The 144,179-nt window shown below is 34.9% G+C and overlaps 10 protein-coding genes and 1 non-coding gene across 24 annotated transcripts in view; 6 read left to right on the forward strand and 5 right to left on the reverse strand.

Moving 5' to 3' along the window:
- Nucleotides 1-1,635, forward strand: part of LOC107804192 (ACT domain-containing protein ACR8) — a 4,202-nt gene extending 2,567 nt beyond the window's left edge. Inside the window, exons 5-7 of the mRNA XM_016628034.2 lie at nucleotides 1-364; nucleotides 456-560; nucleotides 801-1,635. The exon at nucleotides 1-364 is cut by the window's left edge and continues 203 nt beyond it. Coding sequence (XP_016483520.1) covers nucleotides 1-364; nucleotides 456-560; nucleotides 801-1,163 — 832 coding nt within the window. The 3' untranslated portion in view covers nucleotides 1,164-1,635. The remainder of the gene's footprint in view (nucleotides 365-455; nucleotides 561-800) is intronic.
- A 34,850-nt stretch (nucleotides 1,636-36,485) lies between these two features.
- On the forward strand, nucleotides 36,486-42,087 carry LOC107801103 (AT-hook motif nuclear-localized protein 1). The gene is made up of 6 exons (XM_075253273.1): nucleotides 36,486-36,730; nucleotides 37,221-37,695; nucleotides 39,228-39,295; nucleotides 39,521-39,652; nucleotides 40,768-40,929; nucleotides 41,627-42,087. Exons 2-6 carry the CDS (start codon nucleotides 37,311-37,313, stop codon nucleotides 41,855-41,857), a joined length of 978 nt encoding a protein of 325 aa, XP_075109374.1. The 5' UTR covers nucleotides 36,486-36,730; nucleotides 37,221-37,310; the 3' UTR covers nucleotides 41,858-42,087.
- Nucleotides 42,088-46,194: 4,107 nt separating this feature from the next.
- On the forward strand, nucleotides 46,195-49,826 carry LOC107801111 (uncharacterized). Its single transcript, XM_016624394.2, has 8 exons — nucleotides 46,195-46,414; nucleotides 47,733-47,860; nucleotides 47,954-48,010; nucleotides 48,136-48,228; nucleotides 48,349-48,427; nucleotides 48,572-48,696; nucleotides 49,162-49,305; nucleotides 49,401-49,826. Exons 2-8 carry the CDS (start codon nucleotides 47,735-47,737, stop codon nucleotides 49,641-49,643), a joined length of 867 nt encoding a protein of 288 aa, XP_016479880.1. The 5' UTR covers nucleotides 46,195-46,414; nucleotides 47,733-47,734; the 3' UTR covers nucleotides 49,644-49,826.
- Nucleotides 49,827-50,408: 582 nt separating this feature from the next.
- On the reverse strand, nucleotides 50,409-55,305 carry LOC107801101 (protein cornichon homolog 4-like). Its single transcript, XM_016624377.2, has 4 exons — nucleotides 54,781-55,305; nucleotides 53,021-53,202; nucleotides 51,291-51,413; nucleotides 50,409-50,903 (listed from the first exon to the last, which is right to left on the reverse strand). Exons 1-4 carry the CDS (start codon nucleotides 54,850-54,852, stop codon nucleotides 50,864-50,866), a joined length of 417 nt encoding a protein of 138 aa, XP_016479863.1. The 5' UTR covers nucleotides 54,853-55,305; the 3' UTR covers nucleotides 50,409-50,863.
- A 234-nt stretch (nucleotides 55,306-55,539) lies between these two features.
- LOC107801105 (uncharacterized protein At4g22758-like) lies at nucleotides 55,540-59,084 on the reverse strand. 2 transcript variants are annotated; one of them, XM_016624382.2, is made up of 4 exons: nucleotides 58,541-58,679; nucleotides 58,276-58,390; nucleotides 57,403-57,610; nucleotides 55,540-56,253 (listed from the first exon to the last, which is right to left on the reverse strand). In XM_016624382.2, exons 2-4 carry the CDS (start codon nucleotides 58,309-58,311, stop codon nucleotides 56,015-56,017), a joined length of 483 nt encoding a protein of 160 aa, XP_016479868.1. In that variant the 5' UTR covers nucleotides 58,312-58,390; nucleotides 58,541-58,679; the 3' UTR covers nucleotides 55,540-56,014. The 2 variants fall into 2 exon arrangements, with proteins under 2 accessions (XP_016479868.1, XP_016479867.1); XM_016624381.2 differs by lacking the exon at nucleotides 58,276-58,390 and having other exon boundaries at nucleotides 55,542-56,253; nucleotides 58,541-59,084.
- Nucleotides 59,085-61,645: 2,561 nt separating this feature from the next.
- On the forward strand, nucleotides 61,646-61,718 carry TRNAK-CUU (transfer RNA lysine (anticodon CUU)). Its single transcript has one exon. It is a non-coding gene; the product is annotated as a tRNA-Lys (tRNA).
- A 4,266-nt stretch (nucleotides 61,719-65,984) lies between these two features.
- LOC107801109 (uncharacterized) lies at nucleotides 65,985-72,856 on the forward strand. 2 transcript variants are annotated; one of them, XM_016624390.2, is made up of 9 exons: nucleotides 65,985-66,365; nucleotides 68,057-68,122; nucleotides 68,197-68,274; nucleotides 68,539-68,571; nucleotides 68,693-68,775; nucleotides 71,267-71,328; nucleotides 71,426-71,480; nucleotides 71,768-71,838; nucleotides 72,609-72,856. In XM_016624390.2, the coding sequence occupies exons 1-9, from the start codon at nucleotides 66,092-66,094 to the stop codon at nucleotides 72,619-72,621; spliced, it is 735 nt and encodes a 244-aa protein (XP_016479876.1). In that variant the 5' UTR covers nucleotides 65,985-66,091; the 3' UTR covers nucleotides 72,622-72,856. The 2 variants fall into 2 exon arrangements, with proteins under 2 accessions (XP_016479876.1, XP_016479875.1); XM_016624389.1 differs by lacking the exon at nucleotides 72,609-72,856 and adding an exon at nucleotides 71,928-72,422.
- A 900-nt stretch (nucleotides 72,857-73,756) lies between these two features.
- On the reverse strand, nucleotides 73,757-75,022 carry LOC107801110 (uncharacterized). 2 transcript variants are annotated; one of them, XM_016624392.2, is made up of 2 exons: nucleotides 74,875-75,022; nucleotides 73,757-74,516 (listed from the first exon to the last, which is right to left on the reverse strand). In XM_016624392.2, exons 1-2 carry the CDS (start codon nucleotides 74,932-74,934, stop codon nucleotides 73,902-73,904), a joined length of 675 nt encoding a protein of 224 aa, XP_016479878.1. In that variant the 5' UTR covers nucleotides 74,935-75,022; the 3' UTR covers nucleotides 73,757-73,901. The 2 variants fall into 2 exon arrangements, 1 of the variants encoding a protein (XP_016479878.1); XR_012709357.1 differs by having other exon boundaries at nucleotides 74,391-74,516; nucleotides 74,762-74,892.
- A 7,646-nt stretch (nucleotides 75,023-82,668) lies between these two features.
- On the reverse strand, nucleotides 82,669-111,774 carry LOC107804585 (FAM10 family protein At4g22670). Of its 11 annotated transcripts, none has more exons than XM_075253278.1 (16): nucleotides 111,497-111,751; nucleotides 111,232-111,274; nucleotides 109,979-110,143; nucleotides 109,799-109,886; nucleotides 109,626-109,706; nucleotides 109,449-109,513; nucleotides 109,038-109,178; nucleotides 108,784-108,900; nucleotides 108,392-108,706; nucleotides 108,137-108,194; nucleotides 87,395-89,092; nucleotides 86,762-87,106; nucleotides 83,936-84,341; nucleotides 83,700-83,802; nucleotides 83,412-83,586; nucleotides 82,669-83,300 (listed from the first exon to the last, which is right to left on the reverse strand). In XM_075253278.1, the coding sequence occupies exons 1-13, from the start codon at nucleotides 111,604-111,606 to the stop codon at nucleotides 84,304-84,306; spliced, it is 3,264 nt and encodes a 1,087-aa protein (XP_075109379.1). In that variant the 5' UTR covers nucleotides 111,607-111,751; the 3' UTR covers nucleotides 82,669-83,300; nucleotides 83,412-83,586; nucleotides 83,700-83,802; nucleotides 83,936-84,303. The 11 variants fall into 11 exon arrangements, with proteins under 11 accessions (XP_075109379.1, XP_075109380.1, XP_075109382.1 ...); XM_075253279.1 differs by having other exon boundaries at nucleotides 82,669-83,297; nucleotides 83,700-83,730; nucleotides 83,850-84,341; XM_075253281.1 differs by having other exon boundaries at nucleotides 82,669-83,297; nucleotides 83,700-86,138; nucleotides 111,497-111,774.
- A 1,423-nt stretch (nucleotides 111,775-113,197) lies between these two features.
- On the reverse strand, nucleotides 113,198-115,917 carry LOC107804586 (non-specific lipid transfer protein GPI-anchored 7). Its single transcript, XM_016628504.2, has 3 exons — nucleotides 115,528-115,917; nucleotides 115,112-115,156; nucleotides 113,198-113,414 (listed from the first exon to the last, which is right to left on the reverse strand). The coding sequence occupies exons 1-3, from the start codon at nucleotides 115,835-115,837 to the stop codon at nucleotides 113,314-113,316; spliced, it is 456 nt and encodes a 151-aa protein (XP_016483990.1). The 5' UTR covers nucleotides 115,838-115,917; the 3' UTR covers nucleotides 113,198-113,313.
- Nucleotides 115,918-137,470: 21,553 nt separating this feature from the next.
- On the forward strand, nucleotides 137,471-138,345 carry LOC142180573 (21 kDa protein-like). The gene has a single exon (XM_075252642.1). It carries the CDS (start codon nucleotides 137,499-137,501, stop codon nucleotides 138,099-138,101), a length of 603 nt encoding a protein of 200 aa, XP_075108743.1. The 5' UTR covers nucleotides 137,471-137,498; the 3' UTR covers nucleotides 138,102-138,345.
- The last annotated feature ends 5,834 nt before the right edge of the window (nucleotides 138,346-144,179 follow it).

Raw genomic sequence — 144,179 nt, forward strand, 5'->3', positions numbered from 1 at the left:
GTTCCCCATTGAGGATTCCCAGAAGATTGACAGAATCAAAGCTCGTCTAAGGAATGTGCTTAAGGGTGATAATGATATTCGTAGTGCTAAAACATCAGTTTCTATGGATGTCACACATACAGAAAGAAGACTTCACCAAATGATGTATGCAGACCGTGATTATGAAAGAAAGCCGATGATTAGGACTAGCAATGACACGCCAGTAGTATCGGTGATGAACTGCTTGGAAAAGGGTTATTCTGTGGTAAATATTCAGTGCAAAGATCGAACAAAGCTTTTATTTGATCTTGTTTGCACGTTAACAGACATGCAGTATGACGTGTTCCATGCCACAGCTAATACAGCTACGGATAGGGCATACTTGGTATATATTCCTTTAACCGAACTGTCTTGCTTTTCTAATTTATGTTGGATGAATTGTACATTATCTCAACTTTGTCACAATCTTGACTCAGGAATTCTTCACTAGGCATACGGATGGAACCCCAATTAGTTCGGATGCTGAAAAGCAGCGTGTTATTCTATGTCTACGAGCTGCAATTGAAAGAAGAACATCTGAGGTATTGTGCTCCTCCATTTTCACTCTGTGAAAACGAACATTCAATTATACATTTTCTCAAGAGTGTTAAGAATTAAAAATGTATCCAATGTCTAGAGTCAACGAGTTCAGAATGGATGTGATGTCTTATATCTACACGTTTAAATCATTTTTATATATGATAAGTACTTCGAGACAAAAGTAGTGGACTCGCCTCTGTTTAGGATGTGCTTCTAACATAGTACTCCAATTCTGATCTCAGGGAGTGAGGCTTGAGCTAAGCACTGGAGACAAACGAGGATTATTGTCCAATGTAACAAGAACTTTCCGAGAAAATGGCCTAAATGTGACAAGGGCTGAGATATCAACCACAGGGGAATTGGCTCTAAATATGTTCTACGTAACAGATGCAAGGGGGAATCCAGCCGATTCAAAGATCATTGAGGCTGTTCGGCAAAAGATTGGATTGAGTGACTTGAAAGTGAAGGAATTTCCATTGGTCAATCATCAAAAGGTTGATAGAGACGACCCGACAGCTGGTGTAGGTGGGGCTATGTTGCTGTCACTTGGTAGCATATTCAGAAGGAATCTCTACAACTTGGGATTGGTCAATTCATATTCTTGAAGCAAGAAGAATGAATCTTAGCATACCAACTTACCAAAAAGAAGATTGCGAGAAGTTCATATTCCTCGGAATTCACACTATGGAAGTCTCAAAGGACACCTATTTTCAGTGATCAAGTTATATTCTTGAAGCAAGAAGAATGAATCTTCTCATGCCAACTTACAAAAAGAGAATGCGAGAAGTTCATATTCCTCCGAGTTCACATTGTGGAAGCCTCAAAGGACAACTAATTTCGGTGGCCTGTGTACATAGCTTAAAGATTATTGTAAAGTCATTAGTTGTTTTAACAGTAGGCGGATGGTATTTGACTGTTTGAGGCCACCTTTTGCCCACCATATTGGATAGCTAGGAACAGTTAGAATTTGAAACATAGAGCAGGAGACAAAAGCAATGTAACATAAAGGCTGTTTGGCCAAGAATGGGTTTACAACAACAACAACGACTCAATTCCAAGCAACTTGAGGTTGGCTTACATGAATCTTCACTGTCTACGCGCTCCTTTTAACCAGTGGATGGATATGCAACAATAATGCCTCAATCCCGAGAAAAGTTGAGGTTGGCTACATGAATTTTCATTGTCTTTGTCCCTCCATTTAAGCAAACGACTGGTAAGCAACAACAATGCCTCAATTCCGAGCAAGGTGGGACCGGTTACATGAATTTTTACTGTCTATGTCGCTCCATAATCTTGAAAAAATTGTAAATAACTTGTTACAGCAGATAAAACTACACTAATTTGTGTAAAAAAATTTATCTTATCAATTTATATAATCCATCTGCTATTTTAGGCGGCTATTAATAATTTGGCATATAAGTCGTCCTTTTCAGAATATTAAATGTTTATTATTGGATACGATTATGAAGTTAGTATTGCATTATCCGGCAAAGTAAATGACTCCAAACTAGCACTTTTGTAGTTTGTCCATTTAGAGCTAGCAATTTCTTTGAGAATATATGCTTTACTTCTGTCTTTATCCAACACTCAATAATTTTTTATTTTCATTTTATATAGCTTATATTTACAAATTGAAAAATAATCTTTTTGCAAAGATGGTTGTTTAATACTTTCTCTTTAGTCTTAGTTTGTTCCCAGTCGGCTGAGTGAAATTAAAAAATAGTCAGATCTACAAGCGGTATTGAAAAATAGTCACAGTTTCAAAAGTAATCGAAAAGTTTAGCCATTTTTCGTGTAAAGATAAATCTGAACGAAAACACTGTTCAAAATCCGAAAAATATTCCAGCATTATATACTGGGGTTCGAATTTTTTACATGTGAACTTCTAGTATAATATACTGGAATTCCAACATAGTATATTGGTCCAGCACAATATGCTAGAAATTCATACACAGGTGCTCCAATCTCTAGTATATTATACTGGAACTGTCCGTGTTGTAGCAAAATAATGACTATTTTTCAATGACTTTACAAACGCTGACTATTTTTCAATTACCAGTCCAAAAACTGGCTAACTCGTGCTATTTTTACTACCGGCTGGGCTATGTAAATGAGCTTTTCCTTTTAATGCACAATAAAATAAGGAACAAAAGGAGTAAATAAAAAAAAACATTTTTAAGAAAAGAAAAGTAGGAACAAGGCAGTTTCCTTTGTTAACTTTTCTTAACCAAATTTCTTGAGAAAGTCTTCAGCTTTTAATACTCCTAAGGAATTCATTAATTCAATAACAAATAAAGCTGAATTATAAGTTTATTTAATATATTAAATTTGTCACTTGTTCCTAATATTTGTCCCAATAGGGATTTCAAATTGCAAGGAATCAAGATATTATGGTGGTTCAATTGATCGGCTATCTGAACTTTTACCTTGTTGGTGTAATTCGATTTTTCGCTTTATATTTTCCTCCCATTTTTCTTGTGAATAAGAGCCCTGACGTAACTTGCAAAGTTGATGTCATGTGACCAGGAGGTCAGGAGTTCGAGCTGCAGAAACAGCCTCTTGCAAAAATGCAGGGTAAGACTGCGTACAACAGACCCTTGTGGCCCGGCCCTTCTCAAACTCCACACATAGCAAAAGCTTAGTGCATTGGGTTGCCCTTTTATTCCCTGTGTATAATAAAAAATAAAACAAATTTGCGAGGAATCTTTTACATCCTCAATTTGGCATCCACCATTTAATTCATACCTAGTAGCAAGTGTTGATAAAAGGGCATCTTCTATAAACAATGTCCCAAAAGGATGCTCTTGTCGCATCTTTTGTTAATGGCACTATCCTATGTATATCGGCTAGAGAAAATATACAATAAATTCAATTGGCTATTTATGTAACGATCCCAAAATTCTTTGTGTGAGGCTTACTATGTTATAAAAATGAAATGGGCTTTGTTTCATCCAATTAGCCTCATGCATTACAGTACAGTGGCCCTTCCAAGTTGGATAGTGATCAACACCGGCCTGTTATGAAAGAACACAAAATAAAAATAATAGCAAGATTTACAACTGATAATTGAAAAATAGCCATAGTTTCAAAAGTAAACGAAATTTAGCCATTTTCATGTAAATATAAAACTTGAACAAAAACATCCTTAAAATCAGGAAAAATTCCAGCATAATATGCTAGAGTTCGAATTTTTTTTTACATATGAAATTCCAGCATAATGTGCTGAAGTTCCAACATAATATGTAGAAGTTTATAGGCAGGAGCTGCATAATCTAGCATATTATGCTGGAACTTTCATATGCTGGAATTCCAACATAATATGTTGGAAGTTTACATGCTAGCTTCATAATCCAATATATTATGCTGGAACTTTTCATATTTCAACATAATAGTAGCTATTTTTCAATGATTTTGCAAATGATGGCTATTTTTTAATTACCAGTTCGAAAACTGGCTAGCCCGTGCTTTTTTTGCCAAAATTGTCGAGGACAACGGATTGGATCGAAAACTGGGGTATAACCAAATTCCTAGTCCAAACAACATGTCAAATTTACAGCTTACTTTTCGTAGGTTGTGTACATAGACTATGCATTGATTGTAATGGTTATACACATATTATATATAAATTTTTTATATAAAATATATGTTCATTGTTATTTTTAGTTTAAGCGGTTAGATGAACGATTGTTTTGATTCTTCTACCTTTTTTTTTGTTTCTTTTAAACAACTATTGGATAGAAAAATATTGGAAATTTTACACCCTATAAAAAATCTTAGTACCCTATTTATTTTAAATAAATACTATTTTAAAAAATTATATTATATAGCTACCTTTTACCCTTTATAGCAAAATATCTAATTATAGTTATATCCTACACTTAAGGCACCATATACGCTAAATAATATTTCTCTCTCTCCCTTTTCAAATTTTCTCTCACATAATCACGGTAAATTTCACAAACCACGTTCTCTCTCTCTCTTTTTGTATACACTTTACTCTTTTCTCCCACAAACCCACGATTCAGACTTCTTCTCCCACCCAAATTCGCTAGGTCTCACCCATTATCACTCTCCAGTTAGTTTCTCTCTAAAATCATGGTTTTATTCCTGATACAAGTTCTTGGGGTAAGTATTTAGCTTCTTAGATTTTGATACAATTATTTAGTTTCTTCGATTTTGATACAGATTTTTGTTTGCTTCTTAAACAATAACCATTGTTATTGTTTACTCATCAGAAAGCTTTCGTTTTTCTCTCCAATGTCGGATTCAACGTCACACGAGATGGTAACCAGAGGTATACCCACCAAAATTCTCAATTTGATGGGCCCTCTTTCTCGTTGCAAATAACTCAAACGGAGTCGAAATTTGCATGTGTATCAGCAACTACAACTTCAGAGAGAAGAACTAAATTACACAATGACAAATCGAAAGAAGTCCAAGTTGAGAAATCTTCAAAAGAAACAAAAAGTCCAGTTGCGAAAAAGAGGAAAAAACCTATGCATGATTCTGCATGTGTCAAGGTTAAGGAAGTTGATGCAAAAAAAACCTCGAACACATGGCACGAAAAGGTAATTGTTATTGTATCAATATGCATTCAAAGTTGTTGATGTGCTTTAGGGGTACATTGATATATTCATAATTATTCATGTGATTTTATATGTATGATGATGTATTCATAAGTATTAAAACAATCTAAAACTCATTTGCACATTTACAATGTCATTAACTGAGTTATACTTACTTGAATATTATATGTTGTATTTAAATGTATTTAGATGTATTCAAATTTACATTCACTGTATTTTCGTACTTTATTACAGTTTCCTTGCATGTTGTATGTAGATATTCATTGTTTTGTACTAAATAGTATTAATATATATTTCAATATTTAACTGTATCTTGTTGTATTTATATGTTTTCATAACACTTAATGAGTTTATGTATTGATGATGAATATGAAACCTTTTTTAAATTCTTGTTTGTATGCAGGAAATTAAACTATTTGTGAAACACCCGCCAAGATTATCACCGCATATTTGTTCATATACAAACACAAACATAGTATCCGATCTCAAAGAAAAGCTTACTCCAGAACAGTATAAACTATTAAGTTCTACTTGTTTCGGAAGTGTCCTTGATATGGATCAGTGTGAGGTACAACATTAGCTCTTCAGGTGCTTCATGGTTTTGCAGTTAGAAGGAAGTACTGATGACGTATTTTCAATATACGTAAATGGTACAACAATTTCCTTCTCAATCAAGGAGTTTTCCCTCGTCATTGGTCTCAAATATGTTGGCGATCCACGTGAATTTAAGTTCAACAGAGAGGTGCCCAACCGTATTGTTCAGACATACTTTGGTGGTTCAAAGCTGGTTAAAAAGGAAGCTTTGTTGTCATGCTTTGATGAAAAGAAATGGGGTGATGGCAATGATGGGGATGCCATCAAGATAGCATTGTTGTATCTCATACACACATGGATATTCTCATCAGAGAAGAAAACCACAATCATCCCACAACTACATTTTGACTTGGTCGAGAGTAGGAGATACTCTAATTATCCATGGGGTACTTTTGCATTCAGCAGCCTTATTAAATCTATTAGTAAGAAAATGGATTATCACAAGAAGTACTATAGGATTGCTGGTATGCCTCTCGCCATGCAAGTTTGGTTTTATGAGTGTTGTTCAAAGGTTGACCCCAAAATTGCAAAGCGCCTTGGTAATCGGGTACCCAGATTGCTCAATTAGAGAACCATTGTCAATCAATCGACTTATGTGAAATACCCTATTTTTTTTATAAGGGTGTATTGGTCATTAGCATAATAATAATAATAATAATAATAATAATAATAATAATAATAATAATAATAATAATAAGAAACTAACTAAAAAATAAAACAAAACAAATCAAAAGGGGGAGGGGACAAGGAATTTAAGACAAAGGGTCGAAGCCCATAATAAACATCTGCCCTAAAATATTAAAAAGAGTTAGGGGATTAAGCAGAAGCTTCAGGAAACGAGAAAAATACAAAAGCAGGGAAGGAAAGAAAGAGAAAAGAAGAAAAGAGAGGAGGAAGAAGAAAGCTTTGGACAAAGGCTTTAAGAAGAACTGGGGGTTGAAATTGAATCCTTCGGCTCAAGAGGTTAACCTTCTTCTTATCAGTTGAATTATTTTACTATATCTACGCGATTTCATGTAGTACAAAAGAATTTCATATCAATTATTTATAAATAAATAAATAATTACTATGGACAGTAAGGCTATAAAGGTTTGGTTTAGGTACTGATATGTCTAATCTTTGAGAAATAAAGTATACTAAATAATTTGAAATTGATAGAATTATGGACTAGTTCTATGATTAAATATAAATCCATAAATTAAGACTCAAACATGAACCCTGATGATTGAGTTTTCTAAAATAGCTATGAATTAGCCTAAATAAGGAAATTAACATGAGATCGATATTATGTAATTATAGATTGATTGGAGAAATTTGTACGCATTGCTCGAGGCGAAGCATTTGGTATTTCGACACGAGTACTGTGAGTCATAATCTTACCGCAATTTGTGTTTTCATAACTTGCATGATTTACACATAATTTTTAATATGAATATGTTACCGATTATTTTAAGTTGCACGTAGGACAAGTCTTTTACTTGATATGATACCGAAATAGTTATTTGAGAAGATTACCGTTGTTTTAAATATTTTCGTTGTCAGTAGATCTGTTTTACCGTTACTTGAATTTACTGTTATCGAAAAGAAATTATATGATTTGGTAAGAACCGAAATGCCCTATATTGTTTTAAAATATTTTCTATGAGTATATACGGATTACAGAGATAAGTATAAATGGGAGTAGACATTGAAGGATCCCGTAGCTAACGGCGGGTTCGTTAGATTTGGTGCACCTTGTAATTACAGATTACCGTTATAGCCCTCGCTAGTGGGAAGGTGGAACTAGCATACCATTACCGATTTTCCTCGAGTATGGACTACTGTTATATTTGACTTCTTGCGAAGAAGTTCACAGTTATACCAATTACATGATCCATTCATTGAAACCTCCCAAATGTGAATATTGATATAAGACAGTGGTTCCCGAGCTTATTACCGAACTGTTAATTGTGTTATACTACAAGAAAAGCATGACGAGACTGAAAATTATTTATTGTTTCTGAAAGGGCATTTTTATGTTATTTTTTGTTTAATATACTAGTATGTTTTCTGACTCGTCCCCAATAAAAACGGTTGTGGTTAAGTGTTATTACTCACTGAGCTAGCGACTCATTCCCCGCTAATTGTTTTTCACAGATACAGCAGTTGACGCAGGCGAGGATTTCGTTAATTAGAGCGCACATGTTGATATTTCCCGGTGAGCCTCGCACTTGTTCGCGTGGGCAGAGATTTTATTTATTGTTATGGACTTTTCATTGAACTCTTAGAGTCGCTCCATAGTCATTATTTTAGTGTCGTAAGTGTTCTTTTGTTATTATAGTCTTATATTGAGTATCGTTCTCATTTATCAAAGTTGGAGATAAATTTGTATTTGTAGTAGTTAGTTGGTGGTTTAGTTATGGTGGAGACTTGTATTGGTTAATTGACAAATTATCAATTGTTTGGTATGATATTAGGATATTTGGTTGTTGATTTGAGACAGGAAAATATTTGGGATGGTCCAAAAACAGGGAAAATTTTGTCCGATTTTCTGTAAAATTACCGATGAGGCTTACTTGGGAGCACTTGCTCCTAAGCGCCAGTCACAATCCTAAATTGGTTCGTGACAAAGTTGGTATCAGAGCTTAGAATTTGAGTCCCGAGACATGGAGCAATGTTTAGTAGAGTCTTGTTCATGGGTATGTAGGTGACCATACTTATGATCTTGAGGCTACTGAACATCTAGGAATGTTTTCCCTTCTTTTATTCTTTGATCGTGTGTTGAGATAACTTGAGATTGACCTTGGAATATTTCTTTCGCAGATGGCTAGGACACGCACACCCTCATCTGATGGACGTGGTGCTGGACGTGGTGCTACCAGGGGTGGCGGTCAAGTTGGGGTTCATCAAACTAGAAGACAGACTGCTCCTCAACCTCAAGTTGGGAACATGGGTCAAACCCAAGCTGTTATGCCAGATCAAGTGCAAGAGTAGGGAGTTCAGAATGCTCCACTGATCGCAGCCTACTCCGCACTACTAATTATGTAGCGAGAGAGGGTCGGAGCAGCTTTTACCCGATTTTGGGTCAGGATCAATTTTCACAGAGAGCTAGAATTGGAGTGGTGTATCTATTTAGCTTAGGATTGCGTAGAGTTCCAAATTACACTTCTTATCATTTTTGGGTTTTTCTTTATAATTCTACTTTTAACAAACTACAAATTGTAAATTAAGCTAAGAGTTAAATGCTACGAGTTGTTCAAATAGTTTAAAGGGCACTAGGGTAGTGACATCCGCCTAGGTGGTCAATTGACGGGTACTTGAGTCTAAGGCACAATTGACATGATTGAGGAGTATGATATAACCGTTACACTACTTTACCCACTCTACACCTCTTGGTGGTTCAAGTGATTTTGCCCAATTGACTTTCTCAAGACCAACTGGGTATGCAAATTTGCACAAGCAACTAGGGTTTAAGTCGGGTATTACTCTCTCGAGGTTTAACCCTTTAATTGGGGCTATCAATCTCTTGATTACGCCTCAATTCCTTGTTGGATCAATTTCGGAGACTTAGGCTCCATTTCTCAAGAAGAGCCCTAGTCAACTAAACACAAACTAGTGTTTGCAACCACTAATTCAGTAATTAACCATGAAATTGACCCAAATATCAAACACTCATAATCAGTTTAGCCCTAAAATACAAGACCCATCAATTACCCATACTAGGGTTGAGCCACAACCCTAGCTATGGGGTCTAGCTACTCATATTCAAAGAAGAAAAATAAGAAATAGATGAAGATAAACAAATATTAATTAATTGCTAAGCTAAATACAAAGATTCAATGATGAAATGTAGTTAAAGTTGCCAAAAATGACTAAGAAAAGTCAACCCACGAGCGCGCAACTATGCTATTACAATATCTGATGACCTAAAAATGGAAAAGGGATCTATTTATACTAAGCTGAAAAATCTAGACAAAAATGCCCCTGTGGGGTTAGTGCGGACCGCACAAAATGGACTGCGGCCGCATTAGGACTCTTGGATCCAAAATCCAGTTCTCTGAACTCAGGCTCCGCGAACCGCACAGAATGGACTGCGGACGCGGTGACTTCTAGTGCGGTCCGCACAAAATGGATTGCGGACCGCATTGGCTTGAAAGCTCCAAACTGCAACTTCTCTGAATCTTGGCTCTGCGGACCGCACAGAATGCTAGTGCGGCCGCATGGATTCCAGTGCGGCCGCATGGATTCCAGTGCGGTCGCATTACCTTTTAGCCTAAATACCTGCTCTTTGAACCTCCCAGTGCAGACCACACAAAGTGGTGTGCGGACGCACTGAACCTATTTTGCCTGAGCTTGTCTTGTCTTTGGTACTTGTGCAAGTTTCACTCCTTTTGAGCCGATCTTTGATATCTTGTCACTTTGTTGATCAAACCTGCTATCAAGCACAACTTATGAGTCTTTTGGGACTATTTTGTATGAGTTTCTAATCAAAGCATGAGCAAGAAGGAGTATAAAATGCGTCAAAATCCCTAGTTATCATCCACCACCAGTGCCAACTGTTGTACCTACTATTGCCTTACTTGCAGATGCAGTGACAAGGTTATTGAATATGTTAGAGGCATTGATGCCTACTCAGGGAGGAAGTTCAGCTCCTCGGGCTACTTTACAGACACAAGCACCTGCACAGACTCGGACTTTCGGGAATAAGGAAGTATCCCTACAAGAGTTTCTGAAATTGAAATCACTAAAATTCACAGGTTCCGATAATTTAGCAGATCCTCAAAGTTTCTTGGTTGGGACACTTAAGGCACTACGTGCTCTTGGATGATCTAGTGAGAGAACCGTGGAGCTCGCAGCATACAAACTAGAGGATATGGCCAACACATGGTATGAAACGGTATTGGTAGGAAGGCCAGCATGAGCACCACCACTGACATGGGACGAGTTCACTAAGTTGTTCAAGAATCATTTTCTTCCAGACAGTCTGATGCAACAATATGCTAGAGACTTTGAGAGATTGGTTCAGACTCCAAATATGGATGTGTCAACATATAACACTAAGTTCTGTAAGCTGGATATATATGCTCCTCATTTAGTGCCTACCGAAGAAGCTCGAGTTCAGAGGTTTGTTGATGGATTGGTTGGTCGTCTATACACTGTAGTAGCCCCACATATGAAGACTTTATCCTACTCTAATGTAGTCAACCTTGCTAGAAATATTGAAAACAAGGGACGTGAGGAGCGTGCAGCTAGTGATTTACGTAAGAAGGCCAAGACATGAGGCATTTTCAATGGTGGTATTAGTGAAAATAGAAGAGCAGGAAATCAGGGACAACAACAACAACAACAGGGTTCTCAGACAGGGACACACATGTCTTCACAGTCCACATACAGACCACATTACAGACAAGGTAATAGGGGACCATCATCTTTTGGACATCATAATTCTGGGCAGATATATGCCACTACTCCAGTCTGCCAAACTTTTGGTAGATTACATTTGGGCCAATGTCGTGTTCTAACTAGAGAGTGCTTTCGGTGTGGTCAGTTGGGACATCACTTGAGGGATTGCCCTCAGCCTCTGAGAAATTTCAACCAGGCTTCTATTCAGTCAGCTGCACCGACTCAGACTACTCGTAATACTTCAGGTGCTATAGGTACAGGAAATAGAGGTCGAGGTGTTGGAGAACGTGCTACCGTGAATCAAGGACAAGGCAATGCTGGTAGAGGTCAATCGAGAATTTTTGCATTTACTAGACAGGATGCTCAGGCCTCGAATGCAGTGGTTACAGGTATTCTTTCTGTCTGTTCATTTGATGCACTTGCGTTGATTGATCGGGGATCTACTCACTCCTATGTGTCCTCGTACTTTGCTTTGAGATTTAGTAGATAGCCTGAGCTATTGAATGATCCTTTTCTAGTTGCTACTCATGTTGGAGAGTCTCTATTAGCTGAATACGTGTATCGTGCTTGTCAGATTCGGGTTGAGGGTAGAGATACTCTAGCTGACCTTATTGTACTTGATATGATTGACTTTGACATGTTGATGGGAATGGATTGGTTATCTTCTTGCTATGCTATAGTCGATTGTCATGCAAAGATAGTTAAGTTTGAGATATTAAATGAACCCAGTTTTATTCTAATAAGGAGTCAGGTCCTAGAGACTTGCAAAATTGTATCTTTTATGAAGGCTCAATGACTTCTGAAGAAAGGTCCCAGAGACTTGTATCTTTTCTGATGTATTTCCTGAGCATTTACCAGGATTGCCTCCAGTACGAGAAATAGACTTTGGTATTGATTTGCTACCTGACACACAGCCCATATCGATACCCCCATATCGAATGACACCAGCAGAGTTGAGGGAGCTAAAGCAATAATTACAAGATTTGTTAGATAAGGGTTTTATTAAACCTAGTGTATCACCATGGGGTGCACCAGTACTGTTCGTAAAAAAGAAAGACGGATCCCTAAGAATGTGCATTGACTACAGGCAGTTGAACAAGATAGCAATACGTAATAAATATCCCTTGCCTCGTATAGATGACATGTTTGATCAGTTACAAGGAGCTGCCCACTTTTCAAGATTGACCTCCATTCTGGTTATCATCAACTTAGAGTCAAAGATGAAGATATTTCTAAGACTGCTTTCAGAACTCGATACGGGCACTGTGAGTTTCTTGTGATGCCTTTCGGACTAACAAATGCTCCAGCTACATTCATAGATTTGATGAATAGGGTGTTCAAGCCGTTTCTGGATAGATTTGTAATAGTATTGATGACATATTGATATATTCTCTTAGCCAAAGAGAATACGAGAATCATCTCAGGACTGTGTTGCATACATTACGAGAACATCGACTTTATGCTAAGTTATCGAAGTGTGAATTCTGGCTAGACTCGGTAGCATTTTTGGGGTATGTTGTATCCAAAGATGGAATTATGGTAGATCCTAAGAAAACCGAAGTTATGCAGAAATGACCTGGACCTACTTCTCCTACAGAGATTCTCAGTTTTTTAGGCTTAGCAGGCTATTACAGGCATTTTGTGCAGGATTTCTCTAGAATAGCAGCGCCGATGACCAAGCTAACACAGAAAAATGCAAAGTTTCAGTGGACGGAGGAATGTGAGCAGAGCTTTCATAAGCTCAAAGCGTGTCTGACAACTGCACCAATATTAGCCTTATCATCAGGTTTTGGAGGATTTTCAGTATTCTGTGACGCCTCGAGGGTAGGATCAGTATGTGTTCTCATGCAAAATGGTCATGTTATTGTTTATTCTTTGAGACAATTGAAAAGGCACGAGCAAAACTATCCTACACATGATTTGGAGATGACTGTAGTGGTATTTGCTCTAAAAATTCGGAGACATTATCTATACGGTGAAACTTGTGAGATTTATAATGACCATAAAAGTTTGAAGTATATCTTTCAGTAGAGAGATCTAAATCTTCGGCAACATCATTGGATGGAACTACTCAAAAACTATGATTGTTCTATTTTGTATCATCCTGGAAAAGCCAATGTGGTGGCTGATGCATTGAGTAGAAAATCTATGGGGAGTTTGGCAGATATAGCCCCTGCAAAGAGACTTTTGGCATAAGATATTCAGAGACTAGAAGATACATGTATCGGATTTAGTGTCGGAAATTCAGAGGCATTGTTGTCTTGTGCTCAAGCTAAGTCTTCATTAGTTGGGCGCATTAAGGCCACCCAATATGAGGATGAATGATTATGCAAATATAGAGATGAGGCCTTAGTTGGTAAAAGAAAGGATATGATTGTTGAAAGTGATGGTGTTCTTCAAATGGGTGACAGGCTATGTGTAGCAGACGCAGATGGGTTGAGACATGCTATTCTTAAAGAAGCTCACAATACTAAATACAATATACATCCTAGATCCACAAAAATGTACCATGACCTGAAGAAATTTTATTGGTGGGAAGGTATGAAGACAAATGTTGCTAACTTTGTTTATAGTTGTTTGACTTGTCAGCAGGTCAAGGCTGAGCATCAGCGACCCACAGGACTACTACAACAAATTGAGATTCCAGAGTGGAAATGGGAAAGAATTACTATGGATTTTGTCACCGGGATACCACGAGCCCTTAGAGGTTATGACTTGGTATAGGTGATTGTAGATCGACTGATGAAATCAGCACACATTTTGCCGGTAAAGACTACATATGGTGGAGTCAGGTATGCACAGATATTTATGAACGAAATTGTCCGACTTCATGGAGTTCCAGTATCCATCATCTTTGATAGAGGATCACAGTTCACTTCACGCTTTTGGAAATCTTTTCAAGAAGCATTGGGTACACGAGTAGATCTTGTTACTGCATTTCTTCCACAGACAGACGGGCAGTCTGAACGTACTATTCAGATCTTGGCGGATATGTTGAGAGCTTGCATTCTTGAGTTTGGAGGTAAATGGGACACTTATCTACCTTTAGCTAAATTTGCTTACAACAATAGCTTCCAGTCCAGTATTCAAATGGCACCGTACGAAGCATTATATGGTAGAAGATATCGTTCTCCTATCGGATGGTTTGAAGCTGGTGAGACTAACTTTTTGGGACCCGACTTAGTACAAGAAGCTATGGACAAAGTCCAGTTGATCAGACAGAGATTTCTTACAGCTCAAAGTAGACAAAATTCTTATGCTGATAAGAGAAGAAGAGATTTAGTGTTCACAATTGGAGATAAAGTGTTCTTACGAGTCTCTCCCATGAAAGGTGTGATGCGATTTGGGAATAGAGGCAAGTTGAGCCCCAGGTTTATAGGACCGTATGAGATACTAGACCGAGTGGGAGCTGTGGCTTATCATTTGGCATTTCCTCCTGAGTTGTCCTTTATTCATCCATTTTTTCATATCTCAATGTTAAGTTGTAACGACCCGACCTGTCATTTTTAGCATTTTCATCATGTTTAGATATTTGAAGTCCTGAGTAGCGTTGTTTTGTGTATTATGACTTGCGAGAGTGGTCAATTTTTATTTTCAGATGATTCAAAATTTAATTGAAAGAATAATTCATGTTTTGGAAGAGTAAGTTGAATAAATGGACCGGATGATAAAATATGTGTAAATGATCCTGAAATGGATTTTTGATGATTCCAATAGCTCTGTATGGTGATTTTGGACTTAGGAGCGTGTCCGAAATTCTTGTTGGAAGTCTATAGTTAAATTAGGCTTGAAATGACGAAAATAGGAAATTTGAGTTTGGAAGTTTGACCGGGGAGTTGACTTTTTGATATCGGGGTCGAAATCCAGTTCTGAAATTTTTCATAGCTCAGTTATACATTTATGAGTTGTGTACAAAATTTGAGGTCAATCGGAGTTGATTTGATAGGTTCCGGCATCAAATGTAGAATTTGGAATTTGTTAGTTTTGAATAGGCTTGAATTGGGGTGTGATTCATGTTTTAGTATTGTTCAATATAATTTGAGATATCGACTAAGTTTGTGTCATATTATGTGACTTGTTAGTATATTTGGTTGGGGTCCTATGGGCTCGGATGAGTTTTGGAAGAGTTTTTGGAAGAAATTGGATTTTTAAGCATAAACATGTAATGATCCAAAGGTCCATTTTTAGTTCTAGAGATCGAAATTTGATTTCGAGACTTAAATTTTTATAATGAATTATAGGAGCGATCTGGAAAGTTTGGTCTAATTTCGTCAAGTCGCGATTGGGTTTTTAACGTGAAATATGAGTTAATTATTTAACGAGCAAAATGGGTATCGCACTAAGCAAACGAACTCCAAATTGAGTTTCGATTAAAGGAATAGGTCCGTATTATTATTTGTGACTCATAGGAACAAGAATCGTCGAATTCCGAGTTCGTATGATGGAGTTAGAGCATTTTTAGTAAAATTAAAGACTGGTGGTGCAGCAGGATCTGGTGCGCACCTTTAGCGACCGGATTTGACACTTTTAGCGACGGGAATGGGGCCTTTAGCGACCAGAATCGTGTTTTTAATGTTGTTCTGGTTTTTTTTACCCGTTTTAACATTTTTGGGCGAAAGAACACGGCCTAGGGCGATTTTTGAGCAAGAAATCATGGAAAATCTTGAGGTAAGTCACTTGTGATCATTTCTACTCCATAATATTGAATTATCATCGAATAATCCGATTAGATTACATGTTTTTGAGGTGTAAATTGAGGATTTGGACCTAGGGATTTGAAAATAAGATTTGAAGATTTGGAGGCCGAGTTGTTATCGGAATTTAGTAATTTTGGTATGGTTGGACTCGTGGTTGAATGAGATGTCGGATTTTGTGAGTTTCGTCGGATTCCGAGATGTGGACCCCACAGGCAATTTTTAGTTAAATTTCGGATTTTTTTGTGAAAAATTAATATTTTTACATGGAATTAATTTATATAAATTGTATTGACTGAATCACATTAATTGTGGATAGATTCAAGGCGTTCAGATGCCGATTTACGAGGCAAGGGCATAGCAGAATAAAGAACTTCACGGTTTGAGATAAGTAACTCTTTTAAACTTAGTGCTGAGGGTATAAACCCCGAATTATGTGTTATGTGATTGATGTTGAGGTGACGCGCGTGTGGGCGTGCACCCTGTGAATGATGACTCTCTTATTTCCAGGACACTGTGTAGTGGTCCTACTTTGTTGATATATGTGTATTCACCATGTGATAAGTAAATTGAGTTGTACATTATGCTAGATATCATGTCTAGGCTTTATGCCAATATTGTTGAGACCGATAGTGGTCGTTTCTTGCTGTCATCTCACTGATTTTATTGATATTTCGTACTCAGTCATATTCATGTATTCATATAATGTCTCAGTCTCAATTGTTATTATTGATACATTATATTATTATTTTTGGGCTGATTTTCATGACATTGTGAGCCCGTGAGCGAGACTGGAGAGATTGATGATTGAGTGAGGCCGAGGCTAGATTGTGAGATATTGATACTATAGCACGTGAGTTGTCCGTGCAGCACGTGAGTTGTCCGTGTAGATACTGATATTGATACTATAGCATGTGAGTTGTCCGTGCAGCTTTTAGCGCTTGGGCTGTAGGAGCCCCTCCGGAGTCTGCACACCCCTAGTGAGTGCAGTCGACTATAAATAAATGAATCGGGTTGCACGCCGCAACGAGCCTTCGGGCTATATATATATATGGATCGGGTTGCACGCCGCAATGAGTATAGTACAGTGCTGAGTGATTGAGAGTGTTGAGTATTGGCAAGGTAAAAGATAATGCGAGGCAGTGAGATTGAGTACTCTGAGAGTGTGAGTAGATGAGTTCATTACTGAGAGGCATTGCATTTGGCATGTGTACTTGAGATATATGCATAGAGTTGCATTTCTTTATGCTGCCTGGTTTTGGTGACATTCATGATTTTACGTGTATCTTGACATGTAGGCATAGTGATGTACTTTCTTCATGCCATTTGAAAAATGAAATCTCCTATTTTGAAAGAAAGTTTTATGGAAAAATCACAGTTTTCAGACTTACTCATATTTTGGTGATTTCAGTGAAAAGATTTTACTGTTATACTTAAAAAGAAAATGCTTATTTTTTTCTGAACTGTGAACGAGCTGAGCATTTTATTATTAATTTATTCTTTGTGTTGCTTATGAATATTGTTGTGAAGTATTACTGGATGTGGGTATGGACCCTAACCTTGGTACAAGCCCGTCACTGCTTTCAACCTGAGTTTAGATTTATTGCTTATTGAGTACATGAGTAAAGTTGTCTTACGAGGAGGAACCAATGGCAATTATTGATAGACAAGTAAGAAAACTATGGTCAAAAGAAATTATGTTCGTTAAAATTTTGTGGAGAAATCATACCATTGAAGAAGCTACTTGGGAATTAGAAAAAGATATGCAAGCGAAGTATCCCCATTTGTTTCAGTCTACAGGTACGAACTTGAGTTAAATTCGGGGACGAATTTCTTAAGGTGGGGAGGATTTGATATCCTTAAACTAACGACAAAAAGAATTAGTAAAATAATAATAATAATAATAATAATAATAATAATAATAATAATAATAATAATAATGGTAATAAAATATTTTATCTTTTAGAAGCTAATTAACGTGTACAGATTCCCTTCCGATCGGCACTTATGTTTCAGAAGCTAATATTATATAACAAACATCTGCCCTAAAATATTAAAAAGGGTTAGGGGATGAAGCAGAAGCTTCACGAAATGGGAAAAATACAAAAGCAGGGAAGGAAAAAAATAGAAAAGAAGAAAAGAGGGGAAGAAGAAGAAAGCTTTGGACAAAGACTTTAAGAAGAAGTGGGAGTTGAAATTGAATCCTTCGGTTCAAGAGGTTAACCTTCTTCTTATCAGTTGAATTTTACTACATCTGCGCAATTTCATGTAGTACAAAAGAATTTCATATCAGTTTTTTATAAATAAATAAATAATTACTATGGACAGTAAGGCTATAAAGGTTTGGTTTAGGTACTGATAGGTCTAATTTTGAAGGAATAAAGTATACTAAATATCACACCTCCTTTTTACCTATACCCCGAGGGGTATATGACAGTTTTTTTCCAATTTAAGTGACAATCGAAACAAGATTATTTTATTTAAAATCAGAGTCGCCACTTGGGATAATTAATGGTGTCCCAAGTCACCATTTAGAATCCTGAATCGAGGAAAATATTGACTCTGTATTACAGTCAGCGAGCCAGAAATCTAGGTAAGAATTCTGTTAACCCGGGAGAAGGTGTTAGGCACTCTCGAATTCCGTGGTTCTAGCACGGTCACTTAACAATTTACACTTGGCTTAAATTATTTAATTACGTGTTTATAACCTACATGCATTTTACCTTTACCGCTTTTAATTGCGTGATTTATTTGTACTTAAAGAATTATCGCGTTACGCATACGTATACTCGTATGGTTTGGCGTGTCAAGAGTCATGTCACGCGTATGTGTACACAATTCACAACACTTAGTTTATTTAAGAAAAAGCTTGGTCAAAGTCGCGCAGACGCGTACCTTGATTTATTTTGAAAATCGTAAATATGTCACGCGAACGTGTACACAATCACGATGATTGATTTGTTAAAAACGTACCTAAAAGCATACTATCGATTTGGTTTTGAGGTAAATATATGGAAGTAAGATTTTCATGGCTCAACAGTGAGCCTTCCTTATTCTTGCATTTTAGGATTAAAATTTCAAAATTAAATACTTGCATTTTTAAGAACTAAGTTAATAGAAAACAAAAATATTATCACACAAAGCAACAAATCTGGCTAACATAGAAAACTGAGCAAGAACATAAAAAATAAAACTTTATAGTCTTTTGATATTAAAACAAAACTTTAAACAAGCTACCTAACGCACTTTATGAATTATATATCTTAAGAACGTAATCTTTCTTCTCCTTTTTTTTTTTTAAAAAAAATATTCCTACTTAGAAATTTTCAACTTTCATGGCTAAGCAGTTTAAAAATTGTATACTTAGAGAGGAAAGCTTTTCTTTATGTAAAGAAAACTTACTATAATCTTATAAAGAAAATTTATTATAGTTTATGGTCTATTCACAAGGATGATTAGAAAAAGTTAACCTATTTATGACTTAGGGATACTATATATATCTTTTCCACAATTAACAATGCTTTATTATTATTAAAAATTTGGTTGAAGTTGCGCGAACGCATACCTCAAATCTTTTAAGAATTTAATTTGTAATTGTGTTACGCGAACGTATACATAATCACAATACTAATCTAAATCGGGCCTAAAGCAAACTATGGTTATTTGATCCATAAAAAAAGCCACATCTTTGAAGGCCAGGGAAATTTCACTGAATGGCTCGCCCTGAGTTCTAAGATAAGACTAAAATTAATTAAATGAAGGTCATGCAATTGTGATTTTGGCATGGGACACATTAATTATAATATAAAAGGGTATTCAAACTAAGCTTCGGAGGACCGTAAATTATTATATGATCTAACATGGCACACATCCAACTTATTTTAAGGAATCCAATTACTTGAACCTTAAGCGGAATTCAAAATTTTTTATTTTTATTTTTAATGCTTAAAGGAAACGACTTGGGCCCATGACAACATTTGCATAGAAATAAAGGAAAATCCCAAGAATGGTAACTTATCTAAGAGGTTCCTCAATTCCAATTTTATGAAATTTTAGCAGAGGAGTCTAAGAGAATGAAATTTTTAGCTTATATATGCGAGTGAACAAACCACAAAATTGATCCAACTGCCTACATGGGACACTTAACATCTTAACCTTGGAATAAACCATTGGGCTCGCGTGAAGCCCAAACCATCTCATAGCACACAAAACGACCTTTAATAGCTGGGCTGAAACCATAGCCCAGCTTTAGTAAATGAGTCCAAATCACCTTTTAAGAAAAAGGAAATTTTTGCTGATCAACATGTTTAACAATATAATTACAATTTCAAACAAGCCTATTCATGGTGCTAAATTTATCTAATGCAGTTCTTAATCACATTCATTTTAACACAATGATTTTAACTCCTGGAATCTAGCAAAGGACACCACAATAATCAGGATTCCCCAAGTAAAGGACAAGCCTTTGCTAATATAGATATCCCCACAAGACCATTCTGATTACATGCTTGGGCAATAATTCCAACAAATTTAACACAAAACAGGAAATGCAAACACTGATTCCATAATATAAGAGATGTATGTAACCTAGCCTGAATTTCCTATTACATTAAAGACAGATTCCATAATCCATTTGAACCATAGTTTGATTCAACCCCATTCTAGTTCTTATACTAGCAAATTCCAGAAATTAGTACTACTGTACACTCAAAAGGCCATTTCAAGTAAGAATAAAGGCAAACACCCAAACCATATCAATTCTAAGTATTTTTGATAGCAAGTTTAACAATAACCTTAAGGACCATTTACAAACACAAAACAAACCTTAACTGCCTTCACCCTATTCTATTGGAGTTCATTCATTCTTGCCACAGTTAGTACACATTCAACTCAAACCATCACCTGAATATATAATCACCCCAGACAACTAATCATGCTATCAAAGCTCGAATGAACTACCAAATTAACAAGACCCAATACCATTCACAATACAAGTTTACTTATATTCAAACACATAATCTAGGGTCTAATTCAATTGGCAATTTATTTTCCAAGCTTTGTAACAGTCCCAAAGCTGATACAGAATGAAAAATTAACTTATTCAAACTAAGGTTAAATAAAGAACCTATTGAAAAGAGACAAATTGAAACAGTGTTGTTAAATAACTAAATGAGAGCCATGCTTTAGACCTCATTCTCATTTCATTTCTTCAAATTTACTTCACAAAAACAATAGAGTTCAGGATCATATGCCTGGAAAAGAGGATAAACAAAGAAGAAATGAGATTCAGCAAGCTCAAGCGACAACAGTACAACAAATAAGCCTCAGATTCAAACAACCAAGTGTTGAGATCAATCCAGAAACCAATAGAGTATTGACTTGTTCAGCAAACTTCACACCCCACTCAAAACTAAATCTAATCCACTCCAAACACTAAAATGAACCAAAATAGATTTGACAGATTGAAAATTTGAAAATCGAAACAAGAGAGATCAATGAAACAGTAAACTAGGATTCATTTCAGGAATTCGAAATCTAAGAAATCGCCAAGGTAACTTAATGAAACAGTAATTTCTACAGCTGCCTGGTATTTTTTCAGAATTTCTCTCTATATCTATCTATGTATGTTTCAATCTTAAAATCTCTGTCTTTTTCAATATTTTCAGAAATTCTTTCTTTCTTTCCACTCTGTATTTTTTCAGTATTTTCAGAATGTTCTCTTGTCCGTCCTCTAACACCTCTCAAGTTCAGCCTTTTTATAAGCATTCATTTTAGTGTATCCTCCATTATCAATTCACCTTTTTATTTTTAACTACCCACTAACTTAGTGCTTTCTTAATTTAAACAGCTATTGCAATCCCAATCCTACCACTATTAGAAGCTTCTTAAGTAGGTAAACACTTGAATTATACTTATATTAATCAGTTCTTATCAACATAATTAAACAAGAAGTTAAACCAAACTATTGAACTAATCCTAATTATTCTGACTAAGTGATTAAACGAGATACAATTTCACAATCTTAAAACAAGCTGATGTCCTAATTGTACGAAATAAATCAACAAAACCAATCATAAAGAAACAACCAGTGAATAGACATAATTTATACCATAGTACTGATCGAATTTCAACTGAAATTGACCAAAGAAAATGAGAAGAGGGAAATGACCATTGGAATAAAATTAATCAAACAAACACAGAAACATGAAAGAACTTACCGATTAAACTGGAAAAGCTTGGTACCCTGACTTTCCGATTCCATCGCCAAATAATGTTAGTCACTTGTTTTTTGTCAAAACAAGTGAGTAACACTATTTTGTGATGAACTCGGCTCTAAAATTATTATCAATCTTGAGTTCAGGTTTGGCTCTTGGATTTAAGATTTGAGCATATTGGGCCCCACTCGAAGGAAACTGGTTATGGATTAGGGAAGAGGGGAGTGAGGGGGTTCTACGGTGTGAATTTGGGGCTGATTGGGTGAGCTAGGGTTCGGGGATTTTGGGACCAGACTGCTTCGATTGAAGATTCGAGAAGTACTAGGGTGATTCGAGGGAAACTAACTACATATTGGGGACGAGGGGACATAGAGGGTCTTGGGGTGTTATTTTCAGGTGGGTAGGAGCCGGCGCCGCCACCGGAGAAAGTTAGGGCGGTGCTAGGGTTCATCCATTTGATTTGAAATTCGAGGGATTCCAGGGATATTTGAGGGATAAGGTTTGTGGATTTGGGACGGTGAGATGAAGGAGAGTTGATGGTGTTAATTTGGGGTTGTTTGGGCACCATCCACCGCCGTGGGCGATTTCCGGTGGGCGAAAGACGGTGGTGTGTCAGTTGGTCTCTGAAGAGAGACGAAGGAGGGGGGTTCCGAGAGGGGTAAGGGGTTTTGGGTATATTAAAGGGGTAATTAGATTAGGGCCGTTGGATGATGAGAATCCAACGGCCATGATTGATCCAACGAGAATCCAACAGCCATGATTGATCCTTTAATGAAACGGGGTCGTTTGGTGTAGCAACTGGGGCAGACCGGGTTGGGGAAGACGGGTTGGGTCGGGTAACGGGTGAAGCTCGGGATCGTTCGATTAAAGGAGAACGACGGTCCTGATCAAAACTTATCCAAACGACGTTGTTTAGGTGGCAACGGGGCTGGACCGGGTTGGGGCGGGTTTCAAGTGTATTTGATTTGGGCCTGTGATTTTAAATTAAATTGGCCCAACTTCTTATTTCCTTCTCTTTAATTCTTTTTCTTTTCTTTTCTTCCTTTTTTTCTTCAAAAAATTAAGACTAAAATCCTAAATTAAATTATAAAACCAAATCATCCTATCAAAAATACTAATTAATTCTAAATAATAATTATTACACATAATTAATACCAAATTAGAAGAAAAATCGCAAAATTTTGACATTAAACACTAAAAATGCAAAAATACGTTATTTTTTGTGAAATTTTTTATTTTGTAAAACAACATTTTACTAAATTAACCAAAAAAATGTAAAATCAAATCCTAAGAGCAGATGCTATATTTTATTTTCTTTTTGTATTTTTTAATGCATTAATAAAATTAAATATGCACACAAAGATATGCAAACAATCAGGAAAATCGCACAGTAATTCCTAGAATAACACATAATTAAAGAAAAAAACACCTAATTTTGGGAATTCTTTTGGAGTAATTCGTGTGAGGCAAAAATCACGTGCTCACACTAAATAGTTTGAAATTGATAGAATTATGGATTAGTTCTATGATTAAATATAAATCCATAAATTAAGACTCAAACATGAACCCCGGTGATTTGGTGTTCTAAAATAGCTATGAATTAGCCTAAATAAGGAAATTAACATGAGATGGATATTATGTAATTATAGATTGATTAGAGGAATTTGTACGCATTGCTCGAGGTGAAGCATTTGGTATTTCGGCACGAGTACTGTGAGTCATAATCCTACCGCAATTTGTGTTTTCATAACTTGCATGATTTATACATGATTTTTAATATGAATATGTTACCGATTATTTTAAGTTGCACGTGGGACAAGTCTTTTACTCGATATGATATCGAAATAGTTATTTGAGAAGATTACTGTTGTTTTAAATATTTTCGTTGTCACTAGATCTGTTTTACCGTTACTTGAATTTACTGTTATCGAAAAGAAATTATATGATTTGGTAAGAACCGAAATGCCTTATATTGTTTTAAAATATTTTCTATGAGTATATATGAATTACAGATATAAATATAAATGGGAGTAGACATTGAAGGATCCCGTAGCTAACGGCGGGTTCGTTAGACCTGGTGCACCTTATAATTATAGATTACAGTTATAGCCTTCGCTAGTGGGAAGGTAGAACTAGCATACCATTACCGATTTCCTCGAGTAGGGACTACTATTATATTTGACTTCTTGCGAAGAAGTCCACAGTTATACCAATTACATGATCCATTCATTGAAACCTCCCAAATGTGAATATTGATATTAGACAGTGGTTATCGAGCTTATTACCGAACTGTTAATTGTGTTATACTACAAGAAAAGCATGACGAGACTGAAAATTATTTATTGTTTCTGAAAAGGCATTTTTATGTTATTTTTTGTTTGATATACTAGCATGTTTTCTGACTCGTCCCCAATAAAAATGGTTGTGGTTAAGTGTTATTATTCACTGAGCTAGCGACTCATTCCCCGCTAATTTTTTTTACAGAGACAGCAGTTGACGCAGGCGAGGATTTCGTTAATTAGAGCGCACATGTTGATATTTCTCGGTGAGCCTCGCACTGTTCGCGTGGGCATAGATTTTATTTATTGTTATGGTCTTTTCATTGAACTCTTAGAGTCGCTCCATAGTCATTATTTTAGTGTCGTAAGTATTCTTTTGTTATTATAGTCTTATGTTGAGTATCGTTCTCATTTATCAAAGTTGGAGATAAATTAGTATTTCTAGTGGTTAGTTGATGGTTTAATCATGGTGGAGACTTGTATTGGTTAATTGACAAGTTGTCAATTGTTTGATATGATATTAGGATGTTTGGTTTTTTATTTGAGACAGGAAATTTTTTGGGATGGTCCAAAAACAGGGGAACTCTATTCGATTTTCTATAAAATTACCGATGAGGCTTACTTGGGAGCACTTGCTCCTAAGCGCCGATCACAATCCTAAATTGGGTCGTGACATTATGCTTATCTGATGAATGACATGTTCAAAGATCAGGGAAACATGGTAAATTAATATTTTATAAGTTTCTGAAATTTAATTTTGCATACAATACTTGCTAAGTATAGTCTATTCTGCATATAACATACATCTGAATATGTACTGTATTTTCAAGTTGCATACACCCAACAGTTCCATACAGATAAATACATGATAATCTACAGATAACATACATATGCATACAATATACATCTAAATACAACCTAGATTTTCCATATACAGTACACCATTCATCGGCATAAAACTTATAATTTCCATTTGCTATAGCCTACAGTTGCACACAATATACATTTCAATACAGTGATCAACTTTAAATATAGGTTGGATATAACATACAATTTTCAATTCAGATTGTTTACAACGACATCCAACCAAGCGATGTAGAGCTTGTTGTTATTCAGATTCCTATGGGAGGCGTTGAGGTAGATACCAGTCCAACCAATACTCATTTAGACAAGCATGCAAATGATTCGGATGATTCAGATGACTTTAGTCCTACACCGCATCTTCAGCCTGAGAAGAAATATGATGCAAGTGTTGGACTTTCTTCATCTCCGCCCCACAAGAAGCGCAAAGAGCAGATTATAGATCACTCAAAGGCAGAGACTAAACCTAAGACTCCTGATGCTGGTATATCTGAAGTCAATCAAAATGTGTTGCATGATAAGAAGCCGACAGATTCTAAAGCAGATGAAGTATCTTCTTTGAGGAATGATCTAAATTCATTCAAAGACTACGTGAGTTTTGTCTGCCATTAGTAAACATTACAGTTTTGTCAATTAACATTCATATATTTTTCCAACACCTATCTAACTTTTTATGTTTTGATTAAGTGATGGGCGAGTTCACGTCTTTAAGAACATTGATCAATGAAAACTTTAAGAAGATTTCTGATCAGATTAAAGCAAATCAGCCCACAGTGACACGTGATAATGGTATTCAAATGTCGCATGATGTCGACGTGCAAGATAATCCCAAAGACCAACCAAAGAGTGATATAACTGTCGGCAAGAATTTGGGGGTTAACATTTTCTTAAACCTCTGTTAGTTTATGTTTATATGAACATAATAAGACTATATGTTTCTTATTTATTCATATTAATCATCTATAAGACACCATACATATTTTGAAATACAAGTAAATATATGTTAATTAAGTTATACATAAGTATTCAATATTATATAAATACATATATACACCGAGACATGTATGTAGTTGTATATATGATTAATTTCAAGATGTATTCTATTAATGTATAATGTATTTTCAAGTTGCATACAACCTACAGTTTCATACAGCGATATACAACATTATCTAAATGTAGTTGTATTTAAGGTTTACAGAATGCAGTATTCATTAAAAGATTATAGTATTTATTATAATTGAAACTACAGTTCACAGTAGCAGAATACAGTAACTGAAACACATACATATGTATACATTAACAGGATACAAATGTTAATCCTCACATACATCTGTATACATTACCAGAATATAGTATGCATATTTTACACTTTATAAAACACTCATATACATCTGTATACATTAACAAAATGCAGATGTTAATTTTGTTTGTGATGAAGCAATGGTTGGTGAAAATAATACATCTGAGATGTTGTGTATCATACCACCTATATGTGTATTCAAAGAAGTACATGTATCACAGTTAGAGTTGTCGGACAAGTTTCTTCCAAGTCAAATTCCAGAAGCTAGAATTGTGATACATCATGCAGCAAAAAATCCAGTAGATGCAACCCCATTAGCCTCACATAGGAATCGGCATCCAAGTAGATGGTATTCTTCACCTTATGAGTTAAATTTCGACTCCGCGGGTTAGTAAATTACTTTAAAAAACAATGAATTATAAAGTTATGATCTTCTTCCCCCCTGTATCTATAATTAAATGTTTGTATTCATGACTTTACTAAACAATAGGTACCTTAGTTAAGTTGACTCCCATATTCGACAAGAAACACCCATTTGAAGATGATTTGATTTTGGGACCACATCCTACATTAGTCATTTAGGAGTATGAGAAATGGGTTCGTGATGGTTATCTCACTAAACATTTCCAAAATTAAGTTTTTTAGTCTGTATGTCTATTCAATATATTTATAATTTAAATAATAGACATATTGTATTTTAAAATTTATTATAGAAGTGATTTGGAAGACCATTACAAAAAGAACAAGTCAACACTGCATATACCATTGGATTTTGGCGTTGATCAAGTCACTTCAAAAAATTGGTTTTACCTTCTCTCATTTGACGGTAAACTATGGAATGACAATGTAAGATAAACTCCTTCCACATTCAGTTTGTTAACTGTACACTGCTATCAAATACATACATGTATTATGTATGTAACATACAATTTTACTAATCTGTTTTCAGTAGTTGATAGTTTACATACAAATGCATGTGTTTAATTATGTTTTCAGCAATTGTTATTTTCTGAAGTTCATTCAATGTACCGATATGGTGTATTTAGTTTTAAATGTATCATATTGATGTCATCTTTTACTACTTAAGAAAGAAGGAAAAGTACAACCAAATACTCAACTTCACGTATACAACTGTTGATTGTATATTCAAGATAAGAATAGCTGAAATATTCGACAGGTATGCTAATATAGATAGTAATGCAAATGTAGCTAAAGAAGAGGATGTAGTATGTGAGTACATAAGGGGCTACAGATTGCTGGCTAAAGTACTGTGGTACACTGTTGGCAACGTCTTGATACCAGTCAACTTGAAGGAAAAACTACATTGGGTATTGGCAGTTGTCTCATTCAAGGATAGATGTATCAAAGTGTATGACTCCATTAGATCAGCATTGCATGTTCTTATGTTTCTTTAGAGATAGATAAGCCTCTGTATCTATCGATCAGTGGTTTTCACAGAGATAAGCAAGGCATACATTGGACTCATGACTCAACATACTCTGACAAGGCACCAACTGATCTCTTTGATGTTGTTTTCATTTCAGATCTGTCTCAACAAAATCCGGGAGCATGTATGTGTTTAATCCTTTTCCTTGTATCATTTTCCTAATAATATGAATTATTTGTAACTATTTTGATGTATTCTTTTAGGGATTGTGGGGTGCATGTCGTGGCATACGCAGAGTTTCTTAGCACTGTTGGGCAGGTTCCACACATAAAATTTGATGCCAATTTACTCCGTCAAAGATATGGTGCCCTCCTTTGGGACTATGCTATGCGGAAGATAGAGGCTGATGCCGTAAGCGAGAGCGAAGCACCTTCAAATATTCTTAGGCACATCACCGATTCTGATACGTCGGTGAAGATAATGTTAGAGTAGTCTTAGGTGAATGTAGTTTTCGATAGGAGTTTTTGTGAATATTGTTTTTCTTGGACAATGTGTTGGTAAAGATGGTGTTAGTTTAGCAAAAAAAAATTAATTTAGTGACCGTATCAACAATGTTTATATATTATCATTTCAAGCATCCAATCGATGTATTGACTGTTTTTGTGCTTCTGAACTAATCTGTCCTTCAACCTGTTGGTTTTTTGTATGTTTATATCAGTTTATATTAGTATGTATGCAATATGTTGTATTGATATGTATTCAACTTATTGTATCAGTCAGTATTCAATATGATATATTTATCATTAAGTTGTATTTATATGTATTCACCAGGTTATGTTCACATATTTTTAGCAGGTGTATTTAGACCTTCATATTTATATAATATATCGAATTAATATGTATTCAGCTGTATTTTGAATACGTCTTTTGTATATAACTGATTTTATTCATCTGTATTCACTTGTATGCATATGTATTCAAGTCTATTTAGACCCTTGTACAATACATATTTAGACATCTATACGTGTATAACATATTGTATTAATATGTATTCAGGTGTACTTGAATACATGTATTTAACATTCATAAATCATATTCAATCTCTGATATATGATATGTATTCCAAAAAAATCATTAGTTCTGTTTATGATACAATTATACCCTATGTATATAACTGAGTGTAATCATATGTATTCAATAATTATATTCATCTATCTTCATATATAATAAAGATATAATAGTCATATTTTAATTACGTATTCAAATTTAATACACCAACTAAGTATATCCAAAATATATTCGAAATGACACCAGAATCTATGACAAATCGTTTTTCATTAATACAAGTCAGAATGTGAACTAATTTCTACGTGGAGCATTTCTACAAGTACACTTATTATGTCCTTCCTGCCGACATATGCTACACGAATGTTGATTTTTCTTCTGCAACAATTCAATGAACGACTTATCACGCTTCTTCTTTGATCTTCCAGGAGGTCTTTTCCATTTGGGTGGTAATAAAACTTCATCTGCTACATGTGCTGGTATATTTCATTCTTTCCGGTCCGGCAAAAGATACACGGGCACCACATATGTCATTACAACAGACTTTGGCTTGTAATAATCAGAGCAATAATCTTCTGGCATTAGAAACTTGCTCTTCAGGACAACCCAAGTGTGTGGGCACGGTAATTCGTCAACTTGGAACCGTCCACAACTGTATTTTTTCTCTAAAAGGCATACTGTGTAATACCTTCTTTCATCGTTCACCGTATGCAAATATTCAGTCGATGGCACCACCTACATTTAAAAAAAATCATATATATATCAAAGAATAGACGTATTAAATATGATTTTAATATAGAGTATTAGAATTTTATTTAGCTTTAAGAATCATAACATATATTGTATTAAAATACAACTATATTAGATACAAACATATTTGTACATACAGAATTCAAAGACATACATCTATATACATTTGAATATATTAGAATACATACTATATGAATGCTGGTAGAATATTATAGAGTAGTCTTGACTGAATATAGGATACAACTTCCATAGCTACCTTGAAATATATACAGTTAAATATCTTGTACCATGGATACATATAGGAAAGAGATACATAAATAAAAGGCAACTTACAGTCATTCGTGTAGACATTGACTCATTCAAGGTAAGCATCTCCTTGTATTTTTTCTCAAGCGTTGTGTATATCTGTAGAGCTTCTTTTCGATTGCTGCAATTGCAACGTCCAAACATTTTCCTAACTTCTTCGAGGAGGTCGTATATTGGTAATTCCCTTGCTGACACAAGTGCGGCATTGATTGACTCAACAATATTTGACGTCATTGTCCATCCCCTGTTGATAGGTGCATATAACCTAGCCCACTTTTCGTATCTAGCTAACTCCAAGTATTCCTTCACCCTAATATATACCTTCTCCACTTTCTCTATTAGACTGTCAAACTCAGCCTGTGTGTACGCTTTTGCCATTGAGAAGTATATCTCGCTCAACTTTGAATGACTCTTTTTGAATTTCTTATATACGTTGTTCCAAAGATGCCATATACAAGCAAAATGCGGTACAGTTGGATACACTCTTGATACAGACTTGACGATACTTTCGTTCTTATCTGAAATGATGCACACGCTTTCCCTCTCACCATATGCTTCCTTGAATTGCTCAAAGAACCACGTCCAAGCAACATCATTCTCTGAATCAATAACACCATATGCTAGTGGAAGTATATGACCTGTAAATAAAATTGCATACATATTATAAATATGTATTTTAATATTTAATATGCAGTAATATTATAATATTTTATTATATCCAACATACAAGGTTATATACACATACTTGAACTCATTTTGTGGGAATTTTACCATTCTAATGTGCGAACCAGGATATGTCATATCCAGTATCCTGGTAATTTATTGTATGAATCAGTCGGTTCACCCCTCAAAAAATTCATTGCCTTTTCTTTAGCCCGCCATGCCAACATGTAACTAACATCGACACCTAAATTTGTTTTCACATCATCAATTATATCCTTTGGGGTATATTTCCTCTTATGATTTGTAAGCTTGGGCCTAATCATACCACCTATAAAGCTGCTACTTGCCTGACGTTGCTCATATACCTTATCCTTCAACGGACATGTATGCTTATTATTGAACTCTCTCACTTTGAATAATTGTGATTTGTTAATGCTAGAAGCCTTAAACCTCCATTCACAATCTTCTTACATACATAATAATGCATAGCTGCAAAGAAGTTATCATTACATATATGATCAGTATAAATACTTACAAAAATACACTCATATACATTTGAATATATTATTGCATCTATATATACATATAGAGTAGTATACAATACAAATATATACAGTGTTATACATTTAAACATGTCTGAATACACCTATACTTATAAGCATACATTTAAATATAACCAATACATTTAATAAAAAATAGTTAGAGCCACTGTAATTCACAAGAATACATGTATTATTAATACATAAAAAATAAAGCAAGAACAAATATGAAGGTCAAGTAACCATTCACAATACAGCTAAATACATCTACATACAGTTTGATTTTACATTCAATTCTTCTGTACTAGCGTAATGCTCCACAATAATACATGTATTATTAATACATATATAAATAAAAACGCACAACAATATAGGTCAAGTAAAAATTCACAAATACAACTAAGTACATCTACATACGCTTTACAAATCCTACTAGAAATACAATATACAAAAAAATAATGAATACTTAAGAACACTCAAACCAGATTGTATTAGACCTATCAACCCAGAATTGAAACCTTTCTGATATAGTGTAATGCTCCATCACCTCTTTCAATGTACCTTTATCCTTATATATTTGTCCAACCATAATCTCCCTTTGATTTGTTTTTGAAATTATCAAATCCTTGTCCAGTTCGAAAACCCCAATTGGTTCGTCTGAATTGACAACATCAAGGGCAAGGGTATCATCTATATCAAAATTATACCTTTAAACTGCTTCTTCCATTTGGACAATGTCGCCTTGAATTAAACTACCTCCAGCTACAACTTCTTTGTCAATTGTTGTTATGCACAAAGAATACATCCCGATTTCTCTGTTCTCTTTTTTCAACTCTACATACACCCTAAAACCCATATCATTGTGTATTTTCATTGGCGTGCAATTTTCTTCTACTTTGTATTGAATTTTAATGGACTTTGAGCTCAAATCTATGTCCAGTTGCTTAGAAATTGACGCGACCACATTATTATACGACGCATACTCCTTTATCAGTATTCCCTCAATCGAATAATCGACGTAGTTACTTTCACTGTTCCACTTTCTAGAATGACTCAATAACACTGTTAAACTTGCCATATGCAAAATCGAATTTGAACGTATTTCTCTATACAATTGTATCAATCTCAATTTTTCTTAGTTGAAAATTGATTTGTACGAATTGTAACAAAAGAACATGAAAAGAAAGAGGGAGAATTGAAAATCCACAGATTGCTCTGTTTTTGGATACTTTCGGATGAAAAATATTTAATGAAGGGAGAAATACATATTATGGGTGATATAATTGCGTTACTTGAGTTATATTAGGAGACTATTTGCTAAATTGATTTTCTTTCCGTTTTAAATCAGTTGAAAGGTCCCTTTTTTAAGGAATATACGTTATTGTATTCAATGATATAACTCTGGAATACAGTTGAATACAACATCTTATTAACTGGACTTCCATGATTCACGCCTCTTTTTTCTAATGTATTCAAGATTACAGTACTCTAAATACATCAAATACATCTCAAAACATCTAAAAATGTATCTACAGGCTGTAATATAGCAAATGATATCTATAAATAGCTAATTACCATTAAAAGATAGTGTTTTATGAAAATTTTCCAAAATATTTTACATTCTAAGCATAAGCGCTGGTCCACCCAAAACTCTAGGTAACCAGTAGCGATTTTCCTTTTATTCTTCACCAGCTAAAAACAAAACAAAAGATAGTAAAAAATAAGTAAATAAATAAACAAGCAAAATTACAAAATGCTCACAAGTCAATTTTTTGTTGATTGCACGAAAAAATAATAATTTTACAAAGATTATGATGATAACTTAAAGCCCAACTCCATGACATGAATTGTTCAATTTTGACTCAACAACATATCCCACGACAACAATACAGTATAATCCCACTTAGTGGGGTCTGGAGAGGGTAGTGTGTACGCAGACCTACCCTGAGGTAGAGATGTTGTTTCCAAATAGACCCCCGACATCCTCCCCTCCAAGAACTTCCCACCTTGCTCTTGGGAAGACTAGAACTCAGACCAACCAAGAGGTTGTGAGTTCTAGTCTTCCCAAGAGCAACCCCTCTTGTCCCACGAGTTTGTTATTTGGATTATATTAATTCGAGCTTAAAAGTGTGAATACCATAAAAAATTGTGATTCCTTTCATGTAGCGCTTTAATTTTTTTCGCTCTTTTTTCTGATATAGGATTTGTCGATGGCATCATATATATTCTTTCTTGTAAAATTTGTTAATCTAGAAGTTTGTCAGTCCTTAATTATTATCTCAACAAATATATGTAGTATCAATATTATTGATCATATTTTTATCATATACAATGTTTTATTTCATTATTCACTTATGAAGGTTTTATTTAATATAGTTAGTTATATTGATGGTATATAGCAGTTTAATTTAATATTTCTGGTGGAAACATAAGGATGCCAAATTGCCAAGTGGTAATCAAAGTAATAATTAAGGAAATAAATATTTTTTCTTGAAAAGTAGCAGGCATCAAAGTGTTATCAGGACACTTAAATTTTTATATGCTTTTTAATTATATTTTTAATTCCTTCCACTTGCACCCATGTTGGAATTTGTAAAAGCTTTAAGTCATGTTCAATTACCCAAAAAATTATAAGGACTAATAATAAAATATACTCACCCCGTCCCATTTTAATTATCGCTTTAGCTCAAAAACTTTATTCCAAAATAATTAACACTTTAGGAATTTAAGACTAAATTTGTTAATTATTTTAAAATTTGTATTTATTTTCAACTATACCTTAATATTAAGCAAATACTAAATTTTTTAATACTACTCAATTTTTAAAAAGTATTTAATAGGGTTAACTCATTAAACTATACCTTGTATTTTTTTTTTAATTTATAAAAATGAACGTAAAAAGAGCTAAAACAATAGTTAAAATATGACGAAAAGAGTAGTCCATAAAAAGGAGGAAGAAAATTTAGATTTAGCTTAACATAATCTTAATCCACTCATCACCATATACATAATATTTTTTTAGTCATTTTCAAAGAATAATTGTTATTATCGAAAAGCTCTTTACATAATTATACAAATTCATAAGCATTTATTTTTCCCCTAGTACTTGCTTTATTGTTGGTCAATTTCAGTGGTCCCACACAGGGCCAATTTTCTTCTTTATAATAAATAGAGAGCATCAATTATCAACCTTATGAATTTAGTTTTCTATATTAAATTAATATCAAATATTGTGAAATTAATTAGTATTATCTTAGTTTAATATTTCTAAGTAATCATGATGACCACATATTGTGCCTTTTGCTTTAATTTGAAAATGATATGATTTCTACTAACTAATTCGGCGATTTAATTTATTCAATTCCATTAAAGGGTTTTTAGCATAAACCCCTTTTATGGAATTGCCTTAGCTTTAACTAACAAATATATATATTTACATTCGATATTTATATTAAATTAAATAATTTAATGTTAATATTTAAAAATAAACGTAAGAAAATATATCATTTAACATATGAAATTTTAACTTGATGAATACGACCTTTAAAATTCTCATCATTAAATTTATTGTACTTTTAAAATTATGAGTTCAGATCTAATATTTATTAAACTTTTATGAATTTTCAAATAAAATTATATACTCTATATCAAAAATATTGAATTCGCATGAACCCGGTGTCAAAACATTGTGTTCGCCCTTGATTATGGTTATGTGATAAATTTGTGTATGAAAATATATTTATCTTGCTTTCATTGGTTTGATATAAAAGGCTGAGTCAATTAAATCTACTCCTTGCTATGAGATAAGAGACAACTCTATAAATGTCTAGAGTCAAGTGATGTATGATCAAAAAACTTCTTTGAGAGAAAACTGTTGAACTCGGTTTTTCTACTCAGCACTGTCGAATTACTAAGGTCGACTTTCGTCCTTGCTCAACTGGTGAATTTTGCAGTCAAATTCCTTTCTGCCTTTTGACTCAAGGGCCAATCTCCGTCCGGCTCGAGGAATTACAATTTCATTTGATTACTTAGATAAAAAAATATAAGTTTACCTGAAATCCTCATGTCTTATAATTTTATCTCTTCTATAATATTTAATAACTTACTCAATTTAAAAAGTTAAAGGAAAAATAAAAAATGAAATAAAAAATAAATCTCTAACCAAAAAAGGGAGAAAGTAAAAGTAAAGAAAATGGTTTACAGGCAGTCACTTTTTTCTAACAATAAAAGATAAAGCTATAAATATGGCAATGCTATTAATGTGCACTTTGAAAATAGTACACTAATGATGTAAGAAGTAAAAGGAGGAATATAATTACCAGAATTGGAATATAAAATATATTTACAAGAGAAAAATAATAAAATAAAAGATAAATTACATTTTTGCATTTTTTTGAAATTTTAGAAAATAATAAATAAACATGCGTTATTATTAAAAGTTTCTCAATTTTTTTACGAAATTAAAGTTTTTTTAAAAGGTTATTCTATTCAGTAATAACACTCATAAATGTTCAAAAGAGTTAAAATAGTTCAAACATCTATTTTTTGCACAAATATTTTCAAAAAGTTTGTTTGAATTAAAATTTCCAAAAATTGTGGCTTATTAGAATCTTTCTTCTTTTACTTTTTCTTCTTTCACTATTCACAAGTCAAATCCCACCCTATAAGAACTTTAAATAAAGCAAAAAATAAAAAAAAATGTTTTCTCTTATTTTGGTTCTCCTTTTTTTATATTCATATTTCGTACATTTTGTCTCTATTTGCTTATCAAGAAAACATTAAATAATAAGCAACCATTGAAGGGATTAATATAAAAATGTAGGGATATATATTTTATTTATTTTCCCCCCTCTTTCTCTTTCTTTTCTTTTCAATTTTTAAAAAAATAAAAAAAGGAGAGAGAGTGATGGTTGTCTTCATGCATTGGCAACCTAATTTCACTTTTTCCAACAACAACTTCTTACTTTTTTAAAATTCAAATTAATATTTTGTCAGTAATAATCAGTATAATTTAATTTATTATATTGGGTTATTTATCATTTATTACTTAGTTATCATTCAGTAAATATTAATTAAATAAAGTTATTTGTAATTAATTTTAAACTAATGTGATGACATAATTTTTTTTATACTATTACTTCATAAATTTAAAATTTTCTATTTTCAAAATTTTCTTTTCACCGGACTTCAAACCATTTTCTTAACCACAATACATAATTTTCCATCTTTCCATTATTTATTAATTAACCTAATATTTAATAATTTCTTTTTCTGTCATTATTATTATTTCCCTTCAATTACGATTCAGACAATCTGAGGAAAGTTAGGAAAAACCCAAATTACCTTTTTTCTTTTCTTTTTAACTCCACAAAGACAAAACTCCATTTTTCACATTTTCTCATCATTTCTTTAAGTTAAAAATTCAATATTTTTCCTTTAATCCCCACTCTTTATTTCTTGAAAATAGCTAAAAATCCTTTAAAAAATTCTGATTTTTCCCATTAGCTTCAGCTATTTGCCAGTTAATCCTTCTGTATTTTCTGTTCAGCTGGTAAGATTATCAAAAGTACCTAAAGCTTCATTCTTTTTTATTTTATTTTTTCATTTGGGTTCTGTGGTTTTTAGTCTGTTTTACCCCACCCCCTCAAAATTTTCTGGTAAGAAAACTTTGTTGTTTTTTTGGTTTTTATTTTTTATTTTTTTGAAGGTTTCTGGAGTGATTTTGGTGTCTTAACTATAGGAAAATGATGGGTTTTTGAGTACATAGTGAAAATAATTTTTTAAAATAATTTTTCTGATTCTTGAGTGCTTTTTGGCATTCTGCATATAGAAAAGTTATGGTTTTATGAGTAAAAGATTCAACTTTCTGTTGTTTTGTTAGTTTTCTAATATTTTTGAAGATTTTTGGAGTAATTTTTTGCGTTTTAACTACAGGAAAATGATGATATTTTTTTGTTAGTTTTCTTGATTTTCTGATTTTTAATTAGTATTTTGTTAAAAAAAGTTCTGAAGTGATCTTTATTTTGGTGTTTGGATTATAGGAAAATGGTGGGTTTTTGAGTACAAGGTGAAATAAAAAAGAAAAAAAAAATTCTTTTTGGGGTGATTTTCTTGTCGAAAATATTTGAGTTATGGAGGGAAGAGAGAATATGAGTATGAGTGGAGTAACAGTAGTGGGATCAGATGCACCTTCAGATTACCACGTGGCACCCAGAACCACCACTGAATCAGCAGCTCAAATGGTGGTTATTTCACAAACTCCGGCCACTTCCACGGCGGCCGTCGCCGTCACCGGTGGCGGAGCTGGCGGCGGAGCAATAATGGTAGTGAAGAAGAAGAGGGGTAGACCAAGAAAGTATGGACCAGATGGGGCACTGTCACCTAAGCCGATATCGTCGGCGGGGCCCGCGCCGTCGCCGCTGATTGATTTTTCTGTGGAGAAACAACGGGGGAAAATCCGGCCAGTTGGGTTGGTTAGTAAGCCTCATATGCCTAAGATGGACGTTGAAAATTCAGGTAAAGACTTGAACATTTTACTGTTTATAGCTGTGTTGCCGGACTATCCAAAAGTGTTGCCGCACCCGTGTCGGATCCTCCAAAAATGCGCTAAATTTGGAGGATCCGACACGCACCCAACAACATTTTTGTCGAGTCCAAGTATCATAGGTTTATAGTTAGTGGTGGATGTAGCCATTTGCTTGCAGATACTCTTGAAATATTTATAACAATATGCCCAGTGTAATCTCGCAAGTGGGTTGTAGGGAGAGTAGAGGGTAAGCAGACGTTACTCCTGCCTTTATAAGAAGGCAGAGAAACTATTTTCAGTAGGCTCTCGGCTCAGGAAGGATAAAGGGAAGGGGCAATAACAAGCAAACTAATCTGACAACCGAGGGGATATACAAAACTAATGCTAGGTAAAGCAATCAGAAACATTCCGGTGCACTAAGCTCTTGCTATGTGTGGGGTGCAGTGAAAGATTGGACCACATTGAGTTCCTACATTTATTTAGGTAGAGACATTTGAAGCATATTAATCAATGAGTTCAATAGAACCAACTTTTTGACACAGCATAATACGTATTTGCTAAAATTTTAACAGATATTAAATTTCGAGCTCGTAATTTTAAAAGTGTAATTCGTTCGGATGTAAGAACCTGTAGGTTGAACACGGCTCTTGTACTATATATAGTTAAATTTTTCTTAAGAAATGTACATATTTAGACTATGTTGGTATTCATTGTGACAAGAGAATATAAGTGCAGTTGTGCTGTAAATGTTCTAATTAAAATCTTGGGTTTCCCTCTGTGTTTAGTTATGTGCACAGTTCTAATTTTTTGCAACACGTGTTGATTAAATGGCCTAATTTTGATCTGTTTTACCAAAAATTAGTCTTTTGAAGTGTAATTCTGGAAGTTGTTTTCTTGATAATTGAATAAAGACGTACCCTCATGGATCTACTGCTTACAAGGAAATTGTAGGGTTAATATTAGTTCCATGATCTATTGCTTATAAAAGGAAGGAATTATGTTCTTAGAATCTTGATCTAATTGTTGAGCTAAGTTAACTTCTAATGTGTCTTAGCGACTAAAGTATTTGGAAGTTCCTTGTGTTAGGCTTCATATATATATACAACAACAACAACTACAAAAAACCCAGTGCATTCTCACACGTGGGGTTTGGGGACGATAATGCGTACGCAGACCTTACCCCTACCTTATCAAGGAAGAGAGGCGGTTTCCGATAGACCCTTGACAGGCTTTATATATATATATATATATAATTCTTTTGAATTAATGAACTTTCATGGTAAACATGCATTTCTACACACCTAGAAGTATTTCAAATCATTTGCCATATATTATCAAGTGACCTTTTTTTCCTTTTGAGGGGCGGGTTGAAGGTGGTATGGTCATAATGTTTCATGCTTTGCAGCTGAATTTTTTTCTTTAGTTCGAGTCCCCCAGCCCCGAACGTGACATATGTTTTCGGATGAATATTGGTCTGTAAAGATTCATGTGAAAATATTAATGTTTGAGTTTCTTTCTGTAGGTGAATGGGTCTCATGCTCTGTTGGTGCTAATTTTACACCCCATATTATCACCGTTAATACCGGAGAGGTAAAATACTAGCCAAAGCTGGTACATTTGTGATTTTTATGGGAATTTTTCATAATTTGGTGGCGTAATGTGTCTTGAACTCTTGATTATCATACATCATATTTTATAAATTCTTTCCATAAGCGGGATTTCTCGTGGCTACCATATACATAAGCATGTTTTAGGGAACTATTATATATTGAACTTCACGGAAGGTTGCTGATTGTCCTTTTGGTTTTCCTTTAGGATGTTACTATGAAGATTATATCGTTCTCTCAACAAGGACCTCGGGCAATATGCATTCTCTCAGCAAACGGTGTAATTTCAAGTGTTACGCTGCGTCAACCTGACTCTTCCGGGGGCACATTGACGTATGAGGTGCTGCAACTAGTTATTCTCCCTTATTATGGTTAATCTTCTGATTTGCACCGTTTAATGTCATCGTTACCTCTGTGCTTAATGTGTGATCTCTTAGATCAGTTGTTTGTCTTAAATAATTACTGCATATGTTTAGACTTCATTTATATTTGAACAACATTGCATTTATTTATGCACATGCAAGCATGTTCTTTCCGACTCGTTCTAAGGCTATTGGTGTGGCGTTTCCTCCATTGTCTTCAAGTTCATTTGTTTAGAAAAACTGGTACTTGAAACCTATGTTGCTCGGACCCTTCAAAATCCCTGTCACACCCGTTATGATCGGAAATAGGTGTGGGATCCACACTGGATTTAGTCAACTTTTGTGCTTTGACTACATCTATGACCAAGAAGTATTTTATAGAGAGAGAGAGGGGGGGGGGGGTTATATAAATTATGTTAATGTTTTACTATTACACGAGATAGCTTACGAATAAAATATTAGGTGTTTATAAAGAATTAAAGTTTATAGTGTTAGTTCAATAAGTTTAATTGATCGAAATATATGTTTATATATGTCGTAGTATACATTTATTGACCTTATCCCAGCATCCGCATCTGCACTCAGATTCATACCCCCGAATCTTAAAATCTAAGTGATGAAAAATCCAACCTTTAGATCCACACCCGTATTGGGTACCCGCGACCGAGTTCGAGCTACATAGCTTGAAACCATACCATGATCTAATAATGTCATCCTAATTGAGTGTCCCTGCCATTTTAGGCCATTTTCATAATGGTGCTAAGTCAAATTAGGTCATTAAATTCCAGAGGAAGTAAATTTTATCATCCTTTTCTTGTATGGGGTTGAGTCTACCTCTAGTTACTAAGTGTACAAGTCTATCATGAGGGATACATCATCGGTTGACTATGATTATGTAGAAGCCACTATCTACTTGACTTTGAGGGGTTGTTTAGTTCGCGGAAAAAATTATGTTGGGTTTATAATACAGGGATTGTAATACTGGGATTAAACCTTTGTTCCTGTTCGGAGAATTGATTGAAGGCATTGTCTCTGCGCGTGTTTACTCTGGTTGAAGTTTGTACGTAACTGTCCTCTCCCATTGATCGTGTAGGGCCGGTTTGAGATACTGTCATTGACTGGATCATTTATGCCATCTGAGACGGGAGGAATGAGAAACAGATCCGGCGGAATGAGTGTTTCTCTAGCAAGCCCTGATGGACGTGTTGTTGGAGGTGGAGTTGCCGGTCTACTAGTTGCTGCAAGTCCAGTGCAGGTATCGTTTCCCCTATGCTCAGTATGCTCGTTTACTAAGGAATCCCATTGTGCATATTGTGGCAATAATTTGATTTACCCATCCAAAACGAATTGTGTAGTTCGACCAATTGCAGCATGTTATCTACTCTTTTTTCTAGGTTACCCATCCAACACTAAATGTGTAACTTGAATGTGTAAAGATTATTTTACATTGTCAATTATAGTGTTCTTAAACGCGAAAAAATCCCCAAAAAAAGCTAAAAAAAGACAAAGTCCATGGGAAGCAAAAAGCGATGAGAAGTGAAGTTTACACTTCTTTGAATTGAAAGTTTCCGGAAAACTAAAGATACCAAGCATATATATGAATTTAGCACTAGAATAATCAAATTAAAACTGAAATAACTAAGTTTAGAATCCTATATTCAGTAATGCCAATATTAATTCAGCACCTCCAAATTGAGATACATAGAAACGACCTTTTTTCGTTCGGGCTTTGCTCGTCATTTTGCAGCGCATGGCTTCGCCCATGAAGTGATAAACCCCTGCTTTGCTAAGCAATAGCTTTTAATTACACCGGTCAGTGGACAAGAAACTAAACTACTTTGACAAATATGTACTGGTATTCTCGTGATGTTCCGAACCAAATTAGCTCTTTCATAAGTTGTTCTTCCAGTTGTAACAGTTCACATATTTCTTTCTTTGTTGCTGTCAATCAGATTGTTGTAGGCAGCTTTCTTGCTGGAAATCAACACCAGCAGACCACCAAGAAAAACAAATTGGAGCCTATAATAGCTGCTGTTCCTCTATCTAGTGCAGAAAATGAAGACTCTTATAATCACTCTTCTGCAAAACAAATTATGCCGGCTTCCTCGATTAACTGGTCATCGTCGTTAGCTCCCGACTCAAGAAATAAGCCAGCTGACATCAATGTAACTCTACCTGCATAAGGTATATCTTTCACAGTTCATATTGATCCTTAATTCTCCCATCCATTCGTTGTTAATTTGTCTGTCAACCTCTTACCGGAGCATGTCATTTTCCGACGAGGTTTGTGTAGTAATTTGAACTAGTTTTCCACTTAGTTCTTTTCTTTGGTCTTTTGTTGTAGAATTTTAGATGTATAATTGGTCCCAGAAATGAATTTCATCTTAGTTAAAGGCTTTATAGTTTTAGTAGGTAAGATTGATCATCTTCTTTTCATGGAATGTGTGTGAACTGCTATAGATTTTTTTGGTTTCCCACCTGGTGTCTGATACCTCCATTGGAGCCCGATTATATTCGGATTAGGCCCGTGTAGGGCCCCATTAGGGGGGAAGCGTTTCATCCACTGCACCACATCCTTTGGTGATGTGAACTGCTATAACTGCCGGGAAGTGTTTTTTCCTTCTCTTAACCGTCTGGCGTCCGTATACGAAATTTAATACCGGAAATTAGAGGTAAGTATATGTTGTACAAAAATCTAGATATAAAAATATATAGGATAGAACATGGGGTAAGTATCATGTGTATTAGTAATACGTGGATAAGAGCATATAACAATCCATGAATAATTTGTTCTCCGCATAATAATTTCTAGTATTATTTATTCTTCACATACAACAACAACAACCACCGAGAGACTGTTTCCAAATAGAAACCCGACATCCTTCCCTCCAAGAACTTCCCACCTTGCTCTTGGGGAGACTCGAACTCACAACCTCTCGGTTGGAAGTGGGGGTTGCTTACCATCAGAGCAACCCCTCTTGTCTTTTCTCGCATAGCAATCACGTATTATTTATTTTTCGTATAATATATGCATTTCGATCATTTAGGTGATAATAATTAGTACATTGGTGATTTCTATGTAACACACAGACGATCTATGAATTCACCAGGATTTCCTGTTTTATAAAATAATAATCATGGTAATAACTAATAAACGATCAACTATAGATCACTTAGGTGATTATAAATAATACATGAGCGACTGAGACTTCTAAATAAATCATAGGTTCGATTTATGATTTCAGCAGGATCTTCTATTTTATATAAAAAAAAAAATAATCCTAATAATAACTCATAACTCATAAGCGGCCAATCGCATATCACTTTGACACCCATAAATTATACATGGATAATTTCTAGATTTAATATAGACAATCTATTACTTCACCAGGATCTCCCACTTAAAAAAAATAATCACTGTAATAACTAAAAGGTTATAAACCGGAAAATATTTAGGCAATCATAAATAATATGGGTAATTTCTAGATAACACATAGGTGAAATGTGATTTTACCAAGATTTTCACTTTATAAAATATAGTTATTATAACAACTAATAATCTATCAATCAGAGATCACTTAGGCGATTATAAATAATACATGAGAGATTTCTAGGTAACATATAAGCGATATATGATTTAATCGAGATCTCTCACTTGATATAAAAAAATCTTAATAACAACTAATAAGCGATCAATTGAAGATTACTTACACGATAATAAACAATACATGCGCAATTAGATAACACATGTGATTTCACCAGGATCAACTTCATTAAAACATAATCCTACTTATGCAACAAGATAAAAGATTAGGTACAAATTCGCTCTTTTGAGATCTTAGGAATGTTGCAAATGTTAGTTTGAAGTGTCTATCAATAAGCACTATACTTAAGAGATCATAGTGTTAAGGGATACAGTAGATATGCCCTAGATCCAATATCATATTTGATGATTTGAACATATTTTTTATCAACGTTATTTGATATAAAATATATGGCATTTGATATTCTTTTATCATTATTATTAATTGTTTGATTAATTTGATAAGGTCCTTGATTAAATTTTGAGATTTGTCATCGTGATAGAGATCATGATAATGAGAGCAAAGTCTCTTACAATTTAATCTAAATTTGTTCTTGATCATAGGATTATTAACTTGGACATTAGTGATCCGGTTAGATCAATATTTATGTGATCGTCTTTATTGGATAAAGATTAGTTGATCTCATTAACTAAATTACATAGATAGATGATGCATATAGAGATATGATCATTGAACCGACTCATTGGATAATTCCTAATGGTTAAAATTACCATAAACTGTCAATAAGATATTCTCTTGAAGAATGTGATGTAACCATTTTCTTTGACCTGAGATCGTCATAGTAATTGACAAGTTATTTATTGTGCTTTGATACTAGACACCTATGGCCTTAGGGCGATAGTTGAAAGGATATTGGGTATGATTAAATGCTTGTAGAATTAGTGATTGTTCAAGATGGAATCTATCAACTCTTGGTAATGAGTTTAAGCTCCATGTTGTCATGAATTATAAACGACGAAATTAAGACCTTGGCCAGAGCAATTGAATGAAAGAAGAAATGAGTTTCTTAGGTCATTTGATGGTCGATTATATTTGACATGAACACATAATTGGTCGCCTATTAGGATTTGACAGTTGAACCATATCCTAGGGTGATCCAGAGCTATAAGGACAGAAGGAATTACTACATTATTCTTCTACTGGTTCGTAAGAGTAAATTGTATACTTCATATTATCCGGTCGTTAAGGAGTGTTGCTAGACGCCACCCTTGATTAGTATATTGATGTGATCAATTTACTACCGGCTTAGTATAGAACCTATGAAGTCGCACACTAACGAGTGTTCTGATCTTTGCTAAAGGATTAATTACTTTGTTATTTGATAATTAAATTAAAGAATTTAATTAGTCAAATAAATTTAGTTACTAGTCCAAATGAAATATTATTATATTCTCTGCTAGCACAAAGGATATAATTAATATTGTGAATAAATTGAAGTTTTCTATTTGGAATAGAAAAAAATTATATCTCTTGAATGAAATATATATGTGATATATATTTGATACTCATAATTAATATTTATATACATATATATTTATATGTATATAGAAATGTGTATATACTATTAATGAAGAGTCATAAATCAAATCCAAAGTTGGATTTACGTAAGTCCAGAAGGACTCGTCGGCCACTATAATCATATATAATTTTCAATAGTAAATTATGGAAAAGTTCAGTTACTACTAATCGAGAGAAATAATTTTGACGAGGAAAATTGTTTTCTTGTCTTATTACTATTGCTTCGAAGTTTTTGAGAAAAAATTCAGCACAAGTTTTTGAATCAATTTGTTCGCGGGTTTCATTGATCAAAGAGTTGATAGCAAGGATCAGTCTCGGTGTGGATACGCATAGAGTCTTCGCATTATCGAAGAATTTGAAACGAAACTTTCTTCACCAGGTACGTCTTAGATCCGATCTATTGACATGTAAATAAATTTTAAACACGAAAAGATCTGCCTAGGATTGTTATTGTCTTCCGCTGCGTGTTACGAACACCTATATGCAATCCTTCAGTGGTATCAGAGCTCATGGTTTATTGCGTAAAATTTATTTACGAAATATTTTTTTATTATATATAAGCGATATATGATTTAACCAGGATATACCATTTTATAAGAAAAAGTAATCATACGAATAACTAATAAACGATTATTGTTCGATTTTTTTTTTAAAACAACTACGGGAAAGTAAATGTGGGATACTTTCTCAATCAATTCTAATCTATATTTTTTCTTATCCAATTAAGCATATTTTGCATGTAATATAAATTTTTTTAACCTATTAATAGGGTATTAAGAAGATATGTGTCTAAAACTGATTTGTAAGTGATATTCACGCTTATCCTGGAAACAGCCTCTCTGTCCCTCGGGGTAGATGTAAGGTCTGCGTTCATATTACCCTCCCCAGACCCCACTTGTGGGATTACACTGGGTTGTTGTTGTTGTATTCACGCTTATCATCACATATTTAAATATTATTTAGTAAATTAAAAGGAAAATTTAAGAATTCCATTTTAAAAGATTTTCAAAGCTTGAAAACTCATAAACGGTTTGACAAATTAATATTTGGTGTTGGTTGCATATGGCATTTGGAATTTATAAGTGAAGCTATTCATAAAGAATTTAGCTATTTAATCATGTTTTTTTTTAATGAATTTTGTAGGAGACAAAATTTAATTTTCTATACAATATTATAATAAATGTATAATATTGTTATAAAGATATAATGGGTTATGTGGCTATAAACTTAAATATGGTTACACAGGTACAATATATAGTACTTAGTAGTGAATAGTAATTTTATGCAAATTTCTTTATATTATACATGCATTATTATTATTACTTTATATATATATATATATATCTATATCTATATATATATATATTAATTGTTCCGAATTAAAAAAAAAAAAGGGTTTAGGACTGCCTTTTGCTCAGTTGCTTTCAGAGTTGGGGGAAGTTAGGGTTTAACCGCTAGTTAATCCTGCCGCCGGCGGCCGGTCACCGCCGATAAAGCCTCTTCGGCAGTTTAACTCTTCCAACGGCCGAAACCCTCAAACCCGGAAACCATTCTTCTCTTCAGTTCTCGAGTTCTTCCAGGCAAAATTCAATCCCCAACAACTTAATAAGTTACAAGGTAATGCTCTTTTACTTTCAGCTTCTCTAGGTATTTTTCTGAACTTATTTTTTGCTTCTGGCATTTTTTAGCTTCTCCTTATTTCTGGGAATTACAAAAATACAGAGGGAAAACTTTTTTGTATTTATAGCAACAACTATGTTTGTATACCTGGTGTTTGACAAGTTCTATAACTTATAATTCTTCTTTGTTAGCTGCAGTTTTAAACCAGTTTTGGTTAAAAATTGAACTGATTTTGACAATCTTGTGAGTGTTTGAATCAGTTAATTGCTGAGTTTTGTTAAAACCGTTACTGGGAATTTGTGGCTTAAGAAAACTGAGTTCCTTTTGAAACAGATTTAGGTGAGAATTGGAACGTTGGAGTTGCTGAAATTGCTTAATAGTGTACAGCTGGTTTTAGGCCGAATAGTTATTTACAAGTCAAGAAGGGGAGTCTCGGCGTAACTGGTAAAGTTATCTCCATGTGATCACGAGGTCACGGGTTCTAGCCTCTTGCACAAATGCAGGGTAAGGCTGCGTACAATAGATCCTTGTGGTCCAGCCCTTCCCTAGACTCCGCGCATAGCCGGAGCTTTAGTTGGTCATTTTCAGCGGCCCTTCTCCAGGCTGCCCTTTAGTTGGTCATTTTTAGTTTATGGTGTCCTATTAACTTAATCATATAACCTCAGAGTATGGGCTATTGGCTGGTGGCGAACTAGTTTTAACTTTCAAAACTTGAAAATCTACGTCTAGTTATTATTGTATTGAATTTAATAAATTGATGTTGTATTTTAAAATAGCAAATGAAATGAATGAAAGTGATGTCGTGCAATTTTACAAAGTTTACTAACTTAATAAAGGAATATGATAACTGAAGTAAACAAACAGTTCCAAAGGTGACTTAAGCAGTTAGCCATTTACTTGGGCTGAAGCGCTAGTTTAAGGAGATTTACTCGTTAATAAGCAATATAACATTGATAAAAGTCATATTTTATTCAATCGATATACATAAACAACACTTATTGACATGTCAATATTAAATGTTGACAGTTGAAAAAGTTAAAAAAAAATTAAATATCATACTACAAAATAAAAAATAAAGAGAAAAATGAAAGAGAGTCGAAACGGGACAAGGCGGGGCATGGCAGGACAGCACAAAATTTTGAAAAAAGCTAAACGGGGTAGGGCAGGACGGGTCAAAATTTGAGTGGGTCATGGCCTGGCCCGACCCTTGCTCCGCCTCAATTTCCATCCCTATATATTATTCCCTCTAATCCTTCTGCCAATATTATGAAGTGGTATAAGGAGTAACTGTGTATAATTTTTCATTCACCTGCAGAGATGGTAGGGCTATCTATTGGAGAAAAAAACTTTATTAAGGGTGGTATTGCCCAGGATATGCGCAATGATGGTAGAAAGCGACTAACCTATCGACCAATTTATGTGGAAACAGGTGTTATTCCTCAGGTAGAATCCTTTTCTTTTATATCAGCTTTCCGTCGTTGAATGTTTCTTTTACAACAACTCAAGCTCAATATTGAACTTTGTTGTTCTTACAAGGCAAATGGATCTGCAAGAATCAAGTTGGGTCCAACTGATGTTATTGCCGGTGTCAAGGTATTATTACAATCCATACATTGAAACACATGCTCTATGCTATCTTGATTTTTCCTTGATAATCATTGGATGAGTAATTTTGTCATGTAAGTTGTTTCATTTGTCCTATTAAATTCTTATTTCAGGCGGAACTTGGAAAACCAAGTCAAGCGCATCCTGACCAAGGGAAAATTTATATTCACGTCGACTGCAGTCCCACAGCAGAGCCATCGTTTGAGGTTCTGTACTTGGATTCGGTTTACCTGCAAGTATTTTTATCTTTTTCATAGTTATTGTAGAAAATTTGGTTTAAGCGCCAATCTTAGTTATCAGTTTTTCCTGTGTGTTGATCCATGCAGGGCAGAGGAGGCGAGGAATTGTCCGCAGAACTCACAGCTGCACTTGAGGGGTGTCTTTTGGGTGGTAAAAGTGGAGCAGGTATTCACTTTAAAAAGGAAAGGAAAACCCGACTTTTGTATGAAAAAAAATATAATGTCAAGAGCTGTTGACCAACTTTAGATTTAAAGGTTACCCTTATGTGCCTCTCAACTTGATAATCTTGTGGTGTATTTCATTTCGCAGGGGCTGGAATAGATCCGTCATCTCTCTCAATCAAAGAAGGAAAAGTATGTTGGGATCTGTATATTGATTGCCTTGTCATTAGTTCTGGCGGGAATCTTCTCGACGCACTAGGTGCTGCAATCAAGGTATACTCTAATAATTTGTCATCTTGTATTAACAAGGAAAGAAATGGCGAAAATTACTTGCTTTGACTGTTTTTAGAGATGCTGTGATGCTTGAGAATGCTACATGAAAGCACTATTCCCCTTATTCTGACCAGGGGCTGAGGTAGGAACCTAGATACGGGTCCAGCCGAACCTAGTAGCCTTTGTTCAAACACAGTATTTGTATTAAGAAATTCATTAAATGTTTACACGTTAAAATTTAGAACCACTTATTAGCACTTGAAGTCTAAAAGCCAAAACCCATAAAGTTAAAATTTTGGCTCCGCCTCTGATTATGATTAATCAAGAAGCTTTTGCAAGGAAAGATGGGAATGTAGAAAGAAAATATATTAAATGAGACTTTTGACACTTTGAGCAGTGGTGCAGTTTGGCGATGGATGCATCTCTTAATAATGTCTTATTATCTCTATGACTGATGTTCTTCAGGCTGCACTGAGCAATACGGGTATTCCAAGAGTTCAGGTTCGTGAAGCTGCTTCATCCGATGAGCAGGCAGATGTGGATGTTAGTGATGAAGAATTTCTGCAATTTGACACCAGCGGAATACCAGTCATAGTTACTTTGATAAAGGTAATTGAAGTTTGAAGCCAGCCTTCTGTTTTGAGCTTTCTTGCGCAACTGCCAATTTACATGCGACATTGACATTGTCCCGTCAATAATTGTAGGTTGGAAGGCACTACATTGTCGATGCAACTTCAGAGGAGGAGTCCCTAATGAACTCGGCTGTTTCTATTTCTGTTAATAGACAAGGGTTAGTATGTGGGTTGACCAAACGAGGAGGCATCGGGTTAGATCCTAGTGTCATACTTGACATGATATCTGTGGCAAAACATGTAAGCGAGCAGCTAATCAACAAGCTTGATTCGGAGATAGAAGCCGCTGAAAAAGCTCATGAAGATGAACCATGACATAGCTCAAAGATTACTTAGATATAGTAGTTCAACCTTACTAATTTTTGTTGCATAGTGCAAATAGACTTCTTGAATGCTTTGTAGAGGTGAACCCAAACTTGTCATATCAATTCTATAGTGTTAATGCGATCATTTGTAAGAGTTAGATTGGAATTTAGTTTTGAAGCACTTTCGCGTTGATTGTCTTCTTGATCAGTGGTTGATGCTTATCTGTGCTGTTCGTTTAAAGCTAACCTTGAGTGACACTGCAAAGTTCAAACTTGTGACGTCCCTCTATCATTCTCTACTTAAATCTCATCCACTGCTCTATGGCAAGTTGGTTATGTATTAACCGAACCGTATCGATGCCGAAGAGAAACCGGGCGGCTTTGGAAAGTTTTTAATTATACAAAATAGAGTAATGCGGCTTTGGAAAGTTTTTAATTATACAAAATAGAGTAATTATAAAATTGGTTCTGTGTTGTTCGTTTAAAGCTAATCTTGAGCGACACATGGTTCGGAACTCTATGGATAGTGGGCGCACCTTCTACTCTTCTCTACTTAAATACTACTCGTAGGTTTTTTCTATGGCAAGTCGCGAACATGTGACACGGTTATCGAAAATTAATTGAACTGTACCGATGCCTAAGAAAAACAGAGATAATTGGGACAGTTTTGAAAAGTTTTTAATTATGCAAAATAGAGTATCCATACAATTGGTATGATACAAATTGGCAGAACTGAACCATTAACACCCCTAGGTAAAGCGGACAAAAGATGACATCAAGATAAAATCAATGAATTGCATCTCATGTCTTGTTCCAATTCAATGTTAAAAAAGAGAGAAAAATGGAACTCAAAATCCATTATCCTACGAATTGCATTCTCAAATCTCACCAATGTAATAATACTGGAGATCAAACACAAAAGGATCAAACAGGCTGACAAACTACACCATGGTTTAAGCCAAAATTTTGTTTCTTGCAGGTTTTCTGTGTCCGAGAACTCGGACCTCACAGCATATATGGATCCTAAAAAAATCTATGGTTGCTCAAAAGCTGAAAATGCAACAAGGTTAGAGGAAGCTCAAATCATATAAGAAGATGATCTGCTGCCTAATCTACCATTAGTTAACTCTAAACTTCCAAGAAAAATGAACTAGGACAGGCCAAGTTACACCAAAGAATATAGATCATATTTGCCAGAGTTGGTGGCAATTATACTTTGTCGAAATAGAGCTAAAAATCATCATGATCCTCTAAGGCACTATAAATCACCCTACAAAATGAACATATGGAGTTAGTCAGTAGTGTCATACTCGAAGCTTTGTTGCTCGAACTCTCCAAAAATGTCGCTGGCTGCATGTCGGATCCTCCAAAAGAAGTGCATTTTTGGAGGATAAGACACGGGTGCTGCAATATTTTTGGAGAGTCCGCGCAACATAGACTAGAAGTTCTTTAACAATCAAAGAGCTTCTCACATAGTACGACAACAACAACAACAACAACCCAGTGTAATCCCACAAGTGGGATCTGGGGAGGGTAGGATGTACGCAGCCTTATCCTCACCCTGGAAGGGCAGAGTAACTGTTTCCGATAGACCCTCGGCTAAAGAAGGTGAAAAAATCCTTGATAGCAAGAAAGAGCTTCGCACACAGTAACTTACCAAAATAATGAAATGAGGAGAAGAATTACGATGTTGCCAAGTTTGAAAAGCCTCTGTTTCTTTTCCCAATTAAGCATATTAAAAATCTCAGTAACATCCACAAGGTGCCGTCTTTGCATGTACCTAAAACAAGAAGAGTACATATAACATGTATGTAATGATCAAGTGCACCAGATAAATTAGCTTGGCATTTAATTAAATGCATTAACTTAAGTTATTTGGCAAGCACAAGTAGTGCCTAGTGAGGCATAGTTTACTAGTCACTTGTGGAATGTCTACCACTTACTATTTATAACCAGGTTAACGAAAACTTCCATTTGCAGTAAACCATCAAACACTTAAGCAAATTTTGCCAGTTAGCAAACAGAAAAGGAAAAGCAATCTAATCAAGGTGGATAGAGACAAATGGATATATTCTAGTCCAATAGTTGCGTCCGAACACCAGAAAATCCATTAACCAAAAACACTTAAAAGTGAAATGATAGAAACAGAATAACAGGAATGCAGAAGCGGAGGAAGAGACAGAATTTTATCATATTTTTCTGCTTTTTATCATCTTATCTCTCACATTCACCTTACTGAATGGGCACATCACGATCTTATTTGGAAACTTTAGACATGAACAATGCCTTTCTAAGAATAACTGCATTCACCCAATGAAGGTTATGTAACCTTAGTTTAATTCGCTAGAGCCCAAGTTTGCTCAAGTCAGTGCACTCTTCTTTGGCACCATTAGTAGACACAAGGCTTCAACAGGTCAACCAAAGAGTAGGGAGTTAAGACCTGGATTTTAGTAGTATATAGGTAAGACTTGAGACTCCCGACGTTCAAGAATCATCCCTGCATTAGTCAAAGCTTTAATGCAGTAGGTAGGTTGACAAATCGAAATCTAGACCTGCAACTGTATGCTACATTTGCACCTAGGCCTTAATGCCCGCAATCTGGATGAAACTTGAGATAAGCTCGACGCATTATGGCCCAGATTTTCTAAAGTCAGTGCAGCTTTGAAACTTAAAAACTTTATCTCAAAGAACTCAAGTAACATATCCATCTAGAGACACCACAAGAAAAGTAGACAGAAAAAAGTTTTAGTGTAAGCTAAACTAGCAAAGAAACATATTGATCCGACCTCCATTCCAAAGAATAATGGACAAATGAAGATCCACAAAAACCATCAATAAATAAGGAAAGGAAACTTAGTGTGTTTAGTTACATACAAGCATCTATAAAAATAATGATAAGAAATACTCCCTCCGTCAAAATTTATGGGGTGTAGTTTGACTGGAAATAGAGTTTAACAAAGAAATAAAGGCTTTTGGAAGTTGTGGTTCGTAAATATGCCATGAGATTTCTATGTCTATAAAAGCTGCCATTAAGAGTAAAATGAGATGTTTAAAGTTAATATATTTTCAAATACATAAAAATATCATTATTTTTTAAGGACTCATGAGAAAATAGAGCCACGTAAAAAGGAACGGAGGTAGTAATACTGCAGAGAATAACTAAGAATGTGCATAAATGGAGGAATATGACCTAAACCATCTCCAACATATTTGAAGCCAATGAAATTTTAAGATCAACATGGTAATTTATATGCAATGAACCATGTTACGCGCATGAAACATACGTGCATAAAGAAATTTTGTTTGGGACTGAGGCGTAGCTGTTGTTGTTGTAAATGCATTAAGAAATTTAACTTCACCATTGCACTAAAGGAAAAGAGAACTTACAACTTGACATTGTAGTATAGATATGGAACGCATAAAAGCGACATAACCCAATGTCCTGTAATCAGGTAGAGGAAGCACAAAACTCCTTGCGTGATGAACTCTGGTAAAACAACTTTGTTTACACGAGAAGCAGTATCATATGGATTGATATAGTCAAACTCTAGATCACTTAAGCAAATGAGCTGCAATGAATATCAAATTGTCAGATTTCAAGTTATAAACAGAAATGCGCGTGACTTCACAGCAGTATTGGTTAAGTAATAGTAAAAGCCGAATAGTTTTTGGAACAAAAATGTGATTGCAGAGTATCTAAGGATTCGGAGTCCACACTGGAGTGCAAATATTGTCAAATATAGAGATGCAGATATTGTTTTTGCATATTCCTCGACGAAAACCTTAGGCACAAATATATAGCATATGCCACGAAATAGCTGAAGAAGATCAGATTCCTCTACAAACCATAGCAGCCAACTTAAGAATAACTGTAATTCCAAGACTAAGTTCTATTGTCCGTTGCAACAAAATACTCCTGAAACCTTCCCACGATTGATATGAAGCGATGTCCAAACATAAGATTTACTCTTAGGAGCTTAAACCTTTTAGCTAATTCAATCAATCAATCAACTAGGCCTCAGTCGCAAACTAGTTGGGATCAACTACATGAATTCTTTATATCAGTTTGCTTTATTCAACCCCATTACATTCCAGTATTCAATAATCTCTCTTTTAAGGCAAATTAGATATTCCTTAACACTAAGCGCGCTCTAAAAAAACTCACCTTTACCTCTACAAAGGACTAATAAAGTCTCTAACCAGTAACCAGAATAAAAAATTCCACCGCAAACACAAGACAGAATGTAAGTGTGACAATAACAACAAAGCCTTAATCCAAACTAACAAGACAATGCCTTTATCTCTTAGTTACTTATGAGAACTTCTAACTTTTAACTAGAAAATTCAGAAACTCGAAAACTGCTTTCTTACTTCCTACGACGTTCAGACTCTCCAAAACCGTTGCCGCACCTGTGTCGGATCTTCCAAAAATACACTACTTTTGAAAGATCTGACACACACCCGGCAACATTTCTGAAGAGTTCGAGCAACATAGTATTTTTCTATATCTAGGTAAGTTATTAGTTTCAACATTTTCATTTTTACCCTTAATAGGTATTTTTTGCATGTTATACACACCTATAATTTAAGGCCATAAGATTCGACAATGTTCATCATATTCTTTACGTAAAATAAAACGGAGGGAGTAATAATTACAGTAGATTGGAAAAGGAATTAAGTTAGTGTAAGGAACTTTTTATACTATTATTGACTTTTAACCTGTGATAGCAGGCAAATTATCATTTTTACTATAATACAAATTAATGAAGGGGAGCTTTGGCGTAACTGGTAATGTTGTTGTCATGTGATCGGGAGGTCACAAGTTGGAGCCGTGAAACAGCCTCTTGCAGAAATGCATAGTAAGGCTGCGTACAATAGAGCCTTGTAGTTCGTCCCTTCCCCGGACCCGCGCATAGCGGAAGCTTAATGCACCGGATGCCCTTTACTAGAATATAAATTAATGCTTATAAAAAGATTTTACCTAATAAATGACTTTGATTGTATAAATATCTTTTACACCGCCCATGCATAGAACTTAAATTCGAAAAACATATCAACAATTACAATACAAGGATGCAGCATAAAGTCAAAAAAAGTAAAAAATTGCTCCAAAAAAATTAAAAATGTAAGGGTTTAAGGAAATTTACCTGAAAAATAAGCATAATAAGTATAGCTATGACAATGAAGAAGAAAAGTAGCCATGTCCATACATCTCCCATTGTTTCTACCTACTGGCGCACGATAAGAGTGGATTATAACTGGAGATCGTGATCGGAACGCCGGGTGCGTATTGCGCCCCCTGTTAATTCTGAACCGGAGCCGGAATCGTTCCTAGAAGATAGCTGTCAATAGTTTTGTTGATTAATTTTTGAGTACTTAATTAATTAAATTAAAAGTCAACTCTGTTAATCACATAGTTGCCTGGATTTTTAATTATAGTAAATAACAGTATTTTATTATTTGCTAGGACATCTGCTACATGATTTGCTTCTTTGTAGACGTGGCAGATTTTTGGCTTGCTTAGCTCGTCCAGATAACAAGCCGGTAGACTTGAACCTTGTTCCTACATGACGTGATCGATTCGATCACGCACTCGTCATTTATTTTCATTGTTCAAATCTTTGACAACACGAAACAATAGTTAGACGTTTGAAAATGGGTGTTATAATTTTTTTTAGGAGGGAGCGCTTTATCTCTATTAGTGACTCCATATCGGCGCGAATATGAAATAGTTGGATCAATTAAGTGTGCACAAAAAAAAAGCATAACGCGCATCCTTCTTAACACCTCGCAACGCGTATCCTTCTTAATAAGATAAACACGCTTTCACATCTTTAAGATATGCATTTGACTGATATAAGACAAATAAAGAGGAAACAACAACAACAATAAATCTAGTGAATTCCCACAAGTAGGATCTGGAAAGGGTGGGATATACGCAACCTTACTCTTATCCTGAACGGGTAGAAAGACTGCTTCAGATAGACCCTCGATACAGTAAAGAGGAAAGGAGCAATAATATGTAGAGTAACAACTCTAATACTCATGTTACTCAAACAATAATTTATAGTAAATGTGAATTTTTCTGAATGTGAATACACATTCATAATAAATGTGAATTTTTGATATATTTACATTTTTTTGCACAAGTACAGAGATTCCAGTTGAAAGTACATAGAAGAAAACCAGCATCCAGTAAAGCAGAAGAAAATTTTGCAAACCCATTTCGGGACGCTTGTTTAAGTCCATAAAGGGACTGATTCAGGCGGCAAACTGAGTTCTCTCCCTGTGGAGAATATCCGTGAGGGAGAGACATGTATACTTCCTTTAATTCAGTTGAACCTGTTGAATCCGTTCTATATTCGCCTCTGACTTAACCAGTTATCCAAAACACTGTATGCAACCAAGGAATTTCCAAAACTTGCTTGTTCTTCTTATCATTTTATTGATATTCAAAGCAAATAATCCTGGGATAGCAAGAATTGGATTAGAATTTGCCTCCATTGAAGTAATCTCCATTGCTATTTCTGCATTTCTTGAATTATTTCCATTATTATTACTCTTGCGAAGATAAAAGCTTCTGCTCCCCACATCTCCAATCATATCTGAATTACTCAAGCCTATTTGGAGACATAATTAAAAACAAATAATTAAAATACTTGAAAGACAAATTTTACCCATGGCAAGTGAATTTTAAAACAATATGTTTAACCAATAATTATCACACTTAATGTGCATACAACTTAGGGTGCTCGGCAGGGGCGGATCCATCGTGCGATTTATGGGTTCACGTGAATCCAGTAGCTTTTGTCAAAACAGTATAGATGTATTCGAAAAATTCACTATATCTATAAATATTTCAATGTGAACCCAGTTACTATTGAAAATTTACTCGAGGTCGTTGCAGGAACCTATAAACATTAAATCCCGAATCCGCCTCTGGTACTTGGTACAATGGAAGTTTCATAGAAAACATTTTCTTGAAAATTATTTGGCTAATACTAAGTGGAATTTTTTTTTACGGAAAAGTATATATTAAAGATTAATAATAGTAAAAAATAGGAGAGAGTTTGATGAAATGTTTTATACTAAAGATTAATAACAACGTTAAGTGTGTTGAAATAAGTGATATTATGTTAAAAGAGTTAAGATAGTTGCAAGGAAAATAACTTTTGATCTGCCCGAACAAGTCAGTATCCCCATTTCAAGAGAATCTTTTTTATAACTCAAACACTAGAAACGATTTAAAGATGGTAGTCACAACCAGGAGTAGATGTAGACTAGAGGCGTCGGGTTCATCTGAATATAAATTTATGAGTAAAAATTCATTAAAATCGCAACAAATTGTAGGTTTGAACTCATAAGTTAAAAATAACAACAACAACAAATACAACCCAGTATAATCCCACTTAGTGGGGTCTGGGGAGGGTAGTGTGTACGCAGACCTTACCCCTACCCTAGGGTAGAGAGGCTGTTTCCAAATAGACCCCCGGCATCCTTCCCTCCAAGAACTTCCCACCTTTGCTCTTGGGGAGACTCGAACTCACAACCTCTCGGTTGGAAGTGGGGGTTGCTTACCATCAGAGCAACCCCTCTTGTCATAATACAAACTATAATGAATTTAACGTTAAGATTCTTAAAAGTTGAACCGAAAAAATTTAATTCCTGGATCCGACTCTGATCATAACAGATTTCGATAGGAATGGTAATGATAGTTGTCATCTATATACATAGAGATGAAAAAAAGTTAAAATTTTAGTAGGACTTACTCTCAAGACTGAAGTAAGAAGAGTATAATTTGAATGATGAAGAAGCAATTTCATCAAGATGAGGATTGCGACCTTCTTCTTTATATTTGCTTAGCACAAATCTTATGGTCTCGTCCACACTGGATCCTAACTTAACCATGGTTCGAATTGGTCCAGGAGTGCCCTCAACTGTGACATTAATCACAACTTTGGCATCTTTATTGTACCCCTGCAACAAGTTAAATTTCATAGAATTTAGGAATCACTCAGTATATATGTATATAAAGTCGTAGAAACAGCCTTTTGCAAAAATATGAGATAAGGTTGCATACTAAGATATACATTGTCCGGCCCTTGCCCCGACGGGGGGCTAAGCTACATTCTGGTAAGGATGGTCATTTGACCACCCTTCGTCGGAAAATTATTGGTATATAGGTAAAATATTAGATTTTAAAGGTATACAACATATATTAAACACCATTTTGCCGGAGATTTGTTTTACTTTTTTTATCAAGTTTGAATACTCTTAGAAATATTCCTGACTTCGCCACTGGCTCTGACCCTTACAGAATGACAGTTTAGTGCACCAAACTGTCATCAATTAAATTATACTCTTCTTACTTCAGTCTTGAGAGTAAGTTTTACCAAAATTTTTAATTTTTTTTCTTCGCTATGTATAAATAGCAACTATCATTACCATTCCTATATATAGAGATTTGTTGTGACTACCATCTTTATATCATTTTCTAGTATTTGGTTATCACAAAAAAATTTCTAGTGTTATGTAAATAACGAACAACTAAAAAAACCCTTACAACAACAAAGTAAACAACAATAAACCCAGTAGTTTCCCACAAGTAGAATCTGGAGAGGGTAAGATGTACGCAGCCTTACCACTACCCTGCAGAGAGATTGTTTCCGATAGACCATTGAGATACCTTCATGGCCGGCCTTTTCAGTATGGAGCCGAAGGCGAGGGTTTCCAGCAGGCCCCCTTCTCTGGCTTTTCCTTTAAGTGACAAGGGGGGTGAGGTAAGGAGTTTATCTCACAATTTTTTTTGTGATAAATATATATATATATCGTTTATCTAGATACTTAAATAAAAGGCTTCATATTCAATAATAACTTCAACGCTTCAGTCTCAAACAAGAAAATTACCTGAAAACCCTGCGGAGAAGGAATATTATTCAAATAATCCGGTGAAAAAAATATATCTGAACAAGTTTGTGGCCGGAAAAGAACCTCCAACGACGTCGTCACATCTCGACGATCATCGTCATTATCACCAACTCCATTAACTCTCCAAAGACAAGGCTCAGATTTACATCTTTCTATAGTTTTTCTCTTCCTATTCTGCTTTGATGTTCGTCGCGGCACGGTCCTATTATTCTTCCCATAACTCAAGGGGGGAAATGATGGTTTTCGTACATTGCTACTGCTAGCTCTCTCGCACATTGGAATTCTTTGCCCGAGACGTCTTTCGGACATATAATCAACGAGCAATGCTCTAGAATTTAGACGTTGTGAGTTCTGGATGAGAGAGTGAATTCTGAAATATATATCTAACTTTATAGTGCTTGTTTTTCGTACATATATATAGATCTTTAAACACAAAATACTGAGTTTTGTCGAACCTGCAAACCCGTGGTTGAATTTTTCTATGTGATGTAAAGGAAAGAAGGAAGTCTAGAATGGAATTCATATATTGCTTCATAGTAAAGAAAGTTATTTTTTTGGGACTTTTAAGGTGGTTGCTTCGTGGTAGAGGCAGTTGTTTGAGATGTTTAACGTGGTTGCGTGGAAAATGGTTAATGTATCAGTAATATTTTTCCTTTTTTTTTTTGGTACATTATTTTTACTGCATAGGGGAAGAACAAGGACAAAGAAGAGAAAACCGAGATTCATGTTCCTGGACCATTGCTTGAAATGGACAAGACACGCTAAACTCGAGAAAGATGTATTAGTACAATGCCCAACAACAACAACTATAACAATCGCAATGTAATTTTACGAGTAAGGTCCGAGGAAGTTAATATGTACGAAGTCTTATGCCTAGCTTGTGAAAATAGAGAAATTGTTTCTGATAAACGCTCGCATTACTAGAAATTCGGCTAAAACCGACTGCGGCCAACCGACCGACTTCGGGTCGGTTTTTCAAAATATTTTAATTTTTAATTTTTTTAACGAAATCGACCAGCTTCAGTCGGTATTTCTGGACGGTTTTAGGCAGTTTTCTAGTAGTGTCGACTCAGGAGAAGCATAGTTACATTATTTATCCAAAACAAATAGTGTATAAACCATGAAAACTCAAAGAACTCAAAATTCATTGAAACAACTAATTTGAAAAAGGTAAGAAAGTATATGCTACCAAATTTAATAATATAAACATCAACATTGATACATAGTATTAGTTTGAATTATTAGAGGTAAAATATCTTGCACAAAATCTAACTTTTAAGACTCAAGAGAGATGGAGTATTTTAATACTTAAGGGAATTTCAAAGGAAATGCCGACTATTTTAATCATCATCCCACCAACTAAACAAATAAGCTGGAGTTAAAAGAATTCGAACCTTTGCACGACAGTACCAAAAACTGATACATTACCACTTGGCTATATTTCATAGGCCTGTTTTGTGTAGGAATAGATAGAGGGGGAAGGGAGATACAAGGCTCGAAGTAGGGGTGTACATAGGTCGGGGTGGTTCGAACTTTATAATTGTCAAACCAAACCAATTGTGTCGGGTTATTAAATCTAAAGACCAAACCAAGCCAATAAAACTCGGGTTTTTTCCTCTCGGGTTTTCGAGTTATTCGGGTTTTTTCGTATTTTTTTTCCGGTAAAATCTTCGTAGAACAAAATATATAAAATTATGCTCAAAATATTTTTTTAATCCTAGTAAGATACAACTATATAAAGTATTTTCCAAGAAAATAATACAAAATATGAGATGTGTCATGGCATTATCCTAAAATATTCAACAATAAAGACAATAAAATTATCTAATATAAATATTGCTAATTAAAAAACCATATAAAAATAAACATAATATAAAAGTACTAAGTAATGCTAAAATAAGTAGATTAATAAGGGAGTATCAATTACATGATTAAACGCTAAAGAAAAAATAAAAATAAGTTATGCATTTTTATCTAAATTATTGCAAAATAAAAAATAGATATTCAATACATCCTCATTCGTAGTATTAAATTGAAGGTCTTTTGTTAGCATTAGTATTGATTTGATTTTGGTTTGGACTTTTGTTAGCATTACTTTATTTTCTAGTGTTAATGGCTATAAAACTTATTAGAACATTCAAAAGTTCTAAATACAACCTTAAAATAATATCTTAAAAGATAAAATTATGAACATTTTTTAGAAATATTTATAAATTACATCACAATAAGTATATTTATATATTAAATATATCTAAAAAATTCTATATATGTAATGTCGGGTTGGTTTAGTTTCGGTTTGACTTTCTTTAGTTAAAACCAAACCAAACCAATTATGGTCGGGCTTTTTTTTCCAACACCAAACCAAATCAAACCAAACCATAGTCAGATTTTTTTTCTCGGTTTGACTCGGATTATCGGGTTGGTGCAGTTTGTCGGTTTCCTTTGTACACCCGTAGCTCGAAGAAAGAGTTGTGCAATTGTTATTCTTAACTTTTGAGCTCAGGAGTTCCAATATAACTTAGAGGTCGTTTGGTAGAGTGCATTAGAGAAAATAATGCATGCATTAACTTTGTGTATTAGTAATAGGAGTATCTTGTTTGGTACACTTTTTCAACCTATGTATAACTAATACAAGCATTAGTTATACACCTTATTTGACATTATCCTATGTATAGCTAATGTATAGCAAACTGTGGTATTAGTAATACCAAGGCTATTAATATATGCATTAGCATGGCTACTAAAGATAAAATTATTCTTAAAGTCCCTTAAAACTAAAGAATATAGATGACATTTTTGTAAACAACTAATTTTTAGAGAAAAAAAATATACAGTGTAATTTAATTTTTAATATACCACACCAAATAGTGGATAAAAAATAATCTTTACATAACTAATGTTTGCATTACTAGTACACTTTATTCAGTATTATTCTTATACACCCTACCAAACGACTCCTTACTGGCATTGGGTGACTCCATAACGGCAGCACAGCAAGTTTGACTTTTGAGAATTTGATAGCTTTGGTAAAGCCCAATCTGATGTTGTTATATAAATAAATAAATAATATAGAACAGAACAAAAGCCCGTCTAGCTCAGTTGGTAGAGCGCAAGGCTCTTAACATTGTGGTCGTGGGTTCGAGCCCCACGGTGGGCGTTTTTTTTTTTTGGCTTTGCAAATTCACCTTATCTGGTTCTAAAAACAGATCACCTCCTCTTGACTATAGCGAATAAAGATGGCCCAAAATCAATTAAAATAATATTTTTGTTAATATTAGAATAATAACTTTTTGCATGATTAAGGTTTTAAAAGTGTTTTTGGGCAAACGATTACTTTCTTGAGTTTGTGTAATTACTCAAAAGCAGTTATATTTAGAGCTCGTTTGGCTTAGCTGATTTAGAGTAGTTGATAAACACTTTTAAGTGTGGAAGCTGATTTAAAAAATAAGCAGTTATGTGTTTGGATAAAAGTGTTGAAATTAATAATAAGCAACTGAAGAACTGGGTATATGAAGAGTTTTGTTTTTAAAAAAAAGTATTTTAGGGATAGAATGGTAAATATTTTGATCAAACCTAAAGTGCTTATAAGCTGAAATTTGATAAGTTGGGGGAGACCAACTTATGACTTTTGGCTTATTTTTGGCTTATAAGCACTTTTAATTTTACCAAACAAGTAGATAAGCCAAAAAGTGCTTATAAGCCAGTTTGGCCAGCTTATAAGCTTAGCCAAACACCCGCTTATTCTAAAATCATTGACCAAACAACTCAGCTGTAAAAAATAAGTATTCCTTCCGACCTAAGTAATGTGATGCACTTTAACTTGACACAAAATTTTGAAATTTGTAGTTTATTCGTTTAAGCAATGAAAGAAAAAACGCATGTCAACAGATCTAATCGATAGTGATTTTATGGTCGTGCCTAAGGGCATATCGGTTGAAGTAGATTCTTCTTTTGATCAATTAAAACCCCTTCCCAACCTGTACAAGCTTCATCCAAACCATACGGGTTTCTGGATGTAGATGACGATATCTATACATATGGATTCTATATATATCGTACAATGAAGTACCCCCCCCCACCCACACACACACATATCGATATTATTATAAAAGCACAAATAGTGATGTTGGTGGACAAAAATATCCCTCAAATATTTCTTACTTAAAGCAATTTAATAAAGGATATAAATATAATATTGGATAGAAAGTACTCCAAGTAAACCTTTTCCTGTTGGGATTTAATTCCTATATTTAAGTAGCGAATAATAAAAAAACTTCCTCAAATAATGAGTAATTAGAACTCGCTTTCAATGATTAGTACACAAATCATACAATCAAATCTATGATTAACTCATCTACATAACATATTAGTCTATTCGAATCCTTTTTTTTTTTGACAGTCCAAGTTAGAATCACATTCTGTAATATTGATATCTTATAAGATCAAATTAGTCTTTGCATAAAATAAAATTAGTCTTCACAGAATCACATTCTGTAATTTTGATAACTTAACATGGTGCTTTTATGAGAATACATATTCACGGGAAATACAAAACCAGAACTAAATGGCAAATTCTGCTTTTTCTTGTAATGTGAGATTAATATCTCCATCATGTACTAAACCGACAGGGTGAAAGGCAATTGCTGCCACCTACTGAAAGTCTTAAAATTCAGGTGTTCTTTGATTTTAGAAAATAATGATATTTTATGTGAAGTTTACAATCTATGTTATATCAAACTCTATACAATTGCACGCTGCAAATCCCGAATGGTTGGGGCTACCAAGTTTCAAGTTGGTATATTTCAACTTTTTAAATATGAATAAAATTGAGAATAACCATATTGGTTTAGATAACTTTGATCTCCTTTCCATTTTCTATTTGAAACAAATTTACAATTTAATTTGATTCTGAAAAATGAGGAGTGAACACTTCTATAAAAGTAGCCCGTATTCCAAATGCTAGATCATAAACTTTTTAAGAAGTATTAGTTTTTAGCTTTGGTAGAAGAAGAAAATAAAGTTCGGCAAACTTCTCGAGAGGTATTAACTTTTTGTTTTTTTATAGAGACCTGATTGCGTGGTAAATATTTCTTTTATGTTACTGAGAAAAATAACATTTATAAATTATGGGTAGCCTATTCTTGATTGTTTAGATATTTAATCCAGAAATTATAGTCAACTTATCAAGACGCGTAGGTTTGTTGGCTTTTATATAGTTCAATTTGATTAGCCGATTTCAAAAAAATATTTTGAATCTCCAAATATTGCAAAGGTTATCTTGGTAGCTTTGTTTATATTATAGAATCGTTAGATCTTCTAATCTATGTTATTATCCGGTTAGATCTTATAACTCCTTGTTATTGCTATTGCCAGCACAAGTTGCCACTTTTGATTACAAATTATTTGATTTTTCCTTTAAATTAGATGGATTTCAATAGATAATAGAAAGTTGATTAGGTATTATTTCGTAGCTTTTTCTTAGTTATTACAGGTGTTTTGAGGATGACATTGGAAGTTGATCATTAATAGGATATAAAAACGCAAGAGGTGAAGGTTTGTGTATGCAATTAAGCTTTTGTGGGCGAAGAAATAATATTTTTTTGTACATTTGTATTATATTTTTAAGTTATCGGTATTTACTTTTTGATAACTTGTCTAGACGGTACTTCTCGATGAACATGAAGTGGAAGGATATATTAGAACAAAACAAAAGCTACTACACCATAAATGGTTGTGAAAGATCATATTGTATATTTCTAAATTATAAGTACATAATAATATATCTACCTTAGTTAAATTAATTAATTTTACCCGTTTAGAAGATGTTCAATTATTTTGAGTTCAAGTACTATGCTAACATAATATAGTAACATTGATTATTAGCATTTAACTGATTATTGTATTTTTTATGTCAATTTCTTTACCACGATCTTTTCTTCCTGAATCACATATAATTATCTCATTAATAAAACTTGGTATTGCTTCACATAAATAATTGACTGAACCATTATGTCCTAATATTAACGTGCAACGCACGTTCATAGAAACTAGTACTATATTAAAAGAACGAAGGCCCTTAGCGAAATGTCGTTCGCCTTTTTTACCCTTAGAAATCGACTTTACACTAGATAAAATTGTGCATCTGGCTAATGTTCTTCATACAACATTCAGACCGAATAACTCTATGAAATTACGTCGATACTTCTCTCATTACTAATAAAATCAACAACAACAACAACAATGACCTAGTAAAAATCCTACAAAATGGGGTCTGAGAAGGATAGTGACGCAGACCTTATTCCTACCTCGATAGGGCAAAGAGGATGTTTCTGATAGATCCTTGGCTTAGAAAGATGGAAATAAAATAAGAAAAGATAATTCCTCATTACTAATAAAATAAAAATTTAAATTTAAATTATTTATAAATATAAAAACATATCATTTGTGCCAAATAGGTGCTATAAAAGGGGTAAAGTGCTCCTAAATCTCATTTGAAAATAATTTAGCTATAATCTTCTTATTTTATCATTAATAATAAGTTTTTGTAACGGCACATATTTTATGAAATGATTAAGATCATAAATTTCAAAAATCTTATAACAACACAAATATTATAATATATTTAAAATTAAAAATTTTAAATTTTTTATTTCTTCTTAAAACTTTGCTTCCAGTCAAAGTGTCAAACTATGCTAAGTAAGTAAATTTTTACGATAAATTATATCAAGAGATCCTATTTTTAAACTATTTTGTAAGACGACATTTTTGAAAAAGCTTTAAATAGTAAAATTGTCATTTCATTTGCGACGATGTAGTATAAACTTGGGATGTTTTTCGGTTGGTATAGTACGGTATTTAGATATTTTGGTTCGGTATTTTTGATTTTCGGTTTCTTAAAATACAATATCAATACCGTACCTAATTAAATTCGGTATGATTCAATTTTTATCCTTTCGGTTTCGGTTTATTCGGTTTAGTAACTTTAGTTTATTCAGTTTGAATACTAACTAGTGCATAAAGTCATAGAATGTAATATTCTGAATTAAAATGCTCCAAAGTACAAAACTAAAAATATTTATTGACAAAAGTTTTGTCCAAAACTAGCAAATATTAACTTAGAGAGAGAAAACTGTACATAAAAGAATAAATTTGATCATTAAAAATATCTTGTTACTTACTTAGAGTTAAGCGATGAACTTAGAAAATAAAGGAAAGTAAAAATTTTAATTTTTATATTTATGTTATAATTAATAATATGTATATTATGTAATATAACATATACCTCGGTACGGTGTCGAAATTTCGATATTTTATTTTAAAATACCTAATACTATATCTAATACAAATATTTTTTAAAATTTAAACCAAATAACATAAGGAATACCAAAATTTTCGATTTTGGTATAGTAATTCGGTATTTAACAAATTAGGTTCCGCCGCCGTAGTATAAACCATAAACAACCGTAACTTAAAAATTGTGATTTCTGGGTCCCTAGGGTTTAGGCCACTGACGTCTTCTTCTTCACAATAATGGCAGCAATCCTAAAACAAGCTAATAAGATCGCCAGACAATTGTCGAATCAAAAATTGTTAACAGCAGCAAGTTTCAACGGTACGCGCTCTCCCTTGCCACGCGCCGTCGTCAGCGGCGGTCCTGTACGGTTTGCGTCGTCGACATCAAGTTTCAGCTACCTCGAGAAGAAAACAGCTCCTCGACGATTACCGGCGGTGTACAAATTCCTCCTTCAAGCAGATGAACGAACTCATTCTACCGGAAATGAACCTATTCCGAAAATAACCCTAAGTACATTCCCACATATTCAATTTCGTTGTACTCAATTTGTTTGTTGCTTTTGGCTTATAGAGAGTTGATTTGATTAGCTTAAGGGAGCTAAATTGGACTAGATTATTGTATTCGTTTAAAATTAGACTTCAGCTATTTGGAAATTTAAGGAAAAGTATTATAAGTTGCAAATCCCAGTTTTGGCAAAAATACACTACGTGATTTTTTTCCATCTGTCTGAAACTTGGACGGAGTACCCAATAGTGGGAGATAGCAGGTAGGTAGTGGAATAGTTGAGGTGCACGGCCCAATCACCCCCATCATCTTTGTTTAAAGTTAAACTTAAGATTTTTGGAAATTAAAGGAAAAATATTTAAGTTACAAATCCCAGTTTTGGAAAAAATACCTAGGTGATTTCTTCCCATATATCTAAAACTTGGTGGGCGGAGTACCCAATACCTTTGTAGTGGGAGATAGCAGGTACCCAACGGAGTAGTTGAGGTGCACAGCCCAATCACCACCATGATCTAAAAAAGGTGAATTTCTTCTAAATGTTGGTCAAAGTTTACTTAGTTTCAATGTCAAGCAAGATGTTTGGAGATAAATCAGGCTAAATTAATGCATTTGTTTGGCCCCATTTGTATAGAGATTGGGCGTCTTTTGTAGAGAATCATGTTCTGATGTAAATTCTCTACTTTTTGGTATACTTCTTGTATACGGGAGTTCTCTCCCTTTTGATTAATACAATTTACCTGATTAAAAAAAATGCATTTGTTTGAATTAAAATTTAGATATTTGGAAAACTAGGATAAGTTGCAATTATTCTGAGACCAATGGTCAAAAGTTTATTGAGTTTGTAATCAAGGAACGAATATTCTGAGGGGCCAATCACTTTGGGGGATAGATGGAGCATATAGGTAGAGTTTAGTGTAAATTTATGCATAGAGTTTAGGGACCCCATGAGTATTGGCGTGAGGAGATGAATCTTTAGCTTGAGATTTTATGATAAGTTCCTTGTGCTGAAGTTTGAAGTTAATGGCAGAATGACAGATATAGAGTTTTGGCAATTGGTGCAGATGCATCCATTATTTCAGTTCCTTACATCCGCCTCTTTTAGTAGTTGAACTTTAGCTTTTTGTTTCACCATGGGAGATTTAAATTGTATGATTTACATGAATTCGGAGTAGGCTACGTGAAATAGAGAAGCTAAGCATTTTTCAATGATCCTATTTTCTAATGAGTGAAACATTATGCATTGGTTCTCTACTATGAAGTTTCAGGAGCGGTTGAGGATGCTAATCTTCGATAAATAAAAATATATTTGATAATTCACTTTGTTATTAGGTAAATTCAGGGATTCGAGCTTTGTGACTATACAACAGCCACTAGCCTAACACCCCTTTGATTAAATCTTTTTCTGTTGAGCGGAAAGTTTAGGGCGTTAGCTTGTCATCATTTGGCTTAATTAAAATTCATATTACAGAAGGGTGATGTTTTTGCATGGGTGGGAAAACTAGAAAATACATATTGGGCAGGCTTGTTTGATATTAATGTGTGATTGTGTTCTGCCTAGAATTTCTGAGCTTGCCACTTATACAATTGCTATCTAGTAGATTTTTCTAACAGTATGGCTTCTTTTTGAGAGGAGCTGTATGTTGAAGATGTTAGTTATTGGTGGTCCGCTTGCTTTTCACGTTTACTGTCACATGCAGGTCATGTTTCTGTGAGCTTTGCGGGATATGTTGACTCCAGAAGTCATACAGAAGACACTAATACAGGTAGACTTCTTGGTTTACAATATTGGCCAATGTAAGCAGAGCATATGTCTGAGAAAGTTGGATATTCTGTGTAGCAAGCACAAAGACTAAGACAAACAAGCCTAACACGAAGAAAGGGAAGAAAGGAAATCAGAAGCCAAATACTAGTACAGGTAAAGATTTATCTTAGAGAATATGTTCAGCAGTTACGTTGACTCTATATCTCTTCTTTCGTTTCTTTTCTGATATTATTGTCTCTTCCGTTGAGCCGAGGGTCTCCCGGAAACAGCCTCCCTACCCTTCCGGGGTAGGGGTAAGGTCTGCGTACACTCTACCCTCCCTAGACCCCACTAGTGGGATTTTACTGGGTATGTTGTTGTTGTTGTTACGTTGACTCTTAAAAGTGTAATATCAATGAAATTGTTTTCCTTTTGCAGCAAGCAAAGCTCGTGTTAGAAGTATTAACACAGGTCTGTTAGTTCTTTAACTTGACATTTTTTTTTTGATAAGGTTGTTCTTTGACTTGACATAACATGTGAACAGCATGTCTTCTGTAAATGCAATCCCAAAGACAGTTGTTTTTATCTGCAGCTGGCACAAAAATTATTATGAAGCTTGATGTCAAAAATGCTCATTGGTTGAGTGAAAGAGTCAGGGAGAGGATCATGCTCATGGTTAGTGTTTTTTATCTTTACGTTATGTCCTTGAGGAAATGTCAGGTGAAATTTGGTCGCCCTGTTTTTCGTCATCTTGCTTCAGTAGTTTTGGATTTCCATTCTTTCTCTTAATTCCAAGTTGACTTCATGGAAGTTCAAGTGGAATTAACTATACCTTTGAATCCTTAAAAAGCAAAACACTAGACCTTTGAATCCTTAAAAAGCAAAACACTAGACCTTTGAATCCTTAAAGAGCAAATAACTAGACCTTTGAATCCTTAAAAAGTAAATAACTAGACCTTTGAATCCTTAAGAAAACAAAAAAACTAGACCTCTGAATCTTTATTGTGTATGTGTTGATTGTATGCCATCTGGTTGAATGACGATGACTTAAATTACATACTCTCTCCATTTCAAAAAGATTGACACTATTACTATTTGGGAAGTCTACGAGGTTGTTCTTTGACCACGCTTTTCTTTAATATTTTATAAATATTTTGAATTATAAATTATTATGACTTATAATACTTTTTATGTAGTTTCCAAAAATATAAATTTTATTTTCAAAAACTTGAAGAATCTATGTCCAAATTCACAGTCAAAGTTAAGTAGTTTGACCATCGTACTCCGAATTATGCCAATTTTTTTGAAACAGAGGGAGTAGTATATTAATTACAATGACCTTGTGTTTGCCAATACGTAATCAATGTGCAATTCCCAGTGTCATGTTTGGTTGTACAAGTGTGATTACATAGTTGGATATTCTTTTATTTTAAATAAAAGCTAATTATAAATATTTAAATAAGCTTTTTCATATGAACATGTAAATTAGTTTTATTGTGTGACAAATATATGTATATATATTTGGTTGGGACATGGATGCCTAAAGGAAAGATACCTCGATATATTTGGTTTGGCACAAAACCAGCATAGGACAACAGCTGATATGTGGAGTTATCAAGGATGGGAACTCACTCTTAGAAGATAGTTGAATGACTGAGAGATAACAAGATTAACTGACCTCTACAAAGAGCTGGAAGCATTTAAAGGATTACAGGACGGGGTGGATTCACTTTGGTGGCAGAGGCACAACAGAGTGGTCTATCAGGTGGATGCATTTAAGATTTTGAATCAAAATGATCTTCAGATAGATGTTTGGCCATGGAAGCATATATGGAGAACAAAGATTCCATATAAGGTGGCATATTTCTCTTGGCTACTAGCAAATGAGGCTGTATTAACCCAGGATAATCTCATAAAAAGAGGAATTTCTCTGTGTTCAAGATGTTTCCTATGTGGGGAAAACGCTGAGACTGTTAGCCATTTATTTCTACATTGCAAGATAACATACCAACTATGAAAAATCTTTGTTAGTCTTAGGGGTATTTCATGGACAATGCCATGCAGGATTAATGAAGTTCTTTATAGTTGGGAAGAAGCTGGTGCTGAAGCAACTAACAGAGATAGATGGAGGACTGTCCCGGCTTGTATCTAGTGGACAGTTTGGAGGGAAAGGAATGCTAGATGTTTTGAAGATAGAAGCAACCCAGTACAGAAGATCAAACTCAATTGTATTCTTCTTTTTTGTTTTTGGTGTAAACAGATTTACACAGAAGATACATTGACAATCGTAGACATACTAGGATCTTGCTAGGTTGCACACCAGCACATCTACTTACCACCTACTTGTAAATTTAGGTTGTACTGATGTTATCAATATATACAAAAGTTATCAATTCAAAAAAAAATATATGTATATATAAGAAGTATTAAAAAGAATTTGAAAAGTCTTCCGGTAATTGTAGAGTGTAATCGATCCCCCTCGATTACACACAATTGCATGTTGACCAAGTAAACTGTATAATTACATCCAACTATGCCCAAATCCAATTATAAGTGGGCTTCCAAACACGCCCTTAGTGTAGAAAAACTGTTGCAGACCTAGAATAATTAGATAAAGGTGTTCCCGTTTTAACAACATAAACTTTTAGATGAAGTGATTACGTAGTTCAACATTGTATCAGAGTAGGTAGAGGTACTATATTTGAGTCTCACCACTACCTGTTACCTAGTATTTTCATGTGCTTGTCCAATGAAAAGGATCAGGCTCGCACCTGAGAGAGCAAAGCTGTAGATAAATGAATATAAAGTATCTCCACTCTAACACTTCTGGCTGGCTGTACCTGTTGAAACGGTCTTGGTTAGCCACTAGTAAAAAAATGTATTAGGTCTTCCTCCTCCATCCAAAGTATTATTCCACATGCTAGTGCTAGAGAATATAAAGCATTATAAATGACTTAAACAAGTCATATGTATCCAATTAGAGATGGTTATCACATGCACTATCTCCTGTCTTACTTGATGTAACTATGAAAATCTCTGCTGGTTCTGATAATTAGGATGTCAAAAATACCTGAACTGCTTCTATGTTGTGTTTAATTTCAAAATCAAGCCGTCCCCTTCTTAGCACTTTATTATAGGAAAATGACTTTCTGATGGCCATGAACAGGAAAAGAGTCGGATCAAGGATGGGGAGCTTGTGCTTACTTCAACTAAGACTAGAAAACAAGAGTTAGAATCTGCTCTCTACTGATTTCAAATTCTTTCTTGCTTTCTTTTCCTGGTTGTTTACCAAGTAATAATACTATCCTGCTCTATTGTTTTCCAGGAATAATTTTGAAGATGTTGTGGCAAAAAAGCAGAAATTGCTGGGGAAATTTCAGGTATTAATGTGTGTATTTTCGCACAAATGTGGTATATACTGAGGAAGGAGAAAATTTGTCATATAAGAATCTCTAATTAACATTTCTCGAAATGGTGCGGCTGTTCTATCTAAAATCTAGCTCAGAGAGATAGAATAACGATAAGTATCCACAGATAAGCACAGTTGGATATAATGATAGTATCATGTATCGGCACTAAGAAGCGTAATGTTGTCTTTAATTGGCTTGTGATTCTTGTTGAGCAAACCTAAATAGTAAATATCCACTTCCGATGGGTGATGAAACAGGAAATAATCAATGCTGCTTCATATGCTCCGCTGCCACCTTCTGACGGGCTTGCAAAAAAACTTTCTAAGTTGTAAGAGCTCTAACCATTTTCTTCTCCACAGATTCTGTTTTCATGACTCCTGTATCCGTAATCTAGTGCCAAAACACTGTTGGTTTCAGGGCTGTCATGGGGAAGGAAAAGAATGCTGCATGAAAAACAAGTGCATATATAAAAGAAGTTATAACTGATGATTGATTTCTGATATCAAAAATTTGCTGAACTCTGGCCAATAGTTTCTTCTGCTGTTGATTATTATTGAAAGACGTGGCGGAAGAGATCCATGTGCCAGTCCTAAAAAAATCAAGAGCTATTGTCGAAAGACTGGCACATTGTTTCTTTTTATCCACATATAACTAGATGACAGTTTCACAGACGTCACGTATTAGCTTCTAGCTGTTTTCACTCGTATGGTTATTGTAATTTTCATAGGCTGTAACCACAAATTTCATTGTTTCTAAGAGCATGAACTTCAAGGGCTGTAATAAAGATTAAGGTAAGCTAGCATGCTATTGTTATTTTCATAGGCTGTAACCACAAGTTTCATTGTTTCTAAGAGCACGAACTTCAAGGGCTGTAATAAAAATTAAGGTAAGCTAGCATGTTAAGTTTTCAAATCTCCTTTCTTTGGATAAGTTTTTCACTTTACAAGTACCAAGGTGGATATGCTAATGCAATCCACAGTTTTGCTACTCTCATTGGTTAACTAATACTTATATCAGTGGAGGTTTTAGAATTGGTCTTCCTTATAGAAGGAGCCTTGGAGCAATGATAAAGTTATTTTTGCGTGACTTATGTTACAGGTTCGAGCCGTAATGCTTGTGTCAAGGTAGGAGGTTGCTTCTATCACATCCCTTGGAATGTGGCCCTTCTTCGGAGTCTGCGTAAACATGGGATGTCCTTTTATATAGGCTGTCAGTGTCACCATCTTCATTATTTATGCTTTTATTAGAACGACTTGGTTCTTGTATCAGTAGTCTTCAGTTTTAAATTCTGCCAACTAGTTACTATCCGTGTACGAATTCAGATAGTTCCATTTATTGGTTCTTCCTACTTTGCATATTGTATGGAAGGCTTGTCGATAGAGGGTTAGCAAGAGTAGATCATATACTCTTTGTTGATCAGCCATCAGAAGCGAGGTTTGGAACCTTTCAATTACAAAGTGGAAGATGCCTCTGACAATGAGCGAGCTGTCTATCAGGCTCTGCAAGCGAGGTTTGGAACCCTTCAATTACAAAGTGGAAGATGCCTCTGACAATGAGCGAGCTGTCTATCAGGCTCGCAGAGCGTGTTCAATCAGATCCATACTACGATCCCATACAGGTGATATTTTTCCAATTACGGATCTCATACTACTCCCATAAGCATAAAATCAATTTCCATGAGAATGCTGTTTAGTTGGCCTATGCCTATTTGAACAGTCTCGGTAAATCATGTCTTTCTGATTAGTGGGTTCTATCTCTAGATCTGCAACACGGGAGGGGATGAACGGTCGTTTGATTGGAAAGAAGTTATCTCAGGATTAATTGTTCCGTATATTAGTTACTCCACATTTCTATGGGGATAAAAAGACACTACAATCCCGGGATAACTAATCCCAGGATTAACTATGCTGCAGTTTTCTACCAACCAAACATAGGATAAACTCTTCTTAAATTTAGTCCCGGGATTAACTATTCCTTATCCCTCGTACCAAACGAGCCTTTATATACAACTGGGGACTAAAAGTAAGGAATGACTAATTTAAGGTCATGTGCAAATACAAAATACTAGCTTTCATAACACATCTAATGATTTTCTCTTTGTTACAAATGCTACTTCAAGTTCACTCACAATCTCAAACTATTATGTACAGCTCATGAACTCAATGTCAACAAAATCACACCAGCATATAAACCAATACTGGTAAACCACAGATCTGTTGTCAACTTTGTATGATCTTTGTACATCACCCAAAAATGCCCCAAAAAGTAAAAACAATAGCAAAAGAAATGAAAGAGAAAGACAAGAAAAAACAAGAACAATTTTTTTGTTAGAAACAAAAAAAAAGGCAGCCCAGGCTCCTCTTCTTTGTTAGAAACAAAAACAAAAGAATTTCACTTTCGAATCACAAACTCCTCACCAGATTCTCTATCAAACCTTCTAATCCATTTCTTCTCCATCTTCCCGCCGGTACCACGCTTCCCTTCGCCGGTGCCGGAGCCGGCAGCCCCCACATGAGCAATATCCAGTCCCTTCCCTACCGGCAAAAAAACGGACCGTACAATTCTTGATTTTCCGTCCAGTACACTTCTCCATCTAAAATCCGAAACAATTCTTGAACTCACATTTTTACATACCAAAACTGCACCCCTATGACTTAACTTAGCCACCTTCAATATTCTTGAAAAATCATTTTTTTCACAATTTACTACCAAAAAATCTATTCCTACTAAATTCTCCATTGTTTCCTCCGGCTCGCCAACGACAACTTCCGGCGATATTCCGGTAGTTTTTTCCATTGATAATGTGTACTCAATTCTTGAATCTTCGTCGGGCACTATGCAAATATGTTTGCCACCTGTGTGTTTGCTGGCGATAGAGAGGCCGATACTGGTTGATGTAGCGTCGTCCCCACGTCGTGACCATGTTTCTACAATCATTTGTGCATCCCATCCTGCTGCCATTGCTGAGATTAATTCTGCTACGTTGGATTCTTGAAGTAACTCGCACTGCAGGAAGATTGAGAAAAGAAAAAAAAATGAGATACTTTTATGGTAAAAAAATAAATATCATGACATGTTTAAGATCACAGTTTTCAGGATACTTTTAGCATGCGACAAAAGTTTTTTTTGGATTCTAAATCCATTAACTCTAATTTCTGGATAAGTTTCATGTATATTTTAAGAGATATCTGACGCAATAAGCTCTCCAGGAAAGAGCCGACTCACATTGGCTCTTATGTAAACAACTTTACCTTGCATTTCTAATGCAAGAGGCTGTTTTCTCGGCTTGAACTTTTACCGTTGTGCCAAGGCTCTTCTTCGCTTCATATATATTGTCGAATAAAAATAGAAATGATGGACTTACTGATTTGACAGTATCGAGATAAGCTTTAGAAGCTTTTTCAGGACACCAAACCATCTTCATCTCTTTGTATAATACTTGAGTTTTTCTTGGAAATTTTCTTTATATTGGTTGTGTTTTTCTTTGCTGCGAAGTTTCAAAGGTGGTGAAATAGATAATGCTTATGATAAGATAAAAAAGTCTAAATTTGTGTCTAAGATTTTATAGGAGAAGATAATTGGTGACCTTCCAAAAATTAAATAAGTATGAAAGGGAAAAGGTCAGTTTGAGAGAGTTGACATTAAATCCAGGCAAATCCAACGTGGGAAGATTTGGATTAAAATTTGAATATTAAATTTTAGTAATTTCAAAATTAAAGTAATAATTTGTTATAATCAATAAAATTGCATAGGACATACAAAATTCTTCTCGCTGTTAGGGGTGGTTTGGTTCTCATATTAGTTATATATGGATAATCATTATAAGGAGTGCTTATGCGGTGATTAATAATAAAAAAATATTATATATATATATATGAATTATTTTAAAAAGAAATTCTTGCTTTTAAATAGTCTGATCCCTATGTGATGGCATGTATAATTATGTCATCAAGGGAGTAAGGCATAGATTCCGATATAACTTAATGGGGTACATAATAAGTGATTTTTTAGACTCTTTATTTTAGTCCAAAATAAGTGTTATTTACATAATCAAGAATGAATTAGTTTTATTTTTTTAAAATTCGCCCTTATTTACATATGCCAAGGTGTAATAATTTGTAAATATTAATTACGGGTAATTTAGTTGGAATGCCCTTTTTCTATTGGACTTACAATAGTATTTTCTTAAAGGATGTGCCAAAGGCAAACAAATTACTTAATTATGGACCGAAGGGAGTAATGCATAGATTCCGATATAACAACAACAACAACAATAACAACGACCCAGTATAATCCCACAAGTGGAGTCTGGGGAGGGTAATATGTACGCAAACCTTACCCCTACCCCGAAGGGTAGAGAGGCTGTTTCCGGGAGACCGTCGGCTCAAAAAAGCAACATGAGACGATATATTAGTACCATAAAAATGCATAATAAAATAACAGCAATATAGGAGATATGAAATACTTAGAGCATATTTGGATTGGATTAAAAAATATGACTTTTCAGCAGAAATAGCTTTTGAGCCAAAACTTGTTTTAAAGATTTTTTAACTTATTTAAGTACTTTTTAACTTTACCAACCATTAAAAAAAGCTTAAAAACTGATTTGACCAGCTTAAAAGACAATTCAAAGTTTCAAACACGCTCATAATAGGGAACTATGTAATACAGTCAATGAAATACTTCACTAGTTAAGAGGCAATTAATTCTTCTTATACGGCCAATCAAACGCCACTATATTATCTCATGTGAAATATTACAATTTATCATCAATTATCATCAAACAAACAACCCCTTAGGTGTATATAACATATCCTAAAATGGTTAAAATAGCACGATTTAGACAGTTTTCACACTGATCATTCAAAAATAGCCAACATTTGCCAAGTCATTAAAAGTAGTCACTATTTTGCTGTAACAGAGACTGTCCAACATAATATGCTGGAGTTTAGTGCACCTGTGTATGAACTTCTAGCATATTATGCTGGACCAGTATACTTTGCTGGCTCCAGTATAATATACTGGAGTTTGGAGCACCGGTGCTCCAATCTCCAGTATATTATGATGGACCGGTATATTATACTGGAACTCCAGTATATTAGACTGGAGTTCAAGTATAGAGTTCCAGCATAATATACTTGAACTCCAGTATATTATGCTGGAGTATTTTTCCGAATTTTGAACAGTGTTTTCGTTCAGATTTATCTTTACATAAAAAGTGGCTAAATTTCGATTACTTTTAAAATTGTGATTATTTTTGAATGATTCTCGTAAATCTGGCTATGTTTGAATTTCACCCCTTAAAATGTCATTTAATTAGGTAAACACCGCGTATATAGGAGCTTACTTTTATTTGAGGCTAAGACCAATTAGTGTCATTATTTATGTAATCCAATTCTTCCTAAACGAATCTTTGCTGCCAATATATTATCTTTTGACCAAAAAAAAAAAAACAAATATTATCTTTTAACCAAAAAGAAAAAAAAAACATATATTATCTTTTACCAAAAAAAAAAACCATATATTATATACTCCCACCTCATTGGCCGGTTACTCGGTGAGATTGCCATGTCATGTGTACTTCCTATGACCATATCTTTTGTACTATCACCTCTAGTTTCAGATTTTTTTTGTTTTCGCTTGATGTTCGGTATTCACTAGTCTGATTAATTCGGATTCACGTCGAAAAATTTCATTTCAGGAGGTAAAATTCCACTCGAAAAATCACTTACTTGTGATTGTAAATTCAGAGGCGGAGCGAGAATTTGAACCTTATGAGTTCGAGATTATATTGCTTTTAAGTTATTGGGTTCTAAACAAATAATATTTGTGCATATTCAATGAATTTTTTTAAGATAAATATAGAGTTTGAATAAAAGCTACTGAGTTCGACCGAACCCGCATTGCACACTCCGGCTCCGCCCTTGATTGCAACATGCATTTCACAAAAAGGTAGAGGGTGAATGTAATTCAGCTCAAACAAAGTGAAAGGATAAAAGACTATTGTCATTCAGTTCATGTGACGAACTGAAAATCGTTAGGTCCCGAATTCTGAAAAGCGGTCTTTATGAAAGGCTATTCCATAATTAGGACTCGAACTTGAGATCTCAATTAAAAAATAAAAGAATATTTACTACTCCACTATAACTTTTTTTAATGGTCGTAAGTCAAGAATTATATATATATATATATTCCTGTTGACTTTGAATAATTATATTATCTAGTACTCCTTCCTCATTGTTCTCTGTTGTTGTTGTTTAGAACAGACGCGACGCAGAATCAGAATTTAAAGTTTATAAATTTTAAATTTATCATTAAACCTAGCTCGTTTTAATTATTAGATTTAGAATTAAATATTTATTTATATTTAATGAAATTTCTAATACGAAACCCCTACTTAATATTGTAACTTTTCTCATGTCACCAAGGACCCACCCACCCCCATACAACACCTACTTACAAGTACTATATATGTATTTTTGCCGCATATTTAATATTCTATCTGTTGTTTGAAAAGAGAAATTTTCAATTCACATTTCTTTTTATAGTTTGTTAATATCACTTAATTTTATATCCCAAGGGTTTATGTTGTTATAATATTTATTAACTTTATTTTATTTTATTTTTGAGAAAGTCAACGTTAGTGAAAGCCAGAGATTTTAAATATAAATTAAGCATCATAGCTTTATGTATAAGCTAAGATTTCAAACCTTCATTTTCATTTTATATAGTATGGTTTTATAGACTCCAAACCGTGTTGCCTTTTAATATAATTGAATATGCACGTTTATGTAAGATTCAAGCAGGATATATTTATATATTTATTATCCCTCAATCAATAAAGTTATAATATTTTTGTTATTTTATGTTGGCTAAGGAGTTGGAGTCTTTTTGTTGTATAAATTAAGCATCATAGCTTAATATTTAAGCTAAGATTTTACAGCTTCATTTTTTATTTTATATATGGTCCCATATTTAGTGGTCAATACTTTAATCCTAACAGTATTGCCTTTTAATATATAGTCACAAAATACACGAGTTTATAGTTGTAAGATTTGATCATGGTTAAAAGATAATTGTATAAGTGTAGGGGTGACAAATGAGCGGGTTGGATTGAATTTGGGCGGGTCAAGATGAGTTAGGTCAATAAATGAGTCATTGCCTAACCCAACCCAAAGTGTACTTGGGTAAGATGGGTTGGGTCAAGATGGACTAAACAATGGGTCATAACCCAACTCGCCCAACTTGAACCATGTTTTAGAACCATGCTCATCTTGCATAAAAAAACTTTTTACCTTAAAATGTGTAAGTTGAAAAAAATTGTGGGTGGGGGTGGGGAGGTGGGCGGGTGGGTGGTGCAAAAAAATGAAAAAAAAACAGAAAACAGAATATTAAAAATGAAAAAAAGTAAAAAAAAATTTGAGGGGTTTGCGGGGGGGGGGGGGGGGAGGGAGGGGGTGGATGGTGCAGAAAAACAAAATAACAGAAAATTGAAAATACAATTCAAAAAAAAGTAAAATTGGGGTAACTAAATAAATTTCTATATAAGTTGGGTTGCGATAGGGGGTTTGCGGGGTTGGGGGTTGCAGAAAAACAAAATAACAGAAAATTGAAAATACAATTTTTTTTAAAAAAAAAAAATTAAGGCAACTAAATAAATTTCTACATAAGTTGGGTTGAGATACCTTTTTGTTTTGGGTGAGTTTCATGGATTGTATTTGGGTTGCTTAATGGGTCAAAATGAGCTATAAAATATAATGAGTTAATTTGGGCTGAACCCAAATTAACCAATAAGCTAAAATGTTTGTAACTCAACCCATTAATCTCTGGGCAGGTTGGACATGTTAAATGAGTTTGGGCTCAAATTGCCACCCATTCACTATAACATATGCTTGTTACTTCAACTCTGGATAAGGAGTATGAGCCATTTTCCATAATAAATTCTTGTTTGTTTATAATTATTATTTTTGGATAAGAGTGGACCCGTGAATAGTGTAGAAATGACACCAGTTAGCCACTTTAAAGGGTATTATTTAGAAATTAGCCAGTATATTATGAATTTCATTTTTTCAGTTCAATTTTTCAGTACAAAAATATCCTGAATTGTCCTATAGTTACGATTTTTAGTTTAATATTTCAGGACAAAATAAATATGAATTAATCTCTAAATAGCTTCCCTGAGAATGGCTATTTGTGCATTTGCCACGTGAATAGTGAATAAAAGAAGAATGAATAAACGAAGATAGAAGCGGGCGTCTAGAAACTTTAACAAGGGTTTAAAAAAAGCTACACTAAAAATTTTCTTTTTATAAAGAGGAATAAGTTACATATATACCTAAAAGAAATAATTTTATGCATATATACAGTACAATTTTCCGGCAGAAGGATATAATTGAACCCCTTCACCATACATATGAGAGCTCTAATGGCGAAAATGGGCCATTATATACAACAACTCTACATAAATGTCTAAATTCCAAACGTTCCGGTTAATGTACAATGGCCCAAATAGAGGCCCAGCGTAATAAAAATAAGATTTTTTTCGTTCATATATAATATTTGAAATTTATTTATTAAAATTATTCTAATTTGTATATTATCCGTCCTAAATAAGAATTTTTTATAATTTATATACAATTTGTTATTAGTGCTTTAAATTAGGAGATTCAGTTATAGTCTTTTCATTTTTTCTCTTTTTTCTTTTCTTTATATACAATCCATTATTAGAGCTTTAAATTATGGGATTCAATTACACCAGTTTTCCTTATTTTCCTCTCTCGTACCCTCTTTTCAATAGTGCCTTAACTGTAGTACAACAATTCCAATAAAGTCGAACCATAGTAACGTAAAATAGTTCAAGAATTAATTGAGAACCAAATTTTATAAAATTATTTTAATAGCTTGAACCAGAAAGTAGCATCAAACCAAAGCAATAGATACAATGACGATAGACATCACCTAAACCAAACAAGTTGAATGCCGGAATATTTAAATTTGATATAAATTTGATACATCCTCAACAACATATAAACTAAAAATAAATTTTATACAACTAATTATATAGTATGCAACTTATTTATATCTTACCTTTAACTTTCATGCATCATTTTTACCCTGTTAAAAATAAATACAATATCATACAACTTAAATACAATTTTCATACAAATTTTATACAAATATGTCTTTTGTATATGGTTTATATATATTTTTTATGTGTGTGTTCTTGTTCTTCTCTGAAATTCCAATCAAAACTTCCTCTCTTAATACAATTTTGATATATATCAATAACTTTACACAAAGAAAGTATTTATAACTAAAATACAAATTTCATACATGATACAATTATTTTTCAACTTTCATACAATATTCAAATAATAAAAATATAACTACAACATAACACAACTTAAATACAATTTTAATACATCTTCCGATTTCAATCTATAAATTCATCCAAAATCAACTCTAATTTTCACCAAAACCCTTCAAAATTGAGATATAAACTCGAAAGAATATTCTCGATCGTTTGCAGCAATACCCAATCAAAACAGCGGTGTTAATACATTATTTTTGGAACAAAACCAGCCATGGGGGATGAAATCCTAGGGTAAGTTACACTTAAGTTGGCAGATTTAATTCATAGAATTATATCTTATGCCATTAAATAACCTCATTTTTCCATTTTGTTGGATTGCAATTGTTGTCTCATTTTCTGTTTTGCTTTCAAAGATTGGACAATATCAATTTTCTTTTCTTGTAATTTTTATTTTTCTATTTTGTTTGTTTTCATATGTTTTTCCCTCCCGTTACTACACATATTGGTTACCTTTTTTGCCTATATTTTTCCTTTAATATCTCCTCCTAATTTTATGTAAAAATCCCTAAAAATTAATTTTTTCGTTAAAATACCCTTATCATTATCTCTTATAAATTCAAAGGGCTTCAATGGAGAAAAGGGAGGAATACCAAGACAAAAAAAAAAAACATTCACATAAGATTTCATGTTGCAAAAAGTTATATCAAATTTGGCTCTAACTTCTTATCAAAATTTTACATGAGTTTATTCGAAAAAAACTATACATGAGTAAAAATTGATTATAATCATAACAACTATAATATACTCCACAATAAAGGCTTATAAAAATAAAGTAATAATATTGCCAACTCTACATTAGTTGCAACTTACAATTTATAATCATTATAACTCTTATATGCCTATAAATCAGCATTTGTGCCCAGTGTATTTGTGAAGTTATAAAAGCTTCTCATTAAGGGTAAAATTGTAAGTTTAAACTAAATTGTTTTCAAATTTAGAAAGAGGTCATTCTTTTTTGGAACAGACCAAAAAGGAAATAGGTTAACATAAACTGGAACGGAGAAAGTACACGATATTATTTGGTAAAAGGTACCACTATTAACCTTTTCAATTTTTGTACTAATTAATGTAGTTTTACATATGCTCATATCTTTAAAATGCAGTTATCTTTTATCATACGTGATTCCTATCGTGTATAAAAAGATTATATAGCATGCACATCAAGTTCTTCGAATAATTGCCAAGGTAAAAATTGATTGATCTTATATATAATTATTATTATTATTATTTAGTCATATTTATTTTTCTTTAATAACTGTGCGAAGCGCGGACAAATTTATTAGTTATAATAATAAACTTGGAGGAAACCTCCGTACTAACAAGTAAAGCTGCTGCTTATTCTATAATTAATTTCAATCAATTATGTATGTTATACTATTCATACGTCAAATCAAGTATTATTGGGCAGGAGTTAGTGAAACATTAAGGGCCCGTTTGGCCATAAAAAAAGAATTCACTTTTTTTAAAAATCATTTTTTGGTCATAGCATCTTCAATTTTTACTTGAAAACAAATTTTGGATTTTTTTGAAAATTTGAAAAACTCCAAAAGGCTAACTTTTCAAAATTTTCACGTTAGATCACTCACAAAAATTCAAAAATAACCCAAAATTATATTCCTGTCCAAACACAACTCTAATTTTCAAATACCATTTTCACTTACAAAATAATTTCACTTTTTTCCGGAATTTTATAATTCTTATGTCCAAACGCCCACTAAATCATTAACTCCCGAGTCATTCTAATTCTACCTGTATTTTAGCTGAGAACTCTACTCTGCACACAAGTTCATCAATAAACAAAATAAACAGCTTAAATCCTTTAGCCATAATGAAGATTCCAAGAACAATTTTTTTACTTCAGTTTTTCACTTTCTTATATCTCTTCACATTTACTCTTGCTTCCACTGAGGAAGCAACTGCTCTCCTCAAATGGAAAGCCACTTTCCAAAACCAGAATAATACCTTGTTGGCTTCATGGAAACTAAGTCCTGTTGGTTCCAAGAATTCTTCCGGCATTGGAGCGGCGAGTTCTGGTGCATGCAGGGGCTGGTATGGAGTTATATGCGTTAACGATAGGGTAAACAGGTTGAATATTACAAATGCTGGTGTCATCGGCACGCTCTATGATTTTCCATGTTCGTCCCTCCCTTTTCTTGAATATGTTGATCTTAGCATGAACCAGCTCTCTGGCACTATCCCACCTGAAATAGGCAAACTCACTAATCTTGTCTATCTTGACTTGTCGACTAATCAGATTTCAGGCACAATCCCACCACAAATTGGCGCACTTGTCAATCTTGTTGAAGCTCGTCTTGAGAAAAACCAATTAACAGATCATATTCCTCCAGAAATAGGTAACTTGATCAATGCAAAAATTTTCTATGCTTTCTCCAATGAATTGTCTGGTGCCATTCCTGCTGAAATAGGGAAAAATGAAGTCACTTAAGCAATTATTGTTATATAGAAACAATCTTTCTGGTCCAATCCCAAACAGTATAGGTGACTTAATTGATCTCACACTTCTGTACCTTTATGTTAACAAACTTTCTGGCTCCATTCCTAGTGAGTTGGGAAATCTGGAAAACCTCATGGATCTTGAATTATCCCGTAATCAACTTACCGGTCCAATTCCTGCTTCATTTGGCAATTTAAGAAAATTGCAATTTCTGTTTCTCCATGTTAATAGACTTTCTGGCTCCATTCCTGCAGAAATAGGAAAGATGAAGTCACTTCAGCATTTAATCTTACAGGCTAACAATCTTTCTGGTCAAATTCCAAAAACTCTAGGTGACTTAACTGAGCTCAAAACTCTGTACCTTTATGTTAACAAACTTTCTGGCTCCATTCCTGCCGAAATAGGGAAACTTGTCAATCTTATTGAAGCTGATCTTGATACAAACCAGTTAACAGGTCGTATTCCTGTAGAAATAAGTAACATGATCAATGCAAAACTGTTCTATGCTTACTCAAACGAATTGTCTGGTCTCATTCCCAGTGAGTTGGGGAATCTGAAAAATCTCACTCGTCTTGATATATCCAGTAATCAACTTACTGGTTCAATTCCTGCTTCATTTGGCAATTTGAGAAACTTGCAAGTTCTGTCTCTCCATCACAACAAACTTTCAGGTTCCATTCCTAAAGAACTTGAATATTTAGATAACTTGGTTGTGCTGGCATTGGGTGTAAATCAGTTTTCAGGCCAATTGCCAGAGCATCTTTGCCAAGCTGGGAAGCTTGTGAGCTTCTCGGTGACTAGTAACAAGCTGACAGGGCCAATATCACGAAGCTTGAGCAAGTGCTCGAGTTTCCAATGGGTTCGTTTTTCTAACAACAGTTTCACTGGGAATTTATCTGAAGCTTTTGGCATCTATCCAGAGCTTCAGTTCATCGATTTGAGTGACAATGACTTTCATGGAGAACTCAGCAGCAACTGGGGGAAATGCAAGAATCTGACTGATCTGCAGATAGCCAGAAATAACATTAGTGGTAGCATACCACCAGAGATTGGAAATCTCAAAGGGCTTCTAGGACTTGATCTTTCATCGAATCAATTAGTTGGGCAGATTCCTAAGGATTTTGGAAAATTGACCTCTTTAGTTAACTTATTTGTGAAAAACAACCACATTCATGGTAGTATTCCTACGGAGCTTGAGTCACTAACAAAGTTAGAGTCCCTTGATCTGTCAGATAATAGATTGAACGGGCCGATTCCAACATTTATAGGAGGTTACACGAACATGTTTCTCTTGAACCTGAGCAACAACAAGTTCGGCCAGAAAATTCCAGAAGAGATAGGTAGGATAACTCATCTTAGTGTACTTGATTTGAGCCATAACCTTCTTGATGGAGAAATACCCCCTCCATTAGCCAGTTTGCTAGACTTGGCAGACTTGAATCTTTCTCACAATGGCCTCTCTGGCCGCATTCCTGAAGAATTTGAAAGTTTAACTGCTTTGCAGGATGTTGTCTTGTCATACAATGAGTTGGAAGGTCCAATACCAAATAATAAAGCTTTTTTGACTGCCTTATTAGAAGGTAATAAAGGTCTTTGTGGCAATGTAACAGGATTCCAGCCTTGCGAAAGTCCATTTTCTGTGGTGAAGAAGAACTCAAGACGTAAAAAAATCCTCATCACTGTACTTCCTGTTATGGGAGCACTAGTACTTCTCTGTGCTTTCATTGGTGTTCTACTTATGTGTAATAAAAGAAGGAAATTTAAAGATGTTGAAAGACGGGATGATGGTTTGTTTTCCATAACCATGTTAGATGGAAAAGCATTGTACAAGGATATCTTAAACGCCACACAGGAGTTTGATTCAACATTTTGCATTGGGAAAGGAGGACATGGAAGCGTTTACAAGGTAAACCTTCCATCATTAGGGAATATAGCTGTGAAGAGACTTCATTCTTCATTTGAGAATACACATCGCAAAAGCTTCATGAATGAGGTAAGGGCATTGATAGGGACTAAGCATCGGAACATTGTGAAACTTTATGGCTATTGTTCGAATGCAGAACACTCGTTCTTGGTTTACGAGTACGCCGAGAGGGGGAGTTTGTCTAGTATTTTGAGTAATGAAATTGAGTCCAAGAATTTGGATTGGCTTAAAAGGGTGAATATCATCAAAGGTGTTGCTTTTGCTTTATCTTACCTGCACCAGGATTGCTCACCACCGATTGTTCATCGAGACATATCAAGCAGTAATGTTTTGCTAGATTCTGAGTATGAAGCTCGTGTTTCAGATTTTGGCATAGCTAAGCTTCTCATGCCAGACTCATCCAATTGCACTGTGCTTGCAGGCACATATGGCTATGTTGCACCTGGTACGGTCTAACTTTTTACCCTTTTTTTAACAATTTCATGAAGTATAGCCGCACACTCTGTGCTGTTTTTATCTCATTTTACACGTTTGAATTCTTATACTGTTTTGGAAATTGTATTGTTTCAGAGCTTGCATATACAATGAAGGTTACACAAATGTGTGATGTCTATAGCTTTGGAGTATTAACATTGGAGATAATCAAAGGAAAGCATCTTGGGGAATGCATTACTCTGCTAGCAAATTCATCGAGTAGAGATCATGTGCAGCTTAGTGATTTGTTGGATGAACGCCTTCCATGTCCTGAAGATAGAGTAAAAGAGGTTTTGGTTTTCATCATCAATCTAGCAAGCTCTTGTTTGCTTGAAACTCCAAAATCAAGGCCAACAATGCACTTCATCTCTCATAGGTTATCATCAATGGATCTACGTCCACCTACTCATCAGATAAACCCCCATGTAAGGCGAGCTATATAATCCCTGATACGTAAGGTGTCTTTTTATGGAAATGAATAACCTTTGACACCAAGTGGTTGTGATGCAAGTAATTTGATGAGAAGGTCCATGACAAAATCTAGAAGATACTGTTTCGTTACTAGATTTTCTAGAAGCCTTGTAGTAACCTCGTAAGAAGGGTAAAGTTCTCTTTTGCTTAATCTACTTTGTAAATATGGTGCCCAGCGCTTCCTTACTGTTACCATTCTAAAAAAAAAGGTCCATGACAAAATTATTACTGGGATTAATATTTCTATATTGTTAGGGTGCTTATAAAATATGATTCACACTGTAAATTTGTATAACGACATTTAAGCCAGATACCAAAATATTCCAGCTTTATAAACAAAAAAACAATCACTGCCTGGTCACAAACATATATCAGAAATAAAATTATGATACTCGAATCAGTGCAATTCAGAATCCAGAAGTATTCACATAAGGGATGAATTGTGCAACCATAGATAATCCAGACGTATCTATTTTTCAGATAGGCCAATAAAAAAATAGAGAAATAGAACTTATTATCTGCGTTTATAGATAATTCACTAAATGAAGGAATACCTCTGACTTCAATGGGTGGAGTGTGCAACCAGGAATCATCCAAGAAAGTGCATGCAACTTCAGCTTCAGTAGGCCATTCAGCGCCGACATCTATTTCGTCAAAATTGATTGGTTTACATTTGCCATCTTTACTTCTTACAATTGCCTGTAACCAGAGATTGCAGTGCACATAAACAAGATCGTCAAATCTATCAAGCTCCAACCTGTCCCGTCTTTTGCTATGAACGCTATCAAAAGTGCTCCAGTTCCATCTACACCAGTGCAGACTGCAAGGTTGACTCAAAATCCGTATAGCAGCTCTCTGTAGACTTGGAATTTCGTAACCATAACACATCCACCAATCAGCTGAAGACACATAGAGCAGACTTTAAAATGCTATGACGATTGAAGGAATAAAATATCAAATCAACTAGAAATCTTGTTTCCTATATGTTAATGGTAGAATAAGCCTATCAACTTCTTTCCTAAACATTATGCTAGAGTTTATAAATATATTATTTGACTTACAGTATAAAGTATAAACTAGATGTTTATGTACATATTACAGCTTATAAATCAAACCAGAGATCCACTTCCTAACAAGTGAATATTATGCAAGTGAACTTCTGGCAATTGAAGTTTAACCATATATACCTGGGGCATTCAGTGTCCTTCCCTTTATTGCAAAATCAGTCCCTAGAGCACCTTGAGCATTTATGTATATGGGATGTTCTTTAGTAATTTCTATATTATTTTTATCCTCGGAAGCCATTTTCATCATGGCCTCTTGAAAACCGTTCCTGATCCTTGAATCAATCTTAAAGCTTGGGTTGTAGAAAATGGAAGGATTAAGGAATGCTGCTGCTGCATGTAATGGGGATTGAAGAAGCATGCTCCATCTCCTGTCAATTATATCCCAAACCGGCGCATAGTTTTCCTCAATATCCTTATAGAATGCTTTGATGGACATCTTTGCTCTTTCCACTCCGTCATACATATATGCCATAGCAGGCATGTCTCCATCCATGATCCTTAACAGTTTAAGTAATGGTTCGGACACCGTGACAGCTTCACGTGCAGATCTCCAGAATCTTTCAAGGCACAACAATGACTTTATGGCCTGGACGTCGGGGTGCCTACTATATATAGATGACAACCACTCGGCACGAGAAAACATGTGTTTTAAATTATCCTCTTGGGTCACAAGGGCCCTTAAGGAAAGGAAATTAGCCACATGTTTTGTGATTCTTGGTCGAACGAACTCCTCTCCACCTGAAAATTTTCTCATCATATCTAGAATCCAGTCATTACCATATATGTACTTTGTGATAGTATTTGCCTCGTCAAGAACAACATTCACCCACTCACGTTTGCTAAAATCCTCCAACATTTTATTGATACAATGTGAAGCGCACGGAGACCAGAAAACCGAAGGGTACTTGTCTGTCAGAAGCCTTCCCGCATATACGTAACTAGCAGAACTATCAGTAATAACTTGGACAACATTTTTCATGCCAATTTCCAGAACAACTGATTCAAGCAACCCAAATAAATAATGAGGATCATCTGCGTGATCAGATACGTCTACAGACCTAAGGAACAATGTCCCTTTGGCACATGCCACAGAAAGTACCACAAGGGATTTAGCCTTTCCATCGGACCAGCAATCACACAGGATTGTACAGCCCGTTTCTTTCCATTCATCCTTTAATCTCTTGTAACTGTCGTTAATATCGACTTTGACTTTTTCCAAAAGATGACCGCCCAAATTTTCAGCACATGGAGCTTTATACCCTACTTCGCACTCAAGAATCGCGTCCACCATTTCCTGATAGTACAAGGACTTTGCAGCTGTAAAAGGTATTGCATTGTGGTAGAAAAACGCAGCAATCTTCTTATCAGCATTGTCCTGTTTTTGCTTTTGAACATCATCAATTGCTGGCTGTGAACTCGGAGAATGGCGCGCAAACATAATAGAAGGACAAGGGCTACCATTCTCTCCACTAAATCCACGAAGAGGATGGACTCCACCACTAGCTGAAGAGCTTCTTTGCTGATAATTGGCAGCTTGATCCAGCTTTGGTTTCTTAGGATTTTTCTGTTTCTTCGGAGTGTTTAAAATGCTTCTAATGTGGTCTCTCACCTCATTCGGGACCTCAGCACATGGAATTATGTCTTTGTTTTTAATTTGAGCCAAATGAAACTTCATTCTGTAAACTCCTCCACTGAACTCCCGCCGACAGTAGTTACATCTTACCTTCTGTCTTGTAGCATCAACAAGGAGACAGTGTTCCCAACAGGCATCTCTTCCTCTAACCATAACTATTAGACTAAGCAAAAGAGGTTTTTCCCCTGTACTAGTAGTAATAATATAAATGAGCTGTAAAATTAAAACTATCTACATCATATCAAAACTTGAACAAAATAAAAACATTGTCATTGGATATGTAATATGTAGTCTGGTATGCAGGAATGAAATTACCACAACAGATCTATAAAGTATGGAATTGACAAGAATATGTGACATTGCAATAACCAATATCCCATGTGTCCCATTTTATTTGATGTTGTTTAACGGAGTTTAACAAAGAAAGAAAGACTTTTGAAACTTATGGTCTGGAACAAGTCATAAATATTTGTGTGACTATAAATCATGTCGTTATACGCGATGTTGCGAAAAATACTGATTCAACGAGATATGCCTGCATGTCGAGAGTTCGCTCCCAGCTAAGGAAAGAGATAGAGAATTCATGTACTTCACTATTTCTTGCGGATCTATCGTATCGTTGCTTCTCTCTGATTGTAATTTCCCATGTGCCTTACTATACCGCTAAGGAAAACAAACAAGAACCAGGTAAAATATAAAGTTTAACATTAAATTATTTCTTAATATAAAAAAAGTATTTATTTTCTTGGGACAGACTAAAAAAGAAAGTGTATCACATAAATAGGGACAAATGGAGTAATAATGTTACTTTATATAGCTTTAGAGACTTCAATTTTATTTTTAGTACTTAAATTTTAAAACTTTGAGGTGATATTTTCCCTGTCAAACTAATTTTCCAACTGTTACTCTATTGATGCAGCGTTTTACCTGCTAGTTTTTACTATACCAGCCATCTATTTCGTATTTCATATCTCTTATATTGCTGTTATTTTATTATGCATTTTTATGGTACTAATATATCGTCTCCTGTTGCTTTTTTTTTTTTTTTTGAGCCGAGGGTCTCCTGGAAACAGCCTCTATACCCTTCGGGTAGGGGTAAGGTCAGCGTACATATTACCCTCCCCAAACCTCACTTGTGGGATTATACTGAGTCGTCGTTGTTGTTACTCTAATACTTTTCTTCAACTTCAATTAATATAATATACAAGTCAAACTAATAGCTTAAACTTAGTATCTAGTCGAACACCGTCATATAAAATGCTAACATAAGCAAGAATAAGCATTAACCACCTACAAAGTTCAAGGAACAAGCCAGGTAATTAATCAAAATACTAAGTTTAGCTCATTTTATCAGTTTGAAGCATTAAACTAAAAAATATCAAACCCTTCTACACAACTACGACAAAATGAGCTAATTTTTAATATTATAGCATCTAGTTATAGAAGGATCTAGAATATTCGACGGAGAGGACTATTTACCTGGTGGTTATTTTGGTTGTTGACGGTGTTTGACGGTGGTGTAAGAAAAGTCGGTGATGGCGATCCGAGGAAATGAAAGACCACGGCGATGAATTTGCTGTAATCGCCCAGCCGATTTTTTAGGGCGAGTTAACGAGAAGATCGGTCCTTGCCTTCTCACGTGATGCTCACGTGCATTATATTTGGGCTCCTCCCGAAGTCTTTGGCATTCGGGTCGGTGCCCAGCCCATATTTTGATTTTATTAATTCTTCATTTACTGGAATTTTACGCAATAGCCAGTTGAGTTTACTGTTTATTTTTCTTAGTCGGTATAATTAACTTAAATATTCGTCCACCCAATAACTTAAAATTATAATAGATGGTGGATATATAATATATGTATAATTCATATATAATATGTGTATAATCGTATATAATCATTGTATTATTTATATATATTGGCTAGAAAAAGTAAATAGTGAACTAGATCGGCTATTTTGTAAAGACCCCTAATTATTCATTACTAACGTCTCTCAACTTTTTAGGGGTAATATTTTCTGAAACAATATTTCTTGTTTATAATAAAAATTAATAATGTAACATAATTAATGGGTGTCAGTGCATGTTACTAAGGTACTAAATTTGGTATGCTGTACAATGAAGTCATTTTATTAAAGTAAATCTTAATTTGCGTTAGATGGAATATGATGTAAAAATTGCACGACGCGCCCTATTTGGTCGTCCCTATTTAATCTATATCCATATTTTTAAAATTATTTAACTTATACCCTAATTTTTACAACTTTAGGCCCCTCCTTCTTTCTGCTACCTGTGCGCTCCTTTCTTCTTCATTTCTTTTCCTCTTCCGCAAATGAAACTCTCATGTTTTGCCTAGCTCTAGGATCTTCCTTATGTGGTCTTGTGCTTACTGATAAACTAAGAAAGTATTTAGTCGATGATTCTTGAGATTTAGCAAATATGTGGCATGAAAAAACTTCTCATCTTTTTTCACAAGAAAACACATGAGTCCTGAAAGAATAGCCGCTGTAATCACTTTCATCGCCTCCAAAGTTTTCCTTCTCCAACTGTCTCTGACTCGATAGTTTGAATGCAGTGCAGTGCCCAACATAGAACAAGATTGGGAGTTGAAATTCCATGTTTTCATTGCCAATTCATTCAAACATAAGAAATCAGATGGGAAGAGTTTACATAGTAATGTAAACTGCAATGTTACTTGATGAACATAAATGATATAATTTATGAAATTTTTCAAGCTACTGCTACAAACTTAATAAGATCACATCAGGTTTAGGGATAGCTTCTTTGAGGCAGTAGACCTATAACGAGTTTGTGACTTTAAATACAGTCCATAAATCAGTTGAAGTTCAGCAAATATAGAACAAAACTTCAGCTAAAACATGTTGAAGTTCAGCAAATAGAGAACAAAACTTCAGCTAGTAGAATGCTTAAGTTCAACAATTACAAACAAAAACTTCAGCCAATACTAAGTTTATGCGAAATTTTTTAGCTAAAACATGCTAAAGTTCAGCAAATAGAGAACAAAACTTCAGCTAGTAGAATGCTTAAGTTCGGCAATTACAAACAACTTCAGGCCTGTCTACTAGAATGCTGAAGTTTGCGTGATTGTCTTTGCTACTTCAGGCCCGTATGCCTGAAGTTTACGCGAAAAGTGGGTATGCTTGTAAATTTTTTTGCAAAGTGAGTATAAGTTAAAACGTGACCCTAAAAGCGGATATAGATGCAAATCCCCCGAATATGATGGGTTTAAGTACTTGGCTATCGAAAAAAGTAGAATTTTCAATCGCAAAATTCCCTTAATTATAAAAAGTTCAGATAAATTGGTTACATGTCGAACGAATTCACTAGCGTAAGGTTAACACTTCACTGTCATACATAAAAAAGGTGATTTCTGTAGAAACAATAAATAATTGAGAAAATGAAAGTGGTAAATACAGTATATTAATTTCAACATAGGTATATACAGTATATTTACAAAGTTTTCTTGATATATACTCGTGAACCCCATTATAATTTGCCTCAAACTTATTATTGGCATGGGAGTAATTCCAATTAACTATTGCTACTACATACTAGCTATATACAATTTCATTTTTCATTTTTTTTGTATGGTTGATCCAAGACTTTATCTTTGGACCCTTCCGCGAATATTAAAGGCAGCACAATGCACAAAGTATTTTGTATTCACATAGAGTTCGGAAAAAGACCGCATCAAAAGGAGTGTGATGGAGACAGTCTACCCTAATGCAAGCATTAATAACTGCTTCTATGGTTCGAACTCGTAACCTATAGACAGCCTACCCATTCGAGAATATATTCTACAAATATTGTACAATATAAACAAAATCTAACTATTTAGTACGTACTCTAGGCATGATACCTTAGTAAACAATTAAACAAGCATGTAAAAAGATCACTATGTTGTAAAGTCTAGCTAGATTTTCTTAGTATGTTCTTTCTTTACCCCCGTTGATTTTTCATCTGAGAAAATCTGCAGGGACTAAGACATGCTTCAATGGAGCGATATAGATGGTAAGAATTCATATAGGAGATCCCGACTTGCTTGGAATTGACGCATAGTTATAAATATTGTTGTAAAATTTGCAGCCAGGGGGCGAAGCTAGAGTGTTGGGAGCGGGTTCAGCCAAATACAGTAGCTTTGATTCGAACTATGTATTTCTCTTAAAAAGTTCATAGAATATGTATAAACTATTAATTTAGAACCCAATAATTTAAAACGATTAGAATTCCAAACTCATAAACTTGAAATTTTGGCTCCGCCTTTATCGACAAGAGGAGCAATATCGATATACAGGTTGGTACTTAGCAGCGTATCATCATCACTAAAGGTGTCAAGAACAAGCAGAGTTTCATCAGTAATGCAAGAAGAGTTTTCATTTGTGGAGAAAGATGAAGATATTGATGAGTTCTCTAGTTCTAAAGAGGTGGCCGATGTGGGGTTCATCCCATGATTTAAGGTATTGATAAAGACTTCTAAGTCTTTTTCTTTGAAATTGGCAGCCACCACAATTCTTGAATTGTCAAGGGAAAAAATGTCAAGATTAGTAGGCATAGCAGATCTGCAGGTGAGAAAATGTCAAATGTAGTAGGCGTAAGAGAGTGAGACTCTGCCTATAAAAGGAGAGCTTCAGCTCTCATCTCGACACACTAATCTCAGAAGAAAAATATATCTGAGAGTTAGAAAGAAAGAGTGAGGTTTCACAGACAGGGTATAAGAAAATAGTCTGTGAGAAAAATAGAGAGTGGGTGATATTGTAGTGAGGTGGAAATATTAAAAGAGGGTTATTTCTTTTGAGTGTTGTAGTGGCCTTTTGAGTATTTTACTCGGACCTACAAAGTGTAAAATTCCTTGCTATAATGATTTCAGTTGCTCTTCTCAGGGCCGTGGTTTTTTCCCTTATTCAAAAGGGTTTTCCACGTAAAAATCTTGGTGTCATTGTTACTTTTTTATTCTTGTTAATTACCGTATCTCGGTGCTACGTTCTTATTCCGCTTTTATTATCGTGAATATTATTTTTGTAGTGGGTTTATTCCCAACAACTGGTATCAGAGCACAGGTTCTGCTCGTTCACTGAAATACTATTCACTGTCAATACTACTATACTCGGTGAAAAATAAAAATGTCCGAAGTAAAGTACGAGGTAGCAAAATTCAACGGAGATAACGGTTTCTCAACATGGTAAAGAAGAATGAGGGATCTGCTCATTCAACAAGGATTACACAAGGTACTAGTTGTTGATGTCAAAAAGTCTGATACCATGAAAGCTGAGAATTGGGCTGACTTGGTTGAAAGAGCTGCTAGTGCAATCAGGTTGCACTTATCAGATGATGTGGTAAATAACATCATTGATGAAGACACTGCACGTGGAATTTGGACAAGGTTGGAAAGCCTATACATGTCCAAAACGCTGACAAATAAATTGTACCTGAAGAAGCAGTTATATGCTCTACACATGGGTGAAGGTACGAATTTTTTGTCACTTTTAAATGTGTTTAACGGACTAATCACATAGCTTGCCAACCTCGGAGTGAAAATCGAGGAAGAAGATAAAGCCATCTTGCTATTGAACTCGTTGCCATCTTCGTACGATAATTTGGCAACAACCATTCTGCACGGTATGACTACTATTGAGTTGAAAGATGTCACATCGGCTCTTCTACTCAATGAGAAGATGAGAAAGAAGCCTGAAAATCAAGGACAGGCTCTCATCACAGAAGGTAGAGGCAGGAGTTATCAAAGGAGTTCGAGCAACTATGGTAGATCCGGAGCTCGTGGGAAGTCAAAGAACCGATCCAAATCAAGAGCCAAAAATTGCTACAACTGTGATCAACCAGGTCACTTCAAAAGAGATTGCCCAAATCCAAGGAAGGGCAAAGGTGAAACCAGTGGCCAGAAGAATGACGACAACAGTCGCCACGGTGCAAAACAATGATAATGTTGTCCTCTTTATAAATGAGGACGAGGAATGCATGCACCTGTCAGGTCCAAAGTCGGAATGGGTGGTTGACACAGCGGCATCTTACCATGCCACACCGGTAAGAGATCCTTTTTGCAGATATGTAACAGGTGATTTCGGCACAGTGAGAATGGGTAACACAAAGTACTCAAAGATTGCGGGGATTAGTGATATTTGTATCAAGACAAATGTCGGATGCACATTGGTTCTAAAGGATGTGCGGCATGTACTTGATTTGCGGATGAACTTGATCTCGGGAATTGCTTTAGACCGAGATGGATACGAGAACTATTTTGCAAATCAAAAGTGGAGACTCACTAAGGGAGCATTGGTGATTGCAAAGGAAGTTGCTCGTGGCACGTTATACAGGACAAATGCAGAAATATGCCAAGGTGAATTGAACGCAGCACAAGATGAGATTTCTGCAGATTTGTGGCACAAAAGAGTGGGTCATATGAGCGAGAAGGGATTGCAGATTCTTTCCAAGAAATCACTCATTTCTTATGCCAAAGGTACATCGGTAAAACCTTGTGACTACTGTTTATTTGGTAAGCAGCATAGAGTCTCATTTCAGACATCGTCTGAAAGAAAATTGAATATACTTGATTTAGTATATTCTGATATTTGTGGCCTAATGAAAATTGAATCAATGGGCGGTAACAAAAATTTTGTTATTTTTATTGATGATGCTTCACGAAAATTATGGGTTTATATCTTGAAAATCAAAGATCAGGTGTTTCAAGTTTTCCAGAAGTTTCATGCTCTAGCAGAAAGGGAGACGAGTCGAAAGCTAAAGCGTCTCCGAAATGACAATGGAGGTGAGTACACTTCAAGGGAATTTGAAGAGTACTGTTCACGTCATGGGATCAAACATAAAAAGACAGTTCCTGGAACCCCACAGCACAATGGCGTAGCCGAGAGGATGAACCGCACCATTGTGGAGAAGGTGAGAAGCATGCTCAGAATGGCTAAACTGCCTAAGTCATTCTGGGGTGAAGCAGTTCAGACAGCCTGTTACCTGATCAATAGGAGTCCATCAGTTCCGTTGGCGTTTGACATTCCAGAGAGAGTTTGGACCAACAAGGAGGTGTCCTACTCGCATCCGAAGGTGTTCGATTGTAGAGCTTTTGCACATGTACCAAAAGAGCAGAGAACAAAGCTGGATGATAAATCTGTTCCCTACATATTTATCGGATATGAAGATGAAGAGTTCGGGTACAGATTGTGGGATCTTGTAAAGAAGAAGGTCATCAGAAGTAGAGATGTAGTCTTCCGAGAAAGTGAAGTCGGAACTGCTGCTGATATGTCAGAAAAGGCGAAGAATGGTATAATATCTAACCTTGTTACTATTCCTTCTACTTCTAACAATCTCACAAGTGCAGAAAGTACGACCAACGAGGTTTCCGAGCAGGGGGAGCAACTTGGTGAGGTTATTGAGCAGGGGGAGAAACTTGATGAAGGTGTCGAGGAAGTAGAGCACCCCACTCAGGAAGAAGAACAGCCTCAACCTCTGAGGAGATCAGAGAGGCCAAGAGTAGAGTCAGTAGATGAAAGTCATGCAAGAAGAGATGGAATCTCTACAGAAAAATGGCACGTACAAGCTGGTTGAACTTCCAAAGGGTAAAAGACCACTCAAATGCAAATGGGTCTTTAAACTCAAGAAAGATGGAAATGACAAGCTGGTCAGATACAAAGCTCGATTGGTGGTTAAAGGCTTCTAACAAAAGAAAGGTAATGATTTTGACGAAATTTTCTCACCTGTTGTCAAAATGACTTCTATTCGAACAATTTTGAGCTTAGCAGCTAGCCTAGATCTTGAAGTGGAGCAGTTGGATGTGAAAACTGCATTTCTTCATGGAGATTTGGAAGAGGAGATTTATATAGAGCAGCCAGAAGGATTTGAAGTAGCTGGAAAGAAATATATGGTGTGCAAATTGAATAAGAGTCTTTATGGATTGAAGCAGGCACCAAAGCAGTAGTACATGAAGTTTGACCCATTCATGAAAAGTCAAGCATACCTAAAGACCTATTCTGATTCATGTGTATACTTCAAAAGATTTTTTGAGAATAACTTCATTATATTATTGTTGTATGTGGATGACATGTTAATTGTAGGAAAAGACAAGGGGGTGATCGCAAAGTTGAAGAAAGATTTGTCCAAGTCATTTGATATGAAGGACTTGGGCCCAGCACAACAAATTCTAGGGATGAAGATAGTTCGAGAAAGAACAAGTAAAAAGTTGTGACAATCTTAGGAGAAGTACATTGAACGTGTACTAGAACGCTACAACATGAAGAATGATAAGCTAGTCAGCACACCTCTTGCTAGTCATCTAAAGTTGAGCAAAAAGATGTGTCCTACAACAGAAGAGACGAAAGGGAACATGGCTAGAGTTCCTTATTCTTCAGCAGTCGGAAGCTTGATGTATGCAATGGGGGAGCTATATCATGGCAGTCGAGGTTGCAGAAGTGTGTCGCACTCTCTACAACTGAAGCGGAGTATATTGCCACTACTGAAGCTGGCAAAGAGATGGTATGGCTCAAACAGTTCCTTCAAGAGCTTGGATTGCATCAGAAGGAGTATATCATCTATTGTGACAGTCAAAGTGCAATAGACCTGAGCAAAAATACCATGTATCATGCAAGGACGAAGCATATCGACGTGAGATATCATTGGATTCGAGAAAATATAGAGGATGAGTCTATGCAGGTAAAGAAGATCCATACAAGTGAGAATCCTTCGGATATGCTGACCAAAGTGGTACCAAGAGACAAGTTTGAGCTATGCAAAGAACTTGTTGGCATACACTCAAACTAGAACCTCCGGTGTTACCTCCTTCAGGTGAATGGGACTGGAGGGGGAGATTTGTGGGGTCCATCCCATGATTTAAGGTATTGATAAAGACTTCTAAGTCTTTTTCTTTGAAATTGGAAGTCACCGCAATTCTTGAATTGTCAAGGGAAAAAAATGTCAAGATTGGTAGGCATAGCAGATCTGCATGAGAGAAAATGTCAAATGTAGTAGGCGTAAGAGAGTGAGACTCTGCCTATAAAAGGAGAGCTTCAGCTCTCATTTCGACACACCAATCTCAGAAGAAAAATATATCTGAGAGTTAGAAAGAAAGAGTGAGGTTTCACAGACAGGGTATAAGAAAATAGTCTGTGAGAAGAATAGAGAGTGGGTGATATTGTAGTGAGGTGTGAATATCAAAAAAGGGTTATTTCTTTTGAGTGTTGTAGTGGCCTTTTGAGTATTTTACTCGGACCTACAAAGTGTAAAATTCCTTGCTATAGTGATATCAGTTGCTCTTCTCAGGGCCGTGATTTTTTTCCCTTATTCAAAAGGGTTTTCCACGTAAAAATCTTGGTGTCGTTGTTACTTTTTTATTCTTGTTAATTACCGTATCTCGGTGCTACGTTCTTATTCCGCTTTTATTATCGTGAATATTATTTTTGTAGCGGGTTTATTCCCAACAGCCGAGGCTGTGACATTTGTACTTTCTGCTATGACATGTGTACTCTGTGCTGTGATATTTGTACTCCTCTGGTACTACATGGACCTGCTGATGACCATTAGTTTTATCTTGATCACTTGGCTTTGTTTCGTTATTTAGTGCGTATTAATTCTTAGAAAGTAAACCTTGATTTTTTTTTATTTTATTTTTTTTTGTTTCAAATAAGGTGAAATTAGTGCAAAAATGTAACTCATAAGACATAATTTTCCTTAATCTTAAAGGGAAAATTAGGACCAATGTATAGTAGTGTAATTTAATTAAGAGCAATTCATCTACGTTATGTTTTTATGGTCATTAATTAATATAATCCCCTTTAATGCAAGAAAAGCCCCACCAATATGGCTTAAGCATCATCTTAATTCTCAAAGCGATTGATTAGCTAACAAACCAATGAGTGTAAATCTTAATCTCCCTATTTATTGGATTTCTGATATCTAAAAAAGTATAACTAAAGAATACTATTATGATATCATTTGTATGTATTGCAGACATCATTAAACCGAATTAATCACACGCATGGGCTAATCTAGCTACTTAATTAGGCATTAATACAATGGATTGGCATTCATTATCTTCGACTTCAACTATATATATATATATATATATATTTTAGAATTCACTCACTTAACTTAAAATCCTTTGTGTCTAAATTATGGATCCGCCACCGCTTGCGAGATTAGTTGATCTTTGCACTTAAAGAGCGTTAAAGTAGAGTTCAGAATAGAGTAAGGTATGAAAAGATTTTTAGAAATTCAACTCCGTAATTAGTGGCTTAATGACGAGACAATCATACAAAATTAGATATTCTATTGACAGATGGATTAAGTTATATGTTGGTCAGTTGGTGCTTGAAAATTGTTCCTTTTGTCTCTGAAGAAACTCTTGTCCAAATTTTGGTAGACGGAATTACCGTGCTGCTGATGAGATAGCAAGTACCTTATAAAATTAATTGAGATACGCACAAGCTAGCTCGAATACCACGATTATTAAAAGAAAATCATAGGAAGAAACTTGCAAATGTCCGAAGCTTATAGTTTCAACTTTCAACCATTACAATAGCACGCACTTTGCGTAAATACAGGATATTTCGAGCACCTGACTCCCCTATTCTAAGTCCATTTTTTCAAGTTAGTCATGATTTTTTCTGTCTCCCTAGAGGTATATCTTTTATCTTCATAATTTTTTTTGGGTTTGGCTATAGCGTCTCTTTTGTAACAGATCTTGAAATATTTCGAGAGGTTAATTTTAGAATCTTGAATCACTATCGACTCTTTTCACTTGAGTTATACTAATTGGCTCAAAAATGAAAATTCTTTAAGATCGTGGTGGAGCCAAGAATTCTAACAAGGGATTAAACATTTTATATACGTATGAAAATATTTAATTCTACCAAAAGAACTTGCTAGGGGTGTCAAATGGGCGGGTTGGGTCAATTTTGGGCGGGTTAAAATGGGTTGAGTCAATAATTGGGCGGATCAAATGACCCGCCCAAAAGTTACTTGGGCTAAAATGGGTTGGGTCAAGATGGGTTAAAATTCGGGTCATAACCCAACCCGCCCAACTCTTATTAAACTTTAATTAATATGTGTTATTTTCTTATAAATTGTATAATTACTAAATAAGGCTTTTCTGCTTTTGTTATGGTCATATTTAAAATATTAAACAAAAAATAAAATTATTTCTAAGATATTTTGACAAACTTGTTCATGGATCAATTTGGGCTAAAAATTAGCCCAACTTTAATTGGGTTGAGATGAGTTGGATCAAGATGGGCTAAGTTCAATAAATGGACGGGTCAATAACCAACCCAACCTTGGACGGGTCATTTGGGCTTGGGCCAAATTTGACAGCCCTACGTAGGAGCATAAGTCATAACAAAAAAAAAATGTAAGGTCACTAGCAGGTAGTTGCTTACGAATTTTTGGTAAATAGTGTTCTAAATTTTGTTAAGTGTTAGATGGTGAGCCTTTATCTACTCTTAGAATTTGGTAGTCAAAGAAAGTACACTATTTACCAAGTTTTGGTGGACAGAATTACCGGGTAATTTTTTTTGAATTGGTAACTATTGTATATATTATAAAAATCAGTACATAGGTTGCACTGAAAACCAAATTACATAGAGAGAATTTATAGATATTCTAATTTGAGACCTAGCAGGATCCTAGTATGTCTATGATTGTCAATGTATCTTCTGTGTACATCTGTTTGCACCAAAAACAAAATAGAAGAATACAATTGAGTTTGATCTTCTGCAGTGAATTGCTTCTATCTTCAAAACATCTAGTATTCCTTTCCCTCCAGACTGTCCACCAAATACATGCCGGAACAGTCCTCCATCTATCTCTGCTAGTTGCTTCAGCTCCAGCTTCTTCCCAGCTATAAATGACATCTTTAATCATGTATGGCATTGACCATGAAATACCCCTAAGACTAATAAAGATTTTCCATAGTTGGTCTGTAATCTTGCAGTGTAGAAACAAATGGTTGACAGTTTCTGCATTTTCCCCACACAGAAAACATCTTGAACTCAGAGAAATTCCCCTTTTTATGAGATTATCCTGGGTTAAAACCGCCTCCTTTGCTAGTAGCCAAGTGAAGCAGGCTACCTTGTATGGAATCTTTGTTTTCCATATATGTTTCCAAGGCCATGTGTCTACCTGTTGATTATCATGATTCAAAATCTTATATGCATCCTTCACTCGGTAAATCCCTTTGTTGTGCCTCTTCCACCATATTGAATCCAAACCTTCCTGTAGTCCTGTAAATGCTTCCAGCTCTTTGTAGAGGTCAGTTAATCTTGTTATCTCCCAGTCATTCAGCTGTCTTCTTAGAGCTATTTCCCATCCTTGACAACTCCTCATATCAGCGACTGTCTTATGCTGGTTTTGTGCTAAACCGAACATATCTGGGTATCTTTCCTTTAAGCTTCCCATTCCTAGCCAGTTATCATTCCAAAATGATGTGTTCCTTCCGTTGTTCACTCTTATGGAGGAGTGATTCTTCATTATTGGCCAAAGTTCTCTGATGGATTTCCACACACTTACTCCATATGATGTACTGACATTTTTTGACACCCAGTTATTTTCTTCACCATACTTTGCTTTGATCACTTTGGCCCATAAAGATTGGGGTTCTTTAGAGTACTTCCATAACCATTTAATTCTAAGAGCCTTGCTTTTGTTCTTCAAATTCCTTATCCCTAATCCACCTTGTTTTTTTATCCATTGTTAGTGTCTTCCAATTGACTAAATGGAAGACCTTTTTCTCCTTATTGCCTTGCCAGAGGAATGTTCTTCGGAGTTTGTCCAATCTCTGTAAAATGCCTGCTGGAATTGGGAACAAAGACATCATGTAAGTAGGTAGAGAGTCTAATACTGAGTTGATTAGAACTAGCCTACCCCCCAATGATAGGTACTGCGATTTCCATCTTGACAACTTCTTCTCACACTTTTCTATGACTGAATTCCAGATTTCTTTTGATTTGGATCTTGCACCAAGAGGCATCCCAAGGTAAACAGTTGGTAGGGACCCAACTTCTCCTCCCAATATCTGAGTCAGTTGCCCCATGTTGTTAACTTCATTAATGGGAAAAATATTGCTCTTTCTCCAGTTAATGTGTAATCCTGATACTCCTTCAAATAAAACCAAAATGATCCTTAAGAATCTAAGTTGGTCTTTTTCAGCATCACAGAAGACTAGAGTATCATCAGCATATTGGAGATGTGTGATCTCTAGATTGTTAGCCCCACTCCTGTTTACCTCAAAACCTTTAACCCATCCACTGACTTTAGTTGTTTTGATCATGTTGTTCAATCCTTCCATGGCTATGATGAATAGAAAGGGAGATAACGGATCACCTTGTCTGAGACCTCTGTGTGAGTGAAAATAACCTTTAGGACTTCCATTTATAAGAATGGAGAATTTCACAGTAGATATGCAAAATTTCATCCATCTAATCCATTTTTGCCCAAAACCCATTTGTTCTAACATTCTTAGTAGGAAGCTCTAGTTCACATGATCATAGGCCTTCTCGATATCCAATTTGCATAAGATTCCAGGTTCTTTCTTTTTTATTCTTGAATCCACAGCTTCATTGGCAATCATCACTGCATCAATTATTTGTCTTCCTTTGATGAACGCCATTTGTTGAGCATCAACAAGTTTCCCAACCACCCTCTTAAGTCTTTCAGTTAAGACTTTTGAGAGCAGTTTGTAGAAGCTCCCTATCAGACTGATCGGTCTGAAATCTCTCAATTCTTTCGCACCTGTCTTCTTTGGAATCAATGCTATATATGTTGCATTGAAGCTTTTCTCAAACATCTCCTGTGAATGGAAGTTGTTAAAAGCCGCCATGATATCTTCCTTCAAAATGTCCCAACACTTTCTGAAAAAACCCATTGTGTATCCATCTGGACCTGGAGCCTTGTCACTTGCACACGTCTTTAGACTGCTCAGCACTTCTTGTTCATCAAAGTTACTCTGTAAAGACTCCCTTTCCGATTCAGAAATGCTTGGACTATTTTCGAAATTGACTGTTGGTCTCCACTGTTCAGGTTCTGTGTATAGCTCCTTGTAGAATTCAATAATCTCGTTCTCTATTCTTTCTGGATCCTCGATTACTTCATGTCGAATAATTATTTGGTCAATGTTGTTGTTTCTCTTGCGTGCATTTGCAGTCCGATGGAAAAATTTTGTATTCCTATCCCCTCCTTTGAGCCACAAAGCTCTTGATTTTTGTCTCCATGCAAATTCTTCATTCTTGAGTTGCACCTCAATCTCCATTAGAGTGGCTGCTTTCCTGACTGATTCCTCCTCTGTCAACGCTCTTAGTTGTTGCGTTGTCTCAAAATCTGCTAGTTGACTTAGCAATTTTGATTTCTGCAGTCCCAAATTGCCTTCGTAACTTCTGCTCTATCCTTTTAGCTTGCCCTTGAGAGCTTTTAACTTGCAAGCTAAAATGTAATCAGGTATTCCTGAGAATTCAAAAGATCCCCACCACTCTCTAATTCTGTCCTCAAAACCTTCCACATTCAGCCACCAATTTTCAAACTTAAAGTATGATTTAGCTTGTTCCCACGCACCACAGTCTAGAGCCACAGGTGAATGGTCTGAAATCAGCCTTTGTTGGATAGTTTGCTTGATGTTTCTGAGCCTTACATCCCATTCTTCTGAAATGAGAAATCTATCAATTCTTGAAGCCGCTGTATGATTGTCCCCTTTGAACCAAGTGTAGTTTCCTCCTTCAAGTCGAAGATCTATCAGCTCCATATCTTCTATAAAATCCGAAAACTCCACCATCGCTCTGGACCTCCTTGAGCATTCCCGTTTTTTAGAAGGGTACCTTGTAACGTTAAAATCACCACAAACCGCCCAAGGACCTTCCATCAATCCCCTCACTGCACCAATTTCACTCCATACTTTTTTCCTTTCTATTCTACAATTTGGAGCATACACTCCTGTTATGTGACATTGAAAATTCTGTAGAAGAGCGTCAAACTTGCACGTCAAAGTGTATGCACCAGTCTGTAACACCTCCCCTTTCCATACTCTACAATCCCATAACATCAAAATCCCCCCTCTCGTGCCGCTAGCTTCTAAACTTGCATACCTAACCCATCTACCACCCCATATTTGCCTGACTATTTCCTCGATATCCCCCTCGACTTTTGTTTCTTGCATGCAAATAATGTCTGCCCTCCAATTCTGCACTTGACTTTTTATTATCTCCCTTTTCTTCTTATCATTTAGACCCCTTACATTCCAGGAAATTACTTTGATCCTCATATAGAAATAATTGATAGATCTCTTCCCCTACTCCTTTTCCCGTCACTCTTGAATTTGACATCGAAAGAAGTCAAACCTTTTAATTCCAGTGATCCTTTGAATCTTTGTTTCTTCACCTCCAACTCTGTCTCCACCCTTCCAACCTGTCTGCAGCTGTCAATTTGCATTAACAATTCCAGTGCTTCTTCTTCATGTCCTTGGAAATCTACTCCAAACATTTCCCCCAATTTGATCATATTTTGATGGACCCATATTGTTGCATCCATGTCTTTATCCAATAATGGATTGTGTTGCTGAACTGCTAAAGGATTCACCTCCTCAATTTCCCACTCTTGAATAGGGCTAAATTGCTTTAGATGTTCCAAAGTACTTCCCACGTGATCATCCCCCATCTTTGAGTTTATGCTTTGCTCCCCTTCCTTCTGTTCCAATCTTGCTAAATCTACTCCACCTTCTGGCTGACTGCAACTGGTAATTGTTTCCTTTTGCATACCTTCAAGATTCACATTAAAGGTTTGATCCCCTGGAGATGACTCTTTTGCCCCCGAGTGAGAAGGTCCTCCCATTTCCTCGATATAAGGCTTCAGCCCAGTATCATCAGAGATCTCACACGAGAGGTCATTAAAAATGACTTGTGCAGCCATATCGGGGTCATAGGATTTCAGCTTGACTTTTGACACTTTACTGCTTTGATTCATCGAAGTTGAACCTTGTGTAAATTGTCCACTTGCTTTTCCTTTACCAGTGTTTACCTCATACCGTGTCTTTCTTTCAGCCCAGATTGGGATGAAGAATTTGGTACCGTCTTTTTCAATCCCCACCTCATTGGGACTCTTTCTGTCATCACCAACAATTTTGATTCTCGCCCACTTAAGATAGTTTTTGAGATCAGTTTCTTCTTCTGTAGCTAACCAACCCCCACAGAGATCTCCTATTTCTTTGAAGATCTTTTGTGACCATAGATGTAAAGAAATCCCCATGGCTCTAATCCAGCATGTTTCCTCAATTTGTGAGTTTGGAATGCAACCGGCTGTATGATTCCACCAATCCAGATGAAGCTTGTATTTTTTCCATCTCCATTCTCCTTGCACAATCTGCTCTGCCATGAATCTGTTTGGAAATTCAAAAAGAAACATGTTTCCTGTCATTTCATATATGTTTACTCCGTATGCTTTGTTCCATGAAGCACTAGCCCATCGCCTTATATCTGCTAAAGTGGGTCTCTCATTGATTTCTTTCCCTAAAGACCCGATAATGCATCTTTTTAGTAGGCATGTATCCTCTCCTCCAGTAGGTTCCAAAACAGTGATATCGCCATTGTTCGTGCTGACCCTTGCCTCTCGAAGAGTATTGGATTGCCACTTACTCTCCTTAACTGCTTGGGCATAAGGGAAATTTTCCACAGTATTTCTGGGTGGTACTATGGGATTCAACTTGGTGGATATGAATCTCTCTATCTTAGCTGCTATGTCATTCCAGCCAGAATTCAAAGTTAACTCTGGGATTATAATCACTGACCTCCCTTCTCTCTTCAGTGAGAGAATACTCATATATCTTCCATGGGCGTTAAATTTCCTAGTACAGAAATATTCTGTCATTTGCTCCTTGTACTTCCATCTCTTCACTCGGTTGTTTTGATCTGTCGACGCTTCTTTAAGTGCAAAGCATATCCATTCCATTGCCTTTCTACCCATGGATGATCTTCTCATCATGTTGCGGCTTCTCTCCACCCATTCAAACCAAGTATCTTTGTTGGAGTTCCATCTGGTGATGTCAAAAGATTTGAATCCTGCATTGAAGTATATCCTGTTGTCTCCCATATTGTACTAAACAGCTGCTCAGGTTATGGAATTTTAGGGGTTGTTTGGAAGTTATCACCGTGAGCTATAAAGCTTGAAAAAAAGAACAGAAAAACCAGAATTCTGGACAGAGAGAGATTCCCCGCCACCGGAAAAAATAAAAGTTGTCGGAATTCAGAACAAGTTGTATGGATGTGCTCGGAATTTCCCAGCGAGCAAGCTGTCCAAAACAAAAATTTTGAAAAGTGGCCGGGATTGAGCTCACGCGCCGGCGCGTGGTATTTGGCTCGCCGGAAAGTGCCGCGCGTGGCGGCGCGTGAGAGACTGTTTGTCGGAACTGTTTTCAGAGGGTTGGTCGGAATTGAATAAACATGCTCATGGTGTTTATGGATCCTCAAGATTCCTTGTTCTCAGACTCCTCGGGGAGTGTGCCTGAGAGCTCAAGAAAATAGAGAGACAGCTTTTAAGTTTTTATATTACCAGGTAATTTTGTCGATAAGAGATAGCAGACATCCCGTGAAATTAGTTGAGATACGCACAAGCTAGCGCGGATACCAGAAACTTGTGATTTTGAACAGCTTAACAAACGGAATATCTCATTGTTGTTGCAATTGTATGGAATATTTAACCCATGGAAGCTATGGAACAATTAATCATAACCAACTATTACTGCATCAAAAACAATAACAACGCGAAAAAAGAACAAATCTAAACCATATTGCATAAATCCCATTCGGCTTCTGAAAAATAAGGTAGCTGCCGATACCAAGTAATCTATTGAAGTTGATCAACTCAATCGATCAACAGATGCATGACATTTAAATATATACTTGGAGAGACATATTTGGGGCATGACTTAGTGCACCTGCTTGACGATACAAGTTTACAACCAAAGACAGAAAACTCTCACTTTGGTCCAGCAAATTTGTTCATCATCTTTGCAATAATAGGAGCAACTTTGGGATTTGCTTGATGCTTGGCCAGATTAGCGGGGTTCTTCCTCCCTCCTTCCCAATTTATGTGAAGGTGTTTGATTGGATACGAAGTTTAAGAAATACATAAAGACTTTTGAACCTTGTGGTTTACTACAAATCATAGAAACTTGTGTGGAAAGAAATCCGCTCATTAAGGGTTAAAGGAAAATCTAAAGTTTCTTTTTGATAAGGTAGGAAATTTAAAGTTGGATTGTTACCAAATATAGAAGAAATCATTCTTTTTGGGACTGATAAAAAAGGAAAGTATGTAACACAAATTGGAACGGAGGGAGTAGTTATTTTGATTATCTTCGTAATTAACTCTCATATCCATTTATGGTTACTTTCTTAATTAGTTATCCTTTTGTATAGGAGCTACACGATAGATCATGCAGCCTAGAAGACTTTTATTAGACCTATCCTTTGATTATCCAGAAACTAGTTTCTAATTCAAGTGCTACCAACTGGCATTAATATATGATTGACATCAAATACATTGCATCCTCCTCTGATGCATGGTAGCGACACAGGAAATTCTCATTGCTAAATCTAATAATTATCCATTGATGTCCAATTGAACAAAAGAGTTCAACGTGGGTAAGCCGAAAAAAGAGTCTGAATAGACTCTCCTAAATGGAGAAGTATAAGAAAATCCTCCATCATACCTTGGAAGAAACGAAAGATGCACAAGATAAAAAGTTGCAGAACATAACAATTAAACAGAACCATATAGAGCAACAATTCCTATGCATAAGGTATACAACTCCTTTATAAAATTCTTTCATAGTAAGTAGGAGAACAGGGATCCTGAGAATGGAAATACGGATCCAAGGTATTATATAGTTTATATAATTTAAAGTACAGTGCATGCTCCGATGGCAGAAGCTTCGCTTTATAAAAAAGTATAAGTAATTTTGAAATACTTCAAAATAAGAGGTGCTTAATTGGGAGGTAACACAGTAATATATACTATATAGAAGGTCAGTCAATCACACCAAACTAATAGGATGACATTCTTTGCACTTTAAGGCTTTGGGACATTAATTACAAAACCATGATTATGGATCGTGCACAATTGATAATCTTCTTTTATATATACAGGCACGCACACATACACATTATCTAAGAAATCCAAATACTAGAATAAAGAAAATGAATGGATTATGATCAAAGGAAATTACCATCTTGTAGCGCAGCCATGACTTCTGGGTCCTGGAATGCAGCCATTAGTTCAGGGTCCTGCTCAAGTAAAAAACATAAAGATTGTTTTAACTTAATTGATACAAAAAGAAAATGTAACTAGATGACTCCTTAGTTTACATAGTAACGAAAAAACTTTCTGATAACAATCCTCAGCACACTAACTCTACACTTTATTCATCATAATTAATTGGTATAAGCATCACAAGTGAATATATATAAGTACAGCTACTTACATTCAATATTTTGCTGTAGTCAATATTACCGGGCATTCCTCCAGGCATGCCCCCAGGGGAGCCTCCGGGCATGCCTCCAGGGGAGCCCCCCGGCATACCTCCAGGGAAGCCCCCAGGCATGCCTCCAGGGAATCCTCCGGGCATACCAGGGAAGCCCCCGGGCATGCCACCAGGGAAGCCTCCGGGCATACCAGGGAAGCCCCCGGGCATGCCTCCAGGGAAGCCCCCAGGCATGCCACCAGGGAAGCCCCCAGGCATGCCACCAGCTCTCCTTGATGATGATTCTTCTTGCTTCTTGGCCTTTTCATAAGCAGCCTGAGATATAAATCAGAAGAGGGTTCAGAGAAGTTAAAAAGCCCAATATGTAAGCAAACAAGTAACTGAGGTTTCACCTGAGCTTCAGCCTTTCTTCGTAGTCTCTCACGCTCAATCTTTCTATCTTCTCGTTCTTTACGCAGCCTTTCATACTTCTTGTGGTGCTCTTCAATTTTACGTGCATTAGGCTCAACCTGCGACACAAATATATGCAATTAAATCACTTGACAATTATCATGATGCACACCACAACTAAGAATAAAAAGCTTCGGAACACTAGCATCCATATAATAAGACATTCTATAATTGAGATTATATCACTGGACGCAACCTTCTTAAGCACAGCACTTATTTCCTCATCGTAGTCTAGCTTGGAGGCCACATGAAGATCTTTGGCTGCTTCACCCCATTGTCCAAGCATGGCTCGTGCAATGCCACGTGATTTATATCCTTTAGCTGAATCTGGGTTGATCTGTAAGAGCAATTAAATGAGAAATAATGCATTAATTAAGATATCATGCACAAAGTTGACCAAACTCTATGCATGTAATGATCCATCTGTTCCCCGAGCATGAAAAGCATATGACAAGTATATACCTGCTGAGGCCTTCAGGATACTTCCGAATAAAGGCTTTATGAGTAGTAATAATCACTCAATGCGGATATTTGGAATAGACAAAAAATAAAAAAAATAAAGACCAGAATCAGATTCTTGGCAAGCAAATCAAGTGGTAAGATCAACCTCTAAGGCTGCAGTTGCATCTCGTATGGCTGCATTTGGTTTCTTCATTTTGATGTATACTGTGGCTGTTAACATCAAAACTTTCACATTGTCACTCAATGAATGCGAATGGATAATGTAATAACATGAAACCAGTAAAAATAATATCCAAGTCGAGAAGCATATGGAAAACTGTACCTCTGGTAGCATACATAATTGCTGAAGTAGGGTTGAGGAGAATTGCCTTTGTCAAAAGTTCACTTGCTTCTTCTAGCTTACCTATCAACAACAAGCAACAAACATGAGTAATGCAATGCCAACTGAATAATACACGCTCAAAGTATGAAGGTCTATAAATCAATCAGCATCACCTTCAGAAATTGCTTCCATGGCCTGAGATTTGGCCTCTTGAGAAGCATCACGGCTTTCCTCAGTAACCTCCACAGAGGGGTCTCCCATCTAGAAGATTAAACTTGAAAAGTTCATTTTACTGGTCAATTTAAACATGAGCCATAGCAAAAAATCAAAAGGGCAATGTCAGTTAGCCAAACCTGTTGTGGCTCATCATTGTCAGGGTCCACAACCTCACTCTCATCAAGTTCAACATCAGATTCAATTATCTCAGGCTCCTCTTCCTCTTCAGCAGTCCCTGTTTTATGAGTCTCATTCTCAAGATCACCCATTTCTTCATCACTCTCATCCACTGCATGAGACTTCTGCACAACAAATAATAGTGCACAACGTTTCAGACAATTGGAGTGCCTAGAAAAGCATTTGTTTTCTTTACACGCACCACAAATTATTTTAGACAATGGATCTAAAAGATCCTCCTTTTTAAGGTCTATAAAGGAAATCAAAATGGATGGATATAGACCCGAGTACAGAAAATCGAAACTCTATCAATTACGTCTCAATTCCAAACTAGTTGAAGCCAGTCATGTGAATCATCTGTATCCATTCTGCTTTGATATTTGTATAGTCATGACATTGTGATTATTTTTATACTGGTCGTGAACCTACTTTAACCTCTGGAATTTAAACAGGCTACGTGAAGCTCACGAGAAAATAAATAACTGCTTAGATAAAATAAAGAGTGTAGGTTATCTTTTCAAAATACGTATCTCCACATAGATGCTTTACAGTCAGTCATCTCGTATATCCCTATTTCATTACTTGAACTTGGAAGTTTTATCTTCCCTATTTAAACGAAAATAAGGACATTAAAATTCTTCTCTTTCCCTATTTAAACAAGGAAAAGATTTCATATATCATTTTAACTTCTCTTATTCATCTCCTGCAAATTGTGAAATCCAAACTGGTTTTGAGGATTTAAGTAACCAGACATAGCATGTATATTGTTTTATAACGAACAAATCCTTGATAACCAGTGGCGCACGGTTCAAAACTCGATGGATAATGGATCCACTCCTCTTCCCTTCTCCACTTAAATATCAGGCTTTCGCCACAGGGTTCGAACCCGTGACTTATGTCTAAACCACACATCACGTGGTGCTTTCTTACCACTAGACCAAAGCCCGAGGGTTTTGCATATTTACTCTCCTGGTGATTACCAGGCAAAGGCGGATATACTGTGGCAACATCGGGTTCATCTGAACTCAATACTTTCGATGTGGAGCACAAATTATGTGTAAAAATCTACTAAAATTGCACAATGCTAATAACCTTAAAAATTAAACTCATAGAGCTTAAATCCTAGATCCGCTTCTGTTACAACGGAACCATAAATATATCCAAAAGAACAAAATATATAATGCCATAACATTTACTGATTTAGGGTAAATACCGCTTTGTATTCTCCAGCCGCTGGAGGAATATTACCACCAAGACTGCCACAAAATCAAACAAATATAAATCAAGCTGAGAATCACTCAGAAAACACCACAATAACAGTAATCTTAGTAGTATTAATACATTCATATACTTAAATTTGCTTACGAAATGCCATTTGAAACCCTTATACCAAACAGTAGAGTTATTCCTATGATAATCTAAAGGTCACGAGTTCGAGCCATAAAAATTATCTATATATAATGGATGAAATAAAATACCTTTCAATGTAATCACGGAAAAAGGAAAGAGAAGGATCGGAGAGAAGTGAAGGATCGGACTTGCACTGTTCGACGAATTGCTTCAGTTGATTCAACTTTGTTGCGTCCATAGCTTTTTCGTTACCCTATTTTTTGCTCTTTGAATTTTGATACAAATTGAGAAGAATCGGATAGGAATTTGAGGAATTTGCTACTGACGGCAGCTTCAATTACTGCTACTGCTGTGGTTTACTAGCGGACCTGTGAAGGGTGTTCTAGAAACTTCTACTCATAGCTATTTTTAGAAACTTCTAAATTTAGATTTTTTATTCGAAAAACTTCACAATAGTTCATTATTTTGGACTTAGATTCAAAATAATCCTACTTCTTTCACATTGTGCACTGATAACCTACATTCTTTGATAAAGTGTGCACTTATGGTCCTAATACCTATTTTAGACCTTTGCTTTTTCATCGTGTAAACACAATCAAATTCCACAAAGTTTCTTTGTTTATCTTTTCTTTCTTACTAATCGATTTTTATCGACTTTTTTCCTTTTCAATTTTACCGTTTAAATTATTTTTTGAAGTGCAGGTGGATCCTTGACGCCACGGGCGGATTTAGGGGGATGGAACGATGTTCGAATCCCCTTCGCTGGAATGTTATACTATATTGTAAAATGGTTAAGGAAAATAATTATTCACTCATATTAGCCATTAAAAATTGGTTGGACAATGGACTTTTTTAAAAACAGATCAAATATGGATAAAAACCATATTATTCACTTAGAAAATAGATAACCAATGAATAACTAATGAGTTTAACTTTTACATTTGTAAAGCCTCAAATTGAGGGTTCTTCAAATTTGGGAAACGAGGAATTCTCTCAAAAGTGATCATATTCAAGAAGTCGTGGATAATATGGATATCCATATTATCTGTCGGTTAACCCATTTTTTATCTGTATTAAATATGGGTCGGGTCGGATAATTTGTCCATTTTTTGCATTACCCATTTTCGACCCGCTCATATCCGACCCAACTCGATCCACCCGTTTGCCATCCCTATATACATATAAAGCAATATCTGTTTTGTGCTTTTATATATTATATTTTGAATCCCCTAGCCACGTTGCAAAAGTATAACTCAGTGTTCAAGGGGTTCAAAATTTTGTGAGATTACTGATTCAATTCTCACTAACCATAGTCCCTTTCTTTTTTGAACCCTTTAGTGAAAATCTTGTGCTTGAGGCCATGAATAGTGTAAGAGGAAAGAATAAATTGAACGTTTAGTTGGATTCAACTAGAGGATCTTGAGATTCACCAAAAAAAAAAAAAAGTCATATCTTTTGGTGTTTGATTACTACAAAATACTTTCGAAATATCTTAAAAATATTACTCCATTTTTAATTAACATTACAATCAAGAGGTCATGAGTTCGAGTCACCCCAAAAGCAAGGTGGGAAGTTCTTGGAGGAAAGGATGCCGAGAGTCTATTTGGAAACAGCCTCTCTACCCCAGGGTAGGGGTAAGGTCTGCGTACATACTACCCTCCCCAGATCCCACTAATGGAACTATACTGGGTTGTTGTTGTTATTGTTGTTAATTAACATTACATAATACTTTTCCCTTTTCTATAAATTCAAATATTTGAAAATAAATTCAGCCTCTAACCAAATCCATACACCAAGAAGGTAACACTACACACACTATAAATAATGAGTGAAACAAGCAACAATACACAGCCTCTATCATGTAATCAGCCAAATTTTCTCAATAGTACATTAGGTAAGGGAATAAACCTCATATTTCCCTAAAATTTGAACACAACCATTGCTTCTAAGCAAGAATCAAAGAAGCACAAAGAACAAATAAACTTGAGATTCCAGTCCATCCAATCTTGTTTACTCCATTGTTGTCATTATTCCCACCTGGTGTTGCTGTAAAAATTTCAATCATGACAGTAAAATTGTTAGGCAAAACTTCCCCACACTTTAATAAGTAGACAAGTTTCTTTTGTTTTTTATTCGGTGTCCGTTATCTGCTTTAAGATTTCGACTAACTCAGCTTTGCACCGCGTAACGCTCATTAGGGAAAAGCGCTTCTTACCAGGATTTTTCTATTCCTAGAGCTCCAATCATAGCCTGTTTGGCCAATTTTTTTTAAGGCAAAAGCACCTTTTTTATTTTTATTTTTTTATCAAAAGTACTTTTTTATAAAATTAAGGTATTTGGCCAAGGTTTTGAAAGGAAAAAAGTGCTTTTGAGGAGAAGCAGAAGCAGTTTTGGAGAAGTAAAAAAAGTATTTTTTTCTCCAAAAGTACTTTTGAGAAAAATACACCTAGAAGCAATTTTTTAAAGTTTGGTCAAATACTAATTGCTGCTTAGAATTGTTTTTCAAATTAATTAGCCAAACACAAATTGCTTCTCACCAAAAGTACTTTTGAGAAAAACATTTATCAAAATAAGCTGATTTTTCCAGCTTGGCCAAACGGGCTACAAGACCTTTGATTAAGAGTGAAGGGATCATATCCAACGCACCAACACGTAGTGGAAGTCCAATATGTATAATAGCAAGATGGAGAAGACTATTACTTCCTCAGTTTCGTTTCATACGACGATGTGTTGAACTTGATGATAATGAAGTTTAAGAAAGAAAAACTAATTTTTGACATATGTCAAAAGCACCATTATAACACATGATATTTCAAATTATCAAGTGTAAAAGGAAAGTTTAAAGTTAATTTTTTTTTTGAAATATAAATTTATTAATAAACAAGAAAACTATAGAGTATAATGTAAAATCAAAGTTTTTCTTCTTTCCTTGTCCAAACATTTCATGTGACTATAATTAGAAGTCTAGAACATCATTATTAGAAACTTGGAAAAAGTAAAGGAATACAGCTAATCTTTCATTTTCAACATTGGGGTCCCAAAAATTATAGAACAAAGACTAAATCAAAGTCCATATTTGAAGCAATAACATGGAGAATTATCACAAAATAGGCCCTTAAAACAAAAATAAAATTAGATAAAACTTCTTTATCATAGTTAAGGAAGTTAATAAAACAAAATTACTAAAACTTATCATTGACTATAAAAATGGGGGCTTAGTTACATCATTAACCAATAAATATAAGTCTGTTATTTGATTCAAAGAATTAAGTGAGTTATTCCGATATAACTTTTAGGATAAAATTTATCCCTTTTTTTTCCTAAAGGTATTGACTAATATCAATATTTTCTCCGTTTCAATTTACATAGACGGTTTTTGATCTGATACGAAGTTTAAGATATTTTTTTTCAAATTTGTATTCTAAAATAAGCCATAAATATTGTGTGACTATAAATTATTTCATTAAGAGTAAAGTAGAAAGTTTAAAGTTAAATTTTTTTTTAAATAAGAAAGTATAGACATTCTTTTGGGACAGAATAAAAATGAAAGTATAACACACAATTGGAATAGAGCAAGTATTATTTTTATATCAGAAATTGATATTACTTATCCCATATACTATATAGGATTAACTATCCAGATTATAATTCTAGTTTTAAATTGCAGTATAAGCCTTGTTTGGGACAATAAATTAATGACTATTTGTTAAAATAAATATATAAAAAAATTAATTCTTAGTTACCTGGTGGTGGCAAGGTTTCAGAACCAGGACCTGGAGCAGCTTTACCTATATACACGAAAACAAATAAATCCAAATATGTTCAAATACCGAATTAAAAAAAAAAACAGCTCAATGCACGAAGCATCTCGCGTAATAGACTGCACCCCAAAGCAGGGGCGGAGGGAAAGTAAAATCTACGGGTTCGGCTGAACCTAGATCGTGTCTTTTTCTTAAGAAATTTATTGAAAATGTACAAATTATTAATTTAGAATACACTAACTTAAAAGATTTGGAATTCAGAACTCATAAGTTTTAAATCCTGGGTCCGCCTCTGCCCCAAGAAGATGTGATATAAACCGTCTACCCTAATACAAACATTAATGACTGATTTCACGACTCGAATACCGAAAAAAAACATGAAGAAGAAAAGAGCATACCATTGCAAGAACTGAGATCACCAGGAATATTACATGCTTTAGGAAGTGCAAGTGCTTGAGTAATATTAATACCAAATGAAGGCAACAACGTAGGATTCTCGTACAATTTACATAGACAATCAAGTTCATTAGTTATGGCTTCTTTCAATGGATCACAACATTCTGCCGGCGGTTTGGTGGAATTAAGGTAAGGTGCACAGGGAACTAATTTCATAGCACACGACGGCGTTTGAGCTTCCGCCGTCGTCGCCGCCATAATCGCCACCGTGACTACCACCATGATCAGAGCAGACATTTTAGAAGAAAACATCGTGTGTGTTTTTTCTGTTTTGTTTTGGTTTCGTATTGGTTCTACGTTGTGTTTCTACTTTCTATGTAGGAAATGTTAATTGCTAAATTTATAGCAGTGGTTTGGTTGGGTTTTCTTCTTAATTTTTTTTTTACCTTGTTTTTGGAATATGTGCTTTTAATCCATGAAAAATTGATAAAATTTGATTTTAACCCTCAATTAGTTGAAATGTGTACTTTTGATCCTTCTTCTTATGAATTTTCACAAAATTTTAACAAATTACTTCATCTACTTTAATTTATGTGAATATATTTGACTTGATATAAAATTTAATAAAAAAGAAAGACTGTAAGCATTAAAATTTTATCAAATTTAAATCGATAAAATAATATGGACTATATTTTAATATGCTAGTTCAAATAAATATTATTGGGCTAATATAATTGAATTAGTTATATAAGTCCAATATATATGGATTAAATAAATAAGTCTTAATCCATTGGGCTAACCCATTTAATTGGGCTAGCCCATTTAATTGGGCTAAAGTAGTGAGCCCACTTCATTAAGCCCAAGATGTCATCTTCCTAGAGGCCCAGTTTGGTGCCACGTGTCAAATGACGTGGCGCACCAAGTCAAGCGGAAGAGCCAGTAGGACCATGTCGCGTGTCAAAATGACAAGGCATGTCCAATCACGCTAAAAGGCCAATGAAATCGCGCCACGTGTGCAAGTGACATGTTCTGGCCAATCAAATGTGGTCATGTCATACTTCAATTTGATTGGTCAGAAAGAGTTTGTTCTTATCACAACTCTTCTCTTCCACAACTATAAATAGGGGTTTTCATAACTCAGAAAAGATACCAGAAGTTATAACAAGAAGCAAGAAAGAGCTCGTGGATCAAACGCTGCAAATTCCTCCACAAGTTTCAGGCTTCAAGTTCAAGTTCAAGAAATCAAGTGCAAGTTCAAGAACGAAGAACAAATCAAGGTCAAGTTCAAGCAATCAAGCTCAAACTCAAGAACAAGATCATCGTTCGAGGCAACAAATACATATTAAAGATCAAGCTCAAAAACCCTTGAATTTATTTATACTATTGAAAAGTAGAATCAAAGGATTCATAGAGATTGTAACACTCAAATATTCGAAATAACATACTACGATTGTTGCGATATTTTTCGGTCTTGATTTTATTTTCTCGACGCAAATTTATAGTCTACAAAGACCTTTGAAACTTTTGATTTTAGATATGTCCTAACATTAGTTTGGCCGAAAGTTTTTTTGTGAAACTTGTAATATTAAACATACCATAACATTTATGTGGCTATAAAAACTTTTCATTAAGGGTAAAATAAAAAGTTAAATAAACTATTTATATATTTAGCAAAGAGTCTTCTTTTTTTAAACAGATTAAAAAGAAAATAAATTTATATAAATTGAAACAGATGGAATATTAACTTCTAAATCAATTAATTATTTATTTATTATGTTAAATTTGAGGATTATATAATTGTATTAATTATCTAAGTATAAACATATTTCCTATGTGAAGAGATCAAAATTACATATTTCAATTAATAAACATTGTCAAAAAACGAGAAAAATCTTCTTTATTTGTTGTTTGTTATGTATATTTTTCTTCATTCTTTTTCACACTTACTTTTCTTAAGAAAAAAGAAAATCTTTTCTATTTAGTGCTATACAAATTAAAATAAAATATGATTTTGATTAAAATACTTGCGAAGATCCGATGGCTAATGGCTAGAGATTAAAATTATTTGGTGGACCATGAAGTGGTCAATGGTCAATAATATATTTCATTTTTCACCACTAAGTATTTGCTCTTAACTTTAGTATTGCGTATTAATCAAGTTTCCATCTTTTTCAAGGAAAATGACAAAATAAATAATGGAGTCAACAAGACTTGTTCATATTAATTAGGGGTTAATCATAATTTTAAGATGTTTTAGTTTCAAAATGTTTATTTTCTTCAATTAGCCTACATTTGCTAATTTTTAGGAAACTTCGTAGACATTTTCTATGGACTAACAGCTTGTTTGGATGATTGTTACTTATTGTATCGTATCGTATTGCTATTTTAAATATAATATTTATTTTGATTGTTACTTAAATTTTATCGTATCGTATCGTATCGCTAAATCCGTCGTTACGTAACAACGAAAAGTGTCACTTCATGTAACAACCAATTTGGTGTGGTCGCGTGTTACCTTGTCTTTTTCTCTCATCTCACCCTTTATTATTATTAAATAATTTTATTTTATCATTTACCCTACCCTTTTATATAATAATTTTATCTTGTATCATAATTTTTTTTTATATTGCAAGTTTATTCTTCATACTGATAGTGCATGATATCATGAAACAACAGTAAGCGATACAATTTATCCAAATATTGTATTTATCAAACGATTCAATATAATATAATACAATACAATACAATACGATACATTATGAAACGATATGTAACAACCATCCAAACAAGCTGTAAGGTATTAATCTTTCTTCAGAATGTGCATTCTTATAGGGTGGTTCAAAAGTTTTGATAAAAGAAATCAACAAAAAAATGTTAGGTGATTCGGAACCAAGTTAATTAAGTAACAAGTGCTACGAGTTCAGGGGTGAATCTAGCTTATAACTAATTTACGAGTTGATGTGAATCCAACAGCTTTTACCTAGATGTTGTATACTTATTTAAAAATTCACTAAATATCTCTAAATATTTGTAAATTTAGTTATTCTTATAAATTAATTTGAGGCCGTTATACGGACCCGGACCTTACGATATGGGATAATACTAAGTATGTTATTGTTGTTGTACGGACCCATAAACTTAATGGATGCCTTATTTCTGGGACATTCAAAAAAACCATCTCATTCAAAAAGCCCTTACTTACACCCATGCTTCCTTCTTTCCTTGATGAATCAATTGAACAACTTTACATATCAAAATGGAATTCCAAACCGCTATAAAAGCGAACGACTTGATCACGAACTATAGTGTATGTTTGCTCGATCGACTGATCAATTAGAATCGGTTGGGCTTCGTTCAGGTAGTATTTAGTAATAAGTCTATCTCTTTTGGTCTTCGGTTGTCTACTTTTGTTACACTCCTTTCCAACTTATTTCTCGGGTTCAACACTTTCAATACCGTGCCCCTTGTCCAGGGCAGCGGATGATCTAGAGAACCGAATTATCTCACGATTTCAATCCCTATTAGAAAAATATCTCCTGAACAATTCACGGGAATTCTATATCCGCCTCCGTTAATGAGATCAAATCTAATTGTGGTTAACGAAAGAGTCACTAACACCAACGTACGTGACTAAAGAGAAGTTGTTTTTGTCAAAGTCAACTGCGTGAATTAAATGATAACTTGATATTTATAATATAAGATCATTCTGAGAAAGTGATGAAGGAATTGTTGCTTTTGTTGTTTTCTTTGGAAATTTTGAACGACTTGATAATTCTAGTATTCACACTGATCGACGACTTCTAGCTTTTACTTTTCTAGATGCTAAAATTCCAATAGCACTATACAAATTGCAAACAATAATAAAGAAATATCACCGGCGCCTAGTCAGTTTTTTCGCATCTCGATTATTCTATTGTATATTATTTATTTTTTCCAACATGATTATTGAATAATTTTGCCTAGCAAAATTTAGATAGATATAATAATAAAGAAATACTACTTAGATTATTTTCGTTTGTTTGATAAAATAAAGAAATACCGTAATGAAAGAAATGTAAGAGTTTGCTTCTAGATATGTGACCAAATATGATCGTCCAGTTCCTATAGAACCTATCACTAAATTACCCCTACAAAAGAATAACGTGAATCGTAAAGAAAAAGGTTCTTTATGAGATGGAAAATAAAAATTATTTTTCCCATATGAAGTTTGTAAATAAGTGATTATTTGCTACTAAGCAACAAATATTTGTCCTTCTACTAAACAATTGAACTCATAAATATACATTATAGTATTTGTAGGATCATAAAGATTTTGAAGTCCTGAAAAACGAAATCAAAACTATAAAAGTGTGTATGTACTCGTTAATACTTGGGTATTATCATTTTTAGCATGCGCCAAAAATTATTTACATTTGGTAGTCGAAAAAGTATATAAATCTTGTATAATTTATGTATATAACATACAAAATGTATATATATACAAAAAATATACAAATTTATATATTTTTCAGCTATTATTTTTACAACGGCTATACAGTATCATTTTTCCGGGAGAAATTAAAAAATAGCCCGATTTATAAGTGGTCATTCAAAAAATAGCCACAGTTTCAAAAGTAATCGAAATTTAGCCACTTTTCATGTAAAGATAAATCTGAACAAAAATATTGTTCAAAATCCGGAAAATATTACAGCATAATATACTGGAGTTCGAGCATAAGTATACTGGAACTCCAACATATTATAATGGAGTTCCAGCATAAGTGTACTGGAACTCCATCATAATATACTGGAGTTCCAGTATAATATACATGTCCAGCATAATATGCTGGAAGTTCATACGCAGGTGCTCCAATCTCCAGTATATTATGCTGGAACTTTCCGCGTGTTGGAATTCCAGCATAATATGCTGGAAGTTCATACACATATGCACCGATCTCCAGTATATTACGCTGGACCGGTCCCTATTACAGTAAAATGGTGGCTACTTTTCATTGACTTTGCAAAAGCTAACTACTTTTCATTGACTTTGCAAACGCTAGCTATTTTTGAATAACCAGTCCGAAAACTGGCTAGCCCGTGCTATTTTTACCATTTTTCCTTAATACTTCCAATCCTCAGTGTCGGCCCATCTTATTCTTGAAGCCCATCCAGCATTTCTGGGCCTTTAAAAAAACTAGCAGCCCGAAACTTGTATGTAATTTGATCCAACGCACCAACTATTTGGTTTGGCCCAAAGATCCCAATATTTACACTTTATTAGCGGGTGATTTGCAAGAATGGCCTTAAAAATGGGTGATATTGATTTTTCTGATCTAGCCCCATAGGCACAACTTCAAGTATAACAAGTATTACCCCTCGCTTTCCGAATGGACATCACTTTTGATTTTTGACCGTAAAAATTTGCCCATGGGGCAAACGAAGGTAAAAAAATTAAGACTTCCATATAGTCATCGAGTGTAATTTCCTGTTATTGGACCTCTCTCCACTAAAATAGTACAGTATAGCCATTTTTCGGACTGATCATTCAAAAATAATCACCGTTTACGAAGTCAATAAAAAATAGCCACTATTTTGCTGCAACAGAGACCGGTCTCGCATAATATACGGGAGTTCGGTGCATCTGTGTACGAACTCCGGCATATTATGCTGGACCGGTATACTTTGCTGACTCCTGTATAATATACGGGAGATTGGAGCACCGGTGCTCCAAACTCCAGTATATTATACTGGACATTTATACTTGTTGGAACTCCAGTATATTATGCTGGAGTTCTAGTGTACTTATGTTGGAACTCCAACATATTATGCGGGAGTTCCAACATTGTTATCCTGGAACTCCCGTATAATATGCTAGAGTTCAAGCATACTTATGCTGTAACTCCAGTATAATATACGGGCGTATTTTCCGGGTTTTGAACAGTGTTTTCGCTCACATTTATCTTTACATGAAAAATGGCTAAATTTCGATTACTTTTGAAACTAGGCTATTTTTGAATGACCAACTGTAAATCTGGTTATTTTTAAATTTCTCCCCTCAACCTCAAGCATAAAAGGAACCAACTCTAAACTACGATCAAACAACTTTATTAATACCAGCACAATTTGAAGTTAAAATATGACATCTACCACAATCATTTACCATTGCATGGTAGAAAACTGCAAAAAGAAAATTTTTAACTCTGAGTTTTTACAAAAATTTCACTCTATTAATCCTTTGTAGTCTTGAATCCTATATACTTTCTTTCTTTTTTTACGCGGAGAGAGTAGTAAATGGGACGTTATGAGAAAATAATAGCCTGTTTGGCCAAGCTGCAAACATCAGCTTATTTTGAGAAGTGCTTTCTCAAAAGTACTTTTGGTGATAAATAATTTGTGTTTGGCTAATTAATTTGAAAAAAAATGCTTTTAGAATTAGAGAAACTTGGCCAAACAAGCTATAAAACAATTAATGTAGCTTGTCCAGTGTGAAATGCTGTTCAATTATGAAGTCGGCCGAATCTCTCACCCTTAATCAGAGGCTTCGGTACAAGTTTTAGAACTGAAGAAATTCCTAACCCACGTTAACTGGCACATGTTATGAATTTAGATTAGTCGGGCCACTAAGTGGGCGTTTGGACATAAGAATTATAAAATTCCAAACAAATTCAAGTGAAAATGATATTTGAAAATTAGAGTTGTGTTTGGACATGAATATAATTTTGCGTTGTTTTTGAAGTTTCCTGAGTGAAATTTTTGAAAAATAACTTTTTGGAGTTTTTCTAATTTTCAAAAAATTCAAAAATGCATCTTGAAGTGAAAATTGAAAATTTTATGAACAAACAATGATTTTGAAAAAAAAAATTGAAAAAAAAAAGGAAAAAATTTCTTACGTCCAAACGGGCTCTAAGTGACTGATGTCAAGTTTAAAATACCTAAAAATTTAAAACACAAGATTGTCAAGTTTTGAAGGAAAGCTTTGGCCAGATGATTCTCGATAGTTCTTGAATTGAATAAAAAAGACGACCAAATATATACATATTTAATTAATTAATTAAGGAGGAAAAAACATAAGTAGGCCATATTTAAGAAATTTTTTTAGTTATCTAACAGTAATAGGTATTCTACCAAAAAGGTACCTAAATAATTATATTTTTAGCATGAAACTATAAATATGGACCCAGAATCACGATTTAAAAAATCTAAAGCATTTAATTCCAAAAAAAAAATCCAAAGCAGTTCTGATTCTTTGTTTGTCCCTCATTTCTTGAAAAAGCAGTAACAACTTAAAAAAAATTATCTGCCACGTGGAATGTCTACTAACTAGTGGGCAACGTTATACAAGAAGGAATCCTGGCAGGAGCGGGAATTCGGGTTATGACGGGATGGATAAGAAACTTTTCCTCATAATCGAAGGTTTCGATTTTAAGCTTTGAAAATAAAAAAAATTATAACATGAACCATTTCCCCCCTATAATGACCCTCACGTGCGCATCCAAATTAATCGTAACTCCAATAGCACCAAATAATAACATACCCAATATTATCCTATAGTGTGAGGTCTGGGAAGGATAATGTGGACGCAGACCTTATCCTTACCTTATGAGGATAGATGTTGTTTCCAATAGACACTCGGTTCAGAAAAGTATAAGCACCACATTAATGAAAATATAGACAAGAAGGAACAACACAAAAAAGCCATATAAAAGCAGAATAAAAATAACATGATAGTAAGGTGATCAACAATGAAAGAAAACAACAGTTAGTAATAAAAACCTATTACCAACATAAAGAGAGACTGTGTGTCAATACTATTGTTATGAACACTCAAGACTACCTACCCTACTACCCTAATCCTCGACCTCCATACCTTCTTATTAAAGATCATGTCCTCGGTCAGCTGAAGTTGAGCCATGTCTTGCCTAATCACCTCTCCTCACCTCATCTTCGGCCTATCTATACCTCTCCGTACACCATAGGTGCTCCAATATCAACCTCTCATACCTCGTCACGGGGCAACTGTGCTCTTCCTCCTCATATGACGAAACCACCTAAGACGCGTTTCCCGCATCTTATCCTCAATAGGGGCCACATCCACGCCTTGTCGCGAATAACTTAATTCCTTATCCTATCTTACCTGATGTCCAATAGTACCAAACATTAAATGAAAAGAAAAAATATTATACCAGAAAAAGTCCTTAATATTGTAAAATAAAATAACAAATATCAGGACATATAATTTATATCCTTTAATTGATACAACTTACCTTTATTTCTCTCGCAACTCGCAGGTACACTAGAGATAGTTGCAATTTTAAAAATATCTAAACATTAAGTGACCTTTTTGTATTGGGAAAAAATTACATTTATAAAGATGACGTGTCGAGACACGTGGACTGGTCAAATAGTCAGAGAATTACAATTAGTCAAGAGGCACGAGCAGCAATAGAAACGAGCAAGGACAAAGGAAGAGGCACGAGTGACCATACCTGTTTAAGTCATTTATATCCAAGAATCAAAAGGAATGGATCTGACCATAGTATAGAGCGCAGATACAGAATTTGACAGGCATTAAATACTGGATACGTTAGAGAATTTGTATTGATTATAATGATTATGTAACGTAGCATTCAATGTCTTTAATTATTCATAATAGTCTCATTATGATTTGGGGAAAGCGTATATCTTCAAGATACCTATAAATTGGAGGTATTTGATCAATTGTAGGGACAAGAGACATTATCGGAATATAGTTTGATTTACTTGTTTTTTATCCTGATTATACTCTAATTACCCAAAATTACTTTCCTTTGCATATTCTTTTGATTATCAGTAACCCGTGTTCTTCTAAATTCTAGCTTTGACTGAAATTCTATTTTTTGGTTAAACAAATTGGTTCCGTTACCAGGAATCTAATAATCTATTTTCTTTTCACTTAACCTTCCTTGTTGCATCAATTATGTCGAATAACAATGACAACACCCCAGGAAACCAAGAGAACCAGCAAAGTTAGGGAGGTCCACAGAATATTAATATTCAAGTTCCTACTCCGCAAGACTCTCCACGGCAATCTCGTGAGGGTTCTTCTAATGGGTCTCAAATAAACGAGTATGCTCAATTTGAAAATGTTGAAGCCATTGATGAAGCGTTGCAGAAATTAATTGCTGCTCAGGTCAACAAAGCTGTTGAGACACTTGTTAACCAGTTACCTATTGCAACACTCATACCTACTCCAAATAATAACACTGTGGAAAACCCTCGTTCTGGGATTGTTAATTCAGGTAGCGGTGGAACTCCCAGTAAATCACAGGAGAGGGAACCAGGTAATGTAATTAATTCTGATTTACAAAATTTAGTACTAACCTTGCAGAAACAGCTCAAGGAGCAAAGTGAGCGCATAGAGCAGATACCCGGGGTGCCGCCCATAATCAAAAGGGTAGATATGGATAGATATTCACAACAACCCTGGAAGCCAAGTGCTGCTCCACTCCCAATACCAAAAAAGTTCAAAATGTCTGATATTTCAAAGTATGATGGAATAACAGACCCACGAGATTACGTGACTGCGTTCACAACGGGTGTAAAAGGCAACGATTTGAATAAGCAGGAGATTGAATCAGTTTTAGTCAAAAAATTTGGTGAAACACTCACCAAAAGAGCGTTAACATGGTATTCTCTTTTACCCGAAAATTCTATAAATTCTTTTGATGAGCTTGTAGATTCTTTCATCAAAGCATACTCGGGAGCTCAAAAAGTAGAGAATAGAATGGAGGATATTTTTAAAATCAAGCAAGGGGACTCTGAACTGCTTAGAGAATTAGTGGATAGATTTCAACGTGAAAGAATGACATTGCCACGCGTACCTGACAATTGGGCAGCGATAGCTTTCACAAGTAATTTGAATGAAAAGAGTTCGGAAGCTACGAAGAGACTTAAGGAAAGCCTTCGAGAATTCCCAACTACAACGTGGAATGCTGTTTATAACAGGTATAGCACGAAGTTGAGGATTGAGGAAGATACTATTCCGTAATTCTAAAAAGAAGAAAAAATAAGTTCGAGACGGGCGGAGACCGAAAAAAGGTCCGGTAAAAATAGGTACGAGCCTTATATGGGACCTTTGGGAAAAGACTCACGGTCAAAGCAAGATAATCAAAGGTACGATCATAGATCAAGAAAAAGAGAATTAGGTTCTTCATCAAAATTCAGGAACGAACGAAACAACAGAGAGTCACGAGATGATGATAGAAATTTAAAAGCAAGATTCGGTGGTTATAACTTCAACGTCAGTACCTCTGAGCTCGTGGCTGTTTTGAGAAGCATGAGAGATAAGGTTCGGTGGCCAAAGGAAATGAGATCGAATCCAAACAGGCGCAACCCTGACCACTGGTGCGAGTTTCATAATAACCACGGGCATAAAACAGCAGATTGCAGATTCTTACAAAGTGAAGTTGATCATTTATTAAAACAAGGATATCTTACTGAATTGTTCAGTGAGAAAGGCAAGCAGGATTACATGAAGAACAGGCAGGAGCCTCCAAAATCACCTTCTCCCAAAAGAACTGTTAATTAAGTGGGAGTGAAGATGTCAATGGTATATCATATACTGCAGCTAACAAAATTTCCAGAGTAACAATTACCCAAGGAAAACGGGTGCGGCAATTTTAGAGGAAGACAGTATTATATTCAATGATGTAGATACAGATGGCGTATTAACCCCTCATAACGATGCACTGGTAATATCTTTAATTGTACATGATACTAATATGAAATGAGTTTTGATTGATCCAGGTAGTTCCGTCAACATTATTTTGCTAAGAGTATTACGTGAGATGCAAGCTGAAGATAGAGTAATACCAAAGGCGCATACTCTATCTGGATTTGATAATTCTAGTGTTGTCACGAAAGGAGAGGTAATACTTACCACATTTGCTGAAGGGGTCGTCAAAGATACAAAGTTCCAGGTAGTAGACATGGAGATGGCTTACAACATGATTCTTGGGAGACCCTAGATCCACGAAATGGATGTTGTTCCTTCAACCTTGCATCAAGTCATTAAATTTCCATCGCCATGGGGAATCTGTCAAATTCGTGGAGAACAACATATATCCAGGGCTATCAACTCCGTTGCAAATACAAGCACGAGAAATGAAGGTAAATAGTAATTACAGAAGGCAGTTGAGGACTTCACAACACAAACCTCGACTGAACAAGGGCAAACAGATGTAGACTCAAGGCCTGATACCATTCAAGAACCAGAAGAGAATGAAAATATCAAAAAAATGATAGAGGAATTAGAGCCTATTGTGTTATTTTCTTAATGGCCTGACAAAAAAGTCTATGTAGGAGCCAATCTTGACCAAGGAATGAAAGGTAAGTTAATTGAATTTTTGAAAACTAACATGGACTGCTTTGCTTGGTCCCACTCTGACATAACAGGAATACCACCAGAGGTGATGACTCATAAACTAAATGGAGATCCATCATACCCCTCTGTGAAGCAAAAGAAAAGAAAGCAAATAGCTTTCAAGAATCAGGTGATTCAAGAAGAAGTCCAAAAATTGCTAAAAATTGGTTCCATTCGAGAGGTAAAGTATCCTAACTGGTTAGCTAACACTGTTGTGGTTCCAAAAAAGAACGGTAAGTGTCGGGTTTGTGTAGATTACACAGATCTTAACAAAGCCTGCCCTAAAGATTATTTTCCACTACCACATATAGATCAATTGATTGATGCAACTGCAGGTCACGAGCTGTTAAGTTTTTTAGATGCATATTCAGGTTATAATCAGATTAAAATGGATCCGCGAGATGAAGAAAAAACTTTATTCATAACAGACATGGGGACTTACTGTTATAAAGTAATGCTCTTTGGTCTAAAGAATGCAGGTGCAACGTATCAAAGGTTAGTTACCAAAATGTTTCAAGAGCATTTAGGAAAGACCATGGAGATATATATAGATGATATGCTTGTTAAAACTCAGTACTCAAAAGATCACATATCACACTTATCTGACACATTTTCGATTTTGCGCAAATTTAATATGAAACTAAATCCCGAAAATATGCATTTGGCGTTGCTTCAGGTAAGTTTTTGGGTTTTCTTGTTTCTACCCGTGATATTGAAGTGAATCCTACACAGATTAAAGCCATTGAGGAAATTCCAGACATAGTTTCAAATAAGAAAGAAGTTCAAAGATTAACAGGAAGAATTGTTGCCTTGGGAAGATTCATTTCTAGATCATCAGAGAAGTGTTTTAAATTCTTCTCAGCCCTTAAGAAGTATGATCATTTTGAATGGAATGAGGAATGTCAACAGGAACTTAGGAATTTGAAAACGTACTTTTCAAATCCACCTTTGCTGGCAAAACCAAAGGCTGGGGAAAAATTACTCATTTACCTTGCTGTTTTGGAAGTGGCGGTAAACGCTGTTTTGGTCCGAGAAGAACAAGGTAAACAATCCCCTATCTATTACGTAAGTAAATCTTTATTAGATGCGGAGACGAGGTATCCTCAGTTAGAAAAACTTGCACTTGCATTAATCATTGCATCTAGAAAGCTAAGACCTTACTTTCAGTGTCATCCTATCGTTGTAGTAACTGCCTTCCCTTTACGTAACATATTACATAAGCATGAGTTATCAGGTAGGTTAGCCAAGTGGGCAATAGAGTTAAGTGAATACGAAATTGCATACCAACCTAGAACTGCTATAAAATCGCAAGTATTAGCTGATTTCGTGGCTGATTTTAGTCAGGGAATGCAGTTAGAAGTAGAAAAAGAATTGCAGGTGTTCAATGGAGCTAACCCAGGAACTTGGACTTTATTCACTAATGGCTCGTCTAACGTAAAAGGAGCAGGATTAGGGGTCGTATTGGTACCACCTACGGGTGAAACCATTCGGCAAGCTATCAAATATCATTCCATAACTAATAATGAGGCAGAATATGAGGCTATGATTGCAGGTTTAGAACTGGCACGAGAACTTGGCACAAATCAGATTATAATTAAGAGTGATTCACAACTCGTGGTCAATCAGATGCTAGAGACTTATACAGCCAGGGAAGCAAGGATGTAGCAGTACTTGGAAAAGCTACGGGAATTGATAAAACAATTTCAAAATTGGAAAGTTAGACAAATACTCAGGGACGAAAATCTTGAAGCAGACGCCCTAGCTAATCTCGCATCTGCAGCCGACGTGGCAAATGATGCAAATGCCTAAGTGATACATTTATTTCATTCAGTTCTTGATCCTGATGTGAATGAGGTAAATTTTAATAACTTAACCTGGGATTGGAGGAACGAAATTATTGATTTTTGCAGTATGGAACCGTCCCTGATAACAAGAAAAAAGCTTATGCGCTTCGAAGAAAGGCTGCTCGATACTGCTTAAAACAAGGCAATCTATATCGTAAAATGTTCGGTGGTCCCTTAGCAAGATGCCTTCTACGTTCGCAAACAGAGTATGTAATGAGAGAAATACACGAGGGACATTGCGGGAATCACGCAGGTGGAAGATCACTAGTAAGAACCTTAATTAGAGTAGGTTATTACTGGCCTAAAATGGAAGAAGAGGCGGAAAATTTCGTGGCCAAATGTGATAAATGCCAAAGGTACGGTAACAATATGCATAGACCTGCGGAATTATTACATCCGGTCATTGCACCATGGCCATTTATGAAATGAGGAATGAATATCGTGGGTCCATTACCACAAGCAAAAGGACAGGTAAAGTTTTTGCTTGTTCTTACTAATTATTTTACTAAATGGGTGGAGGCAGGTGCATTCAAACAGGTGCGAGAAAAGGAAGTCAGAGATTTTATTTGGCGGAATATCATATGTCGATTCGGTGTACCAAAGGAGATCGTATGTGATAATGGCCCTCAATTTATAGGAGCTCAGTTCACGGAATTCCTTCAAAGTTGGCAAATTAAAAGGATAACGTCTACGCCTTATCATCCGGTGGGTAATGGGCAAGCAGAATCAACAAATAAAGTCATTATCAACAATTTAAAGAAACGATTAGAAGAGGCAAAAGGGAATTGGCCAGAAGTGCTACCTGGTGTTTTATGGGCATATCGTACAACGGCGAAAACTAGTACGGGAGAAACACCGTTTTCATTGGTTTATGGAACTGAAGCTTTAATTCCAGTCGAGATAGGAGAACCGAGTACCCGATTCACGCAGGCGACACAAGAATCTAATGACGAGGAGATGCGGGTCAATCTAGATTTACTCGAAGCAAGAAGATAAGCCGCACTAATAAGAATGGCAGCACAAAAGCAGGTCATAGACCGATACTACAATAGAAAAGCACGCCTCAGGTTCTTCAAAATTGGGGACTTCGTGCTTAAAAAGGTTTTTCAATCTATAAAAGCAGCTAACGCAGAAAAATTAAGTCCAACATGGGAAGGACCCTACAGAGTTCGTGATGTTGCAGGAAAAGGAGCATATGAACTAGAAATAATGGATGACAGGGTACTACCTTCACATTGGAATGCTATTCATTTGAAGAGATACTATTTCTAAGGGAAACCCACGGTCAGGTATAACCCTTTTACATTTCATTTTTGAATTGTTAAAATTTTACTAACGATTTTAGATGATAGGCAAAAAGTTATCCCGTACTAAATGATGAGTCACGACCTGTAAGACACACGGAGTAACCTAAAAGTTATGGCCTAGGGTTACAACTATTCTGATAGAAATGAATATGGGGTATGAAGTCTTCATCTATAATCGCCCCTCCGAGTCCCGTATGTTTTTCCTTTTCAGGAAAAAGACCAAATAAGAGGAACTATCAAGTGCTCGAGGCTTCATACTTCAACACTCAAACACTTGGGGGACTACATAATATACATAGACATGTGTATAAAGAAGGCAAAGAAGATTGAGGGAAAATCAAGCCTAAAAGAGTCAAGTACAGAATAAAAGTCACGAGATGGAGCCACGAGCTAAGGATAAAGAAAAAACCTCATTATAGTAAAGGCCATGTACTAAAATGGGTTATAAGGAAAAACCCCGTATCTATTATTCCTCTTTTGTAAAAATTTGTTACAAGAAAAACAGTTACAAGAAAGTTATAGATGTACTTCAAATACATGTAAAGTATTATAAGTTCCAATAACAACTTGTCAAAGTTATTTCAAAGAAACATATGTGTTCCTATTTCTTTTATCGTATGTTAACACCATTATAAAGTTGAGACGTCTACTTCATTAAGTGTCGAAATATAAAAGGGCCCTCTTTTATAAAACTCATATTCAAATTAATTAGTCATGAGGATAACAGAAGCATTTTCGAAGAATAAAAATGCAAATTATTCTGTAAGTCCTTAAAAATTAAGGCAAGAATAAAGAAAACAGAAGTTTATAATAATAACACGAAGAACTTCTTAATATGTAAAAATCTAAGACTAAGGACAAACTTAGTCATAAAACTACGAGATTGTTTATATAGATTGCCCCATAAAAGGACTGGGGACTTACGACTTCAAAATCAACCCTCAAATAAAGTTAAGGGTTTGATTATAGTTTTCCAAAACAAAAGCAAAATCACTAGAATGTTCAAAACCGGTCAGTGAGAAGTTTGAGGAACCGAAACAGGAGCATCGATAGCAGTGGGTTCAATTTGGGTAGCTATATCAATAGATGCGGTTTCAATTTGGCTTGTAGCAACATATTCGATTGGGCTTGAAAGAATTGGGATACCCATATCAGCTTCAACATTCATGGGAGCTTTAGCCACGGGAGAAGGGAAGTTCTGAGTTTGTTGAGCCGTTTCAATGGTTTCGTTGATCTTAGCTAACTCCAACTCCAGGTTGAAGTTTTCTTGACCAGCTTCAAGTAGGGCATCACGACGAGAATTCAAAAATGCCCAACTTGTCTTGACAACAGACTTTTCTTTAAGGATCTCATAATCCTTTTTCCAAGCAGCGGTCTCATTCTTTAGCTCTTCATTTTCAGCCAAGGCGGAGTTGTGGGAAGCTTGAAGAGAGGCATGGGAGCATTCTAAAACACGCACTTTATCAACAGAGATTTTGAGGTCCTCTTGTGCTTAAGTCAAGTTTTGCACAAGCTCCCCAGCGTAAACTTCCTTTTGGTCCAAAAGAGCTTTTAACTCTCTGATCTCTTCACTAGATTTAGATAGTTGCTCTGAGAAGGAGGACTCAAGACGTTCTTTGTCTTTTTCTGCTTGGCTTGAAGAAGCTTTTGTAATCGCCAATTCTGAAGTTAAAGCCCGCACTCGCCGCTCTAAGGTACTCTTGCTCTCTTGTAAGTCTTCTATATCAATCTGTGCACTCTCAAATTGCTCCTTCCAATTGATTTCTTCCGACTGAGAGTCACATGCTATCTTCTCTAAGGGGGCAATTCTTTTCATCATTTCTGTGCCAATAAGGTTGGCCTGAAAAGGGGAAAAGGAAGTAAGAATCCTCAAAGATAGTCGAATTATAAAGCAAAAAATGAAGAGAAGGAAAGTACCTTCAAAGTAGCATGTACAATATCATTCATTAAAGTCAAGGAACTATGACTCTCAAACTTGGCTTTTTCAATTGGGCCGATTAAAGGCTCCAACCATACATCTGCCTAACCTGACTTTTTCAAAAGGCTGTTCTCAGTAGGAACTTCAATAATTACCCGCCTCATAGCGACACTTCTACTTGAAGAGCCCGTTTCTGTATGATGAACGATAGGAGGGGGAATAGTCAAAGGAGGAGCCGGAGAAGAAGTGAAAGCAGTAGAAGAAGGAACAGAAATAGCTGGGGCCGGTAAGGAAGGAACCACAAGCACGAGAGTTGGAAAAGAAGATAAGGGTACTTCGTCTAAAACAGGTCCTACATCTTCATGGCCAAATCCGCTGATGAAAAGTTGGTCAATAGACTCACGAGTATCGTGGGGAGTGACGTCATCGTCAGGAATTTTTATTGGAGTTTCAACAGGTTCGGTAAGAGAAACCGACACTTCAGCTTCGTCATCAGAGATGATGCGTCTCCTAACTCGAGGCCTTGTCACCAGGGAGTCCTCATCTCCCTCTTCTTTAGAGTCTTCCTCTTCTGCAACTTTCCTTTTTGCAGAAGAAGAACCCAAAACTATTTTTCGGGCTCTTTCTAGAGAGATACGGGTTCCTAAAGGAGTACGGGTTCCCGAGGAAACACGAGAAGCCGCAACTGCTTCAGCAGTAACTCCTCGAATAGCAAATCCTGACGAAAAGAAGGATAGAAATTAGAGCAATAAAAGAGAATATAGACACGAAAGGCACAAAATATAAATTCTTACCATTAGTCTTTACCTTCCAACCAAAACGGTTAGAAAGTATTTTCCAAAACCTACCGTCCATCGGTGCGATCTTCAGCAATTTATCTACCCAACCACGAAAGTTGGGAACATCCCCCACAACTCCCATGGTAGCTAAAAAAAGAAAACAACAAAAGCAAAATTAGAGAAGTTGGCAAACTTGAAGGAAAAAAGTACGAGAAGGTTAAAAGACTTACGTGCAAAATTCCACTTCTCAGGGAAGGGAACATTATCCTCACCCACTAAACCAACAGTGGGGGCAACAACAAATTGGGCATACCAGCCGCGGTCTTTGTCATCTTCGGGAGTCACCAAAACCCTCTTACTCCTGGCTACTAGTGTAAAAACACCATTGCGAAAAAGCCTAGGTGAGTAAAGATGAATCAAATGGGGGAAAGTAAAAGGAACTTCGGCTTTAGTGGCTAAATTCCTTAAATAGGCAACAACTCTCCATATGATCGGACCAATTTGGCCCAAACAGACGTTGAAGAAACAACAAAATTCGAGAATGACTGGGTCAATCGCTGGTCTAAACCCTAAAGTAAAAGGGTATGTGTAAACAAAAGAAAACCCAGTTAAATAAGAAGTTATTCTCTCATTCGGATTAGGGACAATAATGGAAAAATCGTTACTCCAATGACAGTCCTTACGAACCACAAGAGTCAAAACTTCTGTAATTTGAGTGGGGTAAGTATCGACACGATCTAAAGCAGCAATCTGGTTTCTAAGAGATTCCCTATCGTGGTAAAAAGATAATTATGTAGGGACTATCTCTTCTACTAAAGGCTCGCGTAATGGTTCAGAAGATTCTTTACTCCTAGAAGAAGATTTGTGAGAAAGGGAACCTCTGGTTCTAGAAGAAGGCATAGACGAACCACCTCGAGTAGATCCTAAGCTACGAAGCCTACCCCCTTCTATGCCTAATAGGGGCATTGGGGAAAGAATCAACAATGGAGACTTCTCGAGAGTGAGGGTTTGGTGAAGACATAGCGAAGAGGAATGATGTAAAGAAGAAGTAAACAGAGAATTGAGAAATTAAGTGTTCAATAAAACTTTATGAGGTAAAAGACAAGGTAAGAAGTTATATTTATATTGATAATCGACCGCCAAAGATAAAAGTGCAGTGAAGGAAGGATCACAATTATGATAACTGACACTTCGTAAATAGTGGAACCGTAAAAACCTTGAAAGAGGCTGCAAAAACTGCAGAACCAATGAAAAATTAATACGTGTATGGAAGTATTAAATCCACTTCCCAAATATTCAACTGATGAATAAATGGAAAGTGGGGGGGACTATCTATATTGGAAAAAAAATTACATTTATAAAGATGACGTGTCGAGACACGTGGACTGGTCAAATAGTCAGAGAATTACAATTAGTCAAGAGGCACGAGCAACAATAGAAATGAGCAAGGACAAAGGAAGAGGCACGAGTGGTCATACCTGTTTAAGTCATTTATATCCAAGAATCAAAAGGAATGGATCTGACCATAGTAAAGTGCGCAGATACAGAATTTGACAGGCATTTAATACTGGATACGTTAGAGAATTTGTATTGATTATAATGATTATGTAACGTAGCATTCAATGTCTTTAATTATTCATAATAGCCTCATTATGATTTGGGGAAAACGTATATCTTCAAGATACCTATAAAAGGGAGGTATCTGATCAATTGTAGAGACAAGAGACATTATCGGAATATACTTTGATTTACTTGTTTTTTCTCCTGATTATACTCTAATTACCCAAAATTACTTTCCTTTGCATATTCTTTTGATTATCAATAACCCGTGTTCTTCTAAATTCTAGCTTTGACTGAAATTTTATTTTTTGGTTAAACACTTTTAAGTTTGTTCATGTTTATCTTATTGTTTTAGTAGACTCTAAAACAATAGTCTACTAAAATAAAAGTGACGAAAGCTAGTTTCTTTTAGGGGTGGAGATAAGCTTTAATGTATCAGTTCTCCAGTATTTAATAGCTTCAATCGAAATCTTATATATTTATCAAATGTTATATATAATTGTATGGGGTATAATATATTCATATTTAATGATTGCATGAGAAAGCGATACGTGGAACAATGACAGCAGATAGCCAAACCCGGAGGCAATGACCCGCTTGTCATCGAAGAGAATGATAGTCATAAAGACAAAATAAATGCAGTCATGCAGTAACATTCAATGAAGAATATTCTACAACATTAAGTGCATGATCTGTTACAGAAAATATGACATTCACTGCCCAGCAGTACTCATTCTTCAATGACCCTCATAATTGTCATTCAAGAGGAGCTTAATCTTATGACATTGTTTCCTAGAAGTGAGCTCTATCATCATTTGTAAGGGGACAGATTTTCTGACAAACATACACTATACTTCATCAAAAGCTCAAATAACATTTTACTTTCTTGTTTATTTGCATTGTTCTTATTGCTCCCGTGTAGCTTTGCGTCTGGAACCAAGATATCTGCCGTTTATCTCGATTTTAAGGCTAAATCTTATATTTCTATCTAGTCCGCGTGTTATTTTTGGATCAAATTAATTCAATTGTCTATAAACCACGTATAAATTCAACTGTACTATCTTACGAGTAAACAATACTCTCTCTGGTCTACAATAAGTAAACAATTTGCTTTTGGCGCGCCCATTAAGACTAAATTCTACATAAAAATACCGAGTATGACTAAACTACCTTTAATTAAATATTTAATGTGAGGAGTAAGAAAACTTTTTAGGGATATGTACATAAGGGTAATTTTGTAAAAATAAACTGAATTTTCTTTTGATTATATAAATAAACACTTACTTTGGACCAAAATAAAAAAACAAATTAGTCACTTATTGTGGACTAGAGAAAATAATAAATTAAATTCAAAACATAATTTTTAACATAAAGTTAATCTGCATTCTCGATTGCTTCTTAAGATTTGTGTCAAAGTTGGAGCCAACCATTCTTGTCTAGATGTGGATCAGTGGATGGCAATTGTTTATAAGTTGTAAATACATTTTCAAGTAACGAGGCACAGACCTTAATTAAATTACACAGAGCTTAAATTAAAAAAAATAAAAAAAATCTACGATTTGTCGTATTTGTAATTCAATTTAACACTAAAAAGTCAGCTCTTCTATATTTCCAAACTCATGTTTTCTACCAATCTAAATTGGTCAAAACTGAACTACATAACTTGACAATCTTATAATTTTTTAATTTTTGCAGGTGAATTAATAACGTATTGTCTAATGTTAGATTAGTTTAATCATTTACTTTTGCCTACTCAGAGTTGACTAGCATTTCTCAGTACTAGGGAAGCTACACTTATTGCTATATTATTTTATTTAATTCGTATTTGTCATCTGCTGATTCGACTAACTCAAATTTATACCGTAAAAAACTCACTATTGAAGTTTTTTCGTACTCCCTACCAAGGATAAAGTTTATAAATATATAGTTATTTTTCAATTTCGTAATTAAAAAAATTTCATAAGTGAACCTCCAGGACATTGTCATAGAGGTTCAATTATATTGTGAAATTTGAAAGTTGAAATTCTGTGAGGAGGCTGAAACGTGCCTATCCAATACTATTATTACCTCCATTTTTAAAGTTTAAATCCGAGACCTCTCGTTAAATATAAAGGACAGAACGTTTATAATTCTATTACACCTTGTGATAGTTACTGCATATTTTCTTTTAACGCGTCCAATTTACTACTCTTTCCGAGTAAAAAAAAAAAAAAAGACAAATTCAAGATAACACAATTAATATAGTTAATTTTTGTAAAAACTCGAGTTAATAGAAAATTGTTTAATTCTCCCAAAAAAAATCTTAAGATAAAAGGAATACTTCTTCCTCGCAACTGTCAAGTAGACAAAGCACGTTTATTATACATAAAATTCGCACATCTATTACGCAACGTTAAACTTTGTATATATCTCAAGTTGATCAATAAAAAAATGTCAGATTTAGCTGCATAAATGAGATATATATATATATATATATATATATATATATATATATATATATATATATATATATATAATAATATTTACACCATAATCATCTTGGAGTAAAAAAATAACGACAGGTAAATCTGCGATCATAAAGAGTGAGATTAGTGACTTGAAAAATATAGCTAATCATGTATAAAAATTAAAAACTTCACGCTAATCATATATAAAAAATTTATACTATAGCCAAACATCTCCATAACGGCATCACTATATAACAATCATTCATTATAAAAGTCAAATTTATTATGAAACTAATTTTTATGATATATTATAATATACGTCCTCTATAACAACTCTTCGGTATAACAACCAAAAAATTTCGGAATAAATGAGGCTGTTATAGAGATGTTTGACTGTAGTACAAGGCAGAAGAAGCTTGAAAATTGCAAAGAGCTGTTATAACTGACATTGCTATAAAGATGTTTGACGGTAGTATCAGGACAAAAGAAGCTTGAAAATTGCAAAGAAATAAATTAAAATTAATGCCAAAGCTAAAGAGGTCACGTGAAGGCCTTTAATTACTACCTCAAAAGAAGATGATAATTTTTTAGTTTTTATTTTAAATTAAATGCGATAATTGACATGAATAAGTTATTAGAACTAATAACTCTTTTCAACTCTATATAAAGCTGACTTAGGATCCTACACACTTCACTGAAATACAACCATTCACAAATTCCATCTCTAGAAAGAAAAATATGGCCAACTTTAGTCTTCACTTTTTGTTACTTTTCTTATTTTTCCATTGTATTTTTGTCAATGTTACTCAGTCTGTCACGTCCCAAAATCCCGCTAACACAAATTTCATCAAAACCTCATGCAAAAATACTTTATACCCTTCGGTATGTATCCAATCTCTCTCTGCCTACGCAAACACCATTCAACTAAGCGAGCAACAACTCGCTCAAGCAGCATTATCCATTAGTTTAAAAAAAGCCAAACTCGCTACCGATTTTATTTCCAAAATTACAAAAATAAGAGGATTAAAGCCAAGAGAATTTCAAGCTGCTAAAGATTGTTTATCCACCATGAATGATAGTGTTTATCAACTTAATCGATCGATACCCGAGCTTGGCCAAAGCGGACAATTATCTGCAGGACAAGATTTTACTTGGCATGTTAGTAATGTTCAAACTTGGATTAGTGCTGCACTTACTGATGAAAATGCTTGTCTTGATATGTTTAACAACCCTTCTATGGATGGAAAAATTAGGGCTTTGGTTAGGGTTAGAGTCTTTGCTGCTGCACAAGTTACTAGTAATGCACTTGCTTTGGTTTATCACTTTGCAGAGAGACACTAAGCTGATGATTTGCGGACTCTCCAAAAATATTATTGCACCCGTGTTGAATCTTCAACAAATGCACTTACTTTTGATGGATTCAACACGTATTAGTCGATATTTTTGGAGAGCCCAAGCAACATATTCAGAGTACAAGCTTTAGAAGTCCAAGCTCTGCAGTTTGCTATATAGCTAGTTTTGTGATGTAAATGTTATAGTAATTATTAGTACTATATCTTTCTTTATACTGCTTTGCATTTCATGTTGTAACAAAATTTTAGTTGAAATTAAACCATCATCGTTTTAACCTAAATCTATAGTGTCAAATAATCAAAAAAAATAAACTAGATGTTGAAGAGCAGGGGCGGAGCTAGTAGTCCATCACGGATTCGGCCAAACCCAGTAACTTTTGTTCTAATAGTGAAATTGTATATATTAAGAAATTTACTAAATATGAAAAAATATTAAGTTTAGAACCCAGGTATCGATACTTAAAGTCGTCGTTCTAAAATTCAGAACCCATAAAATTAAAATTCTTGCTCCGTTTATGTTGAAGAGTCGGGTGAGGACTGTGGGAGGAAGACTTGGGTGAGGACTGTGGGAGGAGACTCAGACTATTTTCTTGTGACGATGGGATTACATCAGGGTTCAGCTCTTAGCCCATTTTTATTTGCCCTGGCGATGGATGTACTGACGCGCCACATTCAGAGGGAGGTGACATGATGTATTTTATTTGCATATAATATAGTGTTAATCGATGAGGCGCGCTGCGGGGTTAACAATTGGCTAGAGCTTTCGAGGCAGACACTTGAGTCTAAAAGTTTCAAGTTGAGTAAGACAAAAACTGAATACTTGGAGTGCAAGTTCAGTGTGGGGACGCAGGAAGCAGAAATGGAGGTGAAGTTTGATACACAAGTTATCCCCAAGAGAGATAGTTTCAAATATCGTGGGTCTGCTATTCAGAGGAACGGGGAAATTGACGAGGATGTTATGCATCGTATTGAAGCGGGGTGGATGAAATGAAGACTTGCGTCTGGTGTTTTGTGTGATAGAGATGTGCCACCAAGACTTAAAGGGAGGTTTTATAAAGTTGTGGTGAGGCCAACTATGTTGTATGGAGCCGAGTGCTCGTCAGTCAAGAAATCTCATATCCAGAAGATGAAAGTAGCAGAGATGAGGATGTCGAGATGGATGTGTGGGCATACTAGGAAAGACCGGATTAGGAATGACGTTATTAGGGACAAGGCGAGTGTGGCTACTGTGGAAGACAAGCTACGGGAATCGTGGCTAAGATGGTGCGGGCATGTGAGAGGAGAGACATCGATGCCCCCGTGAGGAGATCCGGGAGGTTGACCATAGCGGGGCAGATGAGAGGTAGAGGGAGACTTAGGAAGTACTAGGGAGAGGTGATCAGACAGGAGATGGCACTACTTCAGCTTATCGAGGACATGACCCTCGATAGGGAGGCGAACTTAGCTTCAAAGCTTGAAGTGAAGGCTTTCGGGTTGTGGATTGACAAGTAGTCGAGAGTCTCTTCTAGTCGTACTACTAATAGTATTACTAGTCTTGTATTCTCTTATTTTGAGTTCCTTGTTGTTAGACAATGTGACATTATTGTCCGTAGTTTTTGCACTTCTCTTGTAGCTTTGTATTCCTAATTCTTTTGCTATTACAAGCCGTGCTATTTGTTTCTGTTATCTTATTTCCTTGCCATTATGTCTTTTCATTCTTGAGTCGAGGTCTATCGGAAACAACTTCTCTTACTTTATAAGGTAGAGGTAAGGTCTACATATACATTACCCTTCTCAGACCTCACTGTATGAGATTACACTGAATTTGCTGTTGTCGTGGTCGTTTATGTTGAAGAGTACATGAATTCGTAAGTATCGATAAAATTCTTCAGTGATCATTGATATTTAGAAGCAGATGGGTAGTATTAATATATTAAATACTTCGTTAGTTTGAAATTTAAGAATAATATTCCAAAACCTTCCAAGAAGTAATTAATTAACTTCATAACATATTTCAAAACTCTAGTTTCCTACTCATCAGATTGGTCAAAGCTTCACTTGAAAATCTAGCAATATTGTGTTTTTAATTATGCTGGTATTAATAACGTTGTCTGATCATAGTTTAGTTTTAATCATTTACTTTACCTACTCTAGAATTGACTTGTCTTTGACACTAGGCAAGTTGCACGATAAAGAGTAAAGACAGCTGCGGATCTAAATATTTTAGAATATAAGTGTATTACTAAAAAAGGATAATAAAAATAGTATTAAGTGGGAATTAATCTCTGATTCCATTAAATAAATAACTCAATATTCTATCAAGTATGTTATAAATAAAATTGTATTTAAGGTGATGTCTATATTTGGAGAGATTTTAGGGTTTGTTACTTGGTGGCTAAGTCATTTTTTTCCTATAAATAGAGGGTTATATTCCATTGTAATTCATCCCAGAGCAATAGTAATTCTCTCTCTCCCTACTTTTCTCTGCAATACTCGTTTCTTCTTTTATTGTTTCATAACACGTTATCAGCACGAGACTCTAACCAACTGAGTAGAAGTTTTGGGATTGCGCATAATGATTGTCAATTGCTCCATGAACTTCCTTCATGATTAAATTCTGAATTTAAGATAAGTATTTTACTTTTCTCTTTCAAATTCTTGACATTCTATAATTTGATTTTAAATACAAGCAAAGACAATAAATTTTGATTATAACTCTAATGGAGTTATTAAGAAATTATAACCACTCAAAGTGGTAAAATTTCTATGTCTTGCCATGATCAAAGTCATGTATGATCGTGAGCACAAGAAGTGGAAATTCGTCCCATTGAATTTGCTCCATTCTCATTCCTTTAAGAGAATGTGATAGCAGTATGTGATAAGACTGAAAGAAGACAAAATTATTACTATGAATGTATCAATGGATGTGGACATGGCAATAGACGAAATTATAATCGTCATCATTGTGATAATGAGAATAATAAGGATTCTCAAAATAATCCTTCACTATATGAAAGTAATGTTTGTCATCGATTTGACATGAGATTTTGTAAAGCACATATAAATGATTATGGTTCGTTCATGATGTGCATGTGACAACATGTGATTTATGAATACATATTCATTCTTGGAAGAATATGAACGTGCTAGTGGTAGTGAATATATCACACTCATCTTTAGAGGGAGGTTTAAGATGAAATAAGAAAATAATTCCATTACTATGACATGAATAATCATTGATCACATAACTATTGTGATTATGCCAAAATATTATGGCTATGTGGTTTTATAGGGCAAAAGTAATAGAAGCGACATATCTTGCCTATAATGATTTTGACCATGACCATAATGGTATAACTTTCTATTTGAAAGAGATATTCACCATATGGATGTATGAATATGTGGTGTACAAAATTAATTGAGAGCTTTGGAAGAGCCAATTATTACTATTTTGGATGAATAAAATTGATTATCAATAAGGCATTGTGTTGTAGTAAGTCTCACAGAAACTTAATTGAGTTTCTAAAGTATTCGCGAAAGCGGTGGATTATATTGACACTTTAAATAAAGGAAAGATTTAATATCTTCTATTACTACAACTTGTAGCGGATTAATATATATGTGAAAAGTACCCGCTTTATTCTCCAGTTTGTACTACACAAATAAAAGAATGCCACAATAAAGTGGATGTTTATTGATATAAAAGCTCATATCATAATAAACTTGGAGTTTATTGATAATTGTACATGTCATGGTGTAAACTTGAAGTTTATTAATATTGATAATTCATTCCGTTGGCATAACTGGTTTAGTCATTTTAATTTAAGTATAATGTGCAAAAATAAAAGAGAATTCACATGGGTAAATATTAAAGAACTAGAAAGTTTTTTACGAATTCTCTTATGTTGCTTGTTCTCATTAATTAATAGACTAACTAAAATTGGGATTGAATCCCATGAATACTGGAAATATCAAAGGTGAATATGGGCTCATTCACCTGCCATGTATACCACATAAGATGCATCTATGAGATGGTTACATGTACAATTATTATTAACCCGCAACATGATGTTTGCGAGGTAACTTGCTTAATAAGTTAATTTCGAGCATAATTTCCAGATTTTGTATTCAAGAAGTTCATCTTGATAAGTTGGTTTACATCACAGTTGGTTTAGCAAAATAATTATTGAGTGCCTACACTAATTAATAGCTAAATTATTGCTTATGAGAACAAAGTTTGTATATCAGTTTGATATACGTTATATACGAAAGTATATTATTTTCTCCCATCACAAATGATTCAGGGTCAAGAATCAAATAACTCCATCTTATTATGATTGATGTGTATATATTTTGATTAACACCATAACGCACAAAGATGAGTTCTCAAAGTTGAGGAAACAAGTTAGTTTTTCTAATATGAGGGGGAGACATGATAAACAATTGAGAAAATGTTACGTGGAATGAATTATCATTTGTACATCTAGATCCTCGAATAAGATAATATGAACTTGAAGTTCATAAAAAGATAATTCATGTACAATATATTGCAAAGCATGCTAGACGCATATGCTGACTCAAAGAAAGTAGCTATATTCTCACTGAAAATGCTCCTATTAGAATAAGTCCTAGAAGGACAAAGTCTATGGTATGCTTAACGCGCATAGACAAATCGGTTTCAAATAAAATTCTTGATAAAGAAGATGACCAAATGATCAAAATGATCATAATAAAGAGGCAAGTGATCTAGAAGATCACATGACATAACACTTCATAAAATCTCATGAGAGATTCAGGTACCTGAAATGAATGAAGAGATCTCTATGTTATGTCTTTATGAAAAAAATATTGGAATCGATATAAAATGTTCGTCGACAACATCTATGATGACACTAAATATATATGAGGATCTTAAGTCTAGAGAAACAATTTCGAATAGAATTGGTTTCATATGAAAGACATGTAGTTTTGGACATGTAGTTCAAATACTTGAAAGTATAAAGTCAATGGTATGTGCAATCAATTTTCAATATCTTATTTATCTAGCATGACATGGAAACTTGATATGCATCTAATTAAAGTCCATTACATGACTTAACTTATATGACAATCATTGAAGGATTTAAATCGCTTAAAGCATATACAATTTTTGGTCCTGAAGTATTATATCCTAACTGCAATTTGTGTACATATATATCTTTCTATAACTATAAGCATGATAATATGATAGCGAGAATACCTCTATGGAGATATTAAAAAGCCATTCCACAACATTATATGAAGACATTATATATCTATCAAGAATGATAATTTCAAGGTACAATATATTTATTCAAGTTAATATGGCTGATTTGTTTATCAAATCTCTACCAACGATATTTTAAAAATGGTGCACAAGATTGGAATGCAAAGGCTTAAAGAAGTGAATTGATGTTCTCATCAGGGGGAGTTAATACACGTTGTACTCTTTTTCCCTTACAAAGTTTTGTCTCACTAGGTTTTCTTTGCAAGGTTTTTAATGAGGCAACCAAAAGGCGTATTTCTAACCACGTGTATTCTTTTTTGTTCTCTGGAATTTTTTTCCCATTGGGTTTTATTTAGTTAAGGTTTTAACGAGGCACATTATCTATTGGATAGACATTCAAGGGGAGTGTTATAAATAGAATTGTATTTAAGGTGAATGTCTATATTTGGAGAGATTTTAGGATTTGTTACTTGGTGGCTAAGTCACTTTTTTCATATAAATAGAGAGTTCTATTCCATTGTAATTCATCCCAAAGCAATAAGAATTCTCTTTCTCCCTACTTTTCTCTATAATACTCTTTTCTTCTTTTATTATTTCATAACAAAGTGCAACATTTAACTTTTTTAGAGCACGGGGGCCAGCAAATAATATTAAACCAATTCTAGAAAATACATACATAAAAGACCTAGTTTGATGGAGAAACTATGAATTCACGTGTCTTATAATTTTGGCTATAAATCCGCTCTTGCCGTTCAGTGCTTTTTGAGTTCAAGCTTTCTGTGCTAATGGTGCACAATTTTTTTTTTAGTTTTTACATTAAGTTGATTTACAACAACATGTAAC

Source organism: Nicotiana tabacum, chromosome 5 (genome assembly GCF_000715075.1).
Source record: "Nicotiana tabacum cultivar K326 chromosome 5, ASM71507v2, whole genome shotgun sequence".
Lineage (NCBI taxonomy): Eukaryota > Viridiplantae > Streptophyta > Magnoliopsida > Solanales > Solanaceae > Nicotiana > Nicotiana tabacum.

What these genes read in the sequence shown, in the direction of transcription:
- LOC107804586 (XM_016628504.2), bottom strand. Translation starts at nt 115,837, where the DNA reads ATGTTTTCTTCTAAAATGTCTGCTCTGATCATGGTGGTAGTCACGGTG. An exon ending in TGATCTCAGTTCTTGCAATG is followed by an intron (nt 115,157 to 115,527) that starts GTATGCTCTTTT and finishes TCGTGTATATAG; the next exon opens with GTAAAGCTGCTCCAGGTCCT. An exon ending in TGAAACCTTGCCACCACCAG is followed by an intron (nt 113,415 to 115,111) that starts GTAACTAAGAAT and finishes AAATTTTTACAG; the next exon opens with CAACACCAGGTGGGAATAAT.
- LOC107804585 (XM_075253274.1), bottom strand. Translation starts at nt 111,606, where the DNA reads ATGGACGCAACAAAGTTGAATCAACTGAAGCAATTCGTCGAACAGTGC. An exon ending in ATGCAACTGCAGCCTTAGAG is followed by an intron (nt 109,179 to 109,448) that starts GTTGATCTTACC and finishes TTGCTCTTACAG; the next exon opens with ATCAACCCAGATTCAGCTAA. An exon ending in ACTACAGCAAAATATTGAAT is followed by an intron (nt 108,195 to 108,391) that starts GTAAGTAGCTGT and finishes TTACTTGAGCAG; the next exon opens with GACCCTGAACTAATGGCTGC.
- LOC107801109 (XM_016624389.1), top strand. Translation starts at nt 66,092, where the DNA reads ATGGCAGCAATCCTAAAACAAGCTAATAAGATCGCCAGACAATTGTCG. An exon ending in GAAGCCAAATACTAGTACAG is followed by an intron (nt 68,275 to 68,538) that starts GTAAAGATTTAT and finishes TTCCTTTTGCAG; the next exon opens with CAAGCAAAGCTCGTGTTAGA. An exon ending in AATTGCTGGGGAAATTTCAG is followed by an intron (nt 71,481 to 71,767) that starts GTATTAATGTGT and finishes GTGATGAAACAG; the next exon opens with GAAATAATCAATGCTGCTTC.
- LOC107801101 (XM_016624377.2), bottom strand. Translation starts at nt 54,852, where the DNA reads ATGGGAGATGTATGGACATGGCTACTTTTCTTCTTCATTGTCATAGCT. An exon ending in TTATTATGCTTATTTTTCAG is followed by an intron (nt 53,203 to 54,780) that starts GTAAATTTCCTT and finishes TATTCATTGCAG; the next exon opens with CTCATTTGCTTAAGTGATCT. An exon ending in CTCCTCATTTCATTATTTTG is followed by an intron (nt 50,904 to 51,290) that starts GTAAGTTACTGT and finishes TTCATTTTGTAG; the next exon opens with GGTGATTTATAGTGCCTTAG.
- LOC107801110 (XM_016624392.2), bottom strand. Translation starts at nt 74,934, where the DNA reads ATGAAGATGGTTTGGTGTCCTGAAAAAGCTTCTAAAGCTTATCTCGAT. An exon ending in ATCTCGATACTGTCAAATCA is followed by an intron (nt 74,517 to 74,874) that starts GTAAGTCCATCA and finishes ATCTTCCTGCAG; the next exon opens with TGCGAGTTACTTCAAGAATC.
- LOC142180573 (XM_075252642.1), top strand. Translation starts at nt 137,499, where the DNA reads ATGGCCAACTTTAGTCTTCACTTTTTGTTACTTTTCTTATTTTTCCAT.
- LOC107801111 (XM_016624394.2), top strand. Translation starts at nt 47,735, where the DNA reads ATGGTAGGGCTATCTATTGGAGAAAAAAACTTTATTAAGGGTGGTATT. An exon ending in ATGTTATTGCCGGTGTCAAG is followed by an intron (nt 48,011 to 48,135) that starts GTATTATTACAA and finishes TTCTTATTTCAG; the next exon opens with GCGGAACTTGGAAAACCAAG. An exon ending in GGGTGGTAAAAGTGGAGCAG is followed by an intron (nt 48,428 to 48,571) that starts GTATTCACTTTA and finishes TTCATTTCGCAG; the next exon opens with GGGCTGGAATAGATCCGTCA.
- LOC107801103 (XM_075253273.1), top strand. Translation starts at nt 37,311, where the DNA reads ATGGAGGGAAGAGAGAATATGAGTATGAGTGGAGTAACAGTAGTGGGA. An exon ending in GATGGACGTTGAAAATTCAG is followed by an intron (nt 37,696 to 39,227) that starts GTAAAGACTTGA and finishes TTCTTTCTGTAG; the next exon opens with GTGAATGGGTCTCATGCTCT. An exon ending in TTGCTGCAAGTCCAGTGCAG is followed by an intron (nt 40,930 to 41,626) that starts GTATCGTTTCCC and finishes GCTGTCAATCAG; the next exon opens with ATTGTTGTAGGCAGCTTTCT.
- LOC107801105 (XM_016624381.2), bottom strand. Translation starts at nt 58,870, where the DNA reads ATGTCCGAAAGACGTCTCGGGCAAAGAATTCCAATGTGCGAGAGAGCT. An exon ending in CTTCTCCGCAGGGTTTTCAG is followed by an intron (nt 57,611 to 58,540) that starts GTAATTTTCTTG and finishes AACTTGTTGCAG; the next exon opens with GGGTACAATAAAGATGCCAA. An exon ending in TTCTTACTTCAGTCTTGAGA is followed by an intron (nt 56,254 to 57,402) that starts GTAAGTCCTACT and finishes GTCTCCAAATAG; the next exon opens with GCTTGAGTAATTCAGATATG.